At 54.0% G+C, this 144,179-nt stretch overlaps 1 protein-coding gene across 2 annotated transcripts; it reads right to left on the bottom strand.

Annotated features, from left to right (window-relative positions):
• Positions 1-31,383: 31,383 nt before the first annotated feature.
• LOC136627272 (dual specificity testis-specific protein kinase 2-like) lies at positions 31,384-117,273 on the bottom strand. Of its 2 annotated transcripts, XM_066602245.1 has the most exons (11): positions 117,012-117,273; positions 114,803-116,959; positions 91,077-91,198; positions 87,409-87,457; positions 87,161-87,307; positions 87,011-87,093; positions 80,619-80,700; positions 80,441-80,524; positions 73,200-73,289; positions 70,661-70,784; positions 31,384-36,502 (listed from the first exon to the last, which is right to left on the bottom strand). In XM_066602245.1, exons 2-11 carry the CDS (start codon positions 114,986-114,988, stop codon positions 34,881-34,883), a joined length of 2,589 nt encoding a protein of 862 aa, XP_066458342.1. In that variant the 5' UTR covers positions 114,989-116,959; positions 117,012-117,273; the 3' UTR covers positions 31,384-34,880. The 2 variants fall into 2 exon arrangements, with proteins under 2 accessions (XP_066458342.1, XP_066458341.1); XM_066602244.1 differs by having other exon boundaries at positions 114,803-117,273.
• Positions 117,274-144,179: the final 26,906 nt, after the last annotated feature.

Raw genomic sequence — 144,179 nt, 5'->3', positions numbered from 1 at the left:
ATTGGTTACTCCAGTTTAGTCTACAGTCCACTAGTACCCCCAGGTCTTTTCCCTAGCAGTACCCCATTTAGTGTATATTGGTGACATCCGTTTCTCCTGCCCATGTGCAGAACCTTACATTTATCAACATTGAACTTCATTTGCCATCCCCCCCCCCCCCCCCCCCCCCGGCTTATCTCCGTCCGTTTGTAGCCGCACATTGTCCTCCGTTGCATTGATTATATTGTATAATTTTGTGTCATCTGCAAATATTGATATTTTGCTGTGCAGTCCCTCTATCAGGTCACTGATAAATATATTGAACAGAATGGGGTCTCCTATCTTGTGCTATCACCTTACTTAGATGAATCACATCTATAGTGGATCCAGAAGTCTTCAGACCCTCTCACTTTCTTACATGTTATGCTGTGGCCCTGTGTTCTAATCTAAGTCAGCTTCAGGTATGTTGCCATGTGCAGAGTGGCCTCGGTAGTAATAGTGACCACCTGCAGTGGCCTCAGTAGTAATACTAATATTACTGGGGCCGATATAGGGGATATTACTACTAGTAGTGTCCCCTATATTGGCCCCAGTAATAATAATAACTAGAGATGAGCGAGCACCAAAATGCTCGGATGCTCGTTATTCGGGACGAAATTATCGCGATGCTCGAGGGTTCGTTTCGAATAACGAACCCCATAGAAGTCAATGGGCGACCCGAGCATTTTTGTATTTCGCCGATGCTTGCTAAGGTTTTCATGTGTGAAAATCTGGGCAATTCAAGAAAGTGATGGGAATGACACAGAAACGGATAGGGCAGGCGAGGGGCTACATGTTGGGCTGCATCTCAAGTTCCCAGGTCCCACTATTAAGCCACAATAGCGGCAAGAGTGCCCCACCCCCAACAACTTTTACTTATAAAAAAGCCCTCATTAGCATGCATACCTTAGCTAAGCACCACACTACCGCCAACAAAGCACAATCACTGCCTGCATGACACTCCGCTGCCACTTCTCCTGGGTTACATGCTGCCCAACCCTCCCCCCCCCCCCCCCACACGACCCAGTGTCCACAGCGCACAACAAACTCCCTGCGCAGCCTTCAGCTGCCCTAATGCCACACCACCCTCATGTCTATTTATAAGTGCGTCTGCCATGAGGAGGAACTGCAGGCACACACTGCAGAGGGTTGGCACGGCTAGGCAGCGACCCTCTTTAAAAGTGGCGGGGCGATAGCCCACAATGCTGTACAGAAGCAATGAGAAATAGAATCCTGTGCCACCGCCATCAGGAGCTGCACACGTGGGCATAGCAATGGGGGACCTATGTGCCACACACTATTCATTCTGTCAAGGTGTCTGCATGCCCCAGTCAGACTGGTAATATGCACCTTAACAGTAACCGCGTTGGTGGTAATGTGGTGGCGACTGCGGACCTAGTAGCGCGGTTTTATTTTGTTGGTTTTCGGAATGTGGCCAGGATTAAGTGGGCCGTGGCGGGGGGATGGTGGCGGGGGGATGGTGGGGGGGGCTCTCTTGTAGTGTCGGTAAAGGTGAAATTCTTGGACTGCCACCAGACGAACCAATGCAAAGGCATTTGCCAAGAATGTTTTCATTGTTGGAGGAGGAGGGGGATGTTTTTGAGGCACTACGTGTCCTCTCCACGTGTCCGTGGTTATATGCACCTTAACAGTAACCGCGTTGGTGGGAAATGGCCTCGCCGCCATCATGTCTTTGGGAAGCCTCTGTTTCCACACCCCAGTGACATACCATTAGCAGCGGTATAGGCAGAGCCCATAATTCGTAACATTTCAGCCGTAGCAGTAGGACAGGCCCCACTAACATATCACTAGCAGCATTATAGGAGGAGCGCAGTCTTCGTTCCATTTCAGTAATAGTAGCAGTCAAGACAGGCCCCAGTAACAATTCCGAAGCAGCAGTATAGTGGGAGCGCAGGCTTCGTTCCATGTCAGCAATAGTAGCACTCAAGACAGGCCCCAGTAACAATTCCGAAGCAGCAGTATAGTGGGAGCGCAGTCTTCGTTCCATGTCAGCAATAGTAGAACTCAAGACAGGCCCCAGTAACAATTCCGAAGCAGCAGTATAGTGGGAGCGCAGTCTTCATTCCATGTCAGCAATAGTAGCACTCAAGACAGGCCCCAGTAACAATTCCGAAGCAGCAGTATAGTGGGAGCGCAGTCTTCGTTCCATGTCAGCAATAGTAGAACTCAAGACAGGCCCCAGTAACAATTCCGAAGCAGCAGTATAGTGGGAGCGCAGTCTTCATTCCATGTCAGCAATAGTAGCACTCAAGACAGGCCCCAGTAACAATTCCGAAGCAGCAGTATAGTGGGAGCGCAGTCTTATTTCCATTTCAGTAGCTGCAGTATAGCCAAGGCCCAAGTTACATTTATGTAGCTAAAGTGTAGGCCAACCCCACACACACTTCTGTACCATGAGTGCAGGCGAAGAACATACAAATTGCTATGATTACACTGTAGGTGAGGGCCCCAAAAAATTGGTGTACCAACAGTACTAATGTACCTCAGTAAAAATTGGCCATGCCCAACCAAGATGGCAGGTGAAACCCATTAATCGCTTTGGTTAATGTGGCTTAAGAGGTAACTAGGCCTGGAGGCAGCCCAGTTTAACGAAAAATTGGTTCAAGTTAAAGGAGATGTCCCGCGGCAGCAAGTGGGTCTATACACTTCTGTATGGCCATATTAATGCACTTTGTAATGTACATTGTGCATTAATTATGAGCCATACAGAAGTTATAAAAAGTTTTTTACTTACCTGCTCCGTTGCTGGCGTCCTCGTCTCCATGGTGCCGACTAATTTTCGCCCTCCGATGGCCAAATTAGCCGCGCTTGCGCAGTCCGGGTCTTCTCCTGTTCTCTATGGGGCTCCGTGTAGCTCCGTGTAGCTCCGCCCCGTCACGTGCCGATTCCAGCCAATCAGGAGGCTGGAATCGGCAATGGACCGCACAGAAGCCCTGCGGTCCATGAAGACAGAGGATCCCGGCGGCCATCTTCAGCAGGTGAGTATGAAGACGCCGGACCGCCGGGATTCAGGTAAGCGCTGTGCGGGTGGTTTTTTTAACCCCTGCATCGGGGTTGTCTCGCGCCGAACGGGGGGGGGGGGGGGGGTTTAAAAAAAAAAAAACCCGTTTCGGCGCGGGACATCTCCTTTAAAGTTTCAACGCTTTTAAGCGCATTGAAACATATAAAAATTGTTTAGAAAAATTAGATGAGTGAGCCTTGTGGCCCTAAGAAAAATTGCCGGTTCAGCGTGATTACGTGAGGTTTCAGGAGGAGAAGCAGGAGGAGGAATATTAGACACAGATTGATGCAGCAGAAATGTCCCCGTTTTGGATGGTGAGAGAGAACGATGCTTCCATCCGCGGGTGCAGCCTACGTATTGCTTACGTATCGCTGCTGTCCGCTGGTGGAGAAGAGAAGTCTGGGGAAATACAGGCTTTGTTCATCTTGATGAGTGTTAGCCTGTCGGCACTGTCGGTTGACAGGCGGGTACGCTTATCTGTGATGATTCCCCCAGCCGCACTAAACACCCTCTCCGACAAGACGCTAGCCGCAGGACAAGCAAGCACCTCCAGGGCATACAGCGCTAGTTCAGGCCACGTGTCCAGCTTCGACACCCAGTAGTTGTAGGTGGCAGAGGCGTCACGGAGGACGGTCGTGCGATCGGCTACGTACTCCCTCACCATCCTTTTACAGTGCTCCCGCCGACTCAGCCTTGACTGGGGAGCGGTGACACAGTCTTGCTGGGGAGCCATAAAGCTGTCCAGGCCCTTAAAGACTGTTGCACTGCCTGGGCTGTACATGCTGCTCGATCTCCGCACCTCCCCTGCTACCTGGCCCTCGGAACTGCGCCTTCTGCCACTAGCGCTGTCGGATGGGAATTTTACCATCAGCTTGTCCGCCAGGGTCCTGTGGTATAGCAACGCTCTCGAACCCCTTTCCTCTTCGGGAATGAGAGTGGGAAGGTTCTCCTTATAGCGTGGGTCGAGCAGTGTGTACACCCAGTAATCCGTAGTGGCCAGAATGCGTGCAACGCAAGGGTCACGAGAAAGGCATCCTAACATGAAGTCAGCCATGTGTGCCAGGGTACCTGTACGCAACACATGGCTGTCTTCACTAGGAAGATCACTTTCAGGATCCTCCTCCTCCTCCTCCTCCTCCTCCTCAGGCCATACACGCTGAAAGGATGACCGGCAAGCAGCAGGGGCACCGTCAGCAGTGGGCCAAGCTGTCTCTTCCCCCTCCTCCTCATCCTCCTCATGCTCCTCCTCCTCCTGAATGCGCTGAGATATAGACAGGAGGGTGCTCTGACTATCCAGCGACATACTGTCTTCCCCCGCCTCCGTTTCAGAGCTCAAAGCAGCTGCCTTTATGCTTTGCAGGGAACTTCTCAAGATGCATAGCAGAGGAATGGTGACGCTAATGATTGCAGCATCGCCGCTCACCACCTGGGTAGACTGCTCAAAGTTTCCAAGGACCTGGCAGATGTCTGCCAACCAGGCCCACTGTTCTGAAAAGAATTGAGGAGGCTGACTCCCACTGCGCCGCCCATGTTGGAGTTGGTATTCCACTATAGCTCTACGCTGCTCATAGAGCCTGGCCAACATGTGGAGCGTAGAGTTCCACCGTGTGGGCACGTCGCACAGCAGTCGGTGCACTGGCAGATTAAAGCGATGTTGCAGGGTGCGCAGGGTGGCAGCGTCAGTGTGTGACTTGCGGAAATGTGCGCAGAGCCGGCGCACCTTTACGAGCAGGTCTGACAAGCGTGGGTAGCTTTTCAGAAAGCGCTGAACCACCAAATTAAAGACGTGGGCCAGGCATGGCACGTGCGTGAGGCTGCCGAGCTGCAGAGCCGCCACCAGGTTACGGCCGTTGTCACACGCGACCATGCCCGGTTGGAGGCTCAGCGGCGCCAGCCAGCGGTCGGTCTGCTGTGTCAGACCCTGCAGCAGTTCGTGGGCCGTGTGCCTCTTATCTCCTAAGCTGAGTAGTTTCAGCACGGCCTGCTGCCGCTTGCCCACCGCTGTGCTGCCACGCCGCGCGACACCGACTGCTGGCAACGTCCTGCTGCTGCTGACACATCTTGATTGCGAGACAGAGGTTGCGGAGGAGGAGGAGGGTGCTTTAGTGGAGGAAGCATACACCGCCGCAGATACCAGCACCGAGCTGGGGCCCGCAATTCTGGGGGTGGGTAGGACGTGAACGGTCCCAGGCTCTTACTCTGTCCCAGCCTCCACTAAATTCACCCAATGTGCCGTCAGGGAGATATAGTGGCCCTGTCCGCCTGTGCTTGTCCACGTGTCCGTAGTTAAGTGTACCTTGGCAGTAACCGCGTTGGTGAGGGCACGTACAATGTTGCGGGAGACGTGGTCGTGCAGGGCTGGGACGGCACATCGGGAAAAGTAGTGGCGACTGGGAACTGAGTAGCGTGGGGCCGCCGCCGCCATCAGACTTTTGAAGGACTCCGTTTCCACAAGCCTATACGGCAGCATCTCAAGGCTGATAAATTTGGCTATGTGGACGGTTAACGCTTGAGCGTGCGGGTGCGTGGCGGCGTACTTGCGCTTGCGCTCCAACAGTTGCGCTAGCGACGGCTGGACGGTGCGCTGAACTACACTGGTGGATGGGGCCAAGGACAGCGGAGGTGAGGGTGTGGGTGCAGGCCATGAGGCGGTAGTGCCTGTGTCCTGAGAGGGGGGTTGTATCTCAGTGGCAGGTTGGGGCACAGGGGGAGAGGCAGCGGTGCAAACCGGAGGCGGTGAACGGCCTTCGTCCCACCTTGTGGGGTGCTTGGCCATCATATGTCTGCGCATGCTGGTGGTGGTAAGGCTGTTGGTGGTGGCTCCCCAGCTGATCTTGGCGCGACAAAGGTTGCACACCACTGTTCGTCGGTCGTCAGGCGTCTCTGTGAAAAACTGCCAGACCTTAGAGCACCTCGGCCTCTGCAGGGTGGCATGGCGTGAGGGTGCGCTTTGGGAAACAGTTGGTGGATTATTCGGTCTGGCCCTGCCTCTACCCCTGGCCACCGCACTGCCTCTTGCAACCTGCCCTGCTGCTGCCCTTGCCTCCCCCTCTGAAGACCTGTCCTGAGTAGGCGTTGCAAACCAGGTGGGGTCAGTCACCTCATCGTCCTGCTGCTCTTCCTCAGAATCCTCTGTGCGCTCCTCCCTCGCACTTACTGCCCTCAATACTACCTGACTGCAAGACAACTGTGTCTCATCGTCATCGTCCTCTTCACCCACAGAAAGTTCTTGAGACAGTTGGCGGAAGTCCCCAGCCTCATCCCCCGGACCCCGGGAACTTTGCAATGGTTGGGCATCAGTGACGATAAACTCCTCTGGTGGGAGAGGAACCACTGCTGCCCAATCTGAGCAGGGGCCCGAGAACAGTTCCTGGGAGTCTTCCAGCTCCTGAGCATGTGTCATTGTAGTGGAGTGAGGAGGCTGGGAGGAAGGAGGAGCAGCAGACAGAGGATTTGGATTTGCAGCAGTGGACGGCGCAGAACTGTGGGTGGACGATAGGTTGCTCGAAGCACTTTCTGCCATCCAGGACAGGACCTGCTCACACTGCTCATTTTCTAATAAAGGTCTCCCGCGTGGACACATGAATTGTGCGATGAATGTCGGGACACCAGAAACGTGCCTCTCTCCTAATCGCGCAGCAGTCGGCTGCGATACACCTGGATCAGGAGTTCGGCTTGTGCCCACAGCCTGACTTGGCCCTCCGCGTCCTCGGCCGCGTCCACGTCCTCTAGGCCTACCCCTACCCCTCAGCATGCTGTATTACCAGTGATTTGATTTCATAGGCAGGAAATAAATTGGCGCAAGCCTGCAGGCCAAATATAATTTTTTAACTTTTTTTTAAAAGGAAAGGCCCACTGCCTCTAGTGAATGAACAATACGTTTAATAACTGTGGTGTGGCCCTGCAAATGTGTCACAGAACTTTAGTGTAGCAGAGTTATTAACTCTGGCAGAGCAGGTATTTGCCAGTCAGGAAAGAAAATGGCGCAAGCCTGCAGTAAACCGTAGCTGGTTGCGTCTGATTTTTGTACGTTCTCCACGCAGCACACACGTAGCCAGAGCCCTTAGGACTGACACAGGCAGGCCAAATATAATTTTTTCACTTTTTTTTAAAAGGAAAGGCCCCACTGCGTATATTCAATGAATAATAACTGTGTTGTGGCCCTGCCTACACAATTCTGTGCCTGTAGTATCAATGGAGGGTGCAATGCTCTGCACAGACGATTTTGAGAAAAAAAAAATATGCAGCACAGCTAACAGCAGCCAGCACAGTACTGCACACGCTTAAATTTGGCCCTAGAAAGGACCGTTGAGGTTCTTGAAGGCTACACTCACTCCTAACACTCTCCCTGCCTATGCAGCACTTCTGTCCCTATTGCAGGGCACAATGCTCTGCACTGCCGATTTTGAGAAAAAAAAAATATATACACTGCTAACAGCAGCCTGCACACAGGTAGATGTGGCCCTAAGAAGGACCTTTGGGGTTCTTGAAGCCTACACTAACTACAAACACTCTCCCTACAGCAGCTCCGGTACCAGCAGCACTGTCCCTCAGCTAACTCACAAGGCATCTGAGGCGAGCTGCGGGAGGGGCCGACTTTTATACTCGGGTGACATCTGATCTTCCCAGCCACTCACAGCAGGGGGGTGGTATAGGGCTTGAACGTCACAGGAAGAAGTTGTAATGCCTTCCCTGTCTTTCAATTGGCCAGAAAAGCGCGCTAACGTCTCAGAGAGGAAACTGAAAGTAACCCGAACACCGCGTGGTACTCGTTACGAGTAACGAGCATCCCGAACACCCTAATATTCGCCCGAGCATCGAGCTCGGACGAGTACGTTCGCTCATATCTAATAATAACCCCACAGTAGCCCCAGTAGTAATAGCCCCCCTCCCTCATACACTTATCTCCACCTTGTAGTCTAAGCGCCGCTCCTCCCCTTCTCAGCGCTGCTGCGGTTGCACATACTGTCAGACGTGTGTGTACCCAAAATGCTCCCTCCCTTCTCCTCCACTCCTGCGGAACCAAGGAGAGATCAAGGGAGGAAGATCCTCAGTGCACACACTGCAGTCAAAGTGTGTAACCTGTGTCAGCGACGCAGGGTGATTACTTGTCGAGAAGCTGCAGCACCAGAACCAAAATTAAGCCGTAAAGAGGACAGAACTGCCTGTAGAGCTCAGAGACAGGATTGGAGAAGCTACAAAAACATTTCTGCTGCGCTGAAAGTTCCCAAGAGACTAGCAGCCCCCATAATACTTACATGGAAGAACCACCGGGACTCTTCCTAGAGCCGCCGACCCACCAGACTATGGGGGAGGATGGTCTTGTAAGAGAGGTGACCAAGAACTCAATGGTCACTGGCTGAGCTCTAAAATACTGTGTGGAGATGGGAGAAACTGACAGAAGGTCAACCATAGCTGCAGCCTCCAGCAATGTGGGGTTTATGGTGGAGGGTCGAGAAAGAAGCCGCCTAAATAAGGGCTCCTTCCCTATGGTGAGTGTGATTTAGGGCTGTGAATCACGGACCGATCTCGCACTTGCCCACATGTGAAAGCTCCGTGGATGCAGGGGATTTTCATGTGAAAACAGCTTTGCCTCACTGCGGGGATTAGGGGAATCCCTGCTGTGGCCGTCACAGCTGCCTCAGAGGATAGCAGAGTTCTAACATTACTTTCAATTTGTCCAACGCTACTGCCAGCTCCATTGAAAACAATGGGCAATATCGCAAAAAGTTAGGACATACTGCAATGTGTTTCCTGCATCCCATCATATCGCGGTGCCAGGCGGGAAAACATTGCTAATGTGAAAATTCAAAATAATAGGTTTCATATTTTTGTGGGATTTGTGTGTCTTGCAACGCACAAATCTCAAACTATTTTCATGCCAGTGTGAAGGCAGCCTTAGACACATGAAAGCTGTCTAGAGTTTATCAAAAAGACCCTGAAGGACCCTCGGACTGAGAAAAACAAGATCCTCTGCTCTGATGACATCAAGATGGAACTTCTTGGCTTCTAAGCGTTCGGTCTGGAGGAAGCCAGGCGCCGTTCATCACCAGCTCAATACCATACCTACAGTGAAGCCTTGTGGTAGAGCATCATGCTGGGGAGGGGAGACCGGACAGGGTGGATGTAAACCAGGCACGGCTCATCACCTGCCCAATACCATCCCTACAGTGACGCCTGGCAGTAGAGCATCATGCCAGGGGAGACCAGTCAGGGTGGATGGGAACCAGGTGCTGCTCATCACTGGCCCAATGCCATCACTACAGTGAAGCCTGGTGGTGGAGCATTATACTGAGGGAGGGGAGACCGGTCAGGGTATATGGAAACTAGGCACTGCTCATCACATGCCCAATACCATCTTTACAGTGAAGCCTGGTGGTGAAGCGTCACACTAGGGCAGGGGAACCTGTTAGGGTGGCTGGAACTAGACACCACTCATCACCTGCCCGATACCATTGCTACAATAAAGCCTGATGGTGGAGCATCATGCTGGGGGAGGGGACACCGGTCAAGGTGGATTGAAACCAGGTACCGCCCATCACCTGCCCAATACCATTCCTACAGTGAAGCCTAGTGGTGGAGCATCATGCTGGAGGAGGGGAGACGGGTCAGGGTGGATGAAAAGCTGAATGGAGCGAAGTACAGAGATAATGACAACCTGATCCAGAGCACAAGGGACCTCAGACTGAGCAGAAGGGTCACCTTCCAACAAGACAATGACAACTCCGTGAATGTCCTTGAAGGACCCAGCCACAGCCCCGATCCCAATGGGACATCTCTGGAGAGACCTGACAATGTCAATCCACGAACGGCCCCCAATCAACCTGCAGAGGGCAGAAAAACCCCAGATCTAGGGATACAAACCTTGTAGCATCATACCCAAGAAGACTGGAATTTGGAATCACTGCCAACAGAGCTTCAACTAAGTGCTGAGTACTGGGGTGTGAATATCTTTATCACTGCAGAATGGGAGGGGGTTTAATTTTTTTTTTAATTTACAAAGATTTCTCCCGTTCTGTTGTCATTTTTGTAGTGGCCTAAAAAAAGGCAGTACATAGCGTTGTTTAGCTGTGGGGACCGGTAATATAATAGCTGGCCCTAGGAGTTTAATCTTCATTTTGCACAGGGTATGCAGGTATCCTAGCAAGCAGTTACGTCATTTTTATTCAGCTGCGCAGGATAGAAAAAATGCCTAGAGACTCAGATGATGTGGGTAGCCAAGCAGCCAAATAGGTTGTGATTGGCTGCAGATAGACTGGGCGATATAGGGCGGACAAAACAGTCACAGGAAAGAGAGAAGCAGGAAGGAAAGAGAGAAGCCGGGGAAGAAAGGGAGAAACCAGTGAGAAGCGGAGAAACAGTGAGAAACAGAGGAGAGTCAGCTGTGACAGTGAGTAGAGGGGAGATAAGAAAGAGTTGAGATGAAGAGAGATGTAGTTATGAAGAGGGATGGAGAAAAGAAATTCAGAGTAAGCTCCCAGTATATAAACGCTATAAAGTATCTTTATTGCTGCAAATTGTATATAATTCACTGGTAGCTCGCTGGAGATATCATTTGTTACTCACTGTGTGTGTTGAAGAGAATTACCTCATATCCCTGCCTGATTTAAGAATAACATCTTGTTCACTACAAGTTAAGTAGAACATCTGATTCCGTGTGTTATTCAGCACCTCACTACTCACTTCACTCATCAGGAGAGCTTTACACTAGAACAATATGGGAAGGGAAGTGAAAGGTAAAAATATACAGCTAATTAATACAATTGAGAACCTCACTATTGAAGGTGGGAAGAAAGAACAAAGACAAAACATTCAGAAGGCAAGTAGAGGAACAAGAGACCCCGATCACAAACTAACATGTTCCTACACTAATGCCCAGAGCTGGGAAACAAACAAGGGGAACTGGAGCTCCGAACACAGGAAGAGAAATATGAGGTCATCGGCATCACAGAAACTTGGTGGGATGATACACATGATTGGATACAAGGCTTGTAGGATACAATGTATCTATAAGAAACAGACCTAATAAAAGGGGAGGAGGTGTTGTGTTGTATGTTAGGAGAACATTCATCTCCACAGACATTCAAGCTTCAGAGCTGGGAGTTCTGTAGGAACTGTTTGGGTAAGAATACAAGGAGAGAACAACAAAAAGGACACCATTGTAGGCATTTACTATATGCCACCGGGACAAGCAGAAGATATGGAGGACCTCTGTCTACATCAGATGGCCAATAGAGATGAGCGAGCATGCTCTTCCAAGCTTGCTACTCGTTCGAGTATTAGGGTACTTGAGATGCTCGTTACTCGTGACGAACACCACGTGGTACTCGAGTCAATTTCATTTCCCTTCCCCGCATGTTTAGCACCATTTTCTGGCCAATAAACATGCAGGGAAGGCATTACCACTTCCTGCTGTGACGTGCCAGCCCTCTCCACCCCCACAGTAGTGAGTGGCTGGGCCGATCAGGTGACCGCCGAGTACTTAAACTGGTCCCGCCCGCGGCTCGCCTCACACTCATGCTGGCAGAGGTCAGGGATAGTGCTGCTGCTGATATAGGGACAGTGTTAGAGTAGGATCCTCTCATCAAGAACCCCAACGGTCCTTCTTAGGGCTATATCTGACCGTGTGCATTACAGTAGTGGCTGGCTGGGAGCAGTAGTGCACCTTTGCTTTTTTTTTAAAGCATCAAGGCCTGTGCAGAGCATTATAGCAATAGCATTCTCTGTGTGCAGTGCATTAGGCAGAGTTTAGGGACAGAGCTGCTGGGATCAAGAAAGTTTTACAGTCGGGATCCTCTCTACAAGAACCCCAACAGTCCTTCTTAGAGCTACTCCCCACCGTTGTGGCTGGCTAGGAACAGTAGTGCACCCTTCTTTTTTTAACGCATCTAGCCCTGTGCAGAGCCTTTCAGTTATAGCATTCTCAGTCTGCAGTGCATTAGGCCGAGGTCTCACCGCGCAACAGTACGCTAATATTTCCTGGGCCACTGCAAAGTATTTCAGCTCTGCCAATGTGCAGAGCATCTCACAATACCCTTTCCTTGGTGGGGTTGAGATCACCGCAATTACCAGCACTATCCACTGGCTTTAGAGTCTTCTCCCACTCCACACAGCCTCTATTATCTACAAGTCTCTGGGAGCGGTAAATTACCGCTAGGTATCAGCGCAAGACAGCGGGTTAATTTTTTCAAGTCACAGCATAGAGCCTCCGCTATCTACGAGTCTCTGTGTGCGGTGAATTAGCCACAGTTGTCAGTGCTGTACAGTGGGGTAATTTATTTGGGCCCTGCTCTACCCTTAATCCACCATGATGACGAGTAGGGGTAAGGGTCGAGAACGTGGACGCGGACACGGACTTCCAAGTGAGGGTGTGGGCACAGGCCGAGTTCCTGGGCTTGGTGAATCACTGCCGGCTGCTGAGGGATTAGGAGAGAGCCACGTTTCTGGGCTCCCCAGATTCATATCACAATATGCAGGTCCGCGTGGTAGACCTTTATTACAAACAGAGGTCTTGTCATGGATGGCAGAAAACGAGTCCAGCAATGTTTTGACCACCCAGTCTTCTACGCAGTCCACTACTCCCGGCCTAGGAACTGCAACTCTGAATCCTCTGGCTGCTGCTCCTCCTTCCTCCCAGCCTCCTCACTCCATGAAAATGACATATTCTGAGCAGGCAGACTCCCAGGAACTGTTCTCGGGTCCCTGCCATGAGTGGGAAAAAATGGTTCCTCTCTCACCTGAGGAGTTTGTCATGACCGATGCCCAACCTTTGGAAAGTTCCCGGAGTCCGGGTGATGAGGCTGGGGTCTTCTTACAACTACGTCAAGAGCTTTTTGTGGATGAGGATGATGAGACACAGTTGTCTGTCAGTGAGGTAATAGTAAGGGCAGTAAGTCCAGGGGAGGAGCGCACAGAGGATTCTGCGGAAGAGCAGCTGCACGATGCGGTGACTGACCCCACCTAGCTTGCTAAGCCTACCGAGGACAGGGGGAGGGGGGAGGGGGGGCAAGTGCAACAGCAGGACAGGTTGGAAGAGGCAGTGGAGTGGCCAGGGGTAGAGGCAGGGCCAGAGCGAAGAATCCCCCAACTGTTTCCCAAAGCACCCCCTCGCGGCAAGCCTCTGTGAAGAGGGCTAGGTGTTCAAAGGTGTGGATGTTTTTCAGTGAGAGTGCAGACAACCGACGAACAGTGGTGTGCAACCTGTCGCACCACGATCAGCTAGGGAGCCACCATTATCAGCCTCATCACTACCAGAATGCACAGGCATATGAAGGCCAAGCACCCCACAAGGTGGGATGTAGGCCATTTACCACCTTCGGGTCACGCCACTGCCTCTTCCCCTGTGCCACAACCTGTCACACAGATCCAATCCCCCTCCCAGGACCCAGGCACGAGCGCCTCCCGGCCTGCACCCACACCCTCACCTCCACCATCCTCCACTCCATCCAGCAATGTCTCTCAGCGTTGGAGCGAAAGCGCAAATACGCCGCCACGCACCCACATGCACAAGCTTTAAACGTGCACATTGCCAAATTAATCAGCCTGGAGATGCTGCCGTACAGGCTTGTGGAAACTGAGGCTTTCAAAAACATGATGGCGGCGGCGGTCCTGTGCTACTCAGTCCCCAGTTGCCACTATTTTTCCCGGTGTGCCGTTCCCGCCCTACACCAGCACATCTCCTACAACATTAATCGTGCCCTCACACACGTGATTACTGGGAAGGTCCACTTAACCACAGACACGTGGACAAGTACTAGCGGGCAAGGCCACTATATCTCCATGATGGCACATTGGGTGAACTTGGTGGAGGCTGGGACCGAGTCAGGGCCTGGGACCACTCACGTCCTACCCAAACCAAGAATAGCTGGTCCTACCTCGGTGCTGGTATCTGCAGCGCATTATGCGACTACCTCAAAAGCCCCCCCCTCCTCCTCCTCCGCCATCTCTACCTCTCAATTAAGAAGTGTGAGCACATCGCCAGCAGTCGGTAGCGCGTGGCGCGGCAGCACAGCGGTGGGCAAGCATCAGCAAGCCATGCTGAAACTAATCAGCTTAGGTGACAAGAGGCACATGGCCCCCAGTTTTGTAGGGTATGACAGAGCAGACCGACCACTGGCTTTCACCACTGAGTCTCCAATCAGGCATGGTCGTGTGTGACAACGGCCGTAACCTGGTGGCGGCTCTGCAGCCTCACACACGTGCCATGCCTGGCCCACGTCTTCAATCTGGTGGTTCAGCTGTTTCTGAAAAACTACCCCCGCTTGTCTGACCTGCTCGGCAAGGTGTGCCGCATCTGCGCACATTTCCACAAGTCCACCACGGACCCTGCCACCCTGAGAACCCTGCAACGTCGGTTTCAGCTGCCAGAGCACAGACTGCTGTGCGAGGTGCCCACACGCTGGAATTCTATGCTGCACATGTTGGCCAGGCTGTACGAGCAGCGTCGAGCAATAGTGGAATACCAGCTGCAACATGGGCGGCGTAGTGGTAGTCAGCCTCCACAATTCTTTACAGAGGAGTGGGCATGGATGGCAGACATCTGCCAGGTCCTCAGAAACTTTGAGGAGTCTACCCAAATGGTGAGCGGCGATCCAGCCATCATTAGCATTACCATCCCGCTGCTTTGCCTGCTCAGAAGTTCACTGATAAGCATAAAAGCCGACGCTTTGTTGTTAGAACAGGAGACGGGGGATGACTGTATGTCGCTTGATTGCCAGACCACCCTCATGTCTATATTTCAGCGTGTTTTGGAGGGGGAGGGGGAGGAGGAGGAGACTGCTGGCCACAGTGCAGAGGGTACCCATGCTGCTTGCCTCTCATCTGTTCAGCGTGTATGGGCTGAGGAGGAGGAGGATTCTGAAAGTCATCCCCCTAGTGAGGACAGCGATGTGTTGCGTACTGGGACCCTGGCACATGGCAGACTTCATGTTAGACTGCCTTTCCCATGACCCTCGTATTAGACCCATTCTGGCCAACATGGATTACTGAGTGTACCCCCTTCTAGACCCAGACAGAGCTAGTGGCAGAAGACACAGTTCAGAGGGCCAACTAGCGAAGGAGGCGTGGGGATCAGGCAGCATGTCCAGCGCAGGCAGGGGAACACTCTCCAAGGCTTTTGCCAGTTTTATGGCTCCCCAGCAAGACTGTGTCACCACTCCCCAGTCAAGGCTGAGTCGGAGGGAGCAATGGAAAAAGACACTGAGGGAGTACATAGCCGATTATACCACTGTGATGCGTGATGCCTCTGCTCCATACAACTATTGGGTGTCAAAACTGGACACGTGGCGCAAACTTGCGCTGTACGCCCTGGAGGTGCTGGCCTACCCTGCCGCTAGCGTCTTGTCAGAGAGGGTGTTTAGTGCAGCTGGGGGGATCATCACAGATAAGCGTACCCACCTGTCAACTGCCAGCGCTGACATGCTTACACTCCTAAAGATTAACAAAGGCTGGATTTTCCCAGACTTCTTTTCTCCACCGACGGAAAGCAACAGAACCTAATGATTCTTTTAGCTGCAACAGGAGAATTATGCATCCTCTATCACCACAAAAAAAGGGGAGAAATAGCTTGGTCTGGGGGCGTGGCTTAGCCAGCAGAGGAAGTGGTCGCACAGAAGCTCAGCTCCTGTGACCCGGGCGGAAAAAAACCTTTTTCCAAGCACAATCGTCCGAGGGAGACACCGCTGAATACCTACATCAGCAGCTCTGCAGCCTAAGGAGCAGGAGGAGACGCTCCGGACAGTTGAGAGACGCCGTTAGCGGTCGGGGCCTACTTCCGCTTGTGAAGCCAGGGCCTAAATTTCCGGAGGGCCGGGAGACGCGGTGCGCCGGAGGTGCGGTGACACGCTAATCGGCGCCAGCGGAGGACTACCACCCGGAGACCGGAGAGGGACCTCCAGGAACAGGTTTGGAGGTGGTTGTGGGGGCCGTGCTCGTCTCACAGAGCGCTACACAGCGGAGGCCCGCGCAGAGGCGGGAAAAGAGTGAAGCGGCGGCAGCGGCGCCCCTGAGACCGGAGGCAGGGGAAACTCCCCCGATACGGGCTCGGGGCATTATTGTTAGCGCCTGGGGGTTATGAACAACTGACACCCGGGAATAGAAAACTACCCCTCAGGAATCTGCCATCGGGACTGGGTGCTACTCTCACCCCCTCCACCCCCCCCCCCCCCCTCCAGCCCCGGTCTGCATAAATTGCATAAGCTGCACCTTTCCATAGAAAGATCAGAACAAGAAAGGTCACATTCAGTCTGACTCCCTGGAGCAGATCTGAGACCTATACCAAGAGACATTTCGCCCTGCTAAAGCATTTTGGCTCAAAAACTGACAAGCAATAAAAGCGCCAAATTACACAGTGAACTGGCAGTAATTCAGTCCAAGCACGTTCAACTAAAATTGATCTCTCTGCCTACCTGCCCGGCCTTCGAAGAGGGGATAATATCTTAATAAGTCAAATTCTATACAGGCCTAGCCTGAATTTTTTCACCACTGCAGAACCCTGTAGCTGGTTCTGCAGAGCAGAGTCCCCTCCTCCAATCTCACTCAGAGAATTTCCACGAACCCGTGGAATCTGAAATTGGCGATAAAGCAAAAGGTTCCACAGGCATAGCCTGAATTTTTTACAGAACTGCAAACAGCAATTCTTCAGAACAAACATATCAGGAGCCTTGCTCAGGCGCGTACCGTCCCACTGTACATTCTTGGGGTGTTGGAGCAGATTGAGAGATAACCCGATCCAGCTGCACCGCCTAAACTCGTTTAGCACCTCATATCCACTAACATCCTGCAGTTACTCGAACATTTCGTCTAAGGACCACACCTCCCAAATGGCCCCGTAAAAGGGCAGGCTGAGTGAAGGGCCCCATCGCATAATTAAGATTAAACCGTAACCCACGCAATGGGTAAAAACAGCAGAGACAAAAGCAACGACTCCTTATCTACACCACATCCTTCTAAGAGTCAATCAGATATGCAAAAATTCTTAAAAGAAAGAGTTTCAAGATCCCCATTTCCCTCCAGCAAAAAGTCATTGACTCTAACAGCTTCAGCTCCGCAAAGCAGTGAAAGAGGAGAAGAGTCCTCAGAGGAAGAAGATAATGGTCAAATATCAAAAAGCTTTATGAGGGAATTAATGTCTAACTCTCTACGGCCAATCACAAATGACCTCACAGAGATCAAAGATGAAATCAAGGCCATGACAAAAAGGGTGGAGACCCTTGAATCTTCCTCTTCCAAGATTATCCAACACTCCGTCGAAATAGCCCATCTCGTAAGAGAACACCACCAACATCTAAACCAAGTTCTTATATTACAAGAGGACATTGAAAACCGTAATAGACGGAATAATATAAGATTGAAAGGTCTCCCAGAATCGTGGGCGTCTGAAGTATTACCAAAGATTGCTACAGAACTGTTCACCCTTCTTGTAGGTCAAGACAGAGCATCAACTATCTCTATAGAGCGGATCCACAGATCCCTGAGACCTATGCCCGCAGGCGCAGAACCGCCAAGAGATATAATATGCAAACTCCTAAACTTCCCAGATACACAAGCGATATTAAACGCCTCCAGAACCATCAAAGATTTATGGTATGAAGGGGCACCTATACAAGTGTATCAGGATCTTGCACCAACAACCTTGGCCAAACGCCGGCTGATGAGACCATTACTAGAGGCACTCCGGGCCAAAGACATTCGTTACTCGTGGCTCTTCCCATTCGGATTGGGAATAAATCTAAGAGGCCGAAGGATAAATATCCGTTCCCCTGAGGATCTTCAAAAATGCTGGCACCTACTAGAAATTGAGCCAATCGAGATTCCGTGTTGGCTACCGCTACCTGATCCAGCGACTCTCCCAGAGCTACCCAGCGCTGACTCAGAGCCTCCCCAAGGGAGTTCACGATCCCCTAGGGGAAAAAAGAAAAGACCCAAGGAGGGCCCACCAAGGGAAGACACCTGAGAAGGAAGGGAGCTGTCAACCTTACCACTCTGAGAGTAGGGGTTCAATGACGTTGTCTATGGAAACCCCTATAGTTATCTGTTGACATAAAAAGAAGGACTCTTTCTTTACCTCTGCATATTTTGCATAAGTGATGGGGCCTGATCACATGGCACAGGCCCAGTTTAAGATAGTTACTTACTGTTCTTGTTCACCTATTTAATTACTGTCTCAGTTGAGAGCTCACAGGTAGAACTACCACACTGCCTGAATATATTCTGAGTACAAGAGCAGCTAGATTAGTTCAGCTGCGGTTCTCCGACAGAGATCTCTCAACTGACACAACTTTGATCTGTGTGTAATCTACCTCGACCCTCTTACCCGTATCCCCACTCCCGACCTTAACACTCCCACCTACCCACCCCTACCTGCTCTCGATAGGAAAGCATCTGATCTGTACAGATTAAGACTTAACTGCTCTGATTTATCTTGTCTTTCTCTAAAATACAGGCACGGTACAGGAGAAGGCAACCGGAATGGGTCTCACCCGTGTTACTACGTTCAACGCCCGGGGTCTAAATTCGCCGCGCAAGAGACACAGTGTGATACACCTGCTAAAAAAATGTAAGACAAAAATTCTTTTTATACAAGAAACACACTTTAAAAAGGACAGACAATTTACACTTCCGGGGTTGGGATTTCAGCAATACTTCCACAACTCACACCCAAATTCAGCGTCTAAAGGGGTAACTATAGGATTCCATAAATCAGTTCCATTTAAATTGGACGCACAATACCAAGACGAAGAGGGCAGAGTCCTTTTTCTAAGGGGGTCCATTAACAATCTAAAGCTGACAATTGCAAATATCTATGCCCCAAATTCCGACCAGATCCCCTGGCTGATAAAGCAATTGGATATTCTTAAGCAATTTGCAAGTGGACATATCATATTAGGAGGGGACTTAAATATCACATTAAACCCGCTCCTAGATTCCTCAACAGGTCGCTCACAAATTTCACAGGTAAAATTAAAAAGGCTACAGCGCTCCATATTAGAGTTGGGGGTCCTGGACACGTGGCGCTCCCTCCACCCCTCCACAAAGGATTTTTCTCACTACTCACAAGTCCATTCTTCCTTTCAGAGGCTGGATTACATACTGACCTCCACGGGACTCCTGACCCACTTGAAAAGGGCAACTATAGACCCCATCACTGTCTCGGACCATGCCCCGATTCATTTAGACATCAATTTACCGGACTTTGCCCCGGGAGAATGGAGATGGCGTCTGAACGACTCCCTCCTGGACCCTCTGGAGGAAAGACTAAAAATAGGAGAGCATCTTGAGGAATACTTCAAGAATAACTCAGACGGTAGTGTAGAAGCGCCTATGGTCTGGGAAGCCCATAAGGCATTTGTTAGAGGGTTGTTGATAGCCTTGGGCTCAAGGGTAAAAAAACTAAAACAAAAAGAGATTGATAGATTACTGCTCCAAATTTCAAAACTTGAACACACAACAAAACAATCCCAGACCAAACAGAACCTGGAAGAACTTATCTCCCTTCGGCACCGCCTCAAATGCCACTTAACTGAAAAGTTAAATAAAAAACATATCTATTTTAAACATGCTGCTTACGCACACGGTAACCGAGGCAGTAAGCTCATGACCTCGCTTCTTAAAAAAAGTAAGACAAGGAATGCTATCCTAAGTATAAAAACACATTCTGGGTCGCGAGTTTCCTTGACACAAGATATAGCCAGAGAGTTCCAACTCTTTTATTCAAAACTGTATAATCTCGAAGAGAGAGCATCCCCCCAGGCCAAACAGTTTCTTGCTGAGAGGATTGATGCGTTTCTGAGATCCCTAAAAATACCAAAATTGAGTGAAACAGAGGCGACATCCCTTCTGACCCCAATCTCAGGGAAAGAGGTGGAGGATGTCCTGAACTCCTTTGCTCATGGTAAAAGCCCGGGGCCTGATGGCCTTTCAATTACCTATTAACAAGGCCTTCAAGGAGCACTTAATTCCCAGACTTACCGAAACGCTCAACGCCCTACTAAAAGGAACCATTTTACCTAGACAAGCCCAAGAGGCTCATATCACCCTTATCTTGAAGGAGAATAAGGACCCTACACAGTGTGGCAGCTATAGGCCTATATCACTCATCAACTTAGATGTTAAGATATGGGCCAAATTGCTGGCGAGAAGAATGAGTGAATTCATCCCGACATTGATAGACCCGGAGCAAGCGGGTTTCGTTAGGGGCAGAGAGGGGAAGGGAAACTGTCACAGATTACTCCACGCAATCCAATACGCCCAAGCCCGTAAGATACCGTTGGCCCTAGTAAGCACTGATGCGGAAAAGGCCTTCGATAGGGTAGACTGGGTATTTATGGAAAGAACATTACTCAGTTTCAACTTCCCCCCTGCCCTCATAGCGGCGATACTGACACTATATTAAAGCCCACACGCTAGGTTAAAAATAAATGAATCACTGTCCCCTCCATTTGAAATTAGCAATGGGACGCGCCAAGGCTGCCCCCTATCCCCCTTATTATTTATCCTCACGATAGAACCATTGTTACAATGGGTGAGACAGGATCCGATCATGGAGGGGCTGAGAGTTCAATCAGGCTCCTTGTCGTCAGCGGCATTTGCGGACGATGTCATGTTCGTGATCACTAACCCAGAGAGAAGCCTGCCGAGACTGGTCTCAATTTTACGAGACTTCGGATCTCTATCTAACTTCAAAGTTAACTTCGAAAAATCTACGATCTTAAACATAACGATCCCCGAAGCTAGATGCAGGCTCTTGAAGGCTAGCTCCCCGTTTGTATGGTCCGAGACAGTGGTGGACTATTTAGGTATAAAACTCACGAAAAGAACTGGAGACCTTCGGTTGAAAAATTTCGTCCCTCTAATTTCCCAAATAAAAACACTACTACGAAAATATGACCTTCCATTCCTCTCATGGTTTGGTAGGAAAAATATCCTAAAATCCTATGTTCTACCTGTAATACTTTACAAGCTACGTATGATTCCAATACACCTCCCGCTAGCCTTTTTTGAATCTATACGAAAGCTGTTTTCAGGTTTTGTGTGGAGACAAAAAAGGCACAGACTGGCGTATAAGCTCATGACCAGGAGGAGATCAGAGGGGGGGATGGACTTGCCGAGCATCCAGGACTACTACTACTCTACTCAAATCGGGTACTGGATGGATCTGACCCGTCCATCAAGAGACCGGATTTTATACGACCTGGTGAAAGCGTCACATGGGGAATCCTTGACGGATGACTTGTGGCTGCCAAAAAGGAGCGTTTATAGAGCTAAGGGATTCAATCCCCTCCTTAAAGGCCCCTGTGAAATTTGGGACAAAACCAGAGAGTCATTGGCTCCTACCCCTTCCCCCCTGACACCCACCCGAAGCTTGTGTAGGCTCCTTGAAATCCCCCCAGACCCAGGCTCCCAGAGTATCTGGAAACAGATACAGGGCAGCAGAGTGGAGGATATGCAGACCCCAGCCCATAAAACACCAGAAGAAATTGCTACCACACTGACCACCAACCCCAAACTTTCTCCCCTGCAGCGGATACATATAGATAAAGTAATAAAAGAATTCTTGGCCAAATACAAATCGGTCAGACCTAAAACAGACTTCGAAAAAGCCTTAATAGAGGACAAACCCAGTGGTAGGAGAATCTCTAATATCAGGAAGAACTTTATAACCCCTCCTATATCCTCCAAACCAACCTTCCTAACGTCCTGGGAAAAAGAGTTAAAAATTACCGTCTCCACAGCGGACACTAAATTAATCCTAAGACTGGCATATGGCCTCTCTCCATGCGTTTTGATGCAAGAATGCCATTACAAACTTCTAGTTCGTTGGTATAAAAACCCCCAATGGCTACACGACTACAAACTTACCCCTGATGATAAATGCTGGAGATGTAAGGCCACAACGGGCTCATATCTCCACATTTGGTGGGAGTGCACGGGAATCGCGCCCTTTTGGAAAGAGGTAGAAAGGGACCTGCAAGTCTTCTCGCCAGGTATAACAATTTCACCAGAAATGGTGTTCCTCTGGAGGCCCTCGTCTAGCTTTCACCTGTTTAAAAACAAATTAATAGCATTCCTATTGGATGCAGCAAAAGCGCTGATCCCTCTAAACTGGCTGCAACAAAAAACCCCAACTGTCTCACAGTGGAGGGAAAAAGCAGACATGATATGCCGTATGGAAGAGCTAACAAGCTGGAACAGGGGGACTAATGAAGACTTTATTTTAACCTGGCACCCCTGGAGAGAGGCCAGGAAGGACCACTAAGCCTATAGAAAGCTCCCCTGTGGGGAACAAAACACATTACAAAGACATAGTCGATAATTCCTTTTAGCATAGGAAGTTCTGGCAGGGACGGACGGGAAGGACCCCGGGCGTTGAGCACGGAGACACATCCGCGCCCTTCCGCTGAGGGGAGCTGGAGCGGAGTGAAGAGAATGAACCGGGTGAACAAGAGCTTTGTATAGAGCCTTCCGGGAGCATTACCAGTAACTAGACTATCCCCCCTTTACTATCCCCCCTCCCCCCCCCTTTTTTTTTTTGTCTTTCCCTCTGCTCTTCCTTGGTGCTTATCTCCTGCACCCCTTCCCCCCATACCCACCTCCCCCCCTTACTTGTTTAATTTGTTTGACATACTGGAGCAGCGAACTGATCCAGCAAGTTCCAAGTTACTTAACAGCCCAAGTTGTGTCTTTATTACTACTGAGGATGCTGTAGACGGGGGCCGCCTCTCGGGCCACCAACCAGGTCTAACATGGAAGGGACGGGCGGATGTCAGTAAGACGCTGCCCGGGACTTACCGGAAACGCACGATTCACCTGGCTTCTGCTGGAGGAGTCTAGAATCTCTTACAGAAATTAGGAAGACCTGGTTGATCCGGCACGAGAGACCCCCAACAATCAATGTTTGATTGTTTTGTATGTTCTGAAAACAATATGGAAAACTAAAAATCGTAATAAAAAACTTGATTATTAAAAAAAAAAGAAATAGCTTGGTCTATCCCTTTCTGAACTTAAACCTCCTCCTCCTCCTAAAACAGCATGTCATCATGCTGAACCGCCAATTTTTCTGCGGCCCAAAAGGCTCTGTTAAAACCAATGTTTTCGGAGGGCTGCCTCCAGGCTCTGTTACAAATAAAGCAACAACGAGCTGTATGTCTACCAAATGTTTATGGCTTTCACCTGCCCTCTGGGTTAAGCAATTTTTCAGGGGTACATTTGTACTCTTCGTACACCAATTTTTCAGGCCCTCACCTATACTATTAGACAACTAATTTTTCTGGCCTTTGCTTATACTATTGGCAGACTAATTTTTTCAGGGGTCCGCCTATACTCTTGCTACAGAAATGTTTCTGGGGTCCGCCCATAGTCTTGCTACTGAAAGGTTTGAGGGGTTCGCTTATACTCTTGCAACAGAAAAGTTTCAGGGGTCCGCCTATACACTTGCTACTAAGAGGTTTGAGGGGTTCACCTATACACTTGCTACTGAAAGATTTGAGGGGTTTGCCTAAACACTTGCTCCTAAAAGGTTGGAGGAGTCTGCCTATACACTTGCTACTAAAAGGTTTGAGGTGTTCACCTATACTCTTGCAACAGCAAAGTTTCAGGGGTCCGCCTATACACTTGCTACTGAAAGGTTTGAGGGGTTCACCTATACACTTGCAACAGAAAAGTTTCAGGGGTTTGCCTATTCTCTGATTTTTTCATGTGTAATACTGTCTTTGTTTCATGGGCCCGCCTATGCTGTGGGTGCGCAAAGACTTCCCATTGTGGTGTTTTACCTATCTGGCACAAATATACTGACTGACTAGGGCACAAGTGTGGGCCGAGGTCCTGGGCAGCATGTAACTCTGCCATGTTTGGGCACTCTCTTTTCTTCCTGTTTAATACTGTCTGTTGGTTCCAGGGGCTTGCCTATGCTGTGGGTGCACACAGACTTTCCATAGCTGTGTTTTACCTGTATGGCACAAATACACTGACTGACTTGGGTAGGGTGCAGACGGCTTTCCCATTGCGCTGTTTTACCTATCTGGCACTAATACACTAAATGACTAGGACAAAAGAGTGGGCCGAGGTCCTGGGCGGGGTGAAACTCTGCCATGTTTGGGCACTGATTTTTTTTAGTGTAATACCATCTTTGAGTTTCATGGGCTCGCCTATGCTGTGGGTGCACAAAGACTTCCCATTTTGTTGTTTTACCTGTCTGGCAGAAATACACTGAATGACTAGAGCAGAAGTGTGGGCTGAGGTCCTGGGCGGGGTGAAACTCTGCCATGTTTGGGCACTTTGATTTCTTCATATTTAATACTGTCCCTGGGTTGCAGGGGCTCACTTATGCTGTGGGTGCATAAAGATTTCCCATTGCGTTGTTTTAACTATTTGACACACATACACTGAATGACTTGGGTAGAATGCAGAAGGCTTTCCCATTGTGTTGTTCAGCTATCTGACACATACACAGAATGAATTGTGTGGGGACACATGGATTTCCCATTGCAATGTAACTCACGGCACCTTGGGTCACACAAGATGGAGGCTGGGAACGAGCCCGACCCTGGGCCCGCTCACGTGATTCCCACACAGAGTATTGCGGGTCCCACCTCGGTCATGGTTTCTTGGGCTTATTATGCCACCTCCTCCTCCTGCATGGGGTCTGGGGATCTGTGCTGGTCGCCATGTATTTGCTCTCGTGATACAAATTACGAGAGTTATCCGAGATACTGGATTGGAGCATTCACAGGAAGCAAAACAGATTTCATGAGACTTTCACAGGGTCACTGTATACCTGTGGTGGCTACTTTTGCGACGCCTCCTGCTTCAAACCAATCATTGGTGTTAGTATGCACTGCTGCATTGTGGAGATGTATAGAAGTACTGGCACCTGAGTCCCCTTTATGCCCACGTTTGCGGCTCCTGACAATTCTGTGATGGAGGTGGCACGGGATTGGAATTATGATCATACATCAATTTATCATCAATTGTCATTAGCATTGTGGGCTATCGCCCACACTTTCAAAGAGGGTCACTGCCGGGCCCTGCCAACCCCCTGCAGTGTGTGTCTCCGGTTCCTCCTCATCGCAGACACACTTAGAAATAGACATGAGGGTGGTGTAGCTATGAAGCGATCATGTGGCATGAGGCCAGCTGAACGCTGTGCAGGGAAAATCTTGTGCACGCTGTGGATGCAGGATTGTGCGGGGGGTTGGACAGCAATGCCAGCATGTAACACAGGAGAAGAGGCAGTGGTGTCATCCACAGGCGGTGATTGTCCTTGGTTGCAGCTAGTGTGGTGCTTGGCTAAGATGTGCCAGCACGTGTGCCTTGCTAATAAAGGGTCTGTCCCAAGTAAATTGTTAGGGGTGTGACCGCCAGGTTCTGGCCCCCAATTTGGCTTAACAGTAGGACCTGGGAGCCTCAGATGCAGCCATGCATGCTGCCCCTGCCCTTCCCTATCCGTTTCTGTGGTGTTTCCATGACTTTCTGATGTTTTCAGCTGTTTCACAAATCATCCCCTATGCGGAGCATCGGTCCCATACAAAAATGCTCGAGTCGCCCATTGACTTCAATTGGGTTCGTTACTCAAAACGAGGTCTTAAGCATTACGAAAAGTTCAACTCGAGTACCGAGCACCCGAGCATTGTGGTGCTCGCTCATCTCCAATGGCCAACCTCTCAAAAAAGCCCATCATAGTGATCATGGGAGATTTTACGTATACAAATTCTTATCCTTTGGCTGGATGTTCTTAAAGGGGTTGTCCCGTGAAATCAAGTGGGGTTATACACTTCTGTATGGCCACATTAATGCACTTTGTAATATACATCGTGCATTAAATATGAGCCATACAGAAGTTATACACTTACCTCCTCCGGCGCTGGCTTCCTCATCTCCGCCGACTAACGCTGTCTTCTCCTTCCATTAGACACGCTTGCGCTGTGCGGTCTTCTGCTCTGTTCAATGGGGCCACTCCGGCGTGCTCGCGACGAACAGATGGTCTGCGCATTAATATGGCCATACAGAAGTGTATAACCCCACTTGATTTCACGGGACAACCCCTTTAAGAACAGAAATGTCCAAGAAGGTTGGGAAATATTGTGAAATGAGATTCTCAAAGCACAATCGTTAAGAATCCCTAAAAGAAGGAAGAATGGGAAGCATTTAAAGAGACCCGGATGGATGAACACAGAACTTGTACACGTTAAAGAGCAAGAAACATATGTTTATCAAATGGAAAGAGGAGGGAATATCTAAAGAAGAATATAATGCGGGCTGCAGAAACTGTAGGGCAAGTCAAAGACGCTATTGGATGCTTACCAGGTGAAAATGGTAAACTAGTTAAGAATGATGCTGAGAAGCCCGAACTTTTAAATTCCTATTTTTTATCTATTTTCTCTCAGAAAGTAGATGTAACATCAACTGACCTTCCCTGTGTTATTGGGGGAATAAAAGAATGCAGGCTATCTGTAAGCAGAGAGATAGTGAGGGAACACTTAGCTAACTTACATGAATTCAAGTCTCAAGATCCAGATGAATTGCATCCTCAGATACTAAAGAAAGCAGCGGAGGTAATTGCTGAACCACTCGCCATAATCTTTGAAAATTCCTGGAGAACAGGAGAAGTCCCAGAACATTGGAAAAGGGCAAATGTTGTCCCTATCTTCAAAAAAGAGAAGAAGGTGGATCCAGGAAACTGCAGGCCTGTGAGCCTGACTTTTATACCGGGAAAGATCCTTGAACAAATTATTAAACAGCATGTATGCAAGTACTTGGATGAGAATGGAGTAATTAACCAGAGCCAGCATGGGTTTGTAACAAACAAGTCATGCCAGACTAATCTAATTTCCTTCTATGACAGAATCACTGACTGGTTTGATCAGGGAAATGAGGTGGATATAGTATATCGTGATCTAAGTTAAGCATTTGATAAAGTATCTCATGCCATCCTTGTTGAAAAAAAATGACCAAATCTGGGATTGACAAGACAACTGTTAGGTGGATTCACAACTGGCTGAGTGATCTACTCAGAGAGTGGTCATAAATGGCTGCACATCCAAGTGGAAGAATGTATCAAGTGGGGACCACAAGGCTCTGTCCTAGGCCCAGTGTTGGTCTACATTGTTATAAATGATCTGGAGGAGGGAATTGATGGGAAACTGATCGAATTTTCTGATGACACAAAGCTAGGAGGGATAGCTAACACTAGGGAAGAGAGGGAGAGGATTCAAAAAGATCTAGAAAAGCTTGCACAGTGGTCAGCGACTAACAGAATGGTATTTAACAAGGAGAAATGCAAAGTCCTACATCTGGGCAAGAAAAATGGACAAAGCACATACAGAATGGGAGGAATTGGGCTAAGCAGCAGCACATGTGAAAAAGACTTGAGTATACTAATAGATCATAGACTGAACATGAGCCAACAATGTGATGCAGCAGCCAAAAAGGCAAACACAATTCTGGGTTGTATTAAGAGAGGCATAGAGTCTAGATCATGTGAGGTCATTATCCCCCTCTACTCTTTCTTAGTCAGACCTCATCTGGAATACTGGGTCCAGTTCTGGCACCCCCCTTTAAAAAAGGCATAGACAAACTGGAGCAAGTTCAGAGAAGAGTTACCAAGATGGTGAGCGGTCTGCAAATCATGTCCTATGAGGAACGGTTAAAGGATCTGGGAATGTTTAGCAGAAGAGAAGGCTGAGAGGAGACTTAATAGCTGTCTACAAATATCTGAAGGGCTGTCACAGTGCAGAGGGATCAGCCCTATTCTCATCTGCACAAGGAAAGACTAGAAGCAATGGGATGAAACTGAAAGGGAGGAGACACAAATTAGATATTAGACAGTGAGGGGGATCAATGAGTGGAACAGGTTACCACGGGAGGTGGGGCGTTCTCCTTCAATGGAAGTCTTCAAACAGAGGCTGGGCAAATATCTGTCTGGGATGATTTAGTGATCCTGCACTGAGCAGGGGGTTGGACCCGATGACTCTGGTGGCTCCTTCCAACTCTACCATTCTATGGTTCTACTACAAATTGTGGCCAAGGGCACTGGTGTTCGGATTAGAAAAGAAGAAAAGAAAGAAAATCATAATTACCCACTAATAAGCCCACCACAGCACTTAGTGGCTTCACGAGCATGATTAAATTCTCTGTGACCTTACAACTGCCATTGCAAGTGATCACATTGTATCATTTTTTACAACTGCCACTGCAAGTGATCGCTTCACAACTATCATTTCAAATTTTAACGTCAGCCATTTTGTGGGTAGTACCTCTGCTTGAAGTCAATAAAAGAAAATGTCAGATTCAAGTGACAATGAAAAGCAAACCAGCACGGGAGCAAAGATCCCTAATTCACAGTTCATAATGCCATTTACCATGCCATATTACCTGGGAGCCCCTTGACTGCCTAGATATGATGGAGAACAATATCAAATCAGTGAGTTCAGGCAGAAGATGAAAGCGCTCCACCGTCTGAGCCCCCTCACTAATGAGCTGGAGATGTTAGTGCGCCAACTAGAAGGTGCTGCAGCTAGAGAGGTCAAATCATGGCCTAGAGAACATAGGAAGGCGGTGGATCAGATCTTTGAGACGCTGCAGAACATCTTTGAGACCAGCATGGCATCCGGAGTAAAACAACGCTTCTTAAACAGCAGACAGAAATCACAAGAAACGCTCCAAGAATACGGACTGTGGCTACAAGAAGACATGAAGGCCACGGTCCACAGAGATCCAATAGTAGCGATAGGAGCGGATCAGATGCTGTGGGAACAATTTGTGGAAGGAGCAGCCATGGAAGGAGTCAAAAGACCGCTGCGCATGCTGTCCGTCCAGAACATGGGTCTCTTTCCTAGACTTTAAGGAACTGGCCATACAGGTTCTAGGCAGAGAAGTCCCGACAGGGACTGACGCAACACCAGAGGCCTCTCCCTATAAGAGGAAAGAACATTTATCTACAGAGTCCCTGAAGAATGTCCTGGCGTTACAAGCCGGTCAGAGCCAGTCTGACGAGAAGGAGGTCCTCGATATTGTACAGAAGGACGCTGCAGCAGTAGCCGGAGTGCATCCGCCCTCTGCAAGAAAGTGGAAGAACTGCAGGCGAGATTAGACAGGCAAGAGGACTCAATAGTCCTGCCACACAAGGGTGATTCCCGTCCAGCTGGCACATCTACCAGAACACGACCGAGTAGACCAGGCACAGTTATCTGTATGCATTGCCAATGGAGAGGGCATACCGAAAAAGACAGTTGGCAGTTAAACTGATATCCCCTGAGGCCGGGAGTATAGTAAACCTCTCAAGAGAAAGAGTGCCTGCACTTTATCAGTAGCAGCAGCACATGGCTCAACCCGGTGCCAGTCACTATACCAATGCCCCAACCCTGTGCCAGTCACTACACCAATGCCTCAACCCTGTGCCAGCTGCAAAACCAATGCCACCACCCTGTGCCAGTCACTATACCAATACCACCACCCTGTGCCAGTTGCTACGCTAGTGCCTCTATCCTGTGCCAGTCACTACACCGATGCCTCCACCCTGTTCTAGTCACTACACTGATGCCTCCACCCTGTGCCAATCACACCGATGCCTCCACCCTGTGCCAATCACACCGATGCCTCCACCCTGTGCCAATCACACTGATGCCTCCACCCTGTGTCAGTCACTACACTGATGCCTCCACCCTGTGCCAATCACACTGATGCCTCCACCCTGTGCCAGTCACTACACCGATGCCTCCACCCTGTGCCAGTCACAGTCCTCATAGACTGTAAGCTTGTGTCCCTTGTTTTTCCTCATAGACTGTAAGCTCTTGTGAGCCGAGCCCTCACTCACTGTGATGTCTGATGTCCATACATGAACCTCTGAGTTGTACAGCACTGCAGAATATGTTGGCGCTCTACAACGATGGACCCAATTGTAGAGCCGTGTATTTCACAATGTCTTAATGTCCCGAAGGATATAATGAATCAGGAAGTTTCGTTAGTCGTTTTATAACTGCTCTGCGCCGCCCCCTGCTGGTCAGACAATATAGAGACCACAGCTGCATTCACCTAAACACCTCTCACGATGTCTTCTCCCACAGAGGTCACCGCTGCCGTGATCCTGGTTTTGAGGTCATCCAGATTAGTTGGGGGCCAAGACTGTAGCGCTGAGTCTTGGGGTCTTCTGTGACCCATCCAACATTGAGGCAGTACGTCATCAAGAACATTCAGCCTGCTGGTGGCGCTCCTGCTTGCTGAAACATGCAGTCATCGGAATCTCAACTTAGTTGTGGAAAGAGCCAGTTCTGGAGCGTTTCAGATACGTTTGCACCATAACTGTGCGCCCCTCCAAAACGGAAGAGACGTTAACCGTTCTTTAAAAGACAGCACAATGCACACTCACTGACGAGGAACTACACCGATGCTCTAGTATCCTGCAAATTCACTAATCACCAGTCGTGCACCTAGTGGCTCTAGTACCCTGTTGTACCGCCTCTAGCTTGGATACAAGATGTGATACAGGTGAGCATGGAGGCTGTAGTACCCTGTTGTACCACCTCTAGCTTGGATACAAGATGTGATACGGGGGGCATGGAGGCTCTAGTATCCTGTTGTACCGCCTCTAGCTTGGATACAAGATGTGATACAGGTGGGCATGGAGGCTGTAGTACCCTGTTGTACCGCCTCTAGTTTGGATACAAGATGTGATACGGGCGGGCATGGAGACTCTAGTACCCTGTTGTACCGCCTCTAGTTTGGATACAAGGTGTCATACAGGAGGGCATGGAGGCTCTAGTAACCCTGTTGTACCACCTCTAGCTTGGATACAAGATGTGATACAGGCAGGCATGGAGGCTTTAGTACCCTGTTGTACCGCCTCTAGCTTGGATACAAGATGTGATACAGGTGGGCATGAAAGCTGTAGTACCCTGTTGTACCGCCTCTTGCTTGGATATAAGATGTGATACGGCGGGCATGGAGACTAGACAGCATCACGTATTTCTCTCTCTCCGCTGTAAGGAACATACAGGATGCAGATTATGGAGGGGCAAGGTCAGGGGTCACAGCCTCCGATTACAGCAGTGGGGAGTGACAGTGACATTCTTGATGGTGTGGAGTTGCTCCCTAGCTGCAGGCTGAGGATATAGGGGCCCTATTACTGTAAGGGCCACAACTGGGGGTGCTGTTAATATCGGGGTCACAATTACTAGTTGCATCCACTAGAATAATGGAGGTAAAGACGTAAATTGTGATAAGCCACGCCCCTAACCACACCCACTACTCATTGGCGCCAACCTTAGTAGTTCATGCTTGCAGACATGTAGCGAGCTCCAGCTGGGGCCGCATTCTCACAAGGGGCGGGTCCGTAATAAAAGGCGGCACGGTTGTCCTTTGCAATATATAATTTTATTGAAACGTCTTAAATAAGCTCGGTATATATTACTCGCATTCTTTTTGGGTACCATCATCAAAATAATACAATAAAAATCAAAGAAAATGAAGACAAATCGGCAGTGCGCGGCCGTGCGAGGTCCGGGCCGCGGGATGCAGAACGGAAACCTTATATACAGTGGGGGAGGGGATTACTGAAAACCCGAACTTCAAAGAAAGAACGGGCTGCAAAATGTCAAAGATTCAAGAGCGAAAACGGTGGGGATTCCTCTGATCAACGCAACGCGCAATTGTAGAGCCCTTAATAGTCAAAGGCGGAAATGTCAGATGATGGGTGCGGCCCAGCGCCCAGGAGATACCCCAATCTTTTCATGGGGTGACCGTCTGCTACACCCGTTCAGCTGGGGACTGAAGCCCTTGTTTCAGTGCTACAAATGGGGGTCAACAAGCCTCTAGGAAAATGGGATCCGAGCAGATTGTGGGGCTCGGCCTCTGGGGAGGCTGGGGTGTCACTGGTTGCATAGAGGGGAACTTTGTCTGCCGCCTTAATATTGCTCTTTAAGCGGTTGATCATCGGAGGTCTGCTGCCCAGGTAGCCCACACCAATCAGATGTTCTCTTGTTGGAGCAGGAAGCAGACAGCTCCATTACTACTATAGTGGCCTAGCTTGGTATTGCATGCACAGCTCCCACTAAAATGAATAGGAACCTGGCCTGCAATACCCAGTCTGGCCACCACAGCAGGAAGGGAGCTCTTTGCTTCCTGCACAAATCAGCTCAGTGCCTGAGTGCATCAGCCCAGAAAACAGTTGATCAATGGGGTCCCAGGTGGCAAACCTTCACCAACCTAATATAGATGACCTATCCCATGGATAGGCCATCAATGCTCTACAACCACACAATCAGGACATTTCCATAGAGCCACCCATGACTCTCCAGGTGATCGATACCCATGTCTATAAGACCAAAAGGAGTAGAAACGCGCAAATAAGTATTCCGTCTGGACCCTCCGGGTACGTGGAGCAGATCTGACAGAGTTTGCAGTGCTTTTCAATTGCACAAAGCAGCAGAGTGAATGGTGGAGAACAAAAACCAAAGTCGCAGAAGGTTCTTGAGAATGCCCTACACCATGCGGGGGTCAGTGTTACACACATTGAGGTAGTGTAAAGCAGTGTGAACTAGAAGTGACGATGACACTGGCATTCAGGGGGTAGATGGGGAGGGGTAATGGGGGATTAAGTGCTTAAAGGGGTTATCCAGCTGTAAACTATCAATGGCCTATGCTTTGGTCAAGCCATCAGTAGCAGATAGCAAGAGTCCTTTAATCAGCTGTTCACCAGCTTGTTGTGCACATTCACTCCACTAATTTCTGCAGGAAGTAGACAGCGCCATTCCCACAGCAGTGGTCAGGCTTGGTATTGCAGGTCATTCACTTCAATGAGAATTTTGCCTGTAATACCAAGACTGACCACTGCAATGAGAATGGAGCTGTTTGCTTCCTGCAGAATTTAGCTCAGTATACAAGCACAGTGTTCCCTTGAACACCCGATTGGTAGGAGTCGCAGGCGCTAGACCTCCGCTGCTATACTATTGATCTATCCTGCAGATAGGCCATCAATAGTTTGAAACTAGACAACATTTAAGTTTCCCAAAAGTGTCAGTAGCATTACCAGGACAAAGAAAAAGTGCTGATCACTGATAAAGGACCAGGTCATCACCACCAGAGCAAAGCTGTTCTATAACTTCAGTGATGGGACGTAAAGTGCGTCACGCTGGAACCTGCAGGGGGCGACAAGGTTCAATGTGGGATAAAGTGCTTGCTTTGGCGATAATACAGTGAAAAACGAAAAAAAAAATGGGGGATTGGAGACAAGATTGTCAGAAGTGATGAAGATCCCGGGTAGGTGGATGCTCTGCAGCCGCAGGTCTGATAAGGATCCCGGGTAGGCGGATGCTCTGCAGCCGCAGGTCTGATAAGGATCCCGGGTAGGTGGATGCTCTGCAGCCGCAGGTCTGATAAGGATCCCTGGTAGGTGCATGCTCTGCAGGCGCAGGTCTGATAAGGATCCCTGGTAGGTGCATGCTCTGCAGCCGCAGGTCTGATAAGGATCCTGGGTAGGTGGATGCTCTGCAGCCGCAGGTCTGATGAAGATCCCGGGTAGGTCTCGCATCCAGAACTGCATTCACTAATCTACCCATCTTGCTTGCACCCACCGCACACTTCTCAGATGCCCCCTGCTAGTTCAGTGTGTGTTAAGCGGATTCTCTGCTGCAGTGCATTGTGGGAAACGTAGTGTTCACAACTGGTGCTGCACAGTAGTCTAATGTAATATGTAAGCGCGTTAGTCATGGGGCCGGGGGCAGGCAGCCCCATGTCCGTATCAGCGACCCCATCCTCCCACTGTCTTTTCAAGTACATTTAACCAAGTGTCCCCATTCCTCATGTGATGTGGGGGCAGCGATCACCTGCCCACGGGTAGCAGCATATTCTAGCGTTATGGAGATGCCGGGCGCTGCATGGCACAAGTCACTCCCCAATAAATCAGCAGAAGCATGGCTGCTTCCTGCAGGTGATGTTAACCGGTAACCCATGAGCTCTGCTTTAAGACCTGATATACAGCAACAGAGCCCCTGTATACTCCACTTAGGTTCACGCCAACCACTGTTAGTTAGATTACCTTGCATGACTTGCAAACTGTGTTGTCCAAGACGAGCTGCTGCTGCAACGTACTGTCCAAGACGAGCTGCTGCAGCTGCAAGGTACTGTCCAAAACGAGCTGCTGCAGCTGCAAGGTACCGTACAAGACAATCTGCTGCCGCAACGTACTGGACAAGACGAGCTGCTGCCGCAACGTACTGTCCAAGACGAGCTGCTGCTGCAACGTACTGTCCAAGACGAGCTGCTGCTGCAACGTACTGTCCAAGACGAGCTGCTGCTGCAACGTACTGTCCAAGACGAGCTGCTGCTGCAACGTACTGTCCAAGACGAGCTGCTGCCGCAACGTACTGTCCAAGACGAGCTGCTGCTGCAACGAGGTCTAGACAGGTTGTGGGGAGTTCCACCTGGCCAGATGGCCGCACTGTTCTGGGGAATCATCATACAGTAACATAGCTCTGCAGAGTTCTAGACATTTCTATGTATTGTGGGCTCACGAACCTGCAGACTGCATGCCATCCACTTCCACCATTTTCGTACGACATGAAAACTTATAGCATGGATGGACGGGGAGCTGCTAGACATAAATATACCCAGAGGACCAAGAGATTGTAGCCAAGCTTGTGCATCACACGCTGAGGACTTTTTTTTTAATATAACAAACCATTTTTTGTTCTGTCTTCGCTTGTCTGCACCGCTAGTAGCTAAAGCAGAGTGCAAAGGCCGGGCAAAGACGTGAATCGGAGCGAATGACCACTCCAACGTATGTAAACAAAGCCGCCACAGCCGGCACCCCTCGGTACAGAACTGGTGTTGTCGGTACATGCGAGCACAACTAAGTCTGTGCTTCTGGCAGCTTCCTACTGGGTCCTGGTCGGGGAGTGCTCAGCCTCGGCGCTGGGTTAATGAGTCCTCGGCTGGCCTCACAGTTCAGGTTCTGATAGCGGGATGTGTCTGGGGGTGATCTTCGACATACTGATATAAAACTAAAACCCCCCAAACAGCAGGCGGGACAGGATACGGTCTCCTCGTGGTCCAGGACAGAGCTGGAGGACGCGTGGAGAGGAGCCATGCTGCCGCTCTCTGCCCCTTCACAGCCAAGACCAGGCAAGCTTCCTTCCCATAGATTACCCTCCAGAGAACCCAACGGATGTGGATTGAGCAGTCCGACCCACCGGATGGGCCTGCTGCTGACTACATTGTTGTTGTCTGCGAGGCTCGCCCCGTTCGGAGAACTTTGTGGCTCTAGTTGCCACGTGCTGACTGGAGGGGAAGGGGAACGGGAAGACGAAGGTGTGGAAGATGACGAGGAGTGAGGAGGAGAGGAAGAGGCAAGGAGAGAACTGTTAGTGTGTAAGTGTGGCGGCCGTCTGCAGAAAGTATTCTCTTCGGTGCTGTCAGGACTGCTTGAGCAATCCATGGGTTCGCCAGTACCGGGGTAGTCCGGCTCCGGATGACTCCCCGATGATGCCGAATTGGGTTTCCACTTTCTGTTACAGTTCTTGGATCCATCTGGAGGTTTTAAATCTCCTGAAGCAGAAAGATTTCCGGGGAAGTGATCGCTCTTCCACTCGTAAACAGTGGTGGGAGCATCGATGATTTCCTGCCCCTGTGGCTCAATCTCTTCACATAAAGGGCTTCTTGCAGTCTTGCCTCCATTAGAGTGTATAACGCCCCCTTCTGTAGTCTCCTTAATGTAGTCCATAAGTGTCTCGCTGAGAATTTGCCCATCAGAATGCTGCATTGTTCTCCATTCCGGTCCGGGAGGTTCAGTGCTGCTGTTTAAAGTCCAGTCTTTGTCCAACAGAGGGCCGGAAATCCCATTGGACTGCAGATTTTTTGGAGATTTCCCACTTATTGACAGATTAGTGGGTGAGTTCTCCATGGACAGAGAGCTTGGAAAATCGTCTGGTATGAAGCCATTGACTGTCCTGGTGTCTCTGCAGTCTGTCTCTACAGAACCTAAGGTAGGTGTGTGCCAGAAGTCAGCGCTCTCTCCTTTATCTCGATGGCCCCTTTGGACTGGGGTGGTAACAGGGCACGGACTCCCTTTACGCACAACTTCAGGTGAGGAAGGAAGGGATCGGCATCGTCTTGGCCTTGTCAACAAGTCAGAAAAGTCACACTGGGCGTCCACCATGGGCTCAGGAGTAACTGGGCTGCTCAACTGGTAGGACATTGGTGGGGGGAGGTCAAAGGTTAGTGAGATCACGGATTTGCTTGGGGTATCATAGAGTTTGATTCTTCCACCTTTAAGATCTTCTCGCTGAGAGAAAGGATTGAAGTGAGCTGGAGCATCAGGTAACAGGTCTGTGTGGCGACCATGAGAACGGAGGGCTAGTGGCGCCTGAGGAGAGAACATGTCGGATTGACTCCGAGACAGGCGCTGGTCTGGTGGGGCAGGGAGATCCCAGGTTCGCTTGTTATTATCGTCACGTTCAGAACATCTTCCTTTACCTATAAAGTAGAAAACCTTGTTGTAACATTATAATAGACGATGTTCGTGGATTGGGGAGGTGCCAGCAGCCTCTAGGGGTACAGGGCACACCTTAAGAACAATCCTGTAGAGTATGAGGTTGGGCACTGTCCTATAGGTCAACCTAAGCGGAGGGTAAATCATGGCGATAACTGCGGAGTGGAGTCAATGTATAATGCGCAGTAGAGGGTAAGTCATGCAGGTTGGTTTTTAGTCATTTCGGCCATTCACCTCCATAATTAGCATCTCAACTTAGCCTTGTTGCTTTATCTAAGGGGAGCAATAAATTCCACCCCCCTTTTACTAGGTATGTACTGCTAACTCCAGCTGCCTAGTTAATGCAGTCTAAATAGCCACTCCCAGCTTCACACCTACTTCACTCCCTCTCCGCTCACACCTCTTCTGGTCACTCTGCCCTCCACAACTCTTCTGACCCTCCCCCCACGCACCTCCTACCGATCCCTCTCTCCTCCAAACCTCCTCCGGCCCCTCTCCCCTCCACACCTTCTCCAATTCCTCTCCCCCCCAACACCTTCTCCAGTCCCTCTCCCATCCACACCTCCTCTGGTCTCTCTTCCCTCCACACCCCCTCCGGTCCCTCTCCCCTCCACACCTTCTCCAGTCCCTCTCCCCTCCACACCTCCCCAAGTCCCTCTCCCCTCCACACCTCCTCCGGTCCCTTTCCTCTCGACACCTCCTCCAGCTCCTTTCCCCTCCACACCTCCTCCGGTTCCTTTCCCCTCCACCCCTCCTGCGCTCTCACTTCGCTTGCACCTTCTTCGGTCACTTTCACCTCCACACCTTCTCCACTCCCTCTCCCCTCGCACCTCTTCCAGTCACTCTCCCCTCTACACCTCCTCCGGTCCCTCTCCCCTCGCACCTCCTACCGAACCCTCTACCCTCGCACCTCCAACCGGTCCCTCTCCCCTCGCACCTCCTACCGGTCCCTCTCCCCTCGCACCTCCTACCGGTCCCTCTCCCCTCGCACCTCCTACCGGTCCCTCTCCCCTCGCACCTCCTCCAGGCCCCCTGCCCTCCACACCTCCTCCAGTCCCACGCACCTCCGACCGATCCCTCTCCCCTCCACACCTCCTCCGGCCCCTCTCCCCTCCACACCTCCTCTGGTTCCTTTCCCCTGCTCACCTCCTTCGCTCCCTCTGCTGGCACCTCCTCTGCTCTCTGTTCACTTGCATCTTCTCTGGTCACTTTCCCCTCCACACCTTCACCACTCCATCTCTTTTAACACCTTCTCCGCTCCCTCTCCCCTTCACACCTCCTACCGATCGCTCTCCCTTCAACACCTCCTCCGCTCCTTCTCCCCTCCACACCTACTCAGCTCCCTCTCCCCTACATACCCCCCTTCTCCCCTCCTCTACTACCTCTCCCTTCCACGGCTCCTCCGCTACCTCTCCCCTCAACACCTCCTCCAGACCTCCTCCGCTACCCCTCCCCTCCACACCTCCTCTGGTCCCTCTACCGTCCACACCTCCTCTGCTCCCTCTCCCCTCCACACCTCCTACGGGTCCCTCTCTCCTCCTCCGCTCTCACTTCGCTTGCATCTTCTCCGGTCACTTTCCCCTCCACACCTTCTCCGTTCCCTCTCCCCTTGCACCTCTTCCAGTCACTCTCCCCTCTACACCTCCTCTGGTCCCTCTCCCCTCGCACATCCTACCGGTCCCTCTCCCCTCGCACCTCCTACCAGTTACTCTGCCGTCCACACCTCCTCCGGTCCCTCTGCCCTCCACACCTCCTCCGTTACCTCTCCCCTCCACACCTCCTCCGTTACCTCTCCCCTCCACACCTCCTCCGTTACCTCTCCCCTCCACACCCCCTCTGCTCCCTCTCCCCTCCACACCTCCTCCGTTACCTCTCCCCTCCACACCTCCTCCGTTACCTCTCCCCTCCACACCTCCTCAGGTCCCTCTGCCCTCCACACCTCCTCAGGTCCCTCTGCCCTCCACACCTCCTCCGGTCCCTCTGCCCTCCACACCTCCTCCGGTCCCTCTTCCCACACACCTGCTACCGATCCCTCTCTCCTCCACACCTCCTCCGTTACCTCTTCCCTCCACACCTCCTCCGTTACCTCTCCCCTCTACACCTCCTCCGTTACCTCTCCCTTCCACACCTCCTTCGCTTCCTCTCCCCTCCACACCTCCTCCGCTCCCTCTCCCCTCCACACCCCCTCCGGTCCCTCTCTCCTCCACACCCCCTCCGGTCCCTCTCCCCTCCACACCCCCTCCGCTCTCTCCCCTCCACACCCCCTCCGCTCCCTCTCCCCTCCACACCCCCTCCACTCCCTCTCCCCTCCACACTTCCTCCGGTCCCTTTCCTCTCGACACCTCCTCCAGTTCCTTTCCCCTCCACACCTCCTCCGGTCCTTCTCCCCTCCACACCTTCTCCAGTCCCTTTCCTCTCGACACCTCCTCCAGTTCCTTTCCCCTCCACACCTCCTCCGCTTCCTTTTCCCTCCACACCCACTTCAATCGCACCTCATTTGGGTCCCTATCTGCTCCACCCCTCCTCCGCTCTCACTTCGCTCGCATCTTCTTCGGTCACTTTCTCCTCCACACCTTCTCCGCTCCCTCTCCCCTCGCACCTCTTCCAGTCACTCTCCCCTCTACACCTCCTCCGGTCCCTCTCCCCTCGCACCTCCTACCGGTCCCTCTCCCCTCGCACCTCCCACCGGTCCCTCTCCCCTCGCACCTCCCACCGGTCCCTCTCCCCTCGCACCTCCCACCGGTCCCTCTCCCCTCGCACCTCCCACCGGTCCCTCTCCCCTCGCACCTCCTACCAGTCCCTCTCCCCTTCTACCGGTCCCTCTGCCCTCCACACCTCCTCTGGTCCCTCTCCCCACGCACCTCTGACCGATCCCTCTCCCCTCCACACCACCTCTGGCCCCTCTCCCCTCCACTGGTTCCCTCCACCTATTCCTGTCCCTCTCCCATCCACACCTCTGACCGATCCCTCTCCCCTCCACACCACCTCTGGCCCCTCTCCCCTCCACACCTCCTCTGGTTCCCTCCACCTCTTCCTGTCCCTCTCCCCTCCACACCTCCTACGGGTCCCTCTCTCCTCCTCCGCTCTCACTTCGCTTGCATCTTCTCCGGTCACTTTCCCCTCCACACCTTATCCGCTCCCTCTCCCCTTGCACCTCTTCCAGTCACTCTCCCCTCTACACCTCCTCTGGTCCCTCTCCCCTCGCACATCCTACCGGTCCCTCTCCCCCCGCACCTCCTACCAGTTACTCTGCCCTCCACACCTCCTCCGGTCCCTCTGCCCTCCACACCTCCTCCGGTCCCTCTCCCCACACACCTGCTACCGATCCCTCTCTCCTCCACACCTCCTCCGTTACCTCTTCCCTCCACAACTCCTCCGTTACCTGTCCCTTCTACACCTCCTCCGTTACCTCTCCCCTCCACACCTCCTTCGTTACCTCTCCCCTCCACACCTCCTCCGCTACCTCTCCCCTCCACACCTCCTCCGCTACCTCTCCCCTCCACACCTCCTCCGTTACCTCTCCCCTCCACACCTCCTCCGTTACCTCTCCCCTCCACACCCCCTCCGTTACCTCTCCCCTCCACACCTCCTCTGTTACCTCTCCCCTCCACACCTCCTCTGTTACCTCTCCCCTCCACACCTCCTCCGTTACCTCTCCCCTCCACACCTCCTCAGGTCCCTCTGCCCTCCACACCTCCTCCGTTCCCTCTGCCCTCCACACCTCCTCCGGTCCCTCTGCCCTCCACACCTCCTCCGGTCCCTCTTCCCACACACCTGCTACCGATCCCTCTCTCCTCCACACCTCCTCCGTTACCTCTTCCCTCCACACCTCCTCCGTTACCTCTCCCCTCTACACCTCCTCCGTTACCTCTCCCTTCCACACCTCCTTCGCTTCCTCTCCCCTCCACACCTCCTCCGCACCCTCTCCCCTCCACACCCCCTCTGGTCCCTCTGCCCTCCACACCTCCTCCAGGCCCCCTGCCCTCCACACCTCCTCCAGGCCCCCTGCCCTCCACACCTCCTCCGGTCCCTCTCCCCACGCACCTCCGACCGATCCCTCTCCCCTCCACACCAACTCCGGCCCCTCTCCCCTTCACACCTTCCCCGACCCCTCTCCCTTCCCCGACCCCTCTCCCCTCCACACCTCCTCTGGCCCCTTTCCCCTCCACACCTCCTCTGGCCCCTTTCCCCTCCACACCTCCCCCGGTTCCTCTCCCCTCCACACCCCCTCTGGTTCCTTTCCCCTGCACACCTCCTTCGCTCCCTCTGCTGGCACCTCCTCTGCTCTCTGTTCACTTGCATCTTCTCTGGTCACTTTCCCCTCCACACCTTCACCACTCCATCTCTTTTAACACCTTCTCCCCTCCCTCTCCCCTTCACACCTCCTACCGATCGCTCTCCCTTCAACACCTCCTCCGCTCCTTCTCCCCTCCACACCTACTCCGCTCCCTCTCCCCTCCATACCCCCCTTCTCCCCTCCACACCTCCTCTACTCCCTCTCCCTTCCACGGCTCCTCCGCTACCTCTCCCCTCCACACCTCCTCCAGACCTCCTCCGCTACCCCTCCCCTCCACACCTCCTCTGGTCCCTCTACCCTCCACACCTCCTCTGCTCCCCTCCACACTCCTCTGCTCCCCTCCACACTCCTCTGCTCCCTCTCCCCTCCACACCTCCCCGGTCCCTCTCCCCTCCACACCTCCTCCGGTCCCTCTCCCCTCCACACCTCCTCCGGTCCCTCTCCCCTCCACACCTCCTCCGGTCCCTCTCCCCTCCACATCTCCTCCGGTCCTTCTCCTCTCCACACCTCCTCCGGTCCCTCTCCCCTCCACACCTCCTCCGGTCCCTCTCCCCTCCACACCTCCTCCGGTCCCTCTCCCCTCCACACCTCCTCCGGTCCCTCTCCCCTCCACACCTCCTCCGGTCCCTCTCCCCTCCACACCTCCTCCGGTCCCTCTCCCCTCCACACCTCCTCCGGTCCCTCTCCCCTCCACACCTCCTCCGGTCCCTCTCCCCTCCACACCTCCTCCGGTCCCTCTCCCCTCCACACCTCCTCTGCTCCCTCTCCCCTCCACACCTCCTCCGCTCCCTCGCACCTTCTTCCGGTCTGTCTCCACTCGCACCTCCTCCAGTCCCTCTCCCCTCCACACCTCCTCCACTCCCTCTCCTATCCACACCTTCTCCAGTCCCTCTCCCCTCCACACCCCCTCCGATCCCTCTCCCCTCGACACCTCCTCCGGTCCCTCCCCCTCCACACCTCCTCCGGTCCCTTTCCTCTCGACACCTCCTCCAGCTCCTTTCCCCTCCACACCTCCTCCGGTTCCTTTCCCCTCCACCCCTCCTGCGCTCTCACTTCGCTTGCACCTTCTTCGGTCACTTTCACCTCCACACCTTCTCCACTCCCTCTCCCCTCGCACCTCTTCCAGTCACTCTCCCCTCTACACCTCCTCCGGTCCCTCTCCCCTCGCACCTCCTACCGAACCCTCTACCCTCGCACCTCCAACCGGTCCCTCTCCCCTCGCACCTCCTACCGGTCCCTCTCCCCTCGCACCTCCTACCGGTCCCTCTCCCCTCGCACCTCCTACCGGTCCCTCTCCCCTCGCACCTCCTACCGGTCCCTCTCCCCTCGCACCTCCTCCAGGCCCCCTGCCCTCCACACCTCCTCCAGTCCCACGCACCTCCGACCGATCCCTCTCCCCTCCACACCTCCTCCGGCCCCTCTCCCCTCCACACCTCCTCTGGTTCCTTTCCCCTGCTCACCTCCTTCGCTCCCTCTGCTGGCACCTCCTCTGCTCTCTGTTCACTTGCATCTTCTCTGGTCACTTTCCCCTCCACACCTTCACCACTCCATCTCTTTTAACACCTTCTCCGCTCCCTCTCCCCTTCACACCTCCTACCGATCGCTCTCCCTTCAACACCTCCTCCGCTCCTTCTCCCCTCCACACCTACTCAGCTCCCTCTCCCCTACATACCCCCCTTCTCCCCTCCTCTACTACCTCTCCCTTCCACGGCTCCTCCGCTACCTCTCCCCTCAACACCTCCTCCAGACCTCCTCCGCTACCCCTCCCCTCCACACCTCCTCTGGTCCCTCTACCGTCCACACCTCCTCTGCTCCCTCTCCCCTCCACACCTCCTACGGGTCCCTCTCTCCTCCTCCGCTCTCACTTCGCTTGCATCTTCTCCGGTCACTTTCCCCTCCACACCTTCTCCGTTCCCTCTCCCCTTGCACCTCTTCCAGTCACTCTCCCCTCTACACCTCCTCTGGTCCCTCTCCCCTCGCACATCCTACCGGTCCCTCTCCCCTCGCACCTCCTACCAGTTACTCTGCCGTCCACACCTCCTCCGGTCCCTCTGCCCTCCACACCTCCTCCGTTACCTCTCCCCTCCACACCTCCTCCGTTACCTCTCCCCTCCACACCTCCTCCGTTACCTCTCCCCTCCACACCCCCTCTGCTCCCTCTCCCCTCCACACCTCCTCCGTTACCTCTCCCCTCCACACCTCCTCCGTTACCTCTCCCCTCCACACCTCCTCAGGTCCCTCTGCCCTCCACACCTCCTCAGGTCCCTCTGCCCTCCACACCTCCTCCGGTCCCTCTGCCCTCCACACCTCCTCCGGTCCCTCTTCCCACACACCTGCTACCGATCCCTCTCTCCTCCACACCTCCTCCGTTACCTCTTCCCTCCACACCTCCTCCGTTACCTCTCCCCTCTACACCTCCTCCGTTACCTCTCCCTTCCACACCTCCTTCGCTTCCTCTCCCCTCCACACCTCCTCCGCTCCCTCTCCCCTCCACACCCCCTCCGGTCCCTCTCTCCTCCACACCCCCTCCGGTCCCTCTCCCCTCCACACCCCCTCCGCTCTCTCCCCTCCACACCCCCTCCGCTCCCTCTCCCCTCCACACCCCCTCCACTCCCTCTCCCCTCCACACTTCCTCCGGTCCCTTTCCTCTCGACACCTCCTCCAGTTCCTTTCCCCTCCACACCTCCTCCGGTCCTTCTCCCCTCCACACCTTCTCCAGTCCCTTTCCTCTCGACACCTCCTCCAGTTCCTTTCCCCTCCACACCTCCTCCGCTTCCTTTTCCCTCCACACCCACTTCAATCGCACCTCATTTGGGTCCCTATCTGCTCCACCCCTCCTCCGCTCTCACTTCGCTCGCATCTTCTTCGGTCACTTTCTCCTCCACACCTTCTCCGCTCCCTCTCCCCTCGCACCTCTTCCAGTCACTCTCCCCTCTACACCTCCTCCGGTCCCTCTCCCCTCGCACCTCCTACCGGTCCCTCTCCCCTCGCACCTCCCACCGGTCCCTCTCCCCTCGCACCTCCCACCGGTCCCTCTCCCCTCGCACCTCCCACCGGTCCCTCTCCCCTCGCACCTCCCACCGGTCCCTCTCCCCTCGCACCTCCCACCGGTCCCTCTCCCCTCGCACCTCCTACCAGTCCCTCTCCCCTTCTACCGGTCCCTCTGCCCTCCACACCTCCTCTGGTCCCTCTCCCCACGCACCTCTGACCGATCCCTCTCCCCTCCACACCACCTCTGGCCCCTCTCCCCTCCACACCTCCTCTGGTTCCCTCCACCTATTCCTGTCCCTCTCCCATCCACACCTCTGACCGATCCCTCTCCCCTCCACACCACCTCTGGCCCCTCTCCCCTCCACACCTCCTCTGGTTCCCTCCACCTCTTCCTGTCCCTCTCCCCTCCACACCTCCTACGGGTCCCTCTCTCCTCCTCCGCTCTCACTTCGCTTGCATCTTCTCCGGTCACTTTCCCCTCCACACCTTATCCGCTCCCTCTCCCCTTGCACCTCTTCCAGTCACTCTCCCCTCTACACCTCCTCTGGTCCCTCTCCCCTCGCACATCCTACCGGTCCCTCTCCCCCCGCACCTCCTACCAGTTACTCTGCCCTCCACACCTCCTCCGGTCCCTCTGCCCTCCACACCTCCTCCGGTCCCTCTCCCCACACACCTGCTACCGATCCCTCTCTCCTCCACACCTCCTCCGTTACCTCTTCCCTCCACAACTCCTCCGTTACCTCTCCCTTCTACACCTCCTCCGTTACCTCTCCCCTCCACACCTCCTTCGTTACCTCTCCCCTCCACACCTCCTCCGCTACCTCTCCCCTCCACACCTCCTCCGCTACCTCTCCCCTCCACACCTCCTCCGTTACCTCTCCCCTCCACACCTCCTCCGTTACCTCTCCCCTCCACACCTCCTCCGTTACCTCTCCCCTCCACACCCCCTCCGTTACCTCTCCCCTCCACACCTCCTCCGTTACCTCTCCCCTCCACACCTCCTCCGTTACCTCTCCCCTCCACACCTCCTCAGGTCCCTCTGCCCTCCACACCTCCTCCGTTCCCTCTGCCCTCTACACCTCCTTCGGTCCCTCTGCCCTCCACACCTCCTCCGGTCCCTCTTCCCACACACCTGCTACCGATCCCTCTCTCCTCCACACCTCCTCCGTTACCTCTTCCCTCCACACCTCCTCCGTTACCTCTCCCCTCTACACCTCCTCCGTTACCTCTCCCTTCCACACCTCCTTCGCTTCCTCTCCCCTCCACACCTCCTCCGCTTCCTTTTCCCTCCACACCCACTTCAATCGCACCTCATTTGGGTCCCTATCCCCTCCACCCCTCCTCCGCTCTCACTTCGCTCGCATCTTCTTCGGTCACTTTCTCCTCCACACCTTCTCCGCTCCCTCTCCCCTCGCACCTCTTCCAGTCACTCTCCCCTCTACACCTCCTCCGGTCCCTCTCCCCTCGCACCTCCTACCGGTCCCTCTCCCCTCGCACCTCCCACCGGTCCCTCTCCCCTCGCACCTCCCACCGGTCCCTCTCCCCTCGCACCTCCCACCGGTCCCTCTCCCCTCGCACCTCCCACCGGTCCCTCTCCCCTCGCACCTCCCACCGGTCCCTCTCCCCTCGCACCTCCCACCGATCCCTCTCCCCTCGCACCTCCCACCGGTCCCTCTCCCCTCGCACCTCCCACCGGTCCCTCTCCCCTCGCACCTCCCACCGGTCCCTCTCCCCTCGCACCTCCTACCAGTCCCTCTCCCCTTCTACCGGTCCCTCTGCCCTCCACACCTCCTCTGGTCCCTCTCCCCACGCACCTCTGACCGATCCCTCTCCCCTCCACACCACCTCTGGCCCCTCTCCCCTCCACACCTCCTCTGGTTCCCTCCACCTATTCCTGTCCCTCTCCCATCCACACCTCTGACCGATCCCTCTCCCCTCCACACCACCTCTGGCCCCTCTCCCCTCCACACCTCCTCTGGTTCCCTCCACCTCTTCCTGTCCCTCTCCCCTCCACACCTCCTACGGGTCCCTCTCTCCTCCTCCGCTCTCACTTCGCTTGCATCTTCTCCGGTCACTTTCCCCTCCACACCTTATCCGCTCCCTCTCCCCTTGCACCTCTTCCAGTCACTCTCCCCTCTACACCTCCTCTGGTCCCTCTCCCCTCGCACATCCTACCGGTCCCTCTCCCCCCGCACCTCCTACCAGTTACTCTGCCCTCCACACCTCCTCCGATCCCTCTGCCCTCCACACCTCCTCCGGTCCCTCTCCCCACACACCTGCTACCGATCCCTCTCTCCTCCACACCTCCTCCGTTACCTCTTCCCTCCACAACTCCTCCGTTACCTCTCCCTTCTACACCTCCTCCGTTACCTCTCCCCTCCACACCTCCTTCGTTACCTCTCCCCTCCACACCTCCTCCGCTACCTCTCCCCTCCACACCTCCTCCGCTACCTCTCCCCTCCACACCTCCTCCGTTACCTCTCCCCTCCACACCTCCTCCGTTACCTCTCCCCTCCACACCCCCTCCGTTACCTCTCCCCTCCACACCTCCTCTGTTACCTCTCCCCTCCACACCTCCTCTGTTACCTCTCCCCTCCACACCTCCTCCGTTACCTCTCCCCTCCACACCTCCTCAGGTCCCTCTGCCCTCCACACCTCCTCCGTTCCCTCTGCCCTCCACACCTCCTCCGGTCCCTCTGCCCTCCACACCTCCTCCGGTCCCTCTTCCCACACACCTGCTACCGATCCCTCTCTCCTCCACACCTCCTCCGTTACCTCTTCCCTCCACACCTCCTCCGTTACCTCTCCCCTCTACACCTCCTCCGTTACCTCTCCCTTCCACACCTCCTTCGCTTCCTCTCCCCTCCACACCTCCTCTACTCCCTCTCCCTTCCACGGCTCCTCCGCTACCTCTCCCCTCCACACCTCCTCCAGACCTCCTCCGCTACCCCTCCCCTCCACACCTCCTCTGGTCCCTCTACCCTCCACACCTCCTCTGCTCCCCTCCACACTCCTCTGCTCCCCTCCACACTCCTCTGCTCCCTCTCCCCTCCACACCTCCCCGGTCCCTCTCCCCTCCACACCTCCTCCGGTCCCTCTCCCCTCCACACCTCCTCCGGTCCCTCTCCCCTCCACACCTCCTCCGGTCCCTCTCCCCTCCACATCTCCTCCGGTCCTTCTCCCCTCCACACCTCCTCCGGTCCCTCTCCCCTCCACACCTCCTCCGGTCCCTCTCCCCTCCACACCTCCTCCGGTCCCTCTCCCCTCCACACCTCCTCCGGTCCCTCTCCCCTCCACACCTCCTCCGGTCCCTCTCCCCTCCACACCTCCTCCGGTCCCTCTCCCCTCCACACCTCCTCTGCTCCCTCTCCCCTCCACACCTCCTCCGCTCCCTCGCACCTTCTTCCGGTCTGTCTCCACTCGCACCTCCTCCAGTCCCTCTCCCCTCCACACCTCCTCCACTCCCTCTCCTATCCACACCTTCTCCAGTCCCTCTCCCCTCCACACCCCCTCCGATCCCTCTCCCCTCGACACCTCCTCCGGTCCCTCCCCCTCCACACCTCCTCCGGTCCCTTTCCTCTCGACACCTCCTCCAGCTCCTTTCCCCTCCACACCTCCTCCGGTTCCTTTCCCCTCCACCCCTCCTGCGCTCTCACTTCGCTTGCACCTTCTTCGGTCACTTTCACCTCCACACCTTCTCCACTCCCTCTCCCCTCGCACCTCTTCCAGTCACTCTCCCCTCTACACCTCCTCCGGTCCCTCTCCCCTCGCACCTCCTACCGAACCCTCTACCCTCGCACCTCCAACCGGTCCCTCTCCCCTCGCACCTCCTACCGGTCCCTCTCCCCTCGCACCTCCTACCGGTCCCTCTCCCCTCGCACCTCCTACCGGTCCCTCTCCCCTCGCACCTCCTCCAGGCCCCCTGCCCTCCACACCTCCTCCAGTCCCACGCACCTCCGACCGATCCCTCTCCCCTCCACACCTCCTCCGGCCCCTCTCCCCTCCACACCTCCTCTGGTTCCTTTCCCCTGCTCACCTCCTTCGCTCCCTCTGCTGGCACCTCCTCTGCTCTCTGTTCACTTGCATCTTCTCTGGTCACTTTCCCCTCCACACCTTCACCACTCCATCTCTTTTAACACCTTCTCCGCTCCCTCTCCCCTTCACACCTCCTACCGATCGCTCTCCCTTCAACACCTCCTCCGCTCCTTCTCCCCTCCACACCTACTCAGCTCCCTCTCCCCTACATACCCCCCTTCTCCCCTCCTCTACTACCTCTCCCTTCCACGGCTCCTCCGCTACCTCTCCCCTCAACACCTCCTCCAGACCTCCTCCGCTACCCCTCCCCTCCACACCTCCTCTGGTCCCTCTACCGTCCACACCTCCTCTGCTCCCTCTCCCCTCCACACCTCCTACGGGTCCCTCTCTCCTCCTCCGCTCTCACTTCGCTTGCATCTTCTCCGGTCACTTTCCCCTCCACACCTTCTCCGTTCCCTCTCCCCTTGCACCTCTTCCAGTCACTCTCCCCTCTACACCTCCTCTGGTCCCTCTCCCCTCGCACATCCTACCGGTCCCTCTCCCCTCGCACCTCCTACCAGTTACTCTGCCGTCCACACCTCCTCCGGTCCCTCTGCCCTCCACACCTCCTCCGTTACCTCTCCCCTCCACACCTCCTCCGTTACCTCTCCCCTCCACACCTCCTCCGTTACCTCTCCCCTCCACACCCCCTCTGCTCCCTCTCCCCTCCACACCTCCTCCGTTACCTCTCCCCTCCACACCTCCTCCGTTACCTCTCCCCTCCACACCTCCTCAGGTCCCTCTGCCCTCCACACCTCCTCAGGTCCCTCTGCCCTCCACACCTCCTCCGGTCCCTCTGCCCTCCACACCTCCTCCGGTCCCTCTTCCCACACACCTGCTACCGATCCCTCTCTCCTCCACACCTCCTCCGTTACCATTTCCCTCCACACCTCCTCCGTTACCTCTCCCCTCTACACCTCCTCCGTTACCTCTCCCTTCCACACCTCCTTCGCTTCCTCTCCCCTTCACACCTCCTCCGCTCCCTCTCCCCTCCACACCCCCTCCGGTCCCTCTCTCCTCCACACCCCCTCCGGTCCCTCTCCCCTCCACACCCCCTCCGCTCTCTCCCCTCCACACCCCCTCCGCTCCCTCTCCCCTCCACACCCCCTCCACTCCCTCTCCCCTCCACACTTCCTCCGGTCCCTTTCCTCTCGACACCTCCTCCAGTTCCTTTCCCCTCCACACCTCCTCCGGTCCTTCTCCCCTCCACACCTTCTCCAGTCCCTTTCCTCTCGACACCTCCTCCAGTTCCTTTCCCCTCCACACCTCCTCCGCTTCCTTTTCCCTCCACACCCACTTCAATCGCACCTCATTTGGGTCCCTATCTGCTCCACCCCTCCTCCGCTCTCACTTCGCTCGCATCTTCTTCGGTCACTTTCTCCTCCACACCTTCTCCGCTCCCTCTCCCCTCGCACCTCTTCCAGTCACTCTCCCCTCTACACCTCCTCCGGTCCCTCTCCCCTCGCACCTCCTACCGGTCCCTCTCCCCTCGCACCTCCCACCGGTCCCTCTCCCCTCGCACCTCCCACCGGTCCCTCTCCCCTCGCACCTCCCACCGGTCCCTCTCCCCTCGCACCTCCCACCGGTCCCTCTCCCCTCGCACCTCCCACCGGTCCCTCTCCCCTCGCACCTCCCACCGGTCCCTCTCCCCTCGCACCTCCTACCAGTCCCTCTCCCCTTCTACCGGTCCCTCTGCCCTCCACACCTCCTCTGGTCCCTCTCCCCACGCACCTCTGACCGATCCCTCTCCCCTCCACACCACCTCTGGCCCCTCTCCCCTCCACACCTCCTCTGGTTCCCTCCACCTATTCCTGTCCCTCTCCCATCCACACCTCTGACCGATCCCTCTCCCCTCCACACCACCTCTGGCCCCTCTCCCCTCCACACCTCCTCTGGTTCCCTCCACCTCTTCCTGTCCCTCTCCCCTCCACACCTCCTACGGGTCCCTCTCTCCTCCTCCGCTCTCACTTCGCTTGCATCTTCTCCGGTCACTTTCCCCTCCACACCTTATCCGCTCCCTCTCCCCTTGCACCTCTTCCAGTCACTCTCCCCTCTACACCTCCTCTGGTCCCTCTCCCCTCGCACATCCTACCGGTCCCTCTCCCCCCGCACCTCCTACCAGTTACTCTGCCCTCCACACCTCCTCCGGTCCCTCTGCCCTCCACACCTCCTCCGGTCCCTCTCCCCACACACCTGCTACCGATCCCTCTCTCCTCCACACCTCCTCCGTTACCTCTTCCCTCCACAACTCCTCCGTTACCTGTCCCTTCTACACCTCCTCCGTTACCTCTCCCCTCCACACCTCCTTCGTTACCTCTCCCCTCCACACCTCCTCCGCTACCTCTCCCCTCCACACCTCCTCCGCTACCTCTCCCCTCCACACCTCCTCCGTTACCTCTCCCCTCCACACCTCCTCCGTTACCTCTCCCCTCCACACCCCCTCCGTTACCTCTCCCCTCCACACCTCCTCTGTTACCTCTCCCCTCCACACCTCCTCTGTTACCTCTCCCCTCCACACCTCCTCCGTTACCTCTCCCCTCCACACCTCCTCAGGTCCCTCTGCCCTCCACACCTCCTCCGTTCCCTCTGCCCTCCACACCTCCTCCGGTCCCTCTGCCCTCCACACCTCCTCCGGTCCCTCTTCCCACACACCTGCTACCGATCCCTCTCTCCTCCACACCTCCTCCGTTACCTCTTCCCTCCACACCTCCTCCGTTACCTCTCCCCTCTACACCTCCTCCGTTACCTCTCCCTTCCACACCTCCTTCGCTTCCTCTCCCCTCCACACCTCCTCCGCACCCTCTCCCCTCCACACCCCCTCTGGTCCCTCTGCCCTCCACACCTCCTCCAGGCCCCCTGCCCTCCACACCTCCTCCAGGCCCCCTGCCCTCCACACCTCCTCCGGTCCCTCTCCCCACGCACCTCCGACCGATCCCTCTCCCCTCCACACCAACTCCGGCCCCTCTCCCCTTCACACCTTCCCCGACCCCTCTCCCTTCCCCGACCCCTCTCCCCTCCACACCTCCTCTGGCCCCTTTCCCCTCCACACCTCCTCTGGCCCCTTTCCCCTCCACACCTCCCCCGGTTCCTCTCCCCTCCACACCCCCTCTGGTTCCTTTCCCCTGCACACCTCCTTCGCTCCCTCTGCTGGCACCTCCTCTGCTCTCTGTTCACTTGCATCTTCTCTGGTCACTTTCCCCTCCACACCTTCACCACTCCATCTCTTTTAACACCTTCTCCCCTCCCTCTCCCCTTCACACCTCCTACCGATCGCTCTCCCTTCAACACCTCCTCCGCTCCTTCTCCCCTCCACACCTACTCCGCTCCCTCTCCCCTCCATACCCCCCTTCTCCCCTCCACACCTCCTCTACTCCCTCTCCCTTCCACGGCTCCTCCGCTACCTCTCCCCTCCACACCTCCTCCAGACCTCCTCCGCTACCCCTCCCCTCCACACCTCCTCTGGTCCCTCTACCCTCCACACCTCCTCTGCTCCCCTCCACACTCCTCTGCTCCCCTCCACACTCCTCTGCTCCCTCTCCCCTCCACACCTCCCCGGTCCCTCTCCCCTCCACACCTCCTCCGGTCCCTCTCCCCTCCACACCCCCTCCGCTCTCTCCCCTCCACACCCCCTCCGCTCCCTCTCCCCTCCACACCCCCTCCACTCCCTCTCCCCTCCACACTTCCTCCGGTCCCTTTCCTCTCGACACCTCCTCCAGTTCCTTTCCCCTCCACACCTCCTCCGGTCCTTCTCCCCTCCACACCTTCTCCAGTCCCTTTCCTCTCGACACCTCCTCCAGTTCCTTTCCCCTCCACACCTCCTCCGCTTCCTTTTCCCTCCACACCCACTTCAATCGCACCTCATTTGGGTCCCTATCTGCTCCACCCCTCCTCCGCTCTCACTTCGCTCGCATCTTCTTCGGTCACTTTCTCCTCCACACCTTCTCCGCTCCCTCTCCCCTCGCACCTCTTCCAGTCACTCTCCCCTCTACACCTCCTCCGGTCCCTCTCCCCTCGCACCTCCTACCGGTCCCTCTCCCCTCGCACCTCCCACCGGTCCCTCTCCCCTCGCACCTCCCACCGGTCCCTCTCCCCTCGCACCTCCCACCGGTCCCTCTCCCCTCGCACCTCCCACCGGTCCCTCTCCCCTCGCACCTCCCACCGGTCCCTCTCCCCTCGCACCTCCCACCGGTCCCTCTCCCCTCGCACCTCCTACCAGTCCCTCTCCCCTTCTACCGGTCCCTCTGCCCTCCACACCTCCTCTGGTCCCTCTCCCCACGCACCTCTGACCGATCCCTCTCCCCTCCACACCACCTCTGGCCCCTCTCCCCTCCACACCTCCTCTGGTTCCCTCCACCTATTCCTGTCCCTCTCCCATCCACACCTCTGACCGATCCCTCTCCCCTCCACACCACCTCTGGCCCCTCTCCCCTCCACACCTCCTCTGGTTCCCTCCACCTCTTCCTGTCCCTCTCCCCTCCACACCTCCTACGGGTCCCTCTCTCCTCCTCCGCTCTCACTTCGCTTGCATCTTCTCCGGTCACTTTCCCCTCCACACCTTATCCGCTCCCTCTCCCCTTGCACCTCTTCCAGTCACTCTCCCCTCTACACCTCCTCTGGTCCCTCTCCCCTCGCACATCCTACCGGTCCCTCTCCCCCCGCACCTCCTACCAGTTACTCTGCCCTCCACACCTCCTCCGGTCCCTCTGCCCTCCACACCTCCTCCGGTCCCTCTCCCCACACACCTGCTACCGATCCCTCTCTCCTCCACACCTCCTCCGTTACCTCTTCCCTCCACAACTCCTCCGTTACCTCTCCCTTCTACACCTCCTCCGTTACCTCTCCCCTCCACACCTCCTTCGTTACCTCTCCCCTCCACACCTCCTCCGCTACCTCTCCCCTCCACACCTCCTCCGCTACCTCTCCCCTCCACACCTCCTCCGTTACCTCTCCCCTCCACACCTCCTCCGTTACCTCTCCCCTCCACACCTCCTCCGTTACCTCTCCCCTCCACACCCCCTCCGTTACCTCTCCCCTCCACACCTCCTCCGTTACCTCTCCCCTCCACACCTCCTCCGTTACCTCTCCCCTCCACACCTCCTCAGGTCCCTCTGCCCTCCACACCTCCTCCGTTCCCTCTGCCCTCTACACCTCCTTCGGTCCCTCTGCCCTCCACACCTCCTCCGGTCCCTCTTCCCACACACCTGCTACCGATCCCTCTCTCCTCCACACCTCCTCCGTTACCTCTTCCCTCCACACCTCCTCCGTTACCTCTCCCCTCTACACCTCCTCCGTTACCTCTCCCTTCCACACCTCCTTCGCTTCCTCTCCCCTCCACACCTCCTCCGCTTCCTTTTCCCTCCACACCCACTTCAATCGCACCTCATTTGGGTCCCTATCCCCTCCACCCCTCCTCCGCTCTCACTTCGCTCGCATCTTCTTCGGTCACTTTCTCCTCCACACCTTCTCCGCTCCCTCTCCCCTCGCACCTCTTCCAGTCACTCTCCCCTCTACACCTCCTCCGGTCCCTCTCCCCTCGCACCTCCTACCGGTCCCTCTCCCCTCGCACCTCCCACCGGTCCCTCTCCCCTCGCACCTCCCACCGGTCCCTCTCCCCTCGCACCTCCCACCGGTCCCTCTCCCCTCGCACCTCCCACCGGTCCCTCTCCCCTCGCACCTCCCACCGGTCCCTCTCCCCTTGCACCTCCCACCGATCCCTCTCCCCTCGCACCTCCCACCGGTCCCTCTCCCCTCGCACCTCCCACCGGTCCCTCTCCCCTCGCACCTCCTACCAGTCCCTCTCCCCTTCTACCGGTCCCTCTGCCCTCCACACCTCCTCTGGTCCCTCTCCCCACGCACCTCTGACCGATCCCTCTCCCCTCCACACCACCTCTGGCCCCTCTCCCCTCCACACCTCCTCTGGTTCCCTCCACCTATTCCTGTCCCTCTCCCATCCACACCTCTGACCGATCCCTCTCCCCTCCACACCACCTCTGGCCCCTCTCCCCTCCACACCTCCTCTGGTTCCCTCCACCTCTTCCTGTCCCTCTCCCCTCCACACCTCCTACGGGTCCCTCTCTCCTCCTCCGCTCTCACTTCGCTTGCATCTTCTCCGGTCACTTTCCCCTCCACACCTTATCCGCTCCCTCTCCCCTTGCACCTCTTCCAGTCACTCTCCCCTCTACACCTCCTCTGGTCCCTCTCCCCTCGCACATCCTACCGGTCCCTCTCCCCCCGCACCTCCTACCAGTTACTCTGCCCTCCACACCTCCTCCGGTCCCTCTGCCCTCCACACCTCCTCCGGTCCCTCTCCCCACACACCTGCTACCGATCCCTCTCTCCTCCACACCTCCTCCGTTACCTCTTCCCTCCACAACTCCTCCGTTACCTCTCCCTTCTACACCTCCTCCGTTACCTCTCCCCTCCACACCTCCTTCGTTACCTCTCCCCTCCACACCTCCTCCGCTACCTCTCCCCTCCACACCTCCTCCGCTACCTCTCCCCTCCACACCTCCTCCGCTACCTCTCCCCTCCACACCTCCTCCGTTACCTCTCCCCTCCACACCTCCTCCGTTACCTCTCCCCTCCACACCCCCTCCGTTACCTCTCCCCTCCACACCTCCTCTGTTACCTCTCCCCTCCACACCTCCTCTGTTACTTCTCCCCTCCACACCTCCTCCGTTACCTCTCCCCTCCACACCTCCTCAGGTCCCTCTGCCCTCCACACCTCCTCCGTTCCCTCTGCCCTCCACACCTCCTCCGGTCCCTCTGCCCTCCACACCTCCTCCGGTCCCTCTTCCCACACACCTGCTACCGATCCCTCTCTCCTCCACACCTCCTCCGTTACCTCTTCCCTCCACACCTCCTCCGTTACCTCTCCCCTCTACACCTCCTCCGTTACCTCTCCCTTCCACACCTCCTTCGCTTCCTCTCCCCTCCACACCTCCTCCGCACCCTCTCCCCTCCACACCTCCTCCAGGCCCCCTGCCCTCCACACCTCCTCCAGGCCCCCTGCCCTCCACACCTCCTCCGGTCCCTCTCCCCACGCACCTCCGACCGATCCCTCTCCCCTCCACACCAACTCCGGCCCCTCTCCCCTTCACACCTTCCCCGACCCCTCTCCCTTCCCCGACCCCTCTCCCCTCCACACCTCCTCTGGCCCCTTTCCCCTCCACACCTCCTCTGGCCCCTTTCCCCTCCACACCTCCCCCGGTTCCTCTCCCCTCCACACCCCCTCTGGTTCCTTTCCCCTGCACACCTCCTTCGCTCCCTCTGCTGGCACCTCCTCTGCTCTCTGTTCACTTGCATCTTCTCTGGTCACTTTCCCCTCCACACCTTCACCACTCCATCTCTTTTAACACCTTCTCCCCTCCCTCTCCCCTTCACACCTCCTACCGATCGCTCTCCCTTCAACACCTCCTCCGCCCCTTCTCCCCTCCACACCTACTCCGCTCCCTCTCCCCTCCATACCCCCCTTCTCCCCTCCACACCTCCTCTACTCCCTCTCCCTTCCACGGCTCCTCCGCTACCTCCCCCCTCCACACCTCCTCCAGACCTCCTCCACACCTCCTCTGGTCCCTCTACCCTCCACACCTCCTCTGCTCCCCTCCACACTCCTCTGCTCCCCTCCACACTCCTCTGCTCCCTCTCCCCTCCACACCTCCCCGGTCCCTCTCCCCTCCACACCTCCTCCGGTCCCTCTCCCCTCCACACCTCCTCCGGTCCCTCTCCCCTCCACACCTCCTCCGGTCCCTCTCCCCTCCACATCTCCTCCGGTCCTTCTCCCCTCCACACCTCCTCCGATCCCTCTCCCCTCCACACCTCCTCCGATCCCTCTCCCCTCCACACCTCCTCCGGTCCCTCTCCCCTCCACACCTCCTCCGGTCCCTCTCCCCTCCACACCTCCTCCGGTCCCTCTCCCCTCCACACCTCCTCCGGTCCCTCTCCCCTCCACACCTCCTCCGGTCCCTCTCCCCTCCACACCTCCTCCGGTCCCTCTCCCCTCCACACCTCCTCCGGTCCCTCTCCCCTCCACACCTCCTCCGATCCCTCTCCCCTCCACACCTCCTCTGCTCCCTCTCCCCTCCACACCTCCTCCGCTCCCTCGCACCTTCTTCCGGTCTGTCTCCACTCGCACCTCCTCCAGTCCCTCTCCCCTCCACACCTCCTCCACTCCCTCTCCTATCCACACCTTCTCCAGTCCCTCTCCCCTCCACACCTTCTCCAGTCCCTCTCCCCTCCACACCTCCCCAAGTCCCTCTCCCCTCCACACCTCCCCCAGTCCCTCTCCCCTCCACACCTCCTCCAGTCCCTCTCCCCTCCACACTTCCTCCAGTCCCTCTCCCCTCCACACCTCCTCCTGTCCCTCTCCCTTCCACACCTCCTCCTGTCCCTCTCCCTTCCACACCTCCTCCAGTCCCTTTCCCCTCCACACCTCCTCCAGTTCCTTTCCCCTCCACACCTCCTCCGGTTCCTCACCCCTCCACACCTCCTCTGGTTCCTCTCCCCTCCACACCTCCTCTGGTTCCTCTCCCCTCCACACCTCCTCTGGTTCCTCTCCCCACCACACCTCCTCTGGTTCTTCTCCCCACCACACCTCCTCTGGTTCTTCTCCCCTCCACACCTCCTACGGGTCCCTCCTCCGCTCTCACTTCGCTCGCATCTTCTTCGGTCACTTTCTCCTCCACACCTTCTCTGCTCCCTCTCCCCTCGCACCTCTTCCAGTCACTCTCCCCTCTACACCTCCTCCGATCCCTCTCCCCTCTCCCGATCCCTCTCCCCTCGCACCTCCTACCGGTCCCTCTCCCCTCGCACCTCCTACCGGTCCCTCTCCCCTCGCACCTCCTCTGCTCCCTCTCCCCACGCACCTCTAACCGATCCCTCTCCCCTCCACACCAGCTCTGGCCCCTCTCCCCTCCACACCACCTCTGGCCCCTCTCCCCTCCACACCTCCTCTGGTTCCCTCCACCTCATCCGGTCACTCTGCCCTCCACACCTCCTACCGGTCCCTCTCCCTTCAACACCTCCTCCGGTCCCTCTCCCCTCCACACCTCCTCCGCTCCTTCTCCCCTCCACACCTCATCCGCTCCTTCTCCCCTCCACACCTCCTCCGCTCCCTCTCCCCTCCATACCCCCCTTCTCCCCTCCACACCTCCTCTGCTCCCTCTCCCCTCCACACCTCTTCAGCTCCCTCTCTCCTACACACCCCATCCGATCCCTCTCCCCTCCACAGCTCCTCCGGTCACTTTCCTCTCGAACCTCTTCCAGTTCCTTTCCCCTCCACACCCCCTTCACTCGCACCTCATTCGGGTCCCTATCCCCTCCACTCCTCCTCCGCTCTCACTCCGCTTGCAACTTCTTCGGTCACTTTCCCCTCCACACCTTCTCCGCTCCCTCTCCCCTCGCACCTTCCAGTCACTCTTCCCTCTACACCTCCTCCGGTCCCTCTCCCCTCTACACCTCCTCCGGTCCCTCTCCCCTCGCACCTCCTACCGGTCCCTCTCCCCTCGCACCTCCTACCGGTCCCTCTCCCCTCGCACCTCCTACCGGTCCCTCTCCCCTCGCACCTCCTACCGGTCCCTCTCCCCTCGCACCTCCTACCGGTCCATCTCACCTCGCACCTCCTACCGGTCCCTCTCCCCTCGCACCTCCTACCGCTCCCTCTCCCCTCGCACCTCCTACCGGTCCCTGTTCCCTCGCACCTCCTACCGGTCCCTCTCCCCACGCACCTCCGACCGATCCCTCTCCCCTCCACACCACCTCCGTCCCCTCCCCCCTCCACACCTCCCGCGGCCCCTCTCCCCTCCACACCTCCCGCGGCCCCTCTCCCCTCCACACCACCTCCGGCCCCTCTCCCCTCCACACCACCTCCGGCCCCTCTCCCCTCCACACCTCCCGCGGCCCCTCTCCCCTCCACACCTCCCCCGACCCCTCTCCCCTCCACACCTCCCCCGGACCCTCTCCCCTCCACACCTCTCCCCTCCACACCTCCCCCGGTTCCTCTCCCCTCCACAACTCCCCCCGGTTCCTCTCCCCTCCACAACTCCCCCGGTTCCTCTCCCCTCCACAACTCCCCCGGTTCCTCTCCCCTCCACAACTCCCCCGGTTCCTCTCCCCTGCACACCTCCTTCGCTTCCTCTGCTGGCACCTCCTCTGCTCTCTGTTCACTTGCATCTTCTCCGCTCCCTCTCCCCTCCACACCTCCTACCGATCTCTCTCCCTTCAACACCTCCTCCGCTCCTTCTCCCCTCCACACCTACTCCTCTCCCTTTCCCCTCAAAACCCCCCCTTCTGCCCTCCACACCTCCTCTACTCCCTCTCCCTTCCACAGCTCCTCCGCTACCTCTCCCCTCCACACCTCCTCCGCTACCCCTCCCCTCCACACCTCCTCTGCTCCCTCTCCCCTCCACACCTCCTCTGCTCCCTCTCCCCTCCACACCTCCTCTGCTCCCTCTCCCCTCCACACCTCCTCTGCTCCCTCTCCCCTCCACACCTCCTCTGCTCCCTCTCCCCTCCACACCTCCTCTGCTCCCTCTCCCCTCCACACCTCCTCTGCGCCCTCTCCCCTCCACACCTCCTCTGCGCCCTCTCCCCTCCACACCTCCTCTGCGCCCTCTCTCCTCCACACCTCCTCTGCGCCCTCTCTCCTCCACACCTCCTCCGATCCCTCTCCCCACCACACCTCCTCCGGTCCCTCTCCCCACCACACCTCCTCCGGTCCCTCTCCCCACCACACCTCCTCCGGTCCCTCTCCCCACCACACCTCCTCCGATCCCTCTCCCCACCACACCTCCTCCGGTCTCTCTCCCCACCACACCTCCTCCGGTCTCTCTCCCAACCACACCTCCTCCAGTCCCTCTACCCACCACACCTCCTCCGTTCTCTCTCCTCTCCAGACCTCCTCCACTGCCCTTTCTTCCCTTCACACCTTTTCCGGTCCCTCTCCCCTCCACACCAGTCCCTCTCCCCTCCACACCTCCTCCGGATCCTCTCCCCTCCACACCTCCTTTGCTCCCTCTGCTCGCACCGCTCTCTGTTCGCTTGCATTTTCTCCGGTCAGTTTCCCCTCCACACTTTCTCCACTCCCTCTCTTCTTGCACCTTCTCTGCTCCCTCTCCCCTCGCACCTTCTCTGCTCCCTCTCCCCTCGCACCTCCTACCGGTCCCTCTCCCCTCCACACCTCTTCCGGTCTCTCTCCCCACCACACCTCCTCCGGTCTCTCTCCCCTCCACACCTCCTCCGGTCTCTCTCCCCTCCACACCTCCTCCGGTCTCTCTCCCCACCACACCTCCTCCGGTCTCTCTCCCCACCACACCTCCTCCGGTCTCTCTCCCCACCACACCTCCTCCGGTCTCTCTCCCCACCACACCTCCTCCGGTCCTCTCTCCCCACCACACCTCCTCCGGTCCTCTCTCCCCACCACACCTCCTCCGGTCTCTCTCCCCACCACACCTCCTCCGGTCTCTCTCCCCACCACACCTCCTCCGGTCTCTCTCCCCACCACACCTCCTACGGTCTCTCTCCCCACCACACCTCCTACGGTCTCTCTCACCACCACACCTCCTACGGTCTCTCTCACCACCACACCTCCTCCGGTCTCTCTCACCACCACACCTCCTCCGGTCTCTCTCACCACCACACCTCCTCCGGTCTCTCTCCCCACCACACCTCCTCCGGTCTCTCTCCCCACCACACCTCCTCCGGTCTCTCTCCCCACCACACCTCCTCCGGTCTCTCTCCCCACCACACCTCCTCCGGTCCTCTCTCCCCACCACACCTCCTCCGGTCTCTCTCCCCACCACACCTCCTCCGGTCTCTCTCCCCACCACACCTCCTCCGGTCTCTCTCCCCACCACACCTCCTCCGGTCTCTCTCCCCACCACACCTCCTCCGGTCTCTCTCCCCACCACACCTCCTCCGGTCTCTCTCCCCACCACACCTCCTCCGGTCTCTCTCCCCACCACACCTCCTACGGTCTCTCTCACCACCACACCTCCTACGGTCTCTCTCACCACCACACCTCCTACGGTCTCTCTCACCACCACACCTCCTACGGTCTCTCTCACCACCACACCTCCTACGGTCTCTCTCACCACCACACCTCCTACGGTCTCTCTCACCACCACACCTCCTCCGTTCTCTCTCACCACTCCACCTCCACCGGTCACTCTCACCACCACACCTCCACCGGTCACTCTCACCACCACACCTCCACCGGTCACTCTCACCACCACACCTCCACCGGTCACTCTCACCACCACACCTCCACCGGTCACTCTCACCACCACACCTCCACTGGTCACTCTCACCACCACACCTCCACCGGTCACTCTCACCACCACACCTCCACCGGTCACTCTCACCACCACACCTCCACCGGTCACTCTCACCACCACACCTCCACCGGTCACTCTCACCACCACACCTCCTCCGGTCCCTCTCCCAACCACACCTCCTTCGGTTCCTCTACCCCCCACACCTCCTCCGTTCTCTCTCCCCTCCACACCTTCTCCACTGCCCTTTCATCCCTTCACACCTCCTCCGGTCCCTCTCCCCTCCGCACCTCCTCCCGTTCCCCTCCCCTCCACACCTCCTTTGCTTCCTCTGCTCGCACCTCCTCCGCTCTCTGTTCGCTTGCATCTTCTGCGGTCAGTTTCCCCTCCATACCTTCTCCACTCCCTCTGTTCTCGCAACTTCTCCGCTCCCTCTCCTCTCGCATCTCCTACCGGGTCCCTCTGCCCTCACACCTCTTCCGGCCAATCTGCCCTCCACACCTCCTACCCGTCCCTCTCCCCTCGCACCTCCTACCCATCCCTCTCTCCTCGCACCTCCTACCCATCCCTCTCTCCTCGCACCTCTTCCGTTCACTCTGCCCTCCACACCTCTTCCGCTCCTTCTCCCCTCCACACCTCTTCCGCTCCCTCTCCCCTCCACACCTCTTCCGCTCCCTCTCCCCTCCACACCTCCTCCGCTACCCCTCCCCTCCACACCTCCTCTGCTCCCTCTCCCCTCCACACCTCCTCTGCGCCCTCTCCCCTCCACACCTCCTCTGCGCCCTCTCTCCTCCACACCTCCTCTGCGCCCTCTCCCCTCCACACCTCCTCCGATCCCTCTCCCCACCACACCTCCTCCGGTCCCTCTCCCCACCACACCTCCTCCGGTCCCTCTCCCCACCACACCTCCTCCGGTCTCTCTCCCCACCACACCTCCTCCGGTCTCTCTCCCAACCACACCTCCTCCAGTCCCTCTACCCACCACACCTCCTCCGTTCTCTCTCCTCTCCAGACCTCCTCCACTGCCCTTTCTTCCCTTCACACCTCTTCCGGTCCCTCTCCCCTCCACACCAGTCCCTCTCCCCTCCACACCTCCTCCGGATCCTCTCCCCTCCACACCTCCTTTGCTCCCTCTGCTCGCACCGCTCTCTGTTCGCTTGCATTTTCTCCGGTCAGTTTCCCCTCCACACTTTCTCCACTCCCTCTCTTCTTGCACCTTCTCTGCTCCCTCTCCCCTCGCACCTTCTCTGCTCCCTCTCCCCTCGCACCTCCTACCGGTCCCTCTCCCCTCCACACCTCCTCCGGTCTCTCTCCCCACCACACCTCCTCCGGTCTCTCTCCCCTCCACACCTCCTCCGGTCTCTCTCCCCACCACACCTCCTCCGGTCTCTCTCCCCACCACACCTCCTCCGGTCTCTCTCCCCACCACACCTCCTCCGGTCTCTCTCCCCACCACACCTCCTCCGGTCTCTCTCCCCACCACACCTCCTCCGGTCTCTCTCCCCACCACACCTCCTCCGGTCTCTCTCCCCACCACACCTCCTCCGGTCTCTCTCCCCACCACACCTCCTCCGGTCTCTCTCCCCACCACACCTCCTCCGGTCTCTCTCCCCACCACACCTCCTACGGTCTCTCTCCCCACCACACCTCCTACGGTCTCTCTCACCACCCCACCTCCTACGGTCTCTCTCACCACCCCACCTCCACCGGTCACTCTCACCACCACACCTCCACCGGTCACTCTCACCACCACACCTCCACCGGTCACTCTCACCACCACACCTCCATCGGTCACTCTCACCACCACACCTCCACCCGTTCCTCTCCCCTCCACACCTCCTTTGCTTCCTCTGCTCGCACCTCCTCCGCTCTCTGTTCGCTTGCATCTTCTCCGGTCAGTTTCCCCTCCATACCTTCTCCACTCCCTCTGTTCTCGCATCTCCTACCGGGTCCCTCTGCCCTCACACCTCTTCCGGCCAATCTGCCCTCCACACCTCCTACCCGTCCCTCTCCCCTCGCACCTCCTACCCATCCCTCTCTCCTCGCACCTCCTACCCATCCCTCTCTCCTCGCACCTCTTCCGTTCACTCTGCCCTCCACACCTCTTCCGCTCCTTCTCCCCTCCACACCTCTTCCGCTCCCTCTCCCCTCCACACCTCTTCCGCTCCCTCTCCCCTCCACACCTCTTCCGCTCCCTCTCCCCTCCACACCTCTTCCGCTCCCTCTCCCCTCCACACCTCTTCCGCTCCCTCTCCCCTCCACACCTCTTCCGCTCCCTCTCCCCTCCACACCTCTTCCGCTCCCTCTCCCCTCCACACCTCTTCCGCTCCCTCTCCCCTCCACACCTCTTCCGCTCCCTCTCCCCACCACACCTCCTCCGGTCTCTCTCCCCACCACACCTCTTCCGGTCTCTCTCCCCACCACACCTCTTCCGGTCTCTCTCCCCACCACACACCTCCTCCGGTCTCTCCCCACACCACACCTCCTCCGGTCTCTCTCCCCACCACACCTCCTCCGGTCTCTCTCCCCACCACACCTCCTCCGGTCTCTCTCCCCACCACACTTCCTCCGGGCTCTCTCCCCACCACACCTCCTCCGGGCTCTCTCCCCACCACACCTCCTCCGGGCTCTCTCCCCACCACACCTCCTCCGGGCTCTCTCCCCTCCGCACCTCCTCCACTGCCCTTTCTTCCCTTCACACCTCCTCCGGTCCCTCTCCCCTTCACACCTCCTTCGCTCCCTCTGCTCGCACCTCCTCCACTCTCTGTTCGCTTGCATCTTCTCTGGTCAGTTTCCCCTCCACACTTTCTCCACTCCCTCTGTTCTCGCACCTTCTCTGCTCCCCTCACACCTCTTCCGGTCACTCTGTCCTCCACACCTCCTCCGCTCCCTCTCCCCCCCACGCCTCCTCCGCTCCCTCTCCCCCCCACGCCTCCTCCGCTCCCTCTCCCCCCACGCCTCCTCCGCTCCCTCTCCCCCCCACGCCTCCTCCGCTCCCTCTCCCCCGCACGCCTCCTCCGCTCCCTCTCCCCCGCACGCCTCCTCCGCTCCCTCTCCCCCGCACGCCTCCTCCGCTCCCTCTCCCCCGCACGCCTCCTCCGCTCCCTCTCCCCCGCACGCCTCCTCCGCTCCCTCTCCCCCGCACGCCTCCTCCGCTCCCTCTCCCCCGCACGCCTCCTCCGCTCCCTCTCCCCCCCACGCCTCCTCCGCTCCCTCTCCCCCCCACGCCTCCTCCGCTCCCTCTCCCCCCCACGCCTCCTCCGCTCCCTCTCCCCCCCACGCCTCCTCCGCTCCCTCTCCCCCGACGCCTCCTCCGCTCAGTCTCCCCTCCACGCCTCCTCTGCACCCTCTCCCCTCCACGCCTCCTCCGCTCCCTCTCCCCTCCACGCCTCCTCCGCTCCCTCTCCCCTCCACGCCTCCTCCGCTCCCTCTCCCCTCCACGCCTCCTCCGCTCCCTCTCCCCTCCACGCCTCCTCTCCCCTCCACTCCTCCTCCGCTCCTTCTCCCCTCCACGCCTCCTCCGCTCACTCTCCCCTCCACGCCTCCTCCGCTCCCTCTCCCCTCCACGCCTCCTCCGCTCCCTCTCCCCTCCACGCCTCCTCCGCTCCCGCTCCCCTCCACGCCTCCTCCGCTCCCGCTCCCCCCCACGCCTCCTCCGCTCCCGCTCCCCCCCACGCCTCCTCCGCTCCCGCTCCCCCCCACACCTTCTCCGCTCCCGCTCCCCCCCACACCTCCTCCGCTCCCGCTCCCCCCCACGCCTCCTCCGCTCCCGCTCCCCTCCACGCCTCCTCCGCTCCCTCTCCCCTCCACGCCTCCTCCGCTCCCTCTCCCCTCCACGCCTCCTCCGCTCCCTCTCCCCTCCACGCCTCCCGCTCCCCCCACCTCCTCCGCTCCCGCTCCCCCCCACACCTCCTCCGCTCCCCCCCACACCTCCTCCGCTCCCGCTCCCCCCCACACCTCCTCCGCTCCCGCTCCCCCCACGCCTCCTCCGCTCCCTCTCCCCCGCACGCCTCCTCCGCTCCCTCTCCCCCGCACGCCTCCTCCGCTCCCTCTCCCCCCCACGCCTCCTCCGCTCCCTCTCCCCCCCACGCCTCCTCCGCTCCCTCTCCCCCCCACGCCTCCTCCGCTCCCTCTCCCCCCCACGCCTCCTCCGCTCCCTCTCCCCCCCACGCCTCCTCCGCTCCCTCTCCCCCCCACGCCTCCTCCGCTCCCTCTCCCCCCACGCCTCCTCCGCTCAGTCTCCCCTCCACGCCTCCTCCGCTCCCTCTCCCCCCACGCCTCCTCCGCTCAGTCTCCCCTCCACGCCTCCCGCTCCCCCCCACACCTCCTCGCCTCCCGCTCCCCCCCACACCTCCTCCGCTCCCGCTCCCCCCCACACCTCCTCCGCTCCCGCTCCCCCCCACACCTCCTCCGCTCCCGCTCCCCCCCACACCTCCTCCGCTCCCGCTCCCCCCCACACCTCCTCCGCTCCCGCTCCCCCCCACACCTCCTCCGCTCCCGCTCCCCCCCACACCTCCTCCGCTCCCGCTCCCCCCCACACCTCCTCCGCTCCCGCTCCCTCCCACACCTCCTCCGCTCCCGCTCCCCCCCACACCTCCTCCGCTCCCGCTCCCCCCCACACCTCCTCCGCTCCCGCTCCCCTCCACACCTCCTCCGCTCCCGCTCCCCTCCACACCTCCTCCGCTCCCGCTCCCCTCCACACCTCCTCCGCTCCCGCTCCCCTCCACACCTCCTCCGCTCCCGCTCCCCTCCACACCTCCTCCGCTCCCGCTCCCCTCTATACCTCGCCCCCCTTCTCTCTATATCCCCCTCCCTCTCCCCTCCCCCCCCTCGCTCCCTCTACACCTTCTCCGCTCCCTCTCCCCTCCACACCTTCTCCGCTCCCTCCAGTCCCCCTTCTCCCCTCCACACCTCCGCCGCTCCCTCTCCCCTCCACACCTCCTCCAGTCCATCTCCCGAGTGGTCATCTCTCACCTCACCACTATATTCAACTTTTCTCTGACCTCTGGCAGCTTCCCCTCCTCATTCAAACATGGCATAATAGCTCCACTACTAAAGAAATGGACTCTTGACTCGACTGATGCTGCCAACTACTGATCCATCTCCAACCTTCCCTTCATCTCCAAACTACTAGAATGTCTGCTTCACTTCCGCCTTATCAGCTATCTCTCAGAAAACTCTCTTCTTGACCCCCTACAGTCCGGCTTCCATGCTCTACACACAACAGAAACCGCCCTTTCAAAGGTGTCAAAGGATCTCCTGACAGCCAAATCGAGGAGTGACTACTCGCTACTGATCAACCTCGATCTCTCCACAGCATTTGACACTGTTGACCATAAACTCCTCCTCACTATGCTTCTCTCCATATCAGCCTAAAGGATACTGCTCTCTCCTGGTTCTTCTCCTAACAATCTGACCGCTAATTCAGTGTCTCCTTTGCTGGCTCTACATCCCCTCCTCTTCCACTTGATGCTGGGTTCCCCAAGGGCTCGGTCCTGGGCCCCTTCCCCTCGTCTTCCCCTTGCAGGTGGGATCCCCCAGGCCTTGGTCCTTGGCCCCCTCCTCTCTTTTCCCCCTTGCTGTTGGGGTCCCCCAGGACTCGGTCCTCAGCCCCCTCATCGTTGGGTTCCCCAAGGCTTTCTCCTCAGCTCCCTCCCCCCTTGCTGTTGGGGTCCCCCAGGGCTCGGTCCTCAGCCCCCTCATCGTTGGGTTCCCCAAGGCTTTCTCCTCGGTTCCCTCCCCCCTTGCTGTTGGGGTCCCCCAGGGCTTGGTCCTCGGCTCCCTCTCCTATACTGTTGGGGTCCCCCAGGGTTCGGTCCTTGGCCCTCTCCTTATCTCCATCTACATAGCCCCTATTGGAAAAACCATCAGGAGATTTGGCTTTAGGTACCATCTTTTGCTGATGATACCCAGTTATATACCACCTCCCGTGACGTCACAGCGCCGGTCCTCCAGGACGCCACTGACTGTCTGCCCGCTGTCTCTAACACTATGTCTTCTCTCTACCTAAAACTGAACCTCACAAAAACTGACCGCCTGGTGTTTCCACCCTCTAATAACATACCTCATCCTGACATCTCCATCTCAGTATGTGGCACCATAACTCTCAGGATGCCCGCTGCCTTGGGGTTATATCCGACCCTAATCTCTCTTTTACCCCCTACATCCAATCTCTGGCCCGAACATGTCAGCTGCACCTCAAGAACATCGCAAAAATCACTGTGGATATGCTAAAAATGCTAACTGTTGGCCTCATACGCTCTCGCCTCGATTATTACAACTCGTTGCTGATGGGCCTCCCCTGCACAAGACTCTACCCTCTCCAACCCATCCTGAATGCGGCAGCCAGGCTCATCTTCCTGTCCAGCCGCTACTCGGACGCCTCTGCCCTGTGCCGGTCACTGCACTGCCTGCCTGGTAAACTCACTGCCTTCATCCATAAAGCCCTCTACAGCACCGTGCCGCCCTATATTGCTTCCCTCATCTAAATCCATCACCCAGCCCGGGCTCTCTGCTCTGCTAACAAAATAAGACTGAGCGCCCTTTTAATTCGAACCTCTCATTTCCGCCTCCAAGACTTCTCCAGAGCAGCACCAGTCCTCTGGAACGCATGACCCCCAAACTATCCGGACTATCCCCGGCACACTAAACTTCAGGCATGCTCTAAACACGCCCCTCTCCTGAGGGAGGCATACTGCATCCCCTTAACCAAACCTCTCTGTACCCCACTGATAACATGCTCCCTGACCTACTGACCGCAATCCCTGCTAGCGACCATGAACCGCCCCCTGCAGTCACACCGATTCCGCCACTATGCGGCCTGACCATTGTCTCTGTGTATAGCATCCCTCACTCTCCAGCCCGCCATACCATGCACTTCTCCAGCCCCCTTACCTTCTGTATCCCCTCGTTATCGGTAGTATGTAAGCTCATTAGAGTAGAACCCTCACCTTTACTGTCTCTATCAACCGATTAAGACATTTAACAGGGAGTTTGTTTCTGTTCACCAGTCTATATAATGTATGAGCTCAGCGGAGGGTAAGTCACAGAGTTGGATGAAATCGGAGTCACTGTATAATGTATGAGCTCAGCGGCAGGTAAGTCATGGAGGTGGATGACAGCGGAGCGGAGTCACTGTGTAATGTATAAGCTCAGCGGAGGGTAAGTCACGGAGGTGGATGACAGCGGAGAGGAGTCACTGTGTAATGTATGAGCTCAGCGGAGGGTAAGTCACGGAGGTGGATGACAGTGGAGTGGAGTCACTATATAATGTATGAGCTCAGCGGAGGGTGAGTCATGGAGGTGGATGACAGCGGAGCGGAGTCACTGTGTAATGTATGAGCTCAGCGGAGGGTAAGTCACGGAGGTGGATGACAGTGGAGTGGAGTCACTATATAATGTATGAGCTCAGCGGAGGGTAAGTCATGGAGTTGGATGAGAGCGGAGCGGAGTCACTGTATAATGTATGAGCTCAGCAGAGGGTAAGTCACGGAGATGGATGACAGCGGAGCGGAGTCACCGTGTAATGTATGAGCTCAGCGAAGGGTAAGTCACGGAGGTGGATGACAGTGGAGTGGAGTCACTATATAATGTATGAGCTCAGCGGAGGGTAAGTCACGGAGGTGGATGACAGCGGAGCGGAGTCACTGTGTAATGTATGAGCTCAGCGGAGGGTAAGTCACGGAGGTGGATGACAGCGGAGCGGAGTCACTGTGTAATGTATGAGCTCAGCGGAGGGCAAGTCACGGAGGTGGATGACAGCGGAGTGGAGTCACTGTATAATGTAGGAACTCAGCAGAGGGTAAGTCACGGAGGTGGATGACAGCGGAGCGGAGTCACTGTATAATGTATGAGCTCAGCGGAGGGTAAGTCACGGAGGTGGATAAGAGCGGAGCGGAGTCACTGTATAATGTATGAGCTCAGCGGAGGGTAAGTCACGGAGGTGGATGACAGTGGAGTGGAGTCACTATATAATGTATGAGCTCAGCGGAGGGTAAGTCACGGAGGTGGAAGACAGCGGAGCGGAGTCACTGTATAATGTAGGAGCTCAGCGGAGGGTAAGTCACGGAAGTGGATGACAGCGGAGCAGAGTCACTGTATAATGTATGAGCTCAGCGGAGGGTAAGTCACGGAGGTGAATGAGAGCGGAGCCGAGTCACTGTGTAATGTATGAGCTCAGCGGAGGGTAAGTCACGGAGGTGGATGACAGTGGAGTGGAGTCACTATATAATGTATGAGCTCAGCGGAGGGTAAGTCACGGAGGTGGATGACAGCGGAGCGGAGTCACTGTGTAATGTATGAGCTCAGCGGAGGGTAAGTCACGGAGGTGGATGACAGTGGAGTGGAGTCACTATAAAATGTATGAGCTCAGCGGAGGGTAAGTCATGGAGGTGGATGACAGCGGAGCGGAGTCACTGTATAATGTATGAGCTCAGCGAAGGGTAAGTCACGGAGGTGGATGACAGTGGAGTGGAGTCACTATATAATGTATGAGCTCAGCGGAGGGTAAGTCACGGAGGTGGATGACAGCGGAGCGGAGTCACTGTATAATGTATGAGCTCAGCGGAGGGTAAGTCACGGAGGTGGATGACAGCGGAGCGGAGTCACTGTATAATGTATGAGCTCAGCAGAGGGTAAGTCACGGAGGTGGATGGGAGCGGAGTCACTGTATAATGTAGGAGCTCAGCGGAGGGTAAGTCACGGAGGTGGATGACAGCGGAGCGGAGTCACTGTATAATGTATGAGCTCAGCAGAGGGTAAGTCACGGTGATGGATGACAGCGGAGCGGAGTCACCGTGTAATGTATGAGCTCAGCGAAGGGTAAGTCACGGAGGTGGATGACAGCGGAGCGGAGTCACTGTGTAATGTATGAGCTCAGCGGAGGGTAAGTCACGGAGGTGGATGACAGCGGAGTGGAGTCACTGTATAATGTAGGAACTCAGCAGAGGGTAAGTCACGGAGGTGGATGACAGCGGAGCGGAGTCACTGTATAATGTATGAGCTCAGCGGAGGGTAAGTCACGGAGGTGGATAAGAGCGGAGCGGAGTCACTGTATAATGTATGAGCTCAGCGGAGGGTAAGTCACGGAGGTGGATGACAGTGGAGTGGAGTCACTATATAATGTATGAGCTCAGCGGAGGGTAAGTCACGGAGGTGGAAGACAGCGGAGCGGAGTCACTGTATAATGTAGGAGCTCAGCGGAGGGTAAGTCACGGAAGTGGATGACAGCGGAGCAGAGTCACTGTATAATGTATGAGCTCAGCGGAGGGTAAGTCACGGAGGTGGATGAGAGCGGAGCCGAGTCACTGTGTAATGTATGAGCTCAGCGGAGGGTAAGTCACGGAGGTGGATGACAGCGGAGCGGAGTCACTGTATAATGTATGAGCTCAGCGGAGGGTAAGTCACGGAGGTGGATGAGAGCGGAGCAGGGTCACTGTGTAATGTATGAGCTCAGCGGAGGGTAAGTCACGGAGGTGGATGACAGTGGAGTGGAGTCACTATATAATGTATGAGCTCAGCGGAGGGTAAGTCACGGAAGTGAATGACAGTGGAGTGGAGTCACTATATAATGTATGAGCTCAGCGGAGGGTAAGTCACGGAGGTGGATGAGAGCGGAGCAGGGTCACTGTGTAATGTATGAGCTCAGCGGAGGGTAAGTCACGGAGGTGGATGACAGTGGAGTGGAGTCACTATATAATGTATGAGCTCAGCGGAGGGTAAGTCACGGAGGTGGATGACAGCGGAGCGGAGTCACTGTGTAATGTATGAGCTCAGCGGAGGGTAAGTCACGGAGGTGGATGACAGTGGAGTGGAGTCACTATAAAATGTATCAGCTCAGCGGAGGGTAAGTCATGGAGGTGGATGACAGCGGAGCGGAGTCACTGTATAATGTATGAGCTCAGCGGAGGGTAAGTCACGGAGGTCGATGACAGCGGAGCGGAGTCACTGTATAATGTAGGAACTCAGCAGAGGGTAAGTCACGGAGGTGGATGACAGCGGAGCGGAGTCACTGTATATTGTATGAGCTCAGCGCAGGGTAAGTCACGGAGGTGGATGACAGCGGAGAGGAGTCACTGTGTAATGTAGGAGCTCAGCAGAGGGTAAGTCACGGAGGTGGATGGGAGCGGAGCGGAGTCACAGTGTAATGTTTGAGCACAGCGGAGGGTAAGTCACGGAGGTGGATGACAGCGGAGCGGAGTCAATGTGTAATGTACGAGGTCAGTTTATGAGAAAGGCCTAAGCTGGATTAGTGAGTGGCTCCGCCTACAGATGGGTAACTACCTGCAGCCCACCCATAACACCTCTCTGCTTTACACCCCTTTATATGGAAGATGGGCTGTACGAGGCACATGTAGCCCCCCATTCCCCACAGTCAGATGTTACCAATGTATATATAAGAACAGGGTGGACCTTTCTGGGCGTCCACCCCGCACCACCCTATGTGCGCCGCACCCTACAAGATATGACATAGAAGGAGGTAAGCCCTGGAAGAGTTACTGATGGCTGCTCACCACTTGCTGGTGTTTTCAGCTCCGCCGCCTCTTTCTGGGGAGACATCGGGGTGTCCATGCTATCCAGAATGGTCTCAAGTCGCTGACTCACTTCAAAGAATGACTGCCGGGACTCTGGCGCCATCTAGTGCACAAACGAGAGACAATGAGGTCACCTTCAGAGCTGCAGTCACTATTCTGCTGTTAAACCATGTAATCTCCTCCAGTCACCTTCAGAGCTGCAGTCACTATTCTGCTGTAAATCCTATTTTATCCTCCAGAGCTGCAGTCGCTATTCTGCTGTTACATCATGTCTTCTCCTCCAGTCACATCCAGAGCTGCAGTCACTATTCTGCTGTTACACCATGTCTTATCATCCAGTCACATTCAGAGCTGCAGTCACTATTCTGCTGTTAAATCATGTCTTCTCCTCCAGTCACCTTCAGGGCTGCAGTCACTCTTCTGCTGTTACACCATGTTTTCTCCTCCAGTCACATCCGGAGCTGCAGTCACTATTCTGCTGTACATCCTATTTTATCCTCCAGAGCTGCAGTCACTATTCTGTTACACCATGTCTTATCCTCCAGAGCTGCACTCACTACTCTGTTACACCATGTCTTATCCTCCAGTCACCTCCAGAGCTACAGTCACTACTCTGTTACACCATGTCTTATCCTCCAGTCACCTCCAGAGCTACAGTCACTACTCTGTTACACCATTTCTTATCCTCCAGAGCTACAGTCACTACTCTGTTACACCATTTCTTATCCTCCAGAGCTACAGTCACTACTCTGTTACACCATTTCTTATCCTCCAGAGCTGCAGTCACTACTCTGTTACACCATGTCTTATCCTTCAGTCACCTCCAGAGCTGCACTCACTATTGTTACACCATGTCTTATCCTCCAGAGCTACAGTCACTACTCTGTTACACCATGTCTTATCCTTCAGTCACCTCCAGAGCTGCACTCACTACTCTGTTACATCATGTCTTATCCTCCAGAGCTGCAGTCACTACTCTGTTACATCATGTCTTATCCTCCAGAGCTGCAGTCACTACTCTGTTACACCATGTCTTATCCTTCAGTCACCTCCAGAGCTGCACTCACTACTCTGTTACATCATGTCTTATCCTCCAGAGCTGCAGTCACTACTCTGTTACATCATGTCTTATCCTCCAGAGCTGCAGTCACTACTCTGTTACACCATGTCTTATCCTTCAGTCACCTCCAGAGCTGCACTCACTACTCTGTTACATCATGTCTTATCCTCCAGAGCTGCAGTCACTACTCTGTTACATCATGTCTTATCCTCCAGAGCTGCAGTCACTACTCTGTTACACCATGTCTTATCCTTCAGTCACCTCCAGAGCTGCACTCACTACTCTGTTACACCATGTCTTATCCTCCAGTCACCTCCAGAGCTACAGTCACTACTCTGTTACACCATTTCTTATCCTCCAGAGCTACAGTCACTACTCTGTTACACCATTTCTTATCCTCCAGAGCTACAGTCACTACTCTGTTACACCATTTCTTATCCTCCAGAGCTGCAGTCACTACTCTGTTACACCATGTCTTATCCTTCAGTCACCTCCAGAGCTGCACTCACTATTGTTACACCATGTCTTATCCTCCAGTCACCTCCAGAGCTACAGTCACTACTCTGTTACACCATTTCTTATCCTCCAGAGCTACAGTCACTACTCTGTTACATCATGTCTTATCCTCCAGAGCTGCAGTCACTACTCTGTTACATCATGTCTTATCCTCCAGAGCTACAGTCACTACTCTGTTACATCATGTCTTATCCTCCAGAGCTGCAGTCACTACTCTGTTACATCATGTCTTATCCTCCAGAGCTGCAGTCACTACTCTGTTACATCATGTCTTATCCTCCAGAGCTGCAGTCACTACTCTGTTACACCATGTCTTATCCTTCAGTCACCTCCAGAGCTGCACTCACTACTCTGTTACACCATGTCTTATCCTCCAGTCACCTCCAGAGCTACAGTCACTACTCTGTTACACCATTTCTTATCCTCCAGAGCTGCAGTCACTACTCTGTTACACCATGTCTTATCCTCCAGTCACCTCCAGAGCTGCACTCACTACTCTGTTACACCATGTCTTATCCTCCAGTCACCTCCAGAGCTGCACTCACTACTGTTACACCATGTCTTATCCTTCAGTCACCTCCAGAGCTGCACTCACTACTCTGTTACACCATGTCTTATCCTCCAGTCACCTCCAGAGCTGCACTCACTACTCTGTTACACCATGTCTTATCCTTCAGTCACCTCCAGAGCTGCACTCACTACTCTGTTACACCAGGTCTTATCCTCCAGTCACCTCCAGAGCTGCACTCACTACTCTGCTGGTATGCTCCACATCCCACTGTTGCCCCCTGCTGATGTGCATTCTGGGAGATGTGGTGCTGCCAGCAGGCACTACATCTATTTCTGTAGGAACACTACATTTCCCGCAGTGCGATGCATCGTGGTGCCACAGCTCCTGGCTCTCCGCACTAGCTCCCTGCTATTCCTGGCGGCGGTGCGTACCCGGCAGCAGTTGAACGCCAGCTGTAAGAAGACAGGAGGGCAGTCAGAGGGGACCATTCTCCGGAACGACGTCATGTCCAAGCCGAAGTCCTGCGGAGAGCGAAGCAGACAGTAAGAGATTCCGAGAGACAGGAGGGCGCCGAGACCGTAGAAGCAGCCGCATGTGACAGCATGGGGGACGAGCTGGGCTGACCCTCGTTGGGGGCTCAGACCTCCATAGCAGCCGCAGGTGACAGCATGGGAGACGAGCTGGGCTGACCCTTGTTGGGGGCTCAGACCTCCATAGCAGCCGCAGGTGACAGCATGGGAGACGAGCTGGGCTGACCTTCGTTGGGGGCTCAGACCTCCGTAGAAGCAGCCGCATGTAACAGCATGGGGGACGAGCTGGGCTGACCCTCGTTGGGGGCTCAGACCTCCGTAGAAGCAGCCGCATGTAACAGCATGGGGGACGAGCTGGGCTGACCCTCGTTGGGGGCTCAGACCTCCGTAGAAGCAGCCGCATGTGACAGCATGGGGGACGAGCTGGGCTGACCCTCGTTGGGGGCTCATACCTCCATAGCAGCCGCATGTGACAGCATGGGACACGAGCTGGGCTGACCCTCGTTGGGGGCTCAGACCTCCGTAGAAGCAGCCGCATGTGACAGCATGGGGGACGAGCTGGGCTGACCCTCACTGGGGGCTCAGACCTCCATAGCAGCCGCACGTGACAGCATGGGGGACGAGCTGGGCTGACCCTCGTTGGGGGCTCAGACCTCCGTAGAAGCAGCCGCATGTGACAGCATGGGGGACGAGCTGGGCTGACCGTAGCTGGGGGCTCAGACCTCCATAGCAGCCGCATGTGACAGTATGGGGGACGAGCTGGGCTGACCCTCGTTGGGTGCTCATACCTCCATAGCACCCGCACGTGACAGCATTGGGGACGAACTGGGCTGACCGTCGCTGGGGGCTCAGACCTCCATAGCAGCCGCACGTGACAGCATGGGGGACGAGCTGGGCAGACCGTCGTTGGGGGCTCAGACCTCCATAGCAGCCGCACGTGACAGCATGGGGGACGAGCTGGGCTGACCCTCGCTGGGGGCTCATACCTCCATAGCAGCCGCATGTGACAGCATGGGGGACGAGCTGGGCTGACCCTCGTTGGGGGCTCAGACCTCCGTAGAAGCAGCCGCATGTGACAGCATGGGGGACGAGCTGGGCTGACCCTCACTGGGGGCTCAGACCTCCATAGCAGCCGCACGTGACAGCATGGGGGACGAGCTGGGCTGACCCTCGTTGGGGGCTCAGACCTCCGTAGAAGCAGCCGCATGTGACAGCATGGGGGACGAGCTGGGCTGACCCTCACTGGGGGCTCAGACCTCCATAGCAGCCGCACGTGACAGCATGGGGGACGAGCTGGGCTGACCCTCGTTGGGAGCTCAGACCTCCGTAGAAGCAGCCGCATGTGACAGCATGGGGGACGAGCTGGGCTGACCGTAGCTGGGGGCTCAGACCTCCATAGCAGCCGCATGTGACAGTATGGGGGACGAGCTGGGCTGACCCTCGTTGGGTGCTCATACCTCCATAGCACCCGCACGTGACAGCATTGGGGACGAACTGGGCTGACCGTCGCTGGGGGCTCAGACCTCCATAGCAGCCGCACGTGACAGCATGGGGGACGAGCTGGGCAGACCGTCGTTGGGGGCTCAGACCTCCATAGCAGCCGCACGTGACAGCATGGGGGACGAGCTGGGCTGACCCTCGCTGGGGGCTCAGACCTCCATAGCAGCCGCAGGTGACAGCATGGGAGACGAGCTGGGCTGACCTTCGTTGGGGGCTCAGACCTCCGTAGAAGCAGCCGCATGTAACAGCATGGGGGACGAGCTGGGCTGACCCTCGTTGGGGGCTCAGACCTCCGTAGAAGCAGCCGCATGTAACAGCATGGGGGACGAGCTGGGCTGACCCTCGTTGGGGGCTCAGACCTCCGTAGAAGCAGCCGCATGTGACAGCATGGGGGACGAGCTGGGCTGACCCTCGTTGGGGGCTCATACCTCCATAGCAGCCGCATGTGACAGCATGGGACACGAGCTGGGCTGACCCTCGTTGGGGGCTCAGACCTCCGTAGAAGCAGCCGCATGTGACAGCATGGGGGACGAGCTGGGCTGACCCTCACTGGGGGCTCAGACCTCCATAGCAGCCGCACGTGACAGCATGGGGGACGAGCTGGGCTGACCCTCGTTGGGGGCTCAGACCTCCGTAGAAGCAGCCGCATGTGACAGCATGGGGGACGAGCTGGGCTGACCGTAGCTGGGGGCTCAGACCTCCATAGCAGCCGCATGTGACAGTATGGGGGACGAGCTGGGCTGACCCTCGTTGGGTGCTCATACCTCCATAGCACCCGCACGTGACAGCATTGGGGACGAACTGGGCTGACCGTCGCTGGGGGCTCAGACCTCCATAGCAGCCGCACGTGACAGCATGGGGGACGAGCTGGGCAGACCGTCGTTGGGGGCTCAGACCTCCATAGCAGCCGCACGTGACAGCATGGGGGACGAGCTGGGCTGACCCTCGCTGGGGGCTCATACCTCCATAGCAGCCGCATGTGACAGCATGGGGGACGAGCTGGGCTGACCCTCGTTGGGGGCTCAGACCTCCGTAGAAGCAGCCGCATGTGACAGCATGGGACACGAGCTGGGCTGACCCTCACTGGGGGCTCAGACCTCCATAGCAGCCGCACGTGACAGCATGGGGGACGAGCTGGGCTGACCCTCGTTGGGGGCTCAGACCTCCGTAGAAGCAGCCGCATGTGACAGCATGGGGGACGAGCTGGGCTGACCCTCACTGGGGGCTCAGACCTCCATAGCAGCCGCACGTGACAGCATGGGGGACGAGCTGGGCTGACCCTCGTTGGGGGCTCAGACCTCCGTAGAAGCAGCCGCATGTGACAGCATGGGGGACGAGCTGGGCTGACCGTAGCTGGGGGCTCAGAACTCCATAGCAGCCGCATGTGACAGTATGGGGGACGAGCTGGGCTGACCCTCGTTGGGTGCTCATACCTCCATAGCACCCGCACGTGACAGCATTGGGGACGAACTGGGCTGACCGTCGCTGGGGGCTCAGACCTCCATAGCAGCCGCTCGTGACAGCATGGGGGACGAGCTGGGCAGACCGTCGTTGGGGGCTCAGACCTCCATAGCAGCCGCACGTGACAGCATGGGGGACGAGCTGGGCTGACCCTCGCTGGGGGCTCATACCTCCATAGCAGCCGCATGTGACAGCATGGGGGACGAGCTGGGCTGACCCTCGTTGGGGGCTCAGACCTCCGTAGAAGCAGCCGCATGTGACAGCATGGGGGACGAGCTGGGCTGACCCTCACTGGGGGCTCAGACCTCCATAGCAGCCGCACGTGACAGCATGGGGGACGAGCTGGGCTGACCCTCGCTGGGGGCTCAGACCCCCATAGCAGCCGCACGTGACAGCATGGGGGACGAGCTGGGCAGACCGTCGCTGGGGGCTCAGACCTCCATAGCAGCCGCATGTGACAGCATGGGGGACGAGCTGGGCTGACCCTCGCTGGGGGCTTAGATCTCCATAGCAGCCGCATGTGACAGCATGGGGGACGAGCTGGGCTGACCCTCGTTGGGGGTCAGACCTCCATAGCAACCGCAGGTGACAGCATGGGGGACGAGCTGGGCTGACCCTCGTTGAGGGCTCAGACCTCCGTAGCAGCCGCAGGTGACAGCATGGGGGACGAGATGGGCTGACCCTCGTGTGGGGGTCAGACCTCCATAGCAACCGCAGGTGACAGCATGGGGGACGAGCTGGGCTGACCCTCGTTGGGGGCTCAGACCTCCGTAGCAGCCGCAGGTGACAGCATGGGGGATGAGCTGGGCTGACCCTCGTTGGGGGTTCATTCACACACCAGTTCCTGCATAATTCTGCCTGGCAGCGGTTTTTTCACACATGTAAATCCTAGCGACCCCAACACGTAACACACAGCCACTGCATATGTACATCCATGCCAATGAGCCCTGTGTACAGCACCGAGTGACAAACTTACATGTACTACCCAGGTGTGACCACTAGATAGTGACATAACACAAAAGGTCCAGGCTCATACTGTGCCCCCGACTACAGGCAGGTACCCCCTGAAAAAGCCCCCCAGTTTTTCAGAGTAGAGGGATTTTCCACTAAAGAGTGACACACTGACCACCCGATTTCCCTCAATAGATGAGGGAGGTAGTCAGGATCACATAGCTCAGTGCGGGGAAGGTAGCAGGGATCACACATGCGAGTGCGGGGGAGAGATAGCCGTGGTCACTCACCTCAGTGCGGGTAAGATGTAGTCAGGGTCACTCACCTTAGTACTGGGGAGAGATAGTCAGGGTCACTCACCTCAGTACTGGGGAGAGATAGTCAGGGCCACTCACCTCAGTGCAGGTGAGATGTAGTCTGGGTCACTCACCTCAGTGCAGGTGAGATGTAGTCTGTTTCACTCACCTCAGTGCTGGGGAGAGGCCGTCAGGGTCACTCACCTCAGTGCTGGGGAGAGGTAGTCAGGGCCACTCACCTCAGTGCAGGTGAGATGTAGACTGGGTCACTCACCTCAGTGCAGGGGAGATAATCAGGGTCACACAGCTCAGTGAGGGGGAGGTAGTCAGGGTCATGCAGCTCAGTGCGAGGAAGGGAGTCGGGGTCATATGGCTCAGTGCAGGGAAGGGAGTTGGGGTCACGCACTGATTATTAGTCAGGGTCATAACCTTGATTATTAACCTCAATTAGGTCAGTCAGTGAGAGGAAGATGCTAACTACCCCCCTGCCAGTGAGGTGTGACACCTCAGATGGTTCCCAGAGACATCCTGGCTCAAACATTTTTATTAAGGGAAAGTCTCTTAATAAGGGTTATTAGTGGTGTGAAGGTCCCAGCCCGATATGAATTATATTTTTTGAATCGGGTGGACCAGCTGAATGAAACACATCCACACCTGTTGTGGTACAGACCCTGGAACACTTCCCATTTGCTTTAGTGACTCCGCACAAATCAGGACCTTAGGCCAAATATCTCAAATCTGGTAGATTTCTTTATTTTCTCCTGCCTTATTTCAAATTACTGTGTGTTGTATAAGCCTGTAAACCTTATCCCCATTATAACATCCCTTTCTGTATATTTTTGTATACAGATAGATATTTAGTCTTTTTTAGAATAAATCTGCAATTTATTAGTCAAGCCTTGTCCCTTTTAAAACGAATCATAACTTCAAAAATTGTGTTCATAATTTATAGTCCAGGTTCCGGCTTACCGCTGAAGCTGGTGGTGGCAGTGGTGGTGTGAGGCTATTGTAGAGCGCGGGAACTGTTAGACAGGATCAGGGGGTGATTTGAGCTTTCACTCTGCATGCGTGCAGAATCTCGGGAAAGCTGGGTACAAATCCACCTGTATTCTAATGACTCTGCGCTAACAATCCCGCTAGCTTGATCGATCGAGGCTCTGCCATGACAATTGGTGGTGGCGAGCATGCTCGGATTAGTCAATTTGTGACAAATCGGCAACAGAGGCGGGATCGGTTAGGGTCCCCCCTCTCTCTTCATGTCAGGGGTCAATTAGGTCAGTGCGGGGGAGGTAGTCGGGGGTCACTCACCTCCTCACTGCAGGGGAGGTAGTCGGGGCTCACTCACCTCCCCAGTGCAGGGGAGGTAATCGGGGCTAACTCACCTCCTCAGTGTGTGGGAGATGGTGGGGGTCACTCACCTCAGTGCAGGGGAGGTAGTCAGGGCTCACTCACCTCCTCAGTGCGGGTGAGGTAGTCGGGGCTCACTCACTTCCTCAGTGCAGGGGAGGTAGTCGGGGCTCACTCACTTCCTCAGTGCAGGGGAGGTAGTCGGGGCTCACTCACTTCCTCAGTGCAGGGGAGGTAGTCGGGGCTCACTCACTTCCTCAGTGCAGGGGAGGTAGTCGGGGCTCACTCACTTTCTCAGTGCAGGGGAGGTGGTCAGGGCTCACTCACCTCCTCAGTGCGGGTGAGGTAGTCAGGGCTCACTTACCTCTTTAGTGCAGGGGAGGTAGTCAGGGCTCACTCATCTCAGTGCGGGGAAGGTAGTCGGGGCTCACTCATCTCAGTGCGGGGAAGGTAGTCGGGGCTCACTCATCTCAGTGCGGGGAAGGTAGTCGGGGGTCACTCTCCTCAGTGCAGGTGAGGTAGTCAGGGCTCACTCACCTCCTCAGTGCGGGTGAGGTAGTCGGGGCTCACTCACTTCCTCAGTGCGGGTGAGGTAGTCAGGGCTCACTTACCTCTTCAGTGCAGGGGAGGTAGTCAAGGCTCACTCATCTCCTCAAAGCGGGGAGGTAGTCAAGGCTCACTCATCTCAGTGCAGGGAAGGTAGTCGGGGGTCACTCACCTCAGTGCAGGGGAGGTAGTCAAGGCTCACTCATCTCCTCAGTGTGTGTGTGTGTGTGTGTGTGTGGGGGGGGGGGGGTAGTCAAGGTTCACTCACCTCCTCAGTGCGGGTGAGGTAGTCGGGGCTCACTGACTTCCTCAGTGCAGGGGAGGTAGTCGGGGCTCACTCACTTCCTCAGTGCGGGTGAGGTAGTTGGGCTCACTCACCTCCTCAGTGCAGGGGAGGTGGTCAGGGCTCACTCACCTCCTCAGTGCGGGTGAGGTAGTCAGGGCTCACTTACCTCTTCAGTGCAGGGGAGGTAGTGAAGGCTCACTCATCTCCTCAATGCGGGGAGGTAGTCAAGGCTCACTCATCTCAGTGCGGGGAAGGTAGTCGGGGGTCACTCACCTCAGTGCAGGGGAGGTAGTCGGGGCTCACCCATCTCCTCAGTGCGGGGAGGTAGTCAAGGCTCACTCATCTCTTCAGTGCGGGGGAGGTAGTCAAAACTCACTCATCTACTCTGTGCGGGGGAGGTAGTCGGGGGTCACTCATCTCAGTGCAGGGGAGGTAGTCAAGGCTCACTCATCTCCTCAGCGTGTGTGTGTGGGGGGGTAGTCAAGGCTCACTCATCTCCTCAGTGCGGGGGAGGTAGTCGGGGGTCACTCACCTCAGTGCGGAGGAGGTAGTCGGGGGTCATTCACCTCAGTGTGGAGGAGGTAGTCGGGGGTCACTCACCTCAGTGCGGGGCAGGTAGTCAGTGTCCCCCACCACAATGCAGGGGAGTGAGGGTGGTGTAGTGTAGAAAGATAGTGGGGTAACACCTCAGTGTGGGAGAGGTAGTCAGGGGTCACTCACCTCAGTGGGGGGGGGGGTAGTCGGGAGTCACTCACCTCAGTGCGGGGGAGGTAGTCGGGATCTGCTGGGATCCGTGCAATTATCTCACATAATATGATTCCAAAGGCGAAGACGTCAGCCTGCAGGGAGAGAAGGACGGTGTAAGGTGCGATGGGGTGATGGGGCGACTGGGTTATGGGGTGACAGGCATCAGAAATAGCATCATCTCTTCACCTTCTCGTTGTACATATCCCCCCGTAGTACCTCAGGAGCCATCCAATATGGGGAGCCCACCACCGATAGTGGCTCCGTCTGACTGCAAGAGAGAGAGAAGAATCAGCAAAGCATCACTCTATACATGTACCAGAGCCGTGCAGCAGAGCATCACTCTATACATGTTCCAGAGCCGTGCAGCAGAGCATCACTATATACATATAACAGAGCCGTGCAGCAGAGCATCGCTCTATACATGTACCAGAGCTGTGTAGCAAAGCATCACTCTATACATGTTCCAGAGCTGTGCAGCAGAGCATTACTCAATATGTGTACCAGAGCCGTGCAGCAGAGCATCACTCTATACATGTACCAGAGCCGTGCAGCAGAGCATCACTCTATACATGTACCAGAGCCGTGCAGCAGAGCATCGCTCTATACATGTACCAGAGCCGTGCAGCAGAGCATCGCTCTATACATGTACCAGAGCCGTGCAGCAGAGCATCACTCTATACATGTTCCAGAGCCGTGCAGCAGAGCATCACTATATACATATAACAGAGCCGTGCAGCAGAGCATTGCTCTATAAATGTACCAGAGCTGTGTAGCAAAGCATCACTCTATACATGTTCCAGAGCTGTGCAGCAGAGCATTACTCAATACGTGTACCAGAGCCGTGCAGCAGAGCATCACTATATACATATAACAGAGCCGTGCAGCAGAGCATTGCTCTATAAATGTACCAGAGCTGTGTAGCAAAGCATCACTCTATACATGTTCCAGAGCTGTGCAGCAGAGCATTACTCAATACGTGTACCAGAGCCGTGCAGCAGAGCATCACTCTATACATGTACCAGAGCCGTGCAGCAGAGCATCACTCTATACATGTACCAGAGCCGCGCAGCAGAGCATCGCTCAATACATGTACCAGAGCCGTGCAGCAGAGCATCGCTCTATACATGTACCAGAGCCGTGCAGCAGAGCATCGCTCTATACATGTACCAGAGCCGTGCAGCAGAGCATCGCTCTATACATGTACCAGAGCCGTGCAGCAGAGCATCGCTCTATACATGTACCAGAGCCGTGCAGCACAGCATCGCTCTATACATGTACCAGAGCCGTGCAGCAGAGCATCGCTCTATACATGTACCAGAGCCGTGCAGCAGAGCATCGTTCTATACATGTACCAGAGCTGTGCAGCAAAGCATCACTCAATACGGGTACCAGAGCTGTTCAGCTGAGCCTCGCTCAATACAGGTACCAGAGCTGTGCAGCAGAGCATCGCTCAATACGTGTACCAGAGTCGTGCAGCAGAGCATCGCTCAATACGGGTACCAGAGCTGTTCAGCTGAGCATCGCTCAATACGGGTACCAGAGCTGTGCAGCAGAGCACTGAATACACGTACCAGAGCTGTGAAACAAAGAATCGCTTAATACGTGTACAAGAGTTGTGCAGCAGAGCATCGCTCTATACATGTACCAAAGCTGTTCAGCAGAGCATCGCTCAATACATGTACCAGACTCATGCAGCAGAGCATCAAGCTATACATGCACCAGAGCTGTGCAGCAGTGCATCGCTCTATACATGTACCAGAGCTGTGCAGCAGAGGATCGCTCTCTACATGTACCAGTAATGTGCTGCAGAGCATCGCTCTATACATATACCAGTTCTGTGGTACAGAACATCGCTCAATACAGATATCAGTACTGTGCTGCAAAACATCGTTCTATACATGAACTAGTACTGTGCTGCCCCCGCACACAGTCACATGACGCCCTCACCTGCGATCAGCAATGGGGGGCACCAGGTATATTCTGTTCTCCCGAACACACAGTCACATGATTCTCTCACCTGCGATCAGCAATGGGGGGCAGCAGGTATATTCTGCGCCCCCGCATATACAGTCACATGACGCTCTCACCTGCCGTTAGGTATGGGGGGCACCAGCTATATTCTATGCCCCTGCACACGCAGTTACATGAGTCTCTCACCTGCGATCAGCAATAGGGGGCAGCAGGTATATTCTGTGCCCCCGCACACACAGTCACATGATGCTCTCACATGCGATTAGGTATGGGGGGCAGCAAGTATATTCTGTGCCCCCGCACACGCAGTCACATGACGCTCTCACCTACGATCAGCAATGGGGGACAACAAATATATTCTGCGCCCCCGCACACACAGTCACATGACGCTCTCACCTGCGATCAGCAAAGGGGGCAGCAGGTATATTCTGTGCCCCCGCACACACAGTCACATGATGCTCTCACATGCGATTAGGTATGGGGGGCAGCAAGTATATTCTGTGCCCCCGCACACGCAGTCACATGACGCTCTCACCTGCGATCAGCAAAGGGGGCAGCAGGTATATTCTGTTCCCCCGCACACACAGTCACATGACACACTCACCTGCGATCAGGAATGGGGGGCACCAGGTATATTCTGCGCCCCCGCACACACAGTCACATGACACTCTCACCTGCGATCAGCAAAGGGGGCAGCAGGTATATTCTGTTCCCCCGCACACACAGTCACATGACGCTCTCACCTGCGATCAGCAATGGGGGGCAGCAGGTATATTTTGTGCCCCGCACAAGCAGTCACATGATGCTCTCACCTGCGATCAGGTATGGGGGGCACCAGGTATATTCTGCGCCCCCGCACACACAGTCACATGACACACTCACCTGCGATCAGGAATGGGGGGCACCAGGTATATTCTGTGCCCCCGCACACGCAGTCACATGACGCTCTCACCCGCGATCAGGAATGAGGGGCAGCAGGTATATTCTGCGCCCCCGCACACACAGTCACATGACGCTCTCACCTGCGATCAGCAATGGGGGGCAGCAGGTATATTTTGTGCCCCGCACAAGCAGTCACATGATGCTCTCACCTGCGATCAGGTATGGGGGGCAGCAGGTATATTCTGTGCCCCTCACACACAGTCACATGATGCTCTCACCTGTGATCAGCAATGGGGCAGCAGGTATATTCAGTGCCCCGCACACACAGTCACATGATGCTCTCACCTGCGACCAGGTATGGGGGGCACCAGGTATATTCTGCGACCCTTCACACACAGTCACATGACGCTCTCACCTGTGATCAGCAATGGGGGACAACAGGTATATTCTGCACCCCCGCACACGCAGTCACATGCGATCGGCAATGGGGAGCACCAGGTATATTTTGCGCCCCCGCACACACAGTCACATGACACACTCACCTGCGATCAGCAATGGGGAGCACCAGGTATGTTCTGTGCCCCCACACACACAGTCACATGATACTCTCACCTGCGATCAGCAAAGGGGGCAGCAGGCATATTCTACTCCTGCACACACAGTCATATGACGCTCTCATCTGCGATCAGGTATGGTGGGGCGCCAGGTATATTCTATGCCCCCGCACACGCAGTCACATGACGCTCACACCTGCGATCAGGAATGGGTGGCACCAGGTATATTCTATGCCCCCGCACAAACAGTCACATGATGCTCTCATCTGCGATCAGCAATGGGGGGCAGCAGGTATATTTTGTGCCCCGCACAAGCAGTCACATGATGCTCTCACCTGCGATCAGGTATGGGGGGCAGCAGGTATATTCTGTGCCCCTCACACACAGTCACATGATGCTCTCACCTGTGATCAGCAATGGGGCAGCAGGTATATTCAGTGCCCCGCACACACAGTCACATGATGCTCTCACCTGCGACCAGGTATGGGGGGCACCAGGTATATTCTGCGACCCTTCACACACAGTCACATGACGCTCTCACCTGCGATCAGCAACAGGGGACAACAGGTATATTCTGCACCCCCGCACATGCAGTCACATGACGCTCTCACCTGCGTTCAGCAATGGGGGGCACCACGTACATTCTGTGCCCCTCACACACAGTCACATGACGCCCTCACCTGCGATCAGCAAAGGGGGCAGCAGGTATATTCTGTGCCCCCGCACACAGTCACATGACGCTCTCACCTGTGATCAGCAATGGGGGACAACAGGTATATTCTGCACCCCCGCACACGCAGTCACATGCGATCGGCAATGGGGAGCACCAGGTATATTTTGCGCCCCCGCACACACAGTCACATGACACACTCACCTGCGATCAGCAATGGGGAGCACCAGGTATGTTCTGTGCCCCCACACACACAGTCACATGATACTCTCACCTGCGATCAGCAAAGGGGGCAGCAGGCATATTCTACTCCTGCACACACAGTCATATGACGCTCTCATCTGCGATCAGGTATGGTGGGGCGCCAGGTATATTCTATGCCCCCGCACACGCAGTCACATGACGCTCACACCTGCGATCAGGAATGGGTGGCACCAGGTATATTCTATGCCCCCGCACAAACAGTCACATGATGCTCTCATCTGCGATCAGCAATGGGGGGCACCAGGTATATTCTGCGCCCCCCGCACACACAGTCACATGACGCTCTCACCTGCGATCAGGAATGGGGGGCACCAGGTATATTCTATGCCCCCGCACAAACAGTCACATGATGCTCTCACCTGCGATCAGCAATGGGGGGCACCAGGTATATTCTGCACCCCCGCACACACAGTCACTTGACGCTCTCACCTGCGATCAGCAATGGGGAGCACCAGGTATGTTCTGTGCCCCCCGCACACACAGTCACATGATGCTCTCACCTGCGATCAGCAAAGGGGGCAGCAGGCATATTCTGTTCCTGCACACACAGTCATATGACGCTCTCATCTGCGATCAGGTATGGTGGGGCGCCAGGTATATTCTATGCCCCCGCACACGCAGTCACATGACGCTCACACCTGCGATCAGGAATGGGTGGCACCAGGTATATTCTGCGCCCCTGCACACACAGTCACATGATGCTCTCACCTGCGATCAGCAATGGGGGCAGCAGGTATGTTCTGTGCCCCCGCACACACAGTCACATGATGCTCTCACCTGCGATCAGCAAAGGGGGCAGCAGGCATATTCTACTCCTGCACACACAGTCATATGACGCTCTCATCTGCGATCAGGTATGGTGGGGCGCCAGGTATATTCTGCGCCCCCGCACACGCAGTCACATGACGCTCACACCTGCGATCAGGAATGGGTGGCACCAGGTATATTCTATGCCCCCGCACAAACAGTCACATGATGCTCTCACCTGCGATCAGCAATGGGGGGCACCAGGTATATTCTGCACCCCCGCACACACAGTCACATGATTCTCTCACCTGCAATCAGGAATGGGGGGAACCAGGTATATTCTGCGCCCCCGCACAAACAGTCACATGACGCTCTCACCTGCAATCTGCAATGGGCGGCAGCAGGTATATTCTGCACCCCCGCACACGCAGTCACATGATTCTCTCACCTGCGATCAGGAATGGGGAGCACCAGGTATATTTTGTGCTCCGCACACGCAGTCACATGACGCTCTCACCTGCGATCAACAATGGGTGGCACCAAGTATATTCTATGCCCCTGCATATACAGTCACATGACGCTCTCACCTGCGATTAGGTATGGGGGGCACCAGCTATATTCTGTGCCCCCGCACACACAGTCACATGACGCTCTCACCTGTGATCAGCAATGGGGGGCAGCAGGTATATTCAGTGCCCCCGCACACACAGTCACATGATGCTCTCATCTGCGATCAGGTATGGGGCAGCAGGTATAATCTGTGCCCTGCACACACAGTCACATGACGCTCTCACCTGCGATCAGCAATGGGTGGCACCAAGTATATTCTATGCCCCCGCACACACAGTCACATGACACACTCACCTGCAATCAGCAATGGGGGGCAGCAGGTATAATCTGTGCCCCGCACACACAGTCACATGACGGTTTCACCTGCGATCAGCAATGGGGGGCACCATGTATATTCTGTGCCCCTCACACACAGTCACATGATGCTCTCACCTGTGATCAGGTATTGGGGGCAGCAGGTATATTCTTCGCCCCCGCACACACAGTCACATGATGCTCTCACCTGTGATCAGGTATTGGGGGCAGCAGGTATATTCTGCGCCCCCGCACACACAGTCACATGACGCTCTCACCTGTGATCAAGTATTGGGGGCAGCAGGTATATTCTGTGCCCCCGCACACACAGTCACATGACGCTCTCACCTGTGATCAAGTATTGGGGGCAGCAGGTATAATCTGTGCCCCGCACACACAGTCACATGACGCTCTCACCTGTGATCAGTAATGGGGGGCACCAGGTATATTCTGCGTCCCCGCACACGCAGTTACATGATGCTCTCACCTGCGATCAGCAATGGGGGGCAGCAGGTATATTCTGTGCCCTGCACACACAGTCACATGACGCTCTCACCTGTGATCAGTAATGGGGGGCACCAGGTATATTCTGCGTCCCCGCACACGCAGTCACATGATGCTCTCACCTGCGATCAGGAATTTTTTCAGCCAACCCGAAATCGGCGACCACGGCGGTGTAGCTGCTGTCATCGTAGCGCACCAGGCAGTTCTAGGAGAGAGAGACGGGTGAGACGCAGCAGGGCGGAGCGGGACGGGGCCGCAGCACGTGTTATTACCTTGGAGGTGAGGTCCCGGTGGAAGACGCCCTTGGAGTGCAGGTAGCGCAGGCCGCGGGCGATCTCTAGGCTCAGTTTGACCCGGACGGACCAGGACAGCGGCTCCGCGCTCTGCAGCAGCTGCTCCAGGTTACCGCCATTAATGTACTGCGAAGAGACGAGAGGGGAGGACATATCCCAGTATGCAGTTCTTAAGACTACAGGATGAGACTCCCCAGACCCCACACGTGCCTCGTACACCCACTTACCTCCGTGAGGGCGTGAAGCTGCCCCTGCTGCACACAGACACCCATGAACCTAAACAAGACAAAGAAGGAAGAATAAAAGCTCCGCCCACCACCGGGCGTAACATGAAGGAGCCAACAGGGAGGGCGACCTACACAAACCATGGGGGAATAAGGTGAGGATTACCTCAGGAAGCTGAGGTATAACAGGGGCGAGGTCATAGTACATCCGGATGTCGGGGGGGACTGTGTATAACATGGGGTGAGGACTACCTCAAGATATGGGGATGACGGGGTATAACATGGGGTGAGGACTACCTCAAGATATGGGGATGACGGGGTATAACATGGGGTGAGGAAAGCCTCGGGATATGGGGATGACGGGGTATAATATGGGGTGAGGACTACCTCAAGATATGGGGATGACGGGGTATAATAAGGGGTGAGGATTACCTCAGGATATGGGGATGACTGTGTATAACATGGGGTGAGGATAACCTCAGGATATGGGGATGACGGGGTATAACATGGGGTGAGGATAACCTCAGGATATGGGGATGACGGTGTATAACATGGGGTGAGGATAACCTCAGGATATGGGGATGACGGGGTATAATATGGGGTGAGGACTACCTCAGGATATGGGGATGACGGTGTATAACATGGGGTGAGGATAACCTCAGGATATGGGGATAACGGTGTATAACATGGGGTGAGGATTACCTCAGGATATGGGGATGACTGTGTATAACATGGGGTGAGGATAACCTCAGGATATGGGGATGACAGGGTATAATATGGGGTGAGGATAACCTCAGGATATGGGGATGACGGGGTATAATATGGGGTGAGGACTACCTCAAGATATGGGGATGACGGGGTATAATAAGGAGTGAGGATTACCTCAGGATATGGGGATGACGGGGTATAACATGGGGTGAGGACTACCTCAGGATATGGGGATGACGGTGTATAACATGGGGTGAGGATTACCTCGGGATATGGGGATGACGGTGTATAACATGGGGTGAGGATAACCTCAGGATATGGGGATGACGGTGTATAACATGGGGGGAGGATTACCTCAGGATATGGGGAGGACGGTGTATAACATGGGGTGAGGACTACCTCAGGATATGGGGATGACGGGGTATAACATGGGGTGAGGATAACCTCAGGATATGGGGATGACGGTGTATAACATGGGGTTAGGATAACCTCAGGTTATGGGGATGACGGTGTATACCATGGGGTGAGGATAACCTCAGGATATGGGGATGACGGGGTATAATATGGGGTGAGGATTACCTCAGGATATGGGGATGACGGGGTATAACATGGGGTGAGGATAACCTCAGGATATGGGGATGACGGGGTATAATATGGGTTGAGGATTACGTCGGGATATGGGGATGACGGGGTATAACATGGGGTGAGGACAACGTCAGGATATGGGGATGACAGTGTATAACATGGGGGGAGGATTACCTCAGGATATGGGGATGACAGTGTATAACATGGGGGGAGGATTACCTCAGGATGTTGCGGGAGTAGGGTATAATAGGGGTGAGGTGATGATTACCTCAGGATATGGGGGTGACGGTGTATAACATGGGGCGAGGATTACCTCACCATGTTGGGGGTGGCAGGGTATAACAGGGGCAAGGTCATAATTACTTCAGGATATCGGAGAGACGCGGTATAACAGGGGCGAGGTGATGAATACATCAAGATATAGGGGTGACGTTGTATAACATGGGCTGATGATTACCTCAGAATGTCGGGGGATGGGGTATAACAGGGGCGAGGTGATGATTACTTCAGGATATGGAGGTGACAGTGTATAACATGGGGTGAGGATTACCTCTGGATATCGGGGGGGACGGGGTATAACAGGGGTGAGGTGATGATTACCTCAGGATATGGGGATGACGGTGTATAACATGGGGTTAGGATAACCTCAGGATATGGGGATGACGGTGTATAACATGGGGTGATGATAACCTCAGGATATGGGGATGACGGGGTATAACATGGGGTGAGGATAACCTCAGGATATGGGGGTGACTGTGTATAACATGGGGTGAGGATTACCTCTGGATATCGGGGGGGACGGGGTATAACAGGGGTGAGGTGATGATTACCTCAGGATATGGGGGTGACAGGGTATAACATGGGGTGATGATTACCTCAGGATGTTGGGGTAACGAGGTTTAACATGGGGTGTGGTTTACCTCAGGATATCAGGGTGATGGGGTATTAAATGGGGTGGAGTGGGGTGAGGCTTATTTTAGGACATCAGGGTAAGAGGGTATAACATGGGGTGGTGTGAGGAGATTACCTCAGGATATCGGGGTGATGGGATATTATATGCGATAGAACGAGGGGAGTCTTACCTTAGGATATTACATCAGGGTATACCATGAGGCGAGGTGATAATTACCTCAGGATGTTGGGGTTACAGGGTATAAGATAGGGTGAGGATTAACTCAGGATATCGGGGTTACAGGGTATTACATGGGGTGAGGTTTACCTTCGAATATCGGGTGAGAGGGTACAATATGGGGTGGGGTGAGGAGATTACCTCAGGATATTGGGTAGCGGAGTATAATACTGGGTGAAGATAACCTCAGGACATTTGGGTAAGGGGGTATAATGTGGGGTTAGGATTACATCAGGATATCGGGGTGAAGAGGTATAACATTGGGTGAGGTGAGGATTACCTCAGGATTTCGGGGGTATAATATGCAGTGAGGATTACCTCAAGATATCGGATGATGGGGTATAACAGTTGGTGAAGACAACCTCAGGATATTTGGGTGAGAGGGTATAACATGGGGTTAGGATTACTTCAGCATATCTGGGTATTACATAAAGTGTGGATTACCTCAGGAAATCAGGGTGACAGGTTATAACATGGGGTGAGGTGATGCCTACCTTAGAATATGAGGATGATGGGGTATAACATGGGGTGAGGTGAGGTTTACTTTAGGATTTGGGGGTGAAAGAGTATAACATGGGGTGAGGATTACCTCAGAATATCGGGTTGAAGAGGTATAACATTGGGTGAGGTGAGCATTACCTCAGGATATCGGGGGTATAATATGCAGTGAGGATTACCTCAAGATATCGGATGATGGGGTATAACATGGGGTTAGGATTACCTCAGCATATCTGGGTATTACATAGAGTGTGGATTACCTCAGGAAATCAGGGTGACAGGTTATAACATGGGGTGAGGTGATGACTACCTTAGGATATGAGGATGACGGGGTATAACATTGGGTGAGGTGAGGATTACCTCTGGATATCGGGGTATAACATGGGGTGAGGATTACCTCAGAATATCGGAGTGAAGAGCTATAACATTGGGTGAGGTGAGGATTACCCCTGGATATCGGGGTGATGGGGTGAACTGATGATTACCTCAATATATCAAAGCAATGGGGTATAACATTTAGTGAGGTGAGGATTACCTCGGGGTATAACATGGGGTAAAGATTACTTCAGCATATCAAGGTGACAGGGTATGTCATGGGGTGAGGTGATCATTACCTCAGGGTGTCGAGGTGAAGGGGTATACCATGGCATGAGAATTACCTACATCTGGCTATCACGGTATAACATGGGGTGAGGCGATCATTACCTTACGATATCAGGCTGACGCGGTATAAGGATGGGCTGCTGATTACCTCAGGATGTTGGGGTGACACAGTCGGTTCATAAGCTGGACCTCGCGGAGCATGTTGGCGCGGTTGCTCATCATCTTGTTCATCTTGAGCACCATGATTTGGCCGGACTGGCGATGTCGAACCTGGAGACAACAAAAGAAATATATAACATATAATCTACACGTGTCATTATAATCATTCCAAGATGTATTATTGCCACACAGTACAGTGGTGGGATGTATTATAGCCCCGCAGTACAGTGGTGGGATGTATTATAGCCCCGCAGTACAGTGAATGGATGTATTATAACCCCGCAGTACAGTGGTGGGATGTATTATAACCCCGCAGTACAGTGGTGGGATGTATTATAACCCCGCAGTACAGTGGTGGGATGTATTATAGCCCCGCAGTACAGTGGTGGGATGTATTATAGCCCCGCAGTACAGTGGTGGGATGTATTATAGCCCCGCAGTACAGTGGTGGGATGTATTATAACCCCGCAGTACAGTGGTGGGATGTATTATAGCCCCGCAGTACAGTGGTGGGATGTATTATAGCCCCGCAGTACAGTGGTGGGATGTATTATAACCCCGCAGTACAGTGAATGGATGTATTATAACCCCGCAGTACAGTGGTGGGATGTATTATAGCCCCGCAGTACAGTGGTGGGATGTATTATAGCCCCGCAGTACAGTGGTGGGATGTATTATAGCCCCGCAGTACAGTGGTGGGATGTATTATAGCCCCGCAGTACAGTGGTGGGATGTATTATAGCCCCGCAGTACAGTGGTGGGATGTATTATAGCCCCGCAGTACAGTGGTGGGATGTATTATAGCCCCGCAGTACAGTGGTGGGATGTATTATAACCCCGCAGTACAGTGGTGGGATGTATTATAGCCCCGCAGTACAGTGGTGGGATGTATTATAACCCCGCAGTACAGTGATCGGATGTATTATAACCCCGCAGTACAGTGGTGGGATGTATTATAACCCCGCAGTACAGTGGAGGGATGTATTATAACCCCGCAGTACAGTGGAGGGATGTATTATAGCCCAGCAGTACAGTGGAGGGATGTATTATAGCCCCGCAGTACAGTGAATGGATGTATTATAATCCCGCAGTACAGTGATCGGATGTATTATAACCCCGCAGTACAGTGGTGGGATGTATTATAGCCCCGCAGTACAGTGATTGGATGTATTATAGCCCTGCAGTACAGTGATCGGATGTATTATAGCCCCGCAGTACAGTGATGGGATGTATTATAACCCCGCAGTACAGTGATCGGATGTATTATAACCCCACAGTACAGTGATCGGATGTATTATAGCCCCGCAGTACAGTGAATGGATGTATTATAACCCCGCAGTACAGTGGTGGGATGTATTATAGCCCCGCAGTACAGTGGTGGGATGTATTATAGCCCCGCAGTACAGTGGTGGGATGTATTATAGCCCCGCAGTACAGTGAATGGATGTATTATAACCCCGCAGTACAGTGGTGGGATGTATTATAACCCCGCAGTACAGTGATCGGATGTATTATAACCCCGCAGTACAGTGGTGGGATGTATTATAGCCCCGCAGTACAGTGAATGGATGTATTATAACCCCGCAGTACAGTGATCGGATGTATTATAGCCCCGCAGTACAGTGAATGGATGTATTATAACCCCGCAGTACAGTGGTGGGATGTATTATAACCCTGCAGTACAGTGGTGGGATGTATTATAACCCCGCAGTACAGTGGTGGGATGTATTATAGCCCCGCAGTACAGTGATCGGATGTATTATAACCCTGCAGTACAGTGGTGGGATGTATTATAACCCCGCAGTACAGTGAGGGGCTGCATTTTTACCCCGCACTGGAGAGATGTACTATAACCTGCAGTACAGTAAGGTGATGTATTATAACCCTGCAGTACAGTGAGGGGCTGCATTATAACCCTGCTGTACAGTGAGGTGATGTATTATAACCCTGCAGTACAGTGAGGGGCTGCATTATAACCCTGCAGTACAGTGAGGGGCTGCATTATAACCCTGCAGTACAGTAAGGTGATGTATTATAACCCTGCAGTACAGTGAGGGGCTGCATTATAACCCTGCAGTACAGTGAGGGGCTGCATTATAACCCTGCAGTACAGTAAGGTGATGTATTATAACTCCGCAGTGCATTGATGAGATGTATTATAACCCTGCAGTACAGTGATGGGCTGCATTCTTGCCCCGCAGTACAGTGATCAGATGTATTATAACCCCGCAGTGCAGTGATCAGATGTATTATAACCCCACAGTGCAGTGATCAGATGTATTATAACCCCGCAGTGCAGTGATCAGATGTATTATAACCCCACAGTGCAGTGATCAGATGTATTATAACCCCGCAGTGCAGTGATCAGATGTATTATAACCCCACAGTGCAGTGATCAGATGTATTATAACCCCGCAGTGCAGTGATCAGATGTATTATAACCCCGCAGTGCAGTGATCAGATGTATTATAACCCCACAGTACAGTGATCAGATGTATTATAACCCCACAGTACAGTGATCAGATGTATTATAACCCCACAGTGCAGTGATCAGATGTATTATAACCCCACAGTACAGTGATCAGATGTATTATAACTCCGCAGTGCATTGATGAGGTGTATTATAACCCTGCAGTACAGTGATGGGCTGCATTCTTGCCCCGCAGTACAGTGATCAGATGTATTATAACCCCGCAGTGCAGTGATCAGATGTATTATAACCCCACAGTGCAGTGATCAGATGTATTATAACCCCGCAGTGCAGTGATCAGATGTATTATAACCCCACAGTGCAGTGATCAGATGTATTATAACCCCGCAGTGCAGTGATCAGATGTATTATAACCCCACAGTGCAGTGATCAGATGTATTATAACCCCGCAGTGCAGTGATCAGATGTATTATAACCCCGCAGTGCAGTGATCAGATGTATTATAACCCCACAGTACAGTGATCAGATGTATTATAACCCCACAGTACAGTGATCAGATGTATTATAACCTCACAGTACAGTGATCAGATGTATTATAACCCCGCAGTACAGTGATCAGATGTATTATAACCCCACAGTACAGTGATCAGATGTATTATAACCCCACAGTACAGTGATCAGATGTATTATAACCCCGCAGTACAGTGATCAGATGTATTATAACCCCACAGTACAGTGATCAGATGTATTATAACCCCACAGTGCAGTGATCAGATGTATTATAACCCCACAGTACAGTGATCAGATGTATTATAACCCCACAGTACAGTGATCAGATGTATTATAACCCCACAGTACAGTGATCAGATGTATTATAACCCTGCAGTACAGTGGTGGGATGTATTATAACCCCGCAGTACAGTGGTGGGATGTATTATAGCCCCGCAGTACACTGATCGGATGTATTATAACCCTGCAGTACAGTGGTGGGATGTATCATAACCCCGCAGTACAGTGAGGGGCTGCATTTTTACCCCGCACTGGAGAGATGTACTATAACCTGCAGTACAGTAAGGTGATGTATTATAACCCTGCAGTACAGTGAGGGGCTGCATTATAACCCTGCTGTACAGTGAGGTGATGTATTATAACCCTGCAGTACAGTGAGGGGCTGCATTATAACCCTGCAGTACAGTGAGGGGCTGCATTATAACCCTGCAGTACAGTAAGGTGATGTATTATAACCCTGCAGTACAGTGAGGGGCTGCATTATAACCCTGCAGTACAGTGAGGGGCTGCATTATAACCCTGCAGTACAGTAAGGTGATGTATTATAACTCCGCAGTGCATTGATGAGATGTATTATAACCCTGCAGTACAGTGATGGGCTGCATTCTTGCCCCGCAGTACAGTGATCAGATGTATTATAACCCCGCAGTGCAGTGATCAGATGTATTGTAACCCCACAGTGCAGTGATCAGATGTATTATAACCCCGCAGTGCAGTGATCAGATGTATTATAACCCCACAGTGCAGTGATCAGATGTATTATAACCCCGCAGTGCAGTGATCAGATGTATTATAACCCCACAGTACAGTGATCAGATGTATTATAACCCTGCAGTGCAGTGATCAGATGTATTATAACCCCACAGTGCAGTGATCAGATGTATTATAACCCTGCAGTGCAGTGATCAGATGTATTATAACCCCACAGTGCAGTGATCAGATGTATTATAACTCCACAGTACAGTGATCAGATGTATTATAACTCCACAGTACAGTGATCAGATGTATTATAACCCCACAGTGCAGTGATCAGATGTATTATAACCCCACAGTACAGTGATCAGATGTATTATAACCCTGCAGTGCAGTGATCAGATGTATTATAACTCCACAGTACAGTGATCAGATGTATTATAACCCCGCAGTGCAGTGATCAGATGTATTATAACCCCGCAGTACAGTGATCAGATGTATTATAACCCCGCAGTGCAGTGATCAGATGTATTATAACCCCGCAGTACAGTGATCAGATGTATTATAACCCCACAGTGCAGTGATCAGATGTATTATAACCCCACAGTACAGTGATCAGATGTATTATAACCCCACAGTACAGTGATCAGATGTATTATAACCCTGCAGTGCAGTGATCAGATGTATTATAACTCCACAGTACAGTGATCAGATGTATTATAACCCCGCAGTGCAGTGATCAGATGTATTATAACCCCGCAGTACAGTGATCAGATGTATTATAACCCCGCAGTGCAGTGATCAGATGTATTATAACCCTGCAGTGCAGTGATCAGATGTATTATAACCCCACAGTGCAGTGATCAGATGTATTATAACCCCACAGTACAGTGATCAGATGTATTATAACCCCGCAGTACAGTGATCAGATGTATTATAACCCCACAGTGCAGCAATCAGTTACCATGATAACTTCTGATGTGTAATAATAATGTATAATCTACAGACGTGGACTTAGGACTTTGTTGTCCAGAGAAAAGGATTTGCAGGCAGGAGTGGAATGAAGGGGTGAGGCGAGTGCCAGCTCTGGTGGCAGGGAGTCCTGTGAGTGGCACTGCCTCACCAATGAAGAGCAGCAGCAGGCGATTGCCTTCATGTAGAAAGTTCTGTTTTGCTACTGCGGAACAGACCGTCCGATAATCCAGAATATCTGATGCCAACTATAATACCCCAATATTACAATATAGGCGCACTGCTCATTATCCGCTGCAGCTACAGGGAACGCAGCCGGGAGTAGTCTTCACATCATGGGACTCACTCCGGGGCGGCAGCACACATGGGTACCTTTAGTCAGTCACATGGTGGCGCCGCTGATAACACTGGAATGTGACCCAACATCACAGGAGGCAGGCAGAGAAACACATAGCAACTGCTAGGGTTGGGGATGATGGGAGTGATACACTGTGTGATGGAGGATTAGATTGTGAGCTCCTGGGGTCAGGGATGATGGGAGTGATACAATGTGTGTGATGGAGGATTAGATTGTGAGCTCCTGGGGTCAGGGATGATGGGAGTGATACATTGTGTGATGGGATTAGATTGTGAGCTCCTGGGGTCAGGGATGATGGGAGTGATACATTGTGTGATAGAGGATTAGATTGTGAGCTCCTGGGGTCAGGGATGATGGGAGTGATACAATGTGTGTGATGGGATTAGATTGTGAGCTCCTGGGGTCGGAGATGATGGGAGTGATACATTGTGTGATGGGGGGATTAGATTGTGAGCTCCTGGGGTCAGGGATGATGGGAGTGATACATTGTACGTGATGAGATTAGATTGTGAGCTCCTGGGGTCAGGGATGATGGGAGTGATACATTGTGTGTGATAGGGGATTAGATTGTGAGCTCCTGGGGTCAGGGATGATAGGAGTGATACATTGTGTGTGATGGGGGGATTAGATTGTGAGCTGCTGGGGTCAGGGATGATGGGAGTGATACATTGTGTGTGATGGGGGGATTAGATTGTGAGCTCCTGGGGTCAGGGATGATGGGAGTGATACATTGTGTGTGATGGGGGGGAGGGTTAGATTGTGAGCTCCTGGGGTCAGGGATGATGGGAGTGATGTATTGTGTGATAGGGGGGGATTAGATTGTGAGCTGTTGGGGTCAGGGATGATGGGAGTGATACATTGTGTGTGATGGGGAGATTAGATTGTGAGCTCCTGGGGTCAGGGATGATGGGAGTGATGCATTGTGTGTGATGGGGGGGAGGGTTAGATTGTGAGCTCCTGGGGTCAGGGATGATGGGAGTGATGCATTGTGTGATAGGGGGGGATTAGATTGTGAGCTCCTGGGGTCAGGGATGATGGGAGTGATACATTGTGTGTGATGGGGGGATTAGATTGTGAGCTCCTGGGGTCAGGGATGATGGGAGTGATACATTGTGTGTGATGTGGGGATTAGATTGTGAGCTCCTGGGGTCAGGGATGATGGAAGTGATACAATGTGTGATGGGATTAGATTGTGAGCTGCTGGGGTCGGGGATGATGGCAGGGATACATTGTGTGATGGGGGGATTAGATTGTGAGCTCCTGGGGTCAGGGATGATGGGAGTGATACATTGTGTGATGAAGGGATTAGATTGTGAGCTCCTGGGGTCAGGGATGATGGGAGTGATACATTGTGTGTGATGGGGGGATTAGATTGTGAGCTCCTGGGGTCAAGGATGATGGGAGTGATACATTGTGTGTGATGGGGGATTAGATTGTGAGCTCCTGGGGTCAGGGATGATGGGAGTGATACACTGTATGTGATGGGGGGATTAGATTGTGAGCTCCTGGGGTCAGGGATGATGGGAAGGATACATTGCGTGTGATGGGGAGATTAGATTGTGAGCTCCTGTGGTCAGGGATGATGGGAGTGATACATTGTGTGTGATGGGGGGATTAGATTGTGAGCTCCTGGGGTCAGGGATGATAGGAGTGATACATTGTGTGTGATGGGGGGTATTAGATTGTGAGCTCCTGGGGTCAGGGATGATGGGAGTGATACATTGTGTGTGATGGGGAGATTAGATTGTCAGCTCCTGGGGTCAGGGATGATGGGAGTGATACATTGTGTGTGATGGGGGGATTAGATTGTGAGCTCCTGGGGTCAGGGATGATGGGAGTGATACATTGTGTGTGATGGGGAGATTAGATTGTGAGCTCCTGGGGTCAGGGATGATGGGAGTAATACATTGTGTGTGATGGGGGATTAGATTGTGAGCTCCTGGGGTCAGGGATGATGGGAGTGATACATTGTGTGTGATGGGGAGATTAGATTGTGAGCTCCTGGGGTCAGGGATGATGGGAGTGATACATTGTGTGATGGGGGGATTAGATTGTGAGCTCCTGGGGTCAGGGGTGATGGAAGTGATACATTGTGTGTGATGGGATTAGATTGTGAGCTCCTGGGGTCAGGGATGATGGGAGTGATACATTGTGTGTGATGGGGGGATTAGATTGTGAGCTCCTGGGGTCAGGGATGATGGGAGTGATACATTGTGTGTGATGTGGGGATTAGATTGTGAGCTCCTGGGGTCAGGGATGATGGAAGTGATACAATGTGTGATGGGATTAGATTGTGAGCTGCTGGGGTCGGGGATGATGGCAGGGATACATTGTGTGATGGGGGGATTAGATTGTGAGCTCCTGGGGTCAGGGATGATGGGAGTGATACATTGTGTGATGAAGGGATTAGATTGTGAGCTCCTGGGGTCAGGGATGATGGGAGTGATACATTGTGTGTGATGGGGGGATTAGATTGTGAGCTCCTGGGGTCAAGGATGATGGGAGTGATACATTGTGTGTGATGGGGGATTAGATTGTGAGCTCCTGGGGTCAGGGATGATGGGAGTGATACACTGTATGTGATGGGGGGATTAGATTGTGAGCTCCTGGGGTCAGGGATGATGGGAAGGATACATTGCGTGTGATGGGGAGATTAGATTGTGAGCTCCTGTGGTCAGGGATGATGGGAGTGATACATTGTGTGTGATGGGGGGATTAGATTGTGAGCTCCTGGGGTCAGGGATGATAGGAGTGATACATTGTGTGTGATGGGGGGTATTAGATTGTGAGCTCCTGGGGTCAGGGATGATGGGAGTGATACATTGTGTGTGATGGGGAGATTAGATTGTCAGCTCCTGGGGTCAGGGATGATGGGAGTGATACATTGTGTGTGATGGGGGGATTAGATTGTGAGCTCCTGGGGTCAGGGATGATGGGAGTGATACATTGTGTGTGATGGGGAGATTAGATTGTGAGCTCCTGGGGTCAGGGATGATGGGAGTAATACATTGTGTGTGATGGGGGATTAGATTGTGAGCTCCTGGGGTCAGGGATGATGGGAGTGATACATTGTGTGTGATGGGGAGATTAGATTGTGAGCTCCTGGGGTCAGGGATGATGGGAGTGATACATTGTGTGATGGGGGGATTAGATTGTGAGCTCCTGGGGTCAGGGGTGATGGAAGTGATACATTGTGTGTGATGGGATTAGATTGTGAGCTCCTGGGGTCAGGGATGATGGGAGTGATACATTGTGTGTGATGGAGAGATTAGATTGTGAGCTCCTGGGGTCAGGGATGATGGCAGGGATACATTGTGTGATGGGGGATTAGATTGTGAGCTCCTGGGGTCAGGGATGATGGGAGTGATACATTGTGTGATGGGATTAGATTGTGAGCTCCTGGGGTCAGGGATGATAGGAGTGATACATTGTGTGATGGGGGGATTAGATTGTGAGCTCCTGGGGTCAGGGATGATGGGAGTGATACATTGTGTGATGGGAGATTAGATTGTGAGCTCCTGGGGTCAGGGATGATGGGAGTGATACATTGTGTGTGATGGGGAGATTAGATTGTGAGCTCCTAGGGTCAGGGATGATGGGAGTTATACATTGTGTGATGGGGGGATTAGATTGTGAGCTCCTGGGGTCAGGGATGATGGGAGTGATACATTGTGTGTGATGGGGGATTAGATTGTGAGCTCCAGGGGTCAGGGATGATGGGAGTGATACATTGTGTGTGATGGGGAGATTAGATTGTGAGCTCCTGGGGTCAGGGATGATCGGAGAGATACATTGTGTGTGATGGGGGATTAGATTGTGAGCTCCAGGGGTCAGGGATGATGGGAGTGATACATTGTGTGTGATGGGGGATTAGATTGTGAGCTCCAGGGGTCAGGGATGATGGGAGTGATACATTGTGTGTGATGGGGAGATTAGATTGTGAGCTCCTGGGGTCAGGGATGATGGGAGAGATACATTGTGTGATGGGGGATTAGATTGTAAGATCCTGGGGTCAGGAATGATGGGAGTGATACATTGTGTGATGGGGGGATTAGATTGTGAGCTCCTGGGGTCAGGGATGATGGGAGTGATACAATGTGTGTGATGGGATTAGATTGTGAGCTCCTGGGGTCAGGGATGATGGGAGTGATACATTGTGTGATGGGGGATTAGATTGTGAGCTCCTGGGGTCAGGGATGATGGGAGTGATACATTGTGTGATGGGGGATTAGATTGTGAGCTCCTGGGGTCAGGGATGATGGGAGTGATACATTGTGTGATGGGATTAGATTGTGAGCTCCTGGGGTCAGGGATGATGGGAGTGATACAATGTGTGATGGGATTAGATTGTGAGCTCCTGGGGTCAGAGATGGTGGCAGTGATACCCTTGCAGTAATGTTCGGTCGTCTTGCCTTCGCTCCTTATTTGAGCAGGTCTGTGTCTGAGTCATCCCCTCACTCCTCCGAGCAGCTGCCGCTGACATCACTCCCCACACAAAGCAGCAGTCCGGATCCCTGTAGAATGTAGACCTCCCCCCATATCGTACAATGCCGTCACGTAACCCAAAGATGCCGTATTATACCCTGCGCGCTCGTTGCTTCTGGTTACCCCCCTGGATATAGTCACCCCGAGTCTAGCAGCCAGTCACATGACCCCACAGCTGGTTACTATCATGTGTAACTTGGACTGCAGGCTCCTTAAGCTGCAGTGTAAAGTATGGAGGAGGAACAGAGAAACAACCATCAGGCAGGAGGAGTTCTACTGTACAAAACACAACTGCACTAGACTGCAGGCACAGGCCATAGCTGTACCACAATGGAGTAAAGCTGCAGTGTAAAGCAAGGCTCAGACAACCAGAGGCCAGCGGTAGAGCTGGAGTCACTGATCTGATGGGGGGGGGGGGGGGGGCGCAGAAGAGCTGGATTAGTGGATGTAATTGGGCTTGCTGTGCACACTGCTGACGACTTTCCAGGGTGGCGCATTTCAGAGAAGCGCTGCAGCTGTGGAGAAGTCCTGGAGGCGCCAGCTTCATTCATCAGCAATATCCGTCACGTAAAGGGGAGGCACACAGGGTGTTAAAGGGGCGGTCCAGGGTGGGGTAAAATAAAAAAAAAGACCCTAAATACCTTTGCCAAACAGGATTAGGAGAAATAGGCCGATCCGTCTAGCCAGTGGGCAGCACTGTAATCTAAGTGCCGGTGCCACGCTGGCGCGTTACACCATTTCCGTGGAAAAGAATGGCAGCTAAACGCCAAACTACAGCGAGCTGTGCGCAGCGTCAGTGCCTGCTCTATAGGCTTCTCTGGCAGCCTTCTGGGTAACACAAAGACACAGCAGGTCCCATCTGTTCGCGGACGCAGATTTAACGCCTAAAGCACGTTCATCTGATTTATACGGCCGACATCTACACGTGCGGAAATCCCTCTGCAAATATATTCCTCTGTTTAAGCCATAACTGGCCTGGTAAGTGCGCTGCTGCTCCGGGGGACATATAATGTACGGTAGATGTTACTGGCCGCAATCTGGGGGACATATAATGTGTTGGAGATGTTACTGGCCGCACTCTGGGGGACATATAATGTGTTGGAGATGTTACTGGCCGCACTCTGGGGGACATATAATGTGTTGGAGATGTTACTGGCCGCACTCTGGGGGACATATAATGTGTTGGAGATGTTACTGGCTGCACTCTGGGGGACATATAATGTATAGTAGATGCTACTGGCCGCACTCTGGAGGACATATAATGTGTTGGAGATGTTACTGGCCGCACTCTGGGGGACATATAATGTGTTGGAGATGTTACTGGCCGCACTCTGGGGGACATATAATGTGTTGGAGATGTTACTGGCCACACTCTGGGGGACATATAATGTGTTATTGATGTTACTGGCCACACTCTAGGGGACATGTAATGTGTTATAGATGTTACTGGCTGCACTCGGGGGGACATATAATGTGTTGGAGATGTTACTGGCTGCACTCTGGGGGACATATAATGTGTTGGAGATGTTACTGGCCACACTCTAGGGGACATATAATGTGTTATAGATGTTACTGGCCGCACTCTGGGGACATATAATGTGTTGGAGATGTTACTGGCTGCACTCTGGGGGACATATAATCTGTTGGAGATGTTACTGGTAGCACTTTGGGGGACGTATAATGTGTTGGAGATGTTACTGGCTGCACTCTGGGGGACATATAATGTGTTGGAGATGTTACTGGCTGCACTCTGGGGGACATATAATGTGCTGGGGATGCTACTGGCTGCACTCTGGGGGACATATAATGTGCTGGGGATGCTACTGGCTGCACTCTGGGGGACATATAATGTGCTGGAGATGTTACTGGCTGCACTCTGGGGGACATTTAATGTGTTGGAGATGTTACTGGCTGCACTCTGGAGGACATATAATGTGTTGGAGAGGTTACTGGCCGCACTCTGGGGGACATATAATGTGTTGGAGATGTTACTGGTCGCACTCTGGGGGACATATAATGTGCTATAGATGTTACTGGCCGCACTCTGGGGGACATATAATGTGTTGGGGATGTTACTGGCTGCACTCTGGGGGACATATAATGTGTTGTAGATGTTACTGGCTGCACTCTGGGGGACATATAATGTGTTGGAGATGTTACTGGCCGCACTCTGGGGGACATATAATGTGTTGGAGATGTTACTGGCTGCACTCTGGAGGACATATAATGTGTTGGAGATGTTACTGGCTGCACTCTGCGGGACATATAATGTGTTGGAGATGTTACTGGCTGCACTCTGGGGGACATATAATGTGTTGGAGATGTTACTGGCTGCACTCTGGGGGACATATAATGTGTTGGAGATGTTACTGGCTGCACTCTGGGGGACATATAATGTGTTGGAGATGTTACTGGCCGCACTCTGGGGGACATATAATGTGTTGGGGATGTTACTGGCCGCACTCTGGGGGACATATAATGTGTTGGGGATGTTACTGGCTGCACTCTGGGGGACATATAATGTGTTGGAGATGTTACTGGCCGCACTCTGGGGGACATATAATGTGTTGGAGATGTTACTGGCTGCACTCTGGGGGACATATAATGTGTTGGAGATGTTACTGGCTGCACTCTGGGGGACATATAATGTGTTGGGGATGTTACTGGCTGCACTCTGGGGGACACATAATGTGTTGGAGATGTTACTGGCTGCACTCTGGGGGACATATAATGTGTTGGAGGTGTTACTGGCTGCACTCTGGGGGACATATAATGTGTTGGAGATGTTACTGGCTGCACTCTGGAGGACATATAATGTGTTGGAGATGTTACTGGCTGCACTCTGGGGGACATATAATGTGTTGGAGATGTTACTGGTCGCGGTCTGGGGCACCTATAATGTGTTGGAGATGTTACTGGCCGCACTCTGGGGGACATATAATGTGTTGGAGATGTTACTGGCCGCACTCGGGGGGACATATAATGTGTTGGAGATGTTACTGGCTGCACTCTGGGGGACATATAATGTGTTGGAGATGTTACTGGCTGCACTCTGGGGGACATATAATGTGTTGGGTTGTTACTGGCTGTAATAGTATGCTTCTCTTGTAGTGGACGCAAGGAGATTCCCTGCTGACCACAGAGACAGATTTCTGGAGATAACCGGACCCCATCCTATAATGGAGACCCCAATGGAAGTCAGAGCTTTGTGACCAACTTGGCCACACGATGCCCAGTGACTATCTAGACCGTGGGGATACATTAAGGCCCACTGTCCACGGGCGGCTTTTATTTGCGGAATCCGGATTTGCGGCCCATAGAAATGAATGAGCTCCCGCGGATTTGATTTTATGGTATTTACTATCCGCATGGATTGAAAAACCGCAGCATGCTCCATTCTCATCGCGGATTCCGAACGGATCTTGCTCCATTGAAGTCTATGGGAGTCGTGGATCCGCAGCTACATTTAAATGCATTTGCGGATCTGCTGCGGATTTGAAGGTTAGAAGTAATTAGGGAGGGGGGGGGGGGAAGGCTCGGGGGGGGGGGGGGGGGTTGGTTTCTTTTCCCTTTTTTTTTTTAAATTTAATTTCCGCGCGGAATCCGCAACTCAAATCTGCGTCCATCAGTGCGGTAAAAACACAGAATGAGCAATTATTGAAAAATCATTGAAGCTTAGATCCGCAGCGGGCGCACGGCGTGCCGCGGACATGAGGCCTAAAGGCCCCCCAGTAGTCATTAGGGCCTACTCTCTAATGTATATGAGGGCGACTCAGAAAAGGAGATTCAGGATGCTGAACTCCTCATCGTTATATTCCCCAGGAGGTAAGCCAACGCCAGAGCTGTCCGACTGCGACTTACCTCCCTAAACACCTGAACTTACCGCCAATCATTTATGTATATAGTGAATCCAGAGGAAACAGATGCCGGCTGAACCATAGATCGAATAACAGTTGCTGATGGTTAAGATTACCAATGTGCATCACCCAACATACCGGTAGAATTTAGGCCTAATGTCTACGGGAAAATATCCACAGCGGAGCACCCGCACGCATGATCCGCGCTCCATAGGCACGCCTTGGACACCCGCAGGTAATTAAATACCTGCGGATGTCATTTCCCCTTGAGGCGCAGATTGCATGTGTGGGAAAACACTCGCAGCATGCTCCATTTTAGTGCGGGGCTCCCGCGGCTTTTATTGAAGCCTATGGAAGTCGCCCGTTCCCGCGGCACATCCACAGCTGTATTTCTGCTGTGCCGCGGGATCGTGGGAAAGTAGGCATTCAAAAAAAAGTGTGCACGGCGCAAGTGCGCAGCACGCTGCTGGCATACCGAGCCCATCCGCCGGGCCGAAGAAGAAAAGATCCGTCCACGACGGAGGGGAGATCCGCAGCGTCCTGACAGGTAAGTAAAAGCTTATTTTCAGGGCTCATGTCTGCAGGAAAAAAGGGACCCAGTGGGATTCTGCATGGAGAAGGCGTGCAGGCCTGAATTTCCCTGTGGACATGAGGCCTTAGAGTCAGGATGTTACAGCGCTGCAATGTAACCAGGTGACTAGCCAACAGAAATCCACGACTTCTGATGCAACTAAAGGTCCACTCACCCACCAGGCGAAAGTATAAGACAGACCAAAACAGGATAGAAGAAAGGTAATGAAGAGGAAAAGTATTCGCAACTCTGAGCCCTGGAGACCTCCGTGCATCCTTCACCAAAACAATACACAACCATCAACGTGAAGAACACACAACCAGACTCCAGTGTCAACATATCCTGGATCTTAGGAGAAGATCCCACACACTGAAGAAGACAATCATGCTCCAAAGAGTCAAAAAAGAGAGAAGTGGCCAAACAAATAGAGGAAGAGATAACAGGTGGCCAAAGAAGCGGCAGGAGAAAATCAAGACTAGCCACAAATAAGACAGGAGATCATGAGTGACCCCCCAAAAAATGGGAAGAAAATCACAAGTGGCCAAAAAATAGAGGGGAAAACTTATGACTGGCCAACAATGTAGGGAGAAAATCAAGAGTAGCCAAAATGGAGAGAAATGACAACTAGCCAAAACATAGAGTGAGGATCATGAGTGGCAAACAAAAGCAAGGAAAAGATCAAAAATGACCAAAAATGTTGGGAGAAAATAACGACTGGCCAAAAAGAGGGACACAATCATGACTGGTCAAAAATGGAGACAATAACAACTAGCCAAAAATTAGAGGGAGATCACAACTGGATAAAAAATGGAGACGGACAATCAAAAGCGGCCAAAAAAATGCAGGAGGGAAATCACGAGTGGTTACAAAAATGAAGGTAGAAAATGACAAGTAGCCAAAAAATTCAGGGAAAAAAAAAAATCACAAGTGGCCAAACAGATGGAGAGAGAAAATCATGAGTGGCAGAAAAAAAATTGGGGGAAATATCTTGATTGCCCAAAAAGTGGAGGGAGACTATCACAGGATCATGGTCTGCAGATCCCACAAGGTTCAGACCTGTAGAACAGGGACATTACTGGTCATCCGGCAAGAAAACCTCAATCAGCAGGAGACGACCCAAAAAAGTCACTAGTAGTACATTTCTAGATGATCTGGCCCCCGGACAGTTCAGTGTCGGACTAATGGACTTCATGACTGGAATACACTTTACCTTAGAGCGGGAGAAACAAAAGCCTCCTGTTCTGCTCGTTGGCTTCATACATTCATCATAATTGCCAGGTGGAACCAAGCTCTATAAACAAGACAGTAGCGCAACCTCTGGCTCCTCGTAGTATTACTATCTGCACCCCAACGTCTCACATACAGAACTTTGCCCCCCATCTTCCCCTCCCTCTGCACAAGGTACATGGAGACATCTCAGCTGCGCTGTGACTAAGCAGAGGTGTGGCATGTAAGAAGGGCGCAGACCAAGGACAGTGCCAGGAATGATAAGAGCCATGTGTGGCCCCGTGTGTATACAGGGAGAGGCGCCTGCAGCAGGGTGGGGTTCACTATGGTCGGAATGGAGGGAAGTGTAATGTCTCGCAGAAGATGCATGCTCCAGGTGAGTCCGGGATACACCCGGGGACACCCTCCAATGATTACCACATGGTCATTTACTGCCGAAGTGTAGCGGTCTGTATTAAGAGGTGTCGGTAACCGGAGAACTCAGCGGCCAGACCACGGCTGTGTGACCTATAGTAACCGGTATCCTGAACCGCAGCCAGATCTCTGAGTATTTATATACAGAGACAACGTGCGGAAATCCTCACTTATTCCACAAGACCTCCCATCACCACCTGTCTCTCACTACCCAACATATAATGTCAGTACCACGCGAGCTAATGTATGGATAGGGGTGCAGATTACATGGCAATTGTGGTACAGGACGCTCGAAAGAGTCACTCCATGTCTAGTACAGACATTAAAGGGTGCAAATTCACTGAGCTGTGATGGGAGCCCTGAAAACAGCAAATGTGGGGTGGAGACGTTACACAATGCCATAAAGGGTGGAGGATGGAGAAGACGTGGGGCTGAGACATCACACAGCGCCATAAAGGGTGGAGGATGGAGAAGACGTGGGGCTGAGACATCACACAGCGCCATAAAGGGGGAGAATGGAGAAGACATGGGACGAAGATGTCACACAGTGCCATAAGGGGTGGAGGATGGAGAAGACATAAGGCTGAGACATCACACAGCGCCATAAAGGGGGAGGATGGGGAAGACATGGGAATGAGGCATCACACAACACCATAAAGGGTGGAGGATGGAGAAGACATGGGGCTGAGACATCACACTGCGCCATAAAGGGTGGAGGACGGAGAAGACATGGGAATGAGGCATCACACAATGCCATAAAGGGTGGAGGATGGAGAAGACATAAGGCTGAGACATCACACAGCGCCATAAAGGGGGAGGATGGAGAAGACATGGGCTGAGACATCACACAGCGCCATAAAGGGTGGAGGATGGAGAAGACATGGGGCTGAGACATCACACAGCACCATAAAGGAGGAGGATGGGGAAGACGTGGGGCAAAGACGTCATACAGTATCATAAAGGGTGGAAAAGACATGGGAGGAAGACGTCACACAGTGCCATAAAGGGGGAGGATGGAGAAGACGTGGAGCCGAGACGTCACACAGCACCATAAAGGGGGAGAATGGAGAAGACATGGGACGAAGGCGTCACAGTGCCATAAGGGGTGGAGGATGGAGAAGACATAAGGCTGAGACGTCACATAGCGCCATAAAGGGTGGAGGATGGAGAAGACATGGAGCTGAGACGTCACACAGCGCCATAAAGGGGGAGGATGGAGAAGACGTGGGGTGAAGACCTCACACAGCGCCATAAAGGGTGGAGGATGGAGAAGACATGGAGCCGAGACGTCACACAGCACCATAAAGGGGGAGAATGGAGAAGACATGGGACGAAGATGTCACACAGTGCCATAAGAGGTGGAGGATGGAGAAGACATAAGGCTGAGACGTCACACAGCGCCATAAAGGGTGGAGGATGGAGAAGACATGGAGCTGAGATGTCACACAGCGCCATAAAGGGGGAGGATGGAGAAGACATGGAGCTGAGATGTCACACAGCGCCATAAAGGGGGAGGATGGAGAAGACGTGGGGTGAAGACCTCACACAGCACCATAAAGGAGGAGGATGGGGAAGACGTGGGGCAAAGACGTCATACAGTATCATAAAGGGTGGAGAAGACATGGGAGGAAGACGTCACACAGCACCATAAAGGGGGAGAATGGAGAAGACATGGGACGAAGGCGTCACAGTGCCATAAGGGGTGGAGGATGGAGAAGACATAAGGCTGAGACGTCACATAGCGCCATAAAGGGTGGAGGATGGAGAAGACATGGGCTGAGACATCACACAGCGCCATAAAGGGTGGAGGATGGAGAAGACATGGGGCTGAGACATCACACAGCACCATAAAGGAGGAGGATGGGGAAGACGTGGGGCAAAGACGTCATACAGTATCATAAAGGGTGGAGAAGACATGGGAGGAAGACGTCACACAGTGCCATAAAGGGGGAGGATGGAGAAGACGTGGAGCCGAGACGTCACACAGCACCATAAAGGGGGAGAATGGAGAAGACATGGGACGAAGGCGTCACAGTGCCATAAGGGGTGGAGGATGGAGAAGACATAAGGCTGAGACGTCACACAGCGCCATAAAGGGTGGAGGATGGAGAAGACATGGAGCTGAGACGTCACACATCGCCATAAAGGTGAAGGATGGAGAACACATGGGGCAAAGACATCACACAGTGCCATAAGGGGTGGAGGATGAAGACGACATGGGACTGAGACGTCACACAGCCCCATAAAGGGTGGAGGATGGAGAAGACATGGTGTTGAGACGTCATGTAGCGCCATAAAGGGTGGAGGATGAAGAAGACATGGGGCCGAGACGTCACACAGCGCCATAGAGGGGGAGGATGGAGAAGACATGGGGCTGAGACGTCACACAGCACCATAAGGGTGAAGGATGGAGAAGACACGGGGCGAAGGCGCCACACAGTGCCATAAGTGGTGGAGGATGGAGAAGACATGGGGCCAAGATGACACACAGTGCCAAATATGGGATGGAGGATGGAGAAGACATGGGGCTGAGACGTCACACAGCGCTATACAGGGGAAGGATGAAGAAGACATGGGACTGAGACGTCACACAGTGCCATAAAGGGTGGAGGATGGAGAAGACATGGTGCCGAGATGTCATGTAGCACCATAAAGTGTGGAGGATGGAGAAGACTTGGGGCGAAAACGTCACACAGTTCCATAAAGGGTGGAGGATGGAGAAGACACGAGGGTGAGATGTCACACAGCTCCATAAAGGGGGAGGATGGAGAAGACATGGCGCTGAGATGTCACACAGCGCCATAAAGGGTGGAGGATGGAAAAGACATGGCACCGAGACATCACACAGCGCCATAATGGAGGAGGATGGAGAAGACTTGGGGCGAAGACGTCACATAGCACCATAAAGCGTGGAGGATGGAGAAAACATGGGGCCGAGACATCACACAGCACCATAAAGGAGGAGGATGGGGAAGACATGGGGCAAAGATGTCATACAGTATCATAAAGTGTGGAGAAGACATGGGGCGAAGATGTCACACAGCACCATAAAGGGTGGAGAATACATGGGGCCAAGACGTCACACAGTGCCATAAAGGGTGAAGGATGGAGAAGACATGGGGCGAAGAGGTCACACAGCACCATAAAGGGTGGAGAAGGCATAGGGCGAAGACGGCACCCAGCACTATTAAGCGTGTAAAATGAAGTAGACATTACCCAGGCCATAAAGAATGGAGGAGACATCATCCAGTGCCATTAAGGGTGGAAGATGGAGAAAACGTGGGATCGAGACATCACACAGCACCATAAAGGGGAACGATAGAGAAGATAAGGAGCGGAGACAACCTTCATAATTGGTGAAGAGAAGGGGCAGAGTTGCCACCCAGCGCCATAAAGGGGAGGATGGAGAAGACGTGGCTACAGAAGTGTCACCCAGGGCCATAAAGGGTGGAGAATGGAGGAGACATGGGGTGGAGAAGTCACCCAGCGCCACAAAGCCTGGAAGAGATGAGGCACGGAGAAACCACCCAGTGCCATAAAGAGTAGAGATTGGAGAAGATGTGCGGAGGAGACATCACTCAGCAACATAACGGGTAGAGGATGGAGAAGATGTGGCTGCAGAAATGTCACCCAGGGCCATACAGAGTGGAGGTTGAAGATGATATGCGGAGGAGACATCACTCAGCACCATCGAGGGTGGGGAATGAAGGAGACATCACCCAGGCCATGCTTGAAAAAACTGAGATGAACAATCGAAACGTCGCAGGACATTCAGTGGCTGTGTTTTTACTAATACAGTGCCATAAAGAAGGGGAGGAAGGATAGAGTAGATGTGGGGTCGTAGACAACACTCAATGCCATAAGGAGTGGAGGAGTCGTGGGGCCCAGCTGTCACTCAATGCCATAAGGGCTAGAGGGTGCGGGAGATGTGGGGCGCAGACGTCAACCAGTGCCATAAAGACTAAAAACGATGAGGCAAGAAGATGCCCCTCAGCACCATAAAGGATGGAGGATGGAGACATGGGGCGCAGATGTCACTCAATGCCATAAGGGCTAGAGGGTGCGAGAGATGTGGGGTGCAGACGTCAACCAGTGCCATACAGACAAAAAAAAGGTGAGGCAAGAAGATGCCCCTCAGCACCATAAAGGATGGAGGATGGAGACGTGGGGTGCAGATGTCACTCAATGCCATAAGGGATGGAGGAGACGTGGGGCACAGACATTGCTGAATGCCATAAGGGATGGTGGAGACGTGGGGCCCAGCTGTCACTCAATGCCATAAGGGTTAGAGGGTGCGAGAGATGTGGGGCGCAGACGTCAACCAGTGCCATAAAGACTAAAAAGATGAGGCAAGAAGATGCCCCTCAGCACCATAAAGGATGGAGGATGGAGACGTGGGGCGCAGATGTCACTCAATGCCATAAGGAATGGAGGAGACGTGGGGCGCAGACATTACTGGATGTCATAAGGGATGGAGGAGATGTGAGACGCAGACATTACTTAATGCCATAAGCATTAAGGATGGAGGAGACGTGGGGCGCAGACCTCACTCAATGCCATAAGGGGTGGAGGAGACGTGGGGCACAGACGTTACTGAATGCCATAAGAGGTGAAGGAGACGTGGGGCGCAGATGTTACTAAATGCCATAAGGGGTGTGGGATGGAGAAGATGTGGAGCACAGACATCACTCAATGCCATAAGGGATGGAGGGTGCAGGAGAAGTGGGGCGCAGACGTCAATCAGTGCCATAAAGACTACAAGAGATGAGGCACGGAGATGCCATAAAGGATGGTGAATGGAGATGTGGGGCGGAGAGTTTACAAACAGCTCCATAACAGGTGACAGATGGATTTGACATGGGGAAGACACGTCACAAACAGCACCATAAATGGTGGAGACGTGGGACAGAGATTGACCCTCCAACGTGCCCCCTTCACCAGTACACTGACCCCCACAGCTTCCCCTGCACCAAGCACTTAGTTCCGGTAACCTACCCACCCCAGATGAGTGGATGCCCCCTCATCACCCACCACCCTTCCTCCCTATAGTCCCTGGCTGGCCCCTGTGGCCCTCAGCAGTTGTAGATTCCCCATCTTGGTGTAGTGTTACACTCAGATCTAGGAGGAAAGCAGTAAAAGGCTCCAGATGTAAATCCTCTGACATAAGCCCCTTATTACAGCAGTAAGACGCCCTGGTGAAGTGAGCCGGGATTAACCCCGTCAGAACCAGAAGCAGAGGACAGCTTTGCCAAACACGGAGGCTTGAGGCCAAAGTCACTGACTGCACCTAACTGCCTCTTCTGAGCTCTCAACCATTAGGACCCTAAACACCCACATGTATCACTAAGACACACTTACCATCAGGACCCTATACATACGTATGTTTCACTAGATCCCCTATACAAGCCTATCTACCACCCAGAACCCTATACACAATGATGTACATCTGTGTTCCACTGGGTCCCCTATATATACATATGTTACACCCAGACCCCATACACAACTATGTACCACACGCATGTACCATCCGGATCCTTAGACACACGCATGTACCACCCGGACCTATACACACCTATAGACCACCCGGATCCCTAAACACACACCTATGTACCACTTTGACCCACATTTGTTCCACTGGGTCCCCTATATAAGCCTATGTACCACCCAGAGCCCTATACACACGCATGTATCACCCAGACCTCTACACACACATATGCACCACCCGGATCCCGAAGTCACACACACAGGGGAGACGACCCGCTCTGAGGTCACATACAAAGAGGAGACGACCCGCTCCGGGGTCACACACAAACAGGGAAGAAACACACAGACACATAGAGGAGAGACGACCCTCTCCGGGGTCACACACACAGGGGAGACGACCCGCTCTGGGGTCACACACACATACACAGGGGAAACGACCCTCTCCGGGGTCACACACACAGGGGAGACGACCCGCTCTGGGGTCACACACACATACACAGGGGAAACGACCCGCTCTGGGGTCACACACACAGGGGAGACAACGCACTCCAGGGTCATATACACAGGGGAGACAACCCATAGGTATCAAAGGCAGAACGCCGATCACCCTGTGTGCTCCATCCACAGGTCCCAACACTTCATAGCAGTCTGGACAGACACTTTCCTCTCTACTGGTGGTCTGTAGGGGGCATCCTGAGCCCGGTCACCTTGTGTGCGCTCACAAATCCACTGGTCCCAACACCTCCTAACAGTCTGGTCACACGTTCCTTTCTACTGGTGGTCTGTAGGGGGTCCTGAGCCCAGTCACCTTGTGTGCCCCCATCCACTGGTCCCAACACCTCCTAACAGTCTGGTCAGACGCTCCTTTCTACTGGTGGTCTGTCAGGGTTCCTGATCCCGGTCACCTTGTGTGGCCCCCATCGACTGGTCCCAACACCCCCTAATAGTCTGGTCCGACATTCCTTTCTACTGGTGGTCTGTAGGGGGCATCCTGAGCCCGGTCAGCTTGTTTGCCCCCATTCACCGGTCCCAACACCCCCTAATAGTCTGGTCCGACGTTCCTTTCTACTGGTGGTCTGTAGGGGGCATCCTGAGCATGGTCAGCTTGTTTGCCCCCATTCACCGGTCCCAACACCTCCTAACAGTCTGGTCAGATGCTCCTCTCTACTGGTGGTCTGTAGGGGGCGTCCTGAGCCCGGTCACCTTCTGTGCCCCCATCCACTGGTCCCAACACCTCCTAACAGTCTGGTCAGACGCTCCTCTCTACTGGTGGTCTGTAGGGGGCGTCCTGAGCCCGGTCACCTTCTGTGCCCCCATCCACTGGTCCCAACACCTCCTAACAGTCTGGTCAGACGCTCCTCTCTACTGGTAGTCTGTAGGGGGTGTCCTGAGCCCGGTCACCTTGTGTGCCCCCATCACCTCATAACAGTCTGGTCAGACGCTCCTTTCTACTGGTAGTCTGTAGGGGGTCCTGAGCCCGGTCACCTTCTGTGCCCCCATCCACTGGTCCCAACACCTCCTAACAGTCTGGTCAGACGCTCCTTTCTACTGGTGGTCTGTCAGGGTTCCTGATCCCGGTCACCTTGTGTGGCCCCCATCGACTGGTCCCAACACCCCCTAATAGTCTGGTCCGACGTTCCTTTCTACTGGTGGTCTGTAGGGGGCATCCTGAGCCCGGTCAGCTTGTTTGCCCCCATTCACCGGTCCCAACACCCCCTAATAGTCTGGTCCGACGTTCCTTTCTACTGGTGGTCTGTAGGGGGCATCCTGAGCATGGTCAGCTTGTTTGCCCCCATTCACCGGTCCCAACACCTCCTAACAGTCTGGTCAGATGCTCCTCTCTACTGGTGGTCTGTAGGGGGCGTCCTGAGCCCGGTCACCTTCTGTGCCCCCATCCACTGGTCCCAACACCTCCTAACAGTCTGGTCAGACGCTCCTCTCTACTGGTGGTCTGTAGGGGGTGTCCTGAGCCCGGTCACCTTCTGTGCCCCCATCCACTGGTCCCAACACCTCCTAACAGGCTGGTCAGACGCTCCTCTCTACTGGTGGTCTGTAGGGGGCGTCCTGAGCCTGGTCACCTTGTTTGAGCGCTTCACCCTCTATGTGGGTGGGGAGCGTTTACACTGACGGACCTCTCGCTGGATAGCAGGCATCTCGCTGAGTGCTTCACCAGCGTTTACACGGAGCAATAAGCCGCGCTCCGGCGATTCTTTTATCCGGACCGAAGAGTCACCGATAACCACCTGTCAGCGACTCGCGAGCGATAATCATAAATGGGCCGCTGCACAGTGAGGGGAGGAAAGCGTTAAAGCGCCATCTTCAGGACGCTCGTCACCGCTAGACGGGAGGGGACAGGATGTCCAAGAGGGCCACAGGGGGGCGACGTCACCCTGCAGGATAACCCAGACACTTCACAGACACCTCGGGGTCTCACCTTAAAGACTTCAGAGAAGAAGCCGGATCCGATCTTCTCGCAGTAGAAGTCGTCGATGCGGGCGAGGTTGGAGACGGCGCTGCGAAGAGCCCGGTAGGAGGAGGGGCGCAGGCGGCAGGAGCCCTGACTGGTCAGCATCGCCCCGTGGCCGTCCCCCACAACCTCCGCATCTATTCCCGATTCCATACCTGAGGACCGGTCACATGCCCCAGACCAAAGATGGACGACACCGGGGCCTCACATGTATGCAGAGGAGGGGCCCCCGAAGCCCACCCCGGGGCCACAGGCCAGAGACAAGGTGTATCCACCAAGGTTGTCCCCATGTGTGGCTGTACAGGTAAGACCCAGGGCGGCTGCCCCCAGTCAGCTACAATCCAAGATGGACGCCTTCCAATCAGTCACAATCCAAGATGGACGCCTTCCAATCAGTCACAATCCAAGATGGACGCTTTCCAATCAAAACCAATCCAAGATGGACGTCTTCCAATCAGTCATAATCCAAGATGGACGCCTTCCAATCAAAACCAATCCAAGATGGACGTCTTCCAGTGAACAACAATCCAAGATGGATGTCTTCCAATCAGTCACAATCCAAGATGGACGCCTTCCAATCAAAACCAATCCAAGATGGACGCCTTCCAATCAAAACCAATCCAAGATGGACGCCTTCCAATCAAAACCAATCCAAGATGGACGCCTTCCAATCAAAACCAATCCAAGATGGACGCCTTCCAATCAAGAATAATCCACGATGGCCGCCCTCCAGTCAACGGAAAGCCAAGATGGCCGCCCTCCGGCTGCAGTCACTGGGAACTATCTGACCCCAACAATGTCCCAACTGTATCTTTAGGCAACTGATGTCACCCTAATAACACCCTGTTGTCACCCTAATAACACCCACCGAACTAGATGTCACCCTAGTAACACCCTCTGATCTAGATGTCACCCTAATAACACCCTGTTGTCACCCTAATAACACCCACCGAACTAGATGTCACCCTAATAACACCCTCTGAACTAGATGTCACCCTAATAACACCCTCTGAACTAGATGTCACCCTAATAACACCCACCGAACTAGGTGTCACCCTAATAACACCCTGTCGTCACCCTAATAACACCCCCTGAACTAGGTGTCACCCTAATAACACTCTTCTGTCACCCTAATAACACCCTCTGATCTAGATGTCACCCTAATAACACCCTCTGAACTAGATGTCACCCTAATAACACCCTGTCGTCACCCTAATAACACCCTCCGAACTAGATGTCACTCTAATAACACCCTGTTGTCACCCTAATAACACCCACCGAACTAGATGTCACCCTAGTAACACCCTCTGATCTAGATGTCACCCTAATAACACCCTGTTGTCACCCTAATAACACCCACCGAACTAGATGTCACCCTAATAACACCCTCTGAACTAGATGTCACCCTAATAACACCCTCTGAACTAGATGTCACCCTAATAACACCCACCGAACTAGGTGTCACCCTAATAACACCCTGTCGTCACCCTAATAACACCCCCTGAACTAGGTGTCACCCTAATAACACTCTTCTGTCACCCTAATAACACCCTCTGATCTAGATGTCACCCTAATAACACCCTCTGAACTAGATGTCACCCTAATAACACCCTGTCGTCACCCTAATAACACCCTCCGAACTAGATGTCACCCTAATAACACCCTCTGAACTAGATGTCACCCTAATAACACCCTGTCGTCACCCTAATAACACCCTCTGAACTAGATGTCACCCTAATAACACCCTGTTGTCACCCTAATAACACCCACCGAACTAGATGTCACCCTAGTAACACCCTCTGATCTAGATGTCACCCTAATAACACCCTGTTGTCACCCTAATAACACCCACCGAACTAGATGTCACCCTAATAACACCCTCTGAACTAGATGTCACCCTAATAACACCCACCGAACTAGGTGTCACCCTAATAACACCCTGTCGTCACCCTAATAACACCCCCTGAACTAGGTGTCACCCTAATAACACTCTCCTGTCACCCTAATAACACCCACCGAACTAGGTGTCACCCTAATAACACTCTCCTGTCACCCTAATAACACCCTCTGAACTAGATGTCACCCTAATAACACCCTCTGATCTTGATGTCACCCTAATAACACCTTCTGATCTAGATGTCACCCTAATAACACTCTCCTGTCACCCTAGTAACACCCTGTCGTCACCCAATAATGCCCCACTACCACCCCCGTACTGCCGGTCGCCATGGTAACAGCCCCTGACCAGAGTTCACACCAGAACCCCCTCCCGCTCGCAGGCCTCCTGATCACCCGCTCCCCTGGATGTCTCCCCGGTAACCCCAGTCCTCTCAGCGGCTCCTCACCGTCACACCCCGGGCTCCCCGTACTACGACACAACGAGACGAGCGAGGCCTCCCGAGCACCGAGCGCCGAGAACCGGAGGCCGAGGCGGGGGCGGGGGCTGTGGGAGGGGCTGCGGCCCACAGGGGCGGGGCGGAGTGGGTGTCACCGCCCCTTACGTCACACCGGAAAACCGCGAAGAGGTTCCGGGAGAGGAAGAAGACGGCGGGTCAACAGGGAGCGGGAGGAGGGACGGTCGGCGTGAGGAGAGACGGGGGGCGCGACGGGTCGGCGTGAGGAGAGACGGAGGGGGGGGGGCGCGACGGGTCGGCGTGAGGAGAGACGGAGGGGGGGGGGCGCGACGGGTCGGCGTGAGGAGAGACGGAGGGGGGGGGGGCGCGACGGGTCGGCGTGAGGAGAGACGGAGGGGGGGGGGGGGCGCGACGGGTCGGCGTGAGGAGAGACGGAGGGGGGGGGGCGCGACGGGTCGGCGTGAGGAGAGACGGAGGGGGGGGGGGGCGCGACGGGTCGGCGTGAGGAGAGACGGAGGGGGGGGGGGGCGCGACGGGTCGGCGTGAGGAGAGACGGAGGGGGGGGGGGGCGCGACGGGTCGGCGTGAGGAGAGACGGAGGGGGGGGGCGCGACGGGTCGGCGTGAGGAGAGACGGAGGGGGGGGGGCGCGACGGGTCGGCGTGAGGAGAGACGGAGGGGGGGGGGGCGCGACGGGTCGGCGTGAGGAGAGACGGAGGGGGGGGTGCGACGGGTCGGCGTGAGGAGAGACGGAGGGGGGGGGGCGCGACGGGTCGGCGTGAGGAGAGACGGAGGGGGGGGGGGCGCGACGGGTCGGCGTGAGGAGAGACGGAGGGGGGGGAGCGCGACGGGTCGGCGTGAGGAGAGAAGGGGGGGGGCGCGACGGGTCGGCGTGAGGAGAGACGGGGGGCGCGACGGGTCGGCGTGAGGAGAGACGGGGGGGCGCGACGGGTCGGCGTGAGGAGAGACGGGGGGGCGCGACGGGTCGTCGTGAGGAGAGACGGGGGGGGGGCGCGACGGGTCGTCGTGAGGAGAGACGGGGGGGGGGGGCGCGACGGGTCGTCGTGAGGAGAGACGGGGGGGGGGCGCGACGGGTCGTCGTGAGGAGAGACGGGGGGGGCGCGACGGGTCGTCGTGAGGAGAGACGGGGGGGGGCGCGACGGGTCGTCGTGAGGAGAGACGGGGGGGGGGGCGCGACGGGTCGTCGTGAGGAGAGACGGGGGGGGGCGCGACGGGTCGTCGTGAGGAGAGACGGGGGGGGCGCGACGGGTCGTCGTGAGGAGAGACGGGGGGGGGCGCGACGGGTCGTCGTGAGGAGAGACGGGGGGGGCGCGACGGGTCGTCGTGAGGAGAGACGGGGGGGAGAGACGGGGGGGCGCGACGGGTCGTCGTGAGGAGAGACGGGGGGGGGGGGGCGCGACGGGTCGTCGTGAGGAGAGACGGGGGGGGGGGGGGGCGCGACGGGTCGTCGTGAGGAGAGACGGGGGGGCGCGACGGGTCGTCGTGAGGAGAGAAGGGGGGGCGCGACGGGTCGTCGTGAGGAGAGAAGGGGGGGCGCGACGGGTCGTCGTGAGGAGAGAAGGGGGGGCGCGACGGGTCGTCGTGAGGAGAGAAGGGGGGGCGCGACGGGTCGTCGTGAGGAGAGAAGGGGGGGCGCGACGGGTCGTCGTGAGGAGAGAAGGGGGGGCGCGACGGGTCGTCGTGAGGAGAGACGGGGGGAGCGCGACGGGTCGTCGTGAGGAGAGACGGGGGGAGCGCGACGGGTCGTCGTGAGGAGAGACGGGGGGGCGCGACGGGTCGGCGTGAGGAGAGACGGGGGGGGCGCGACGGGTCGGCGTGAGGAGAGACGGGGGGCGCGACGGGTCGGCGTGAGGAGAGACGGGGGGGCGCGACGGGTCGTCGTGAGGAGAGACGGGGGGGCGCGACGGGTCGTCGTGAGGAGAGACGGGGGGGCGCGACGGGTCGTCGTGAGGAGAGACGGGGGGGGCGCGACGGGTCGTCGTGAGGAGAGACGGGGGGGGGGGCGCGACGGGTCGTCGTGAGGAGAGACGGGGGGGGGCGCGACGGGTCGTCGTGAGGAGAGACGGGGGGGGCGCGACGGGTCGTCGTGAGGAGAGACGGGGGGGGGCGCGACGGGTCGTCGTGAGGAGAGACGGGGGGGGCGCGACGGGTCGTCGTGAGGAGAGACGGGGGGGGCGCGACGGGTCGTCGTGAGGAGAGACGGGGGGGGGCGCGACGGGTCGTCGTGAGGAGAGACGGGGGGGGCGCGACGGGTCGTCGTGAGGAGAGACGGGGGGGGCGCGACGGGTCGTCGTGAGGAGAGACGGGGGGGGCGCGACGGGTCGTCGTGAGGAGAGACGGGGGGGCGCGACGGGTCGTCGTGAGGAGAGACGGGGGGGGGCGCGACGGGTCGTCGTGAGGAGAGACGGGGGGGAGAGACGGGGGGGCGCGACGGGTCGTCGTGAGGAGAGACGGGGGGGGGGGGCGCGACGGGTCGTCGTGAGGAGAGACGGGGGGGGGGGGGCGCGACGGGTCGTCGTGAGGAGAGAAGGTGCCGGGAGCGCGACGGGTCGGCGTAAGAAGGGGGGGGGGCGTGGGGGGTGTATGAGTGTATCTTGCCTCCAGCGGAAGTACAGTTGGAGCCAAGATGCGAGGTGTTTAACAGGGTGTTGACGCCCCCTGTTCGTGATTGGCTGCATGCCACTGTCCCCTTTTCTCATGCTTACAGGTCCTGATTCTGGGCCCGCGGTGACTGTAGCCAGCGCCTCCGCTGTCACTGTCCCTGGCGCCCCTTTCTTCTGTTTGTCCTTTATAGCTTTTGCTGCTGGCCCCGCTGTCAGCTCTGCTGGCTTGTAGCGGGGCGCTGTGACTCTCCCTGCAGCTCCTTCCTCGCCGTGACACCACCTGCTCCTGCGTGGGAAGAGACTTCGGCGTGGGGGTGGGGTGGGGGGGTGAGGAGAGACGGTTGGGGGGGGGTGAGAAGAGACGGGGGGGGGCGGCGTGAGGAGAGACGGTGGGGGGGGCGGCGTGAGGAGAGACGGTGGGGGGGCGGCGTGAGGAGAGACGGGGGGGGCGTGAGAACAGACGGGGGGGGCGGCGTGAGGAGAGACGGTGGGGGGGGGCGGCGTGAGGAGAGACATGGGGGGGGGGGCGTGAGGAGGGATGGTGGGGGGGGGCGTGAGGAGGGATGGTGGGGGGGCAGCGTGAGGAGGGATGGTGGGGGGGCAGCGTGAGGAGAGACGGTGGGGGGGGCGGAGTGAGGAGAGACGGGCGGCGTGAGGAGAGACGGGGCTGGGTGAGGAAAGACGGTGGGGGGGGGCGGCGTGAGGAGAGACGTGGGGGGGGCGGCGTGAGGAGAGACGTGGGGGGGGCGGCGTGAGGAGAGACGTGGGAAGGGCGGCGTGAGGAGAGGCGGTGGGGAGGGGGGCGTGAGGAGAGACGGTGGGAGGGGGAGACGAGAGGAGAGACGGTTAATGGGGGCGACGTGAGGAGAGGGGGGCGACGTGAGGAGAGACGGGGGGCGACGTGAGGAGAGACGGGGGGCGCGGTGAGGAGAGACGGTGGGGGGGGGCGGCGTTAGGAGAGACGTGTGGGGGGGGCGACGTTAGGAGAGATGTGTGGGGGGGGCGGCGTGACGAGAGACGGGGGGGCGGCGTGAGGAGAGACGGTGGGGGGGCGGCGTGAGGAGAGACGGTGGGGGGGCGGCGTGAGGAGAGACGGGGGGGGCGTGTGGAGAGACGCGGGGGGACGGGTCGGCGTGTGGAGAGACGCGGGGGGAGGCGACGGGTCGGCGTGTGGAGAGACGCGGGGGGAGGCGACGGTTCGCCGTGTGGAGAGGCGGGGGGAGGCGACGGGTCGGCGTGTGGAGAGAAGCGGGGTGGCCGACGGGTCGGCGTGTGGAGAGACGCGGGGGGCGACAGAGCGTGAGGAGAGATGCGGGGTTGGCGACGGGTCGGCGTGTGGAGAGACGCGACGGGTCGGCGTGTGGAGAGACGCGGAGGGTGACGGGTTGGTGTGTGGAGAGACGCCGGGGGGCGACGGAGAGCGTGAGGAGAGGGGGCGGGCGACAGGTCGGTGTAAGGAGAGACATGGGGGGAGGTTGACGGGGGAGCGTGAGGAGAAACGGGGGGGGGGGGGGGCGGGCGACAAGTTGGTGTGTGAAGAGACGCGGGGGGGGGCGGGGAGCGTGAGAAGAGATGCGGGTTGGCGGACGACGGGGAGCATAAGGAGAGACGGGGAGGCGACGGGTCTGCGTTAAGTGGTGTGAGCGTGAGGAGATACTGGGAGGGCGACTGGTCGGCGTTAAGACAGGCGGGAGTGTAAGGAGAGAGGGGGAGGGGCGACGCGTCCGTGTGAGAAGAGACGGGGGGGGGGCGATGTGAGGAGAGACGGGGGGGGTGACGAGCGGCCTACACGTAGGACCTTTTGTTTATGTTTCCCACAGCTGATACGCACTGTAGTTGCATATGGGCTGCAGGTATATCTGCCACAATGGGCATTATAGTAAAATAAAACATGCTACATTGTGTTTTCCGCAAGTGGATTATGTAATTCCGACCTGATCATGTGAGAGGAATTATGTAATCCAATGCATTTGATTGTTCCACGTTTTACCACGGACCCTTACTATTCGGTCATGAGACACCGTCCTAAGGTAGATCAGAACCTTTTTATAGCATTGCATAATGGCGATCACGTGACTGGGGTCATCTCAACGAGCCCTTTAGTCACTGCTCCCAGCTACCTTTGGTAGCCAAGAGCAAGGAGATTTTAAATTTCCCGGGCCCTCCATATCTTCTACACTTGTGTCTGCCATTTTGCCAATGGGCGCATGCACCGATGCCACGGAAAGTCCGTGGATAAGGATCCCGTCGGGGGGATATCACCAGGGACCTTAGGTAAGTAATTTCACCTTCCCTCAGGGATCTCATCCATGAGGGGAGATGAAACGTTAACTTGCACATGGATAACTGTGATCATGTGACCAGAGACTGCATATCACGGCTCCCACCCCCATGACATTTCAAGGGTTTTCCCTACCTTTGGTAGCAAGGAGCAGAGAGCTCTTATGTACCTTCCTCGACGTTTTGCATGTGTCCATCATCTTGCCAAAAAGTGCATATGTAGAAGCCGAGGAAAGGGCTGCAGCTAAATGTCCTGTCTGGGAACAAATCCAGGGGACTTGGGTAAGAATTTCATCTCCGCTCGTGATGTTTTTTAACTTTACATGACTGCTGTTATCTATTGGATAATGGTGATCATGGGACCGCAGACCACGGCCTCTGGTGACATCTTCCTGCTCCTGGCTATTGCTGTTATCTATTGGATAATGGTGATCATGGGACCGCAGACCACGGCCTCTGGTGACATCTTCCTGCTCCTGGCTATTGCTGTTATCTATTGGATAATGGTGATCATGGGACCGCAGACCACGGCCTCTGGTGACATCTTCCTGCTCCTGGCTATTGCTGTTATCTATTGGATAATGGTGATCATGGGACCGCAGACCACGGCCTCTGGTGACATCTTCCTGCTCCTGGCTATTGCTGTTATCTCTTGGATAATGGTGATCATGGGACCGCAGACCACGGCCACTGGTGACATCTTCCTGCTCCTGGCTATTGCTGTTATCTATTGGATAATGGTGATCATGGGACCGCAGACCACGGCCTCTGGTGACATCTTCCTGCTCCTGGCTATTGCTGTTATCTCTTGGATAATGGTGATCATGGGACCGCAGACCACGGCCTCTGGTGACATCTTCCTGCTCCTGGCTATTGCTGTTATCTATTGGATAATGGTGATCATGGGACCGCAGACCACGGCCTCTGGTGACATCTTCCTGCTCCTGGCTATTGCTGTTATCTATTGGATAATGGTGATCATGGGACCGCAGACCACGGCCTCTGGTGACATCTTCCTGCTCCTGGCTATCTTTGGCAGTATGGAATAAAGAGAGATAAAATTTTCCAGTCTCCGGCTTTCTGTGCATGTGTCTGACATTTTACCTTTGGCACGCATGTGCAGAAAGCGGAATCAGATCCCCGCTGGACATCGTGGAGGCCGAGCCGAGAGGAGAGATGAAGCTTTAACTTATATGCGATCACCATTTTTGTTGGATTAACCCTTTCCAATCCACTGCCTGACATCTAAAGACATTCTGATTGAAGGCTGTACAGCTCCGATGTCAGAAGACGTCCAGCAGGGTATTCTTTCTGTAGATTACTGGACGCTCTATTGTCGGGGGCCTCTCCAGCATTTCCTATACCGCAGTACTGGCTCTAGCCAACAGATGGCGCCATTGTATAATGGCAGAAAGTGGAAGCCCCCTAGGAGACCCTGAATCCAAAATTGGATTGCAAAGGTTTAAGGTGATTGCGTGACTGGGGTTTGCACACCACATCCCCAGTGACGGCTCTAGGCTATTGGCAACTGATAGGGAGCTGTCACACTTGCAGACCCCGTGGCTTTAATCTACAGGGCCAGCGTGCTTTAATGGCCCTGTAAACTAAAGAGCAGACACCCAGGATGGAAAATGGGTTATCACTAAGGGGTTAACTGGGTTGTCCTCTAAAGCAGGGGTCCCCAACTCCAGTCTCCAGGGACCACCAACAGGTCATGTTTTAAGGATATCCTATGGTAAGAACACCTGTGGCTATGTCTGAGGCACCGACAATAATTACATCACCTGTGCAATACTGAGGAAATCCAGAAAACATGACCTCTTGCCGGTCCTGAGGACTGGAGTTGGGGAACACTGCTCTAAAGGGCATATCGGAAAAAGTTTGGAACCGAGATTTGATGGACCATACCAGATCTAGTTGAGACTGCCACCTCAATCAGATTTGAAGGAAAAGAAAACTGGATACATACCAACTACTACAAGAGTGTCCTCGTCCCTGCATTAGAAAAAGACACTATAGTTATGTGATGCCCTAAACGTACACGGACTCAATAATGGGTTGAAAGAAAATTTGGACAATAAGTTTGTTAAAAATCTTGAAGAACTTGTAGCATTTGATGATGAAGAAAACTGAATACTTGTTGAATGTGTTCTAATACCCCTATAGCATTCTCTTCTATGCTATTTCTGTCTATATCCCTCACTGTGGAGATCAGGGTTTTACAAAATTCTTAGTACCCTTGTGTTGTCACAAAAACAACAGAGCATGACTGCCCCAATATTGGTTGGAGAACGACGTGATGCTTCCTAGTTGGTTTGTAATTGCTCCTGGACTGTGGGTAATCATGCAATCGCATTTTCCAGAACAATGCAACTATAGACTTATTCTTGGACAAGGTGTGTGTGGATGTTCAAAGTGATGGGGAGAGCTCTGTTTCTTGAACATACTCCCCATCAGGATCCCAATAGGTTACCCAATAGACGTGTACAATGTGTGAAACAACATAATAGCAAATCGGGCCAGAACGTAGGATGTCCTGCTTCTTTGATGACAGCTGTCTGGCGTCCTAGATCCCACAGTGATAGCCATTTCACATTTGTGTTGCCACATGATAGTCTGTCATAAATGGTAAGCCCTGAACACACACCCTTTAGAGCTGTGGATAATTGGCCATGGCCAAATGGTAAGCCACAGTTTAAACAACTGTCAGCTCATGTAAATGGGACATTAGTGAAACCTACAGACTGTCTAGATCAAATTTTCACAGCATTATAGCTGTTTAATCAAACCAATGCAATTCAAGCTTGAGTGTTTGGTGACCGTTTGTGGAGAGTTTACTTTATCGCTTTGCATCTCATCTGACATGTTGTTTTCCTCTGTGAATGCATTGGAGAATAAGTTATTTAATAGATTTGTTTTCTCATCACCCTCTAATTTTTTCCTACATTATTTATTAAAGGGCCAACACTCTCAGTCTTAGTCTTTTTACTCTTTATATAGTTGAATAACAGTTTGGGGTTAATTTTGCTTTCTCGGTCTCCATCTTTGCTGCTTTTATCTGATTTTTACACAATTTATTTTTTCTTAAATTTTTAGTGTTTTCTTCGCTGCCTTCTTGTTTTAGTAGTTTAAACGATTAATTTTTTGCTGTGTATTGCCCCTTTTACATGTTTATTTAACCACATTGTTTTTTCCTATTTCTAACCCTTTTATTCTTGTATGCATGAACTGCTCACAGTAAGTAATTAGGCTGTTTTTAAACATTTCCCATTTATTGTTTTTACTCTTATTTTTGAGGACATTGTCTCAGTCTCTAGGACATCCCTAAGCTGATCGAACCTGGGCTTCCTAAAGTTTATTATTTTCATAACTCCCCTAAAAAAACTCTTTTGAAGGATGAGTTAGAATGTATTATATTCTGGTCACTATTTCCCAGGTGCCGCCCCGCCAACCTGTGCCCCTATTATTCGGTCAGGTCTGTTGGGTAATATTAAGTCCACAATGGCCATCCTTCCAATTGGGTCCTGTACAAATTGGGTAAGGTAATTATTAGAGATGAGCAAGCATGCTCGTCTGAGCATTAGCATACTCAAAAATACTTGTTACTCGAGCGAGCACCACATGGTGTTTGAGAAAATTTCACCCCCCCCCCCCCCACACACACACACACACACACGTTTAGCAGCATTTTTAGCCAATGAACATGCAGGGAAGGCTTTGGCACCTCCTGCTATGATGTGCCAACCCTGTGCATGCCTATAGCAGTGAGTGTCTGGCCAGATCAGGTGACCTAGGATCAAAAACTCAGGCCACCTGCTGCTCGCCTCACATGGAGGCTGGATTAGCTGAGGGACAGAGCTGCTGTGAATAAGGGAGAGTGTTAGTGTAGGTTAGAGGGGTGTTTAGGTAGGGATCCACTTTTTAAAGAACTGAACAGTCCTTTTTAGGACTACAACTCCACTTTTGTGCATCATTAGGTTGGCTGCCTGGGACCAGTAGTGTGCGCAAAGCATTCACAAGCATCCCAGCTGTATAATGCATACTGTTAGCGGTTCTATACAGTATACTGCTACTGGTGTACACAGACTATATAGGAATAGGCCCAAGTGTGTGTCCTGTTAATCCACACTATATAACAAGACTGTACGCATTCTATACTATTTTTGGCTTAAAGCATATTCAAAATACTTTGCAGTTTGTGTAGCATTCTGACTCAGTGCATTATACAACATGATCAACACTACGGGTAAGGGTCGAGAATGTGGGCGGAGGCCGAGGGGCCGGGTGAAACAGAGGCTGCTGCTGAGGGAGAAGTAGAACACCACGTATCTACGCTCCATAGCTTCATCTCACAGTTTGCAGGTCCACGTGGTAGACCGTTATTAAAAGCAAGACAGTGTGATCGGGTGATGATGTGTATAGCGGCTAACGCGTCCAGTAATTTATCCACCACCCAGTCTTACACATAGTCCACTCACGCTAGCCAAGGGACTGGACATGTGAATCCTCATGCTGATCTTCCTTCTTCCCAGCCTGGTCACTCCAGGAAAAGTAGAGCTTCAGAACAGGCATACTCAGAAACTGTTCTCAGGTCCCTCCCCTGAGTAGCTAACAACAGTTCATGAGCCACCTGAGGACTTTGTCGCGACCGATGCCCAAAATTTGGATCTTTCACAGTCGCAAGGTGATGAGGGTGGGGACTTCCAAGTAGTGTCTTAAGAGGTATTTGTTGATGATAATCATGATGATGAGACACAATTGTCTGTCAGTGAGGTTGTTGTTAGGGCAGTAAGTCTGAGGGAGGAGCAGACTGAGGATTCAGAGGAAGAGCTGGTGCATGATGAGGTGACTGACCCGACCTGGGTTGGTAAGCCTACTGAAGACAACGCTTCAGAGGGGGAGGCAAGTGCAGCAGCAGAACAGGTTGGAAGAGGCAGTGTAGTGGCCAGAGGGAGAAGCAGGGCCAAAGCAAGTAATCCCCCAACTGTTCCCCACAGCACCTCGCAGAAAGCTCCCATGCAGAGGGCTAGGTGTTTGAAGGTCTGGAGGTTATCTTAATGAGAGCGCCAATTAACAGTGGTGTGCAACCTGTGCTGCACCAAGATCAGCAGGGGAGCCACCGCCACCAGCATGCGCAGGCATATGATAGTTAAGCATCTGACAAGGTGCAGCGAAGGCCATTCACTGCCTGCGGGTCACAACACGCTCTTTCCTTGTGTCACATGCTGGCACTGAGATGCAATCCCCTCCCAGGATGCAGGCACAAGCATCTCCAGCCCTGTAGCCACCCCTTCACCTGCATGTTCCTCCACTGCCTCCACCAATGTGTCCCGGTGCAGCATTCAGTTGTCCATAACACAAACATTAAAGTGCAAATATGCAGCCACCCACCTACATGCACAATTGCTAAACGTGCATATCTCCAAACTGCTGAGCCTGGAGATGCTGCCATATAGGCTGGTAGAAACAGGCTTTCCGCAACCTCATGGTGGTGGCTGTCCCTCGCTACTCGGTCCCCAGTCACCACTATTTTTCCCACTGCCGTCCCTGCTCTACACCAGCACGTGTCACGGAATATTAACCGTACCCTCACCAACTCAGTTACTGGGAAGGTCCACTTAACCACTGACACGTGGACAAGTGCTGGCGGGCAGGGACACTACATCTCCCTGATGGCACATTGAGTTAACCTGGTGGAGGCTGGGACAGAGCCTGACCCTGGGTCCGCTCAGTGCTACCCACACCGAGGATTGCGGGTCCTACCTTGGTCATTGTTTCTCCGGCTTATTATGCCACCTCCTCCAACCCACCCCCTCCTCCTCCACCACCTCTCAATTACTATTTGTTAGCACATCACCTTCAGTCGGTAGCTCAAGGCACTGCCGTGGGGAAGCGTCATCAGGCCATGCTGAAACTCCTGAGCTTAAGTGACAAGAGGCGCGCACCACCCAAGAGTTGCTACAGGGTTTGATGGAGCAGCCAGATCTGTGACTTTCGCCACTGAACCTCCAACCAGGCATGGTCATCTGTAACAATAGGCGTAACCTGGTGGAGGCTCTGCAGCTTGACAGACTACCACACGTGCCATGCTTGGCCCACATGTTCAATCTGGTGGTTCAGTGCTTTCTTAAAAACTACCCCAATTTGTCTCAGCTGCTGAGTCATCCTCCTAATGAGGACAACAATGTGTTGTGTACTGGGACTCTGGCACACATGGCTGACTTCATGTTAAGCTGTCTTTCCCGTGACCCTCGCATTAGATGCATTCTGGCCAACACGGATTACTGGGTGTTCACCCTTCTCGACCCACGGTATAAGGAGAACCTTTCCACTCATTCCCGAAGAGTAAAGGAGTACGACAATGATGCAATACCACAAGGCCCTAGTGGAAAAGCTGATACTAAACTTCCCATCTGACAACGCTAGCAGTGGAGGACGTAGTTCAGTGGGCCAACTAGCAGGGGGAACAGGCAGCATGTCCAGTGCAGGCAGGGTAACACTCCAAGGCATTTGCCAGTTTTATGGCACTCCAACCAGACTGTGTCACCACTCTCCAGCCAAGGCTGAGTAGGAGGGAACTGTGTAAAAAGATGGTGAGGGAGTACATAGCCGACCGTATCAATGTCCTACGTGATCCCTCTGCTCCATACAACTATTGGGTGTCAAAGCTGGACACGTGGCACAAGCTTGCACTGTACACCTTGCAGGTGCTGGCCTGCCCTGCCGCTAGCGTGTTATCAGAGAGGGTGTTTAGTGCTGCTGGGGGGATTATCACAGATAAGCGTACCCACCTGTCAACTGACAGCGCCGACAGGCTTATACTTATTAAGATGAACAAATGCTGGATTTCCCCAGACTTCTCTTCTCCAGCAGTGGAAAGCAGCTTAATATAAAGTATCTTTAAGCTGGAACTGGAAAATCATGCACAAAAAAAGGTAGAAGTAGCTTGGTCTATCCTCTGAACTTCCCCCTCCTCCTAAACCAGCATGTCAGCATGCTGAACAGCCAATTTTTCAGAGAGCCAAAAGGCTCTGTGAAAACTATTTTTTCGGAGGTCTGCCTCCAGGCTCTGGCAAAACAATTTTTTGGAGCGCTGCCTCCAGGTTCTCACCCCCAATTTTGAAGAGGTTCACCACTAGAGTTCAGCAAATATGCTGGTTCCAGCTTCATACACCCACAGAGTCTACAAATGTAACCCAGCGCATTGTCCAGCTGACACTTAGACAGAATGAATTGTCCTTGTTTGGCCACTCTAATTTCCTCATAGTACATACTCTGTCCCTGGGACACTGGTTAAAAAGCCCCTTGGGGAGAGGCAGGGGCTGGGAAAGGCGGGTAGCGTGTCTGTCGGTGGACTGCCACCTGGATCCCATTGACCAAGTACGAGCTCTGTTAAAAAAATATTTTAGGGGTTCACCTGCACTCTGGGTAAACAAATGTTTCAGGGGTTTGCTTATACTCTTGGTACACAAATGTTTCAGGGATTCGCCTATACTCTTGGTAAACAAATCTTTTAGGGGTGCTATACTCTTGGTACACAAATGTTTCAGGGGTTCGCCTATACTCTTGGTAAACAGATACCCTGCACTTTCGCTCAAAAAATCTTTCAGGTTTTCACCTGCAATCTTGGTAAAAAAAAATATTTTTAAAATGGGTTGTTTTCTTCTTAAACAATGTGGAAGTACTGGCCTCTGAGTCCCCCCTATGCTGGTGTTTGTGGCTAATGAAATGCTGCGACGGAGCTGGCATGGGATGGCACTTACAATCATACATTAATTTGTCTGCGATTTGTCAGCTATGAAGCACAATTTTAAAACGGTCACACGGTGTACGGAAACGTTTCACAGGGCTATGTCCATCTTTGGCCACTAATTCCTTTATAGTTCATGCTGTCTTTGCCTGTAGCACTGTTTAACAAGTCCCTCGGGGAGAGGCAGGGGCTGGGACTGGTGGTATCTTGCCTGTTGGTGGACCGCCACCTGAGTCCCATTAAGCAACTACAAGCTGTGGCTAAAAAAATCTTTCTGTTTTTTACCTGCACTCTTGGTAAACAAATCTTTCAAGGGTGCACCTATACTCTTGGTAAACAAATCCTTTTAGGGGTTCACCTGCACTCTGGGTAAAAAAGTCTTGCTTTAGAATGGGTTGTTTAATTGTGGAGATGTGTAGAAGTACATGTAGATGTAGAAGAGTCCCCTTTATGCACACGTTTGTGGCTCATGAAATTTTGTGACGGAGGTGGCATGGGATTGGAATTATGATCATATGTTTATTTAGCAGCAATTCTCATCAGCATTGTGGCCTATCACCCACAATTTCAAAGAGGGTTGCTGTCAGGCCCTGCCAACCCTCTGTAGTGTATACGCACTTATAATTAGACATGTGGGTGGTGTGGCTATCAAGCAACTGTGACAGCTGAACACTGCGCTGGGAAAAAATTCAATACGATGTGGACTACTGAATAGGCAAAACGGTGCAGCTTACCCCATCTGGGAAGGGGACAGCTAGGCTTGGAAAAAACTTTAGTACACTGTGGACGTAGGCTGATGCCTGCGTCGGGGGGGGGGGGGGGGGGATTGGACAGCAATGCCAGCATGTAACCTAGGAGAAGAGGCAGTGGTGTTACCTGCAGGTGATTATTGGCCTTCATTCCACCTAGTGTGGTTCTTAACTAAGATGTGCCAGCACGTGGGCCTTGCTGATTATGTTCTGTCTATACTGTTACTACTGAAATGTTACTGGGGTCTGTCTATACTGCTACTACTGAAATGTTACTGGGGTCTGTCTATACTGCTACTACTGAAATGTTACTGGGCTCTGCCTATACTGCTGCTACTGAGATGTTACTGGGCTCTGCCTATACTGCTGCAACTCAAATGCTACTGGGGTCTGTCTATACTGTTACTACTGAAATGTTAGTAATACTGGGCTCCGCCTATACTGCTGCTACAGAAATGTTACTGGGGTCTGTCTATACTGTTACTACTGAAATGTTACTGGGCTCTGCCTATAGTGCTGCAACTGAAATGTTACTGGGGTCTGTCTATACTGTTACTACTGAAATGTTACTAATACTGGGCGATGCCTATACTGCTGCAACTGAAATGTTACTGGGGTCTGTCTATACTGTTACTACTGAAATGGTACTAATACAGGGCTCTGCCTATACTGCTGCTACTGAAATGTTACAGGGCTCTGCCTATACTGCTGAAACTGAAATGTTACTGGGGTCTGTCTATACTGTTACTACAGAAATGTTACTAATACTGGGCTCTGCCTGTGCTGCTGCTACTACTGAAATGTTACTGGGCTCTGCCTATACTGCTGCAACTGAAATGTTACTGGGGTCTGTCTATACTGTTACTACTGAAATGTTACTGGGCTCTGCCTATACTGCTGCGACTGAAATGTTACTGGGGTCTGTCTATACTGTTACTACTGAAATGTTACTGGGCTCTGCCTATACTGCTGCAACTGAAATGTTACTGGGGTCTGTCTATACTGTTACTACTGAAATGTTACTAATACTGGGCTATGCCTATACTGCTGCTACTGAAATGTTACTGGGGTCTGTCTATACTGTTACTACTGAAATGTTACTAATACTGGGCTCTGTCTATACTGCTGCTACTGAAATGTTACTGGGCTCTGCCTATACTGCTGCAACTGAAATGTTACTGGGGTCTGTCTATACTGTTACTACAGAAATGTTACTAATACTGGGCTCTGCCTGTGCTGCTGCTACTACTGAAATGTTACTGGGCTCTGCCTATACTGCTGCAACTGAAATGTTACTGGGGTCTGTCTATACTGTTACTACTGAAATGTTACTGGGCTCTGCCTATACTGCTGCGACTGAAATGTTACTGGGGTCTGTCTATACTGTTACTACTGAAATGTTACTGGGCTCTGCCTATACTGCTGCAACTGAAATGTTACTGGGGTCTGTCTATACTGTTACTACTGAAATGTTACTAATACTGGGCTATGCCTATACTGCTGCTAATGAAATGTTACTGGGGTCTGTCTATACTGTTACTACTGAAATGTTACTAATACTGGGCTCTGTCTATAATGCTGCTACTGAAATGTTACTGGGCTCTGCCTATACTGCTGCAACTGAAATGTTACTGGGGTCTGTCTATACTGTTACTACTGAAATGTTACTGGGCTCTGCCTATTCTGCTGCAACTGAAATGTTACTGGGGTCTGTCTATACTGTTAGTACTGAAATGTTACTAATACTGGGCTCTGCCTATACTGCTGCTACTGAAATGTTACACGGCTCTGCCTATACTGCTGCAACTGAAATGTTACTGGGGTCTGTCTATACTGTTACTACTGAAATGTTAAGAATACTGCACTATGCCTATACTGCTGCTACGGAAATGTTACTTGGGTCTGTCTATACTGTTACTGCTGAAATGTTACTGGGCTCTGCCTATTCTGCTGCAACTGAACTGTTACTGGGGTCTGTCTATACTGTTACTACTGAAATGTTACTGGGCTCTGCCTATACTGCTGCAACTGAAATGTTACTGGGGTCTGTCTATATTGTTACTACTGAAATGTTACTAAAACTGGGCTATGCCTATACTGCTGCTACGGAAATGTTACTGGGGTCTGTCTATACGGTTACTGTTGAAATGTTACTGGGCTCTGCCTATACTGCTGCAACAGAAATGTTACTGTGGTCTGTCTATACTGTTACTACTGAAATGTTAAGAATACTGCACTATGCCTATACTGCTGCTACGGAAATGTTACTTGGGTCTGTCTATACTGTTACTACTGAAATGTTACTGGGCTCTGCCTATACTGCTGCAACAGAAATGTTACTGTGGTCTGTCTATACTGTTACTACTGAAATGTTAAGAATACTGCACTATGCCTATACTGCTGCAACAGAAATGTTACTGTGGTCTGTCTATACTGTTACTACTGAAATGTTAAGAATACTGCACTATGCCTATACTGCTGCTACGGAAATGTTACTTGGGTCTGTCTATACTGTTACTACTGAAATGTTACTAATACTGGGGTCTGCCTATACTGCTGCAACTGAAATGTTACTGGGGTCTGTCTATACTGTTACTACTGAAATGTTACTAATACTGGGCTATGGAAATATTACTGGGGTCTGTCTATACTGTTACTACTAAAATGTTACTGGGGTCTGTCTATACTGTTACCATTGAAGTGTTACTAATACTGGGCTGTGCCTATACTGCTGCTACGGAAATGTTACTGGGGTCTGTCTATACTGTAAATACAGAAATGTTACTGGGGTCTCCCTAGACTTCTGCAACATAACTGTTAGTGGGGTCAGCGTATACCTTTGCTACAGGAATATTACAGGGGTCTGTGCATAGTATTGGTGCACTACGTTTTCCCATTGTGGTGTTCTACGTATCTGGCCCTAAAAAAAACCCCCAGACTTACTAGGGCATGGAGTGTGGCCCAAAGCCAACCTGTATTTTTTCTCACGTTACCTCAGCTATCCGGGGCACTGCAATGGGACTTATTTATGTACCATTGGTGGGTTCCAGGGAGCCACCCATGCTGTGGGTGCACACAGACTTCCCATAGCGGAGTTATACCTGCCTGTGACTATGAAAAAACCCAGCCTGACTAGGGCATGCAGTGTGGGCTGAAGCCAACCTGTATTTTATCTCACGTTACTTCAGCTATCCGGGGCACTGCAGTGGTATTTATTTATGTACCGTCGGTGGCTTCCTGGTACCCACCCATGCTGTGGGTGCACACAGACTTCCCATAGCGGAGTTCTACCTGCCTGGCTGTATGAAAAAAAACACAGACTGACTAGGGCATGGAGTGTGGGCCGAAGCCAACCTGTATTTTGTCTCATGTTACCGCAGCTATCCGGGGCACTGCATTGGGACAAACAAGAGGAGTGATACAGCACTAATGAGATGTTCACAGCTACGCTAGCATTGGGGTCTGCTCTAGGCCCGCGATTGCTGAGGGTTTGTGCAGAGGCCTATGTCCTGGGTGCAGTGAAAGTCCGCTTCCTGCCTACGATTGCTGAAGCTGTTGGCCGAGGCCTATGTCCCGGGGGAACTGCAACTGCACCAGGTTGGGGCTGTGCAACTTTTTCCTGGCTAATCAAGTCATTGGAGCGGGGAAAGAAAACGTAACTGATTTCATGAGCCCGTCGCTGATGAACTAGCATCGAAGTCCGCTTCATGCCCGCGTTTGCTGAGGGTGTTGGCTGAGGCCTATGTACCGGGGGAAGTGCAAGTATGCCAGGTTGGGGCTGTGGAGCTTTTTCCTGCTAATCCAGTCATTGGAGCGGTGAAAGGAAAGGTAACTGATTTAATGAGCCAGTCGCAGATGAACTAGTATCGAAGTCCGCTTCATGCCTACGATTGCTGAAACTGTGGGCCGAGGCCTATGTCGTCGGCGCGGTGCAAGTCTGCCATGTTTGGCCGCTCTGATTTATTTATTGTTCATGTCTTGGGTTGCCTAGGACCCACCTATGCTGTTGGTGCACACAGACTTCCCATTGTAGTGTTTGACCTCTCTGGCACAAAGACACTGACTGACTTGGGTAGGGGCCAGAGTGCAGATGCCTCCCCCCTTGCGGTGTTGATTGAGCTATGCGACACCTAGACAGAATGAATACTGTGTGGGCACATGGATTCCCCATAGCTATGTAACTCATGCCCACGTTTGCATCTCCTGATGGAGGTGGCACAGGATTGGAATGAAGATTGAACGTCAATTTCTCATTGATTCTCTACAGCATTGTGGGCTATCGCCCCGTCCCTTTTAAAGAGGGTCGCTGCCTGGCCCTGCCAACCCTCTGCAGTGTGTGCCTCTGGTTCCTCCTCATGTCAGACACACTTAAAAATAGACTTGAGGGTGGTGTGGCTATGCAGCCAGCGTGTGGCATGAGGGCAGCTGAAGGCTGCGCAGGGACACTTTTGTGTGCGCTGCGGACGCAGGGTCGTGCGCGCGCGCGGGGGGGGGGGGGGGGTTGGGCAGCATGTAACCCAGGAGAAGAGGCAGCGGTGTGTCCCGCCGGCAGTGATTGTGCTTGGTTGGAGGTAGTGTGGTGCTTAGCTAAGGTGTGGCTTACTAATGAGGGTTTGTCCGAAGTAAAAATTGTTAGGTGGGGGGGGGGTGGCTCACTCTTGCCGCTATTGTGGCTTAATAGTGAGACCTGGGAACCTGAGATGCAGCCCTGCATGTTGCCCCTCGCCTGCCCTATCCGTTTCTGTGTCGTTTCCATCCCTTTCTTGGGTTTTCCAGATTTTCACAAATGAAAACCTTAGCGGAGCATCGGTCATATACAAAAATGCTCGAGTTGCCCATTGACTTCAATGGGGTTCGTTACTTGAAACGAACTCTCGAGCATCGCGGAAAGTTCGACTCGAGCAACGAGCACCCGAGCATTTTGGTGCTCGCTCATCTCTATCATGTGAGAATTTCTATATATGAAGTTTTTTTCAGTCTTTTTCAACTGTCTTAATGATTATTTATATATATATATATAATTTTTATTTTTTTACTTTCTTTACTGTTTATAGGTGCTATATCAATAGATTTGCCCATGCTTGTGACCTTTCCCTTGCAAAACACATAGTAATATTGTGGGTTACGCCCACTAGATATTGCGGTTGCATTACCATGGGATCTGCAGCATTACTGTAGGGCATATGCCACAATCAGGTGACTAGGCAGCACACTAAAAATGTCAAAAGTTCCCTGCGCTCACGGACCCCAGTAATGCACTACAGGACTCTACAGTCCATATAACACTTATTTTATTTTATTACATGCAACGCGTTTCGGCAAGTTCCTAGGCTTGCCCTCTTCAAGCATGGGCCAAGTCTGGATGGTCTGCTTATTCTTTGCTTAGATTAGTTGGTGAAACTTGCTAGGACTAAAGGTCCATTTACACAGGACAAATGTCAGGCAAACGATGCCCGACACTCGTCGCTGTGTCTCTGTGCTCTGGTACTCCTTCACGTGAGCTAGCAGAGCTGTCTCACACACGGAGAGGCCAGCAGGGGGTGGGCGGCTGCAGGAGATTTCTCTCCTTTCACTCCCGCCCCCCTCCATTGAGATAACACAGCGGTCGTTCACTACTGAATGGCAGCTGTTTAAACTGCACCCTGAGCGATGAGTTGATCGTCCATCATGTATGCTGCATAAAAGATCAGCGATGAAGTTCATTGCTCATCATTCAATTTAAACAGCTGCTGCTCAGTAGTGAACAGCCGCTGTGTATCTCAATGGAGGGGGCAGGAGAGCAAGAGGAGAGAAATCTCCTGCAATGCCCCGCCCCTTGCTGGCCACTCTGTGAACCAGCCTGCTCTGCTAGCTCCCATGTAGGAGCACGGGAGTGCGGAAAAAAAGGGACGAATGTCAGGCCATGTTTGCCCGACACTTGTCCTGTGTAAATGAGCTTTTAGGTTGCCACTCAGCTAGTAAACCACTTACCCAGCCAGTATCTTAATCTAGAACGTAGTGCTGGTATTGAGTTTTTGCCAGCCATATTAATGGGTGGTAATAAATAAATACCTGCTATAAGCACCTCCAGCCAGGCAGCAACCCTGTCATCAGGCATAAGGACTTAAGGTAAACTCCTGGTGAAGATGCTGCAGCACTTGGGAAACATCCTCATTCCAGTCCCAGTACCATACTATACACAGTGTGACTTAAAATTCAGCAAGTAATTACTTGATAGCAGGGCTGCTACCCTACTGGAGGTTCAGGGGTTGGGAAGGGCATCAAGGGGGGCACTATTACCACTGGAACTACTGAGGGGGCACTATCACCAGCAGCCACTGGAATAATAAAGGGAAAAAAAATACTGTGACACCCCCGAGACACGCCCCTTTTTAAGCATGGACGGTATTTTTTTATGACAAAGGTTTCAACCCTTCCTACAGAGGAAGAGAAATCCTGGGGGGTGAAACACTTGGATCCTCTGACCAGCAGGGGGCAGCATTCCCATAGAGTAAGAGAAATCCTGGGGGGTAAAACATTGGGACCCTCCGACCAGCAGGGGGCAGCATTCCCACAGAGGAAGAGAAAACCTAGGGGGTGAAGCATTGGGACCATCCAACCAGCAGGGGGCAGCATTCCCACAGAGGAAGAGAAAACCTAGGGGGTGAAGCATTGGGACCATCCAACCAGCAGGGGGCAGCATTCCCACAGAGGAAGAGAAATTCTGGGGGTGAAGCCTTGGGGACCCTCCGACCAGCAGGGGGCAGCATTCCTACAGAGGAAGAGAAAACCTAGGGGGTGAAGCACCAGGACCCTCCGACCAGCAGGGGGCAGCATTCCCATAGAGGAAGAGAAATCCTGGGCGGTGAAGCAGCAGGACACACCGACCAGCAGGGGGCAGCATTCCTACAGGGGAAGAGAAATCCTGGAGGGTGAAGCATCAGGACCCTCTGACCTGCAGGGGGCAGCATTCCCATAGAGGAAGAGAAATCCTGGGGCGTGAAGTATCGGGACCCTCCGACCTGCAGGGGGCAGCATTCCCACAGAGGAAGAGAAATCCTAGGGGGTGAAGCATTGGGACCCTCCAACCAGCAGGGGGCAGCATTCCCATAGAGGAAGAGAAATCCTGGGGCGTGAAGTATCGGGACCCTCCGACCTGCAGGGGGCAGCATTCCCACAGAGGAAGAGAAATCCTAGGGGGTGAAGCATTGGGACCCTCCGACCAGCAGGGGGCAGCATTCTCACATAGGAAGAGAGATGCTGGTGGGTGACAAGTTTTCCACTATTGCAGTCCCAGCCGCCCCCACAGAACTACATTAGTATGCTCCTCCCCTTTTCCTGTCATGTGACAATAAGACCACATGACTTTCTGTCCTCAGATCTCCTAGGAGTCCCCCCCCCATTCTAGTGGAGGGTTATGAGACCCGACATTAGCAGGCTGTATGATGGGCGGTCATGTAGGAGCCGCCACCCCCTGGTGGATGATGGGAGTTACCAGCTGTAACCCTTTTACTGCCTGAGAGGTGAAGCTCCTCCCCCCACAGCAGGGAGGACCAGTAAAGGCCCAATTTACACGTAGCGATGATTGCTCACATGACAGTGACAGCTTTGAGCGATCATTTTGCATAAACTATTAAATAGCCTTTCAGCTACTAAATATCTTATTAGCGTGCAAATGCAGCCTTAGCTGGAAGCAGTTAATAGTCTGAGGGCTCTTATCTGCTTTCAGCTCCTTTGTTCTCCAATGGGAAACAATGCTATCAGCACTACCTGTGGAGAACTCCTGATAAGGCTGAACGACGATTTTTAGGTTTTCCTGAATCTAACGATCAGCTAGCAGTGCACGAAAAGTGCATGACGGCTGCAACAATAATCACTCAAACGATCGCTTTTTAGCTATTTTTGAGTGACCATCGCTCCGTGTAAAAGGGCCTGTAACCCTTCCCTGACTGCCGAGTCCTGTAGGGGCTGTGAAGAATGGACCCACAGAGGGGTCTGCAACAGACGGCAGCTCAGGGCTTTCTGCAGTGACAGGTTGTCATCCTGAGGCAGCTGAGAGTCTCTAGGAAGCAGCACCATTCTTTATTACATTCGCTACAAGTCATAAGCTGTAGAAGAGGAGAAAAACCTGCGAACGCAGAAATCGTAGGAAACCCAAAGGGGACGGCGGTGAGCGATATAACTGTATCAGTAGAGTCAGACCCCTCCTCGTTGCCATGAAGTCTGGTGACATTCTGGATGAATGAGGGGCGTACTTCAGTGGTTTTGGGTTATAACTCTAATAGTTTAGGTTGAGTTTTTCCTGAATCAGCAATTCTGGGTGGTCCCACCGACTCGCGATGCCTATAGTAGTAGAAATGACCCCAGTAATATGACCCCTATTCACAGCATAGTTCTGGGTGGTCCGACCGTGCCGTGATGCCTATAGTAGAAGAAATGACCCCACTAATAGGATCCCTATTCACCAGCATAGTTCTGGGTGGTCCGACCACGTTGTGATGCCTATAAGAGTAGAAATGACCCCGCTAATAAGACGCCTATTCACCAGCATAGTTCTGGTTGGTCCGACCGTGTCGTGATGCCTATAGTAGGAGAAATGACCCCACTAATAGGATCCCTATTCACCAGCATAGTTCTGGGTGGTCCGACCACGTTGTGATGCCTATAAGGGTAGAAATGACCCAGCTAGTAAGATGCCTATTCACTAGCATAGTTCTGGGTGGTCCAAACATGTTGTGATGCCTATAGTAGTGGAAATGACCTGACTAATAAGACCCCTATTCTCCCCCATAGTTCTGGATAGTCCGACCGCGTCGTGTTGCCTATAAGAGTAGAAATGACCCAGCTAATAAGACGCCTATTCACTAGCATAGTTCTGGGTGGTCCAAACATGTTGTGATGCATATAGTAGTAGAAATGACCCCACTAATAAGACCCGTATTTACCAGTATAGTTCTAGGTGGTCCAACCGCGTCGTGATGCCTATAAAAGTAGAAATGACCCTACTAGAAAGACCCCTTTGCCCAGTATAGTTCTGGGTTTTCCCACTGTTTAGTGGTGCCTATAGTAGTAGATATGACCTCACTAATAAGACCCCTATTCACAGCAAAGTTCTAGGTGGTCTGACCACGTCATGATGCCTTTTAGTAGTAAAAATGACACCACTAATAGGACCCCTATTCATCAGTATAGTTCTGGGTGGTCCAATCGCGTCGTGATGCCTGTAATAGTAGAAATGACCCCACTAGAAAGAATCCTATTCACAGCATAGTTCTGGGTTGTTTGCCGCGTAGTTGTGCCTATAGTAGTAGAAATAACCCCACTAATAAGACCCCTATTCACAGCATAGTTCTGGGTGGTCTGACCACGTCGTGATGCCTACAGTAGTAGAAATGACCCCACTAATAAGACCCCTATTCACAACATAGTTCTTGGTGGTCCGACCATGTTGTGATGCCTATAGTAGTAGAAATAACCTCACTAATAAGACCCCTATTCACAGCATAGTTCTGTGTTGTCCAACAGCATTGTGAAGCCTATAGTAGTAGAAATGAACCCACTAGAAAGACCCCTATTCACAGCATAGTTCTTGGTGATCCGACCATGTTGTGATGCCTATAGTAGTAGAAATGACCCCAATAATAAGACCCCTATTCACCAGCATAGTTCTAGGTGGTCTGACCGCGTCGTGATCCCTATAGTAGTAGAAAGACCCCACTAATAAGACCCCTATTGACAGTATAGTTCTGCATGATCTGACCAAGTCGTGATGCCTATAGTAGTAGAAATGACCCGACTAATAAGACCCTCATTGACCTGCATAGTTCCGCGTTGGCCGACTGCGTTGTGGTGCCTACAGTAGTAGAATAGACCCCACTAATAAGATCTCTATTCACCAGCATAGTTCTGGGTGGTCCGACCATGTTGTGGTGCCAATAGAAGTAGAAATGACCCCTCTAATAAGCCCCCTATTAACAGGCTTGTTCTGGGTTGTCTGACCATCTTGTGAAGCCTATAGTAGTAGAAATGACCCCACTAGAAAGACCCCTATTCACAACGTAGTTCTAGGTGGTCCGACCATGTTGTGATGCCTATAGTAGTAGAAATGACCCCACTAATAAGACCCCTATTCACCAGCATAGTTATGGGTGGTCTGACCGCGTCGTGATGCCAATAGAAGTAGAAATGACCCCTCTAATAAGCCCCCTATTAACAGGCTTGTTCTGGGTGGTCCGATCACGTTGTGGTGCCTATAGTAGTAGAATTTTTTTTAATACCTTTGAACTCCCTTATCACTGTATTTATCTGGGCTCTTCTTGCTCCAAATTGAAACTATCAACTCTACAGAGACCCAAGGACCAAGAATGGCTTTATCAGACTTTAAGCTTTACCATTTAGTGGACCAGTTGAGAAATATTAAACCCTGCCTGATGTTGGAACAATTATCCCTCGTGACCATTACCGGGGTGGGTTGGGAAGGGTAAGGAAAAGACTTTCTCTGAACACCCAGAATTCACTAAAGCCTTCACTTAACTACCACTACATAAACTAGCCTTGTCTATTGGTGCATCACTAAGAACATCCAACATTTCACTGCTGTGGTGTTAGATCTCCAGTTATGGCACAACCCTACTTTACCCTCCAGTGAGGGATTATAAGAACCAAAGTACCTACATCTTGTCTTTTCATAACCACAGTTAATGGACAATACTAACCTGATTTTAACTAACATTCACATGATGATTCAGCATAGAAGCTAAAAATGTTTCTCTGTGATTACAAACAATGTACATCTGGTATCTTGTGCTAGACACTGGTTCCCGTAAGACTCAAGGACAGACAGTTTCACCTACTGTTATTGTAAGAATGTGTGGGAAAGTCCAGATTGTCCAGAACGCACGTACACTGTTTTGCTAAAACGGCTTCATTTCTTTGAAATGATATATAAGACTGAAGCTTCTGCAATAAACCAGAAAAAATTTCTAGCATACAGCCTGCTGCTGTGTGTGTTTTTTTCTCCAAGCCGGCTTGATACCCTAATTTGGCAATCGGTAACATATTGGAAGAAAACCCTTAGCTTTTCGTCGACGGTTGGCGCCCAACAACATGGGGCTCCTGAACAGGAAGAATTGTGCTGTATGCCGACTCCCAACCGCTCAGCAGGGCAGGGTGTTTAGAACTACAGATTTTAAAACAGCGCTGTAAGGTAAGACCATTGTCTTGCAAATACTATCTGTGCTTCTAGAACTACTTTGTTCTCTGGTCGGGGGTAAGTTTGCATGCCTTTCTTCTATTATTGCAGGAGCTATAAAGAATTCCAGTTGTTATATGGACAGATATGTTACTGATTGAAGTTGAATTTCTTGTTTGTTTGCTCTCGGTGTAACACTGTGGATTGTACTATTGACTTGGCTGCTTACAGACAGACACAAGGTGGCGATATTGAGCCATCTGATCAGCAAACTGCTCTCTGAAGGTGAGCACGGCTACTGATAGCCGGGGACGCTCTCTGAAAAATTGCTGAGTAGCTATGGCAATCGGTAACATATTGGAAGAAAACCCTTAGCTTTTCGCCGACACCTCCTTACAACTCATACCGGAGAGCAGGTACTGGACCATGCTGGGTGTAAACACACTGCTTTCATACACGTCTTCCAATGTGCTCATGTCATTCACCAAACTCCAGCCATGCACTAAACTCTCAATCCCCCCCATCCACCCTAACCAAAATTTCTAACTATCCTACCATAGGTATATTAAAATCCTGAGGGCCTGAAGGCCTAATTTCCATATTGTACACACCTACTGTCAGCCCAAATTAGCCATAAATATTTATGACAAATGGAAAACCTGCATCCCCACACGATTGCCAGAAGACATGGTGGACTCGCACCTAACAGTATCTTCAGCTCTTAATAGCAAGCTAATATAGCTGTATGTTGTTCATCAGTCCTATTTAATGACGGTCAGATTACATAAAATGGGCAAGATTCCATGCCTGCGTACCATAGGGGTCACCAGCTAAATTCAGGATTCTGGCATTTAATATGAGAATGTTCTCCTATTCTAGAATTCTGGGTGGACATTTGTACCTTTCTGTCTTCACTTCTACCCATTCCTCTTACTTTGGACCCAAAGATATAACTGCTGGGTTTAATGGATGTGGACCTGTGGCCTCACTACACTCGGATCTTACTTAGTGAGGTGCTTTTTCTGGCCATGAAGTAGATGGCTGTGGAGCCGCGTTCTCAGGTTGCCTGAGATTGGTAGATGCAGTGATCCCTTACAAACAAGTGATACACCAACACAGGGGATGTCCCAACAAATATAAAAAAATATGGGAACCTTGGCTTAACTCGCAGCAAACTCTATAGACTGATTAACTGAAGCAGATCTACTATAGTTGTGGAGCACAGGGCAGGCTAGACAGGTCCTAGTGTTTGGGACTCTGTCATTAGGGGGACAGTAAGGGCAATCTGCCACAAAAGCCGGGATTGTCAATCTGTGTGTTGTCTTCCTAGTGCTCGAGTTCGACACATCACGGATTGGGTTGACAGATTACTGGGAGGGGCTGGTGAGGATCCAGCGTTCATGGTGCACATTGGCATAAATAAACAAGTTAGAGGTCAATGGAGGGCCCTCAAAAACGCTTTCGGGAACCTAGGATTCAAGCTTAGAACGAGGACCTCAAAGGAAATGCTACCTGCACCACAAGCCACACTAGAAAAGGCAGCAGGATCTTAGGGAGGTAAACAAGTGGCTTCAGAGTTGGTGTAGGAAGGAGAGATTCGGGTTCCTGGAGAACTGGGCTGACTTTGCTGTCAGCTACAGGCTCTACTATAGGGACGGGCTGCATCTTAATGGGGAGGGTGCAGCTGTGCTGGGGGAGAAGATGGCTAGAAGGCTGGAGGAGTGTTTAAATTAGGGACTGGGGGGGAGGGCAAAAAGAGAAATGGGGGTAGACAGTGTAGATAGCAACCTGGTACCAAGTAAGGGGAATGGGTGGCGTTAGTACAGTTAGAACTGATAGAGCAGCTAATAGTACAGATAGTCCCCTACTTGCCAATAGGTTCCGTTCCATGAACCTGTACGCAAGTACATTTGTTCGTTGGCTTGAACAAATGTTTGTATGAAGCAGGATCGCGGGTGGATCCCGCTCCATACAACGTCGGGTGCTGGCTGTTCTTACAGCGGGCACCCGGCGGCAGCAGTTCCGACAAGCCGCGCCGCTCGTCGGAACTATTAACACTTTAAACACCTCTGTCAGCGGTATTTAAAGTGTTAACAGTTCTGCCGAGCGGTGCGACTCGTCGGAATTGCTGCCTCTGAGTGTCCACTGTAAGAACAGCCTGCACCCGACGTTCAGGGGGCCCGTACAGTGTCCCGCGATAAGATCGTGGGAAACTGTGCGGTTGCTAGGCAGCCGGGGGCCTTCTGAAAGGCCTCAGGGCTACCTCTGCAGAGTGCCTATCAAGCACACGGCTTGATAGGTGCTCTGCATAGGCAGCCCTAGGGCCTTTCAGAAGGCCATCGCCTACCTAGCAACCGCAATGTCCCGCAATCTGACCGGACAGGCTTCTATCAGGCTTGATAGAAGCCTGTCCAGTGCC

This window comes from Eleutherodactylus coqui, chromosome 5, assembly GCF_035609145.1.
Source record: "Eleutherodactylus coqui strain aEleCoq1 chromosome 5, aEleCoq1.hap1, whole genome shotgun sequence".
In the NCBI taxonomy this organism is placed as follows: domain Eukaryota; kingdom Metazoa; phylum Chordata; class Amphibia; order Anura; family Eleutherodactylidae; genus Eleutherodactylus; species Eleutherodactylus coqui.
Note: the sequence above shows the minus strand (reverse complement) of the source record. Positions and strands in the feature narration are given on the sequence as shown.

What these genes read in the sequence shown, in the direction of transcription:
- LOC136627272 (XM_066602244.1), bottom strand. Translation starts at nt 114,988, where the DNA reads ATGGAATCGGGAATAGATGCGGAGGTTGTGGGGGACGGCCACGGGGCG. An exon ending in TGTCACCCCAACATCCTGAG is followed by an intron (nt 87,458 to 91,076) that starts GTAATCAGCAGC and finishes TGTCTTGTTTAG; the next exon opens with GTTCATGGGTGTCTGTGTGC. An exon ending in TGGCGTTCAACTGCTGCCGG is followed by an intron (nt 70,785 to 73,199) that starts GTACGCACCGCC and finishes TTTGTGCACTAG; the next exon opens with ATGGCGCCAGAGTCCCGGCA.